General features: G+C 42.0%; 2 protein-coding genes and 1 pseudogene across 4 annotated transcripts; 1 reads left to right on the forward strand and 2 right to left on the reverse strand.

Annotated features, from left to right (window-relative positions):
- Window positions 1-2,358: 2,358 nt before the first annotated feature.
- On the forward strand, window positions 2,359-69,320 carry Faxc (failed axon connections homolog, metaxin like GST domain containing). 3 transcript variants are annotated; one of them, XM_045155190.1, is made up of 7 exons: window positions 2,359-2,460; window positions 3,146-3,267; window positions 9,986-10,121; window positions 25,064-25,260; window positions 36,192-36,415; window positions 63,028-63,144; window positions 68,551-69,320. In XM_045155190.1, exons 2-7 carry the CDS (start codon window positions 3,161-3,163, stop codon window positions 68,838-68,840), a joined length of 1,071 nt encoding a protein of 356 aa, XP_045011125.1. In that variant the 5' UTR covers window positions 2,359-2,460; window positions 3,146-3,160; the 3' UTR covers window positions 68,841-69,320. The 3 variants fall into 3 exon arrangements, with proteins under 3 accessions (XP_045011125.1, XP_045011124.1, XP_012804700.2); XM_045155189.1 differs by lacking the exon at window positions 2,359-2,460 and adding an exon at window positions 2,687-2,705; XM_012949246.2 differs by lacking the exon at window positions 2,359-2,460 and having other exon boundaries at window positions 2,973-3,267.
- Window positions 69,321-99,778: 30,458 nt separating this feature from the next.
- LOC101601730 (cyclin-dependent kinase 2-associated protein 1-like) lies at window positions 99,779-100,120 on the reverse strand. The gene has a single exon (XM_045153856.1). It carries the CDS (start codon window positions 100,118-100,120, stop codon window positions 99,779-99,781), a length of 342 nt encoding a protein of 113 aa, XP_045009791.1.
- A 36,086-nt stretch (window positions 100,121-136,206) lies between these two features.
- LOC101603989 lies at window positions 136,207-138,076 on the reverse strand (annotated as a pseudogene).
- Window positions 138,077-144,179: the final 6,103 nt, after the last annotated feature.

A 144,179-nucleotide genomic window follows, 5' to 3' on the forward strand; every position in this document is an offset into this window, starting at 1 on the left:
GAGAGAGGGTATTTATAATCATGGAAAATGTTAATAAAAATTGAGAGAACAAAAAAGCCAAGAACAGGGCTGGAGAGATGGCTTAGTGGTTAAGGTGCTTGCCTGCAAAGCCAAAGGACTTGGCATAGATTCCCAAGGACCCACATAAACCAGAAGCACAAGGTGGCACATGTATCTAGAGTTTGTAGACACTGAAGGCCCTGGCATGCCCATTCTCAACCTCTCTCTGTCTTCCTCTTTCTCTTTCTCAAATGAATAATATATTTTTTAAAAAAAGCCAAGGAGCTGGGCATGGTGGCACACGCCTGTAATCCCAGCACTCGGCAGAGGTAGAAGGATCGCCATGAGTTCAAGGCCACCCTGAGATGACAGAGTTAAGTCCAGGTCAGCCTGGACCAGAATGAGACCCTACCTTGAAAAACCAAACAAATAAAAATAAAAATAAAATAAAATTAATAAAAATGCCAAGAAAAGCCGGGCATGGTGGCACATGCCTTTAATCTTATCACTTGGGGGGCAGAGGTAGGAGGATCACTGTGTGTACAAGGCCACTCAGAGGTTACATAGTGAATTCCAGGTCAGCCTGGGCTAGAGTGAGACCCTACCTCGGAAATGTATGTGGAACCCCTAAGCGGCATGGTTAGTGGGAGGTCTTTAAGCCACTGGAAGGATTTCCTGGCATGAATTCTTGAGAGAGCAAGCCATTTTAGAACCCTGAGCCTGACCAAGTCTCTCCCTGACTTCCTCCATCAAGATGGCATCCCTTTCTCCTGAATGCACTCCAATTGCCATGAGGTCCTTGCCTGAGCCAGCACTATGCTGTGGAGGCTCCTGCTCTTTTCAATGTCCCAGCTAAACTTAGTTTTGAACAAAATATCCTTGGAAAAGAAAAAAAGACATGTTGCTTCAGATTGGGACGGATGCCCATGATTTTTACACCAAGGCTGACAAAAGCAGTTGTGGTGATGGATGGAGTAAAGATATCCTAGAGTCTGGCTCCTGGTGTCTCTGTGTCATCCCACAGCTGGAGGAGTGTGAGGACAGAGTTGCAGCTCAAACATGCTCAGCTCCTACCTTCCACCTGCCTGGCAGAGTGGGGAGTGGTTGATGTTGAGGCCTAGGTGTTTTGACTTTTCAGTCTGTTCTGTTTCCTTTTATCTTATTTAGCCCTTTAGAAATAATGTCTTACATGTCATGAATTTATAAGCAAAAATTTAACCTGTATCAGATTAAGATTCAATTTTAGCAACCCTTGTGTTTTTATTTCACCTCTACTTACTTCTTCAAGATACTTACTGGAGTGTATCTCTGACAATTTAAACCATAGTAGATAATACCAATCACTCCAGGTTTCCAAGAAGCAGCAGTGGGCAACTGGTCTCCAGTGAGGAGGTGGGACAGCTGAGCAAAGGTTTTGTGAAGATGAGCTGCAGCAGGGGCTAAGGACAGTGAAATTCATGTGATTTCAGTGGCTCCCTTTGCTCTCACCCCCTGTTTCTTGTGCACAAGTCCTACAGCTTCCTGGGGCCTCTGTGGTAGGGCAGTCTGGTGACTTCCACAGTCACTCCATTGAGTTTTACTCTCTACTTTTTTCTAAGAGGCCAGGGTGGTAATGGGGACTCTGAAATTTGGTGTTTGTGTATCAACTTGGCTAGAGTCTCCTCTCTGTTTAGTTGGGGTGCACAATATCCCGCTATTTTATTAATAGTATAGACACACTCCCTGTTCTAAGTGTTTCACCATTGCTTCAGGAAAAAACCAGGGGGCTCCTTCCACTTTAAGTGCTAGTCCAGGCTGATGGGGAATTCATTATGTAGTCTCAGGGTGACCTGGAACTCACTGTGATCCTCCTACCTCTGCCTCCCAAATGCTGGGATTAAAGGTGTATGCCACCACACCCGGCTTTACATCTTTAAAAAAAAAAAAAATTGCTCAAAACTGAAACTACCCATGCTATTGCTACAAAAATATGTGTACATCATAACTTCTTTGAAACACAGTATGGTTCCTATGAACTTTGAAAAACAAAACGAAGTTCTAAGGGCAGAAAGGCTGGGAATGTAGCTTAGTGATAGAGTGCTTGCCTACGATGAGACACAAGGCCCTACATTCAATCCCAGGTGTCTCTGTCTCTGTCTCTGTCTCTCTCTCACACACACACCCCCACACACCCACATTTGGTTTCTGTACCAAAAAGTGTGTGCTTGGGGGGAACCCATAAAACCTGGATAAGCGATATCTCTAATAATGATTTCGAAGGAGAAGGACAAGCTGCCTAGTTCAAAGGGACAGTTTCTCAGAGTACCATACATCTCTTCCCGCGTACCGGCCCAGACCTAGGTCACTGTCAGGCCACAGCATTGTTTTAAGCTATGCAGATACCCAGCGCTTTCCTGATGGTTTGACGCTGAGTCCCGACCTTGTCGGGGCCTCGCGTTTCAGGGCCGCAGCTCGCCGCAGGTGTGTCGCTGGGCAGGCGCCCGTTCAGGGCCGGGAGCCGGAGCGAGGGGAGGGGACTGCGAGCCGGGCCGGGGGCGGCCGGCGGCGGCGTGCGGCCTCCTCCCCAGCCCCGGGCGGCCTGGCCCGCGGTTCCCGGGCGTGCCTCCCGGAGACGCGGAGCCGGCGGCGCGCCCAGCCCTGCAGCATCCCTTGCGCGGAGGCCGCGGCACAGCGCCGCGGAGATGCGGGCGGGGGCAGGGCGCGGGGTAGGTGACTTTATCCCGCCTGTTTCCCTGCCCCGGGGAGCAATGACATCACGCGGCCTTCTCCACGCGCCGACACAAAGAACGGCTCCGAGAGGCCCTTGCTGGCTGAGCCGGGCCCGGGGGCCCCTCCAGCTCGGCCAGCCGCGCGCGCCCGCGCCCTTCCTCCTCCTCCTCCTCCTCCGCCACCGCCGCCTGGGTTGCCGCCGCCCGCGCCCTCCGCTCGCCGCTGAGCCCGCGCCGGGCCTTCCCATGCAGGCGGCGCGGGCCCTGGGAGGGGCGCCCGGAGCCAGCCGCGCAGCATGCACTGGGGGGTTGGCTTTGCCTCGTCCAGGCCGTGCGTGGTGGACCTGAGCTGGAACCAGAGCGTCTCCTTGGGCTGGTGGGCCGCGTCCGAGGAGCCCTTCTCCTTTTATGGGGACATCATCGCTTTCCCTTTGCAGGATTACGGTGGAATCATGGCAGGGCTGGGCTCCGATCCCTGGTGGAAGAAAACCCTTTACTTGACCGGGGGAGCTTTGCTGGCCGCAGCTGCGTATCTGTTCCACGAACTTCTGGTCATTAGGTGAGACGCAGAGAGGGCCCCGCGCGCGGGCGCCACAGGGCAACCTGGCCAGGGCAGGGCTGGCGCGAGGGGGCGAGGGGTCCGGTGCCAGCCCCTCGGTCATGCCACCCAAACGCTCACCCCGTCGGGCCTCATCTTCTCCCAAAGGCATTTCGTGGTCACCTGGCCACATGTAGGGGGGCCGTTTAGAATTGGTGGGAGACTTAAACTGGGAGGGGCAAACATTTGTCTCCCAACATTTCCATGTTAAAAGCAACGCGTTCTGACCCACGAGTGTTAATGGAGCAAACCACCCCAGGAAGGTCCTAAGTGCAATCAAACCCATTTGTAGCAATCACATTAGATTGTAGAAATACTAAGGTACATTTTTTTTGGAAATGTCTTATTGGTTTGGTTTATAGGTAGTAATACTAGAATATTAACTACTAACCTCATTTTTACTTAAAAGGGTAGTTCTCCACTACCACTTCCGAAATGTCAACATCAAGAGGCTGCTGGTCCCTGCTAAACATGCATGGTCAAGTGTAGCGGAGTGCAATTTTTATGCAGCCTTAACCTAGTTCTCGGCTTCTCTCTGGTGTGGACTGATGAGCTCCATCCATCTTCAGATTTAAATGCCATTGTTGTGTGAGCAGCAGGAGAACCTAGGGCAGGGGGAGCACATGGGCGTGTTGGGGAATCACAGGGTGATAAACAGTTACATCTGCTGCCTGCGGCAGAATGTTTACAGGACTGACTTGGAAATTCCAAAAGGAGACCCTTGCTGTTGGAATAGTCAGTCCCGTGGGAGGTCTTCATTGGAGTAGGGTAAGGCTACAGGGTACTGAGACAGTCTTTGACTAATTAATACTTCAATGTATGGTTAAAATTTCCATGTATTTGGGCCCTTAGTCACTGGAAAATTCCTGGAAGCAGAGCAGTTTTCAATAGCCCCGAATCTCTTTTGGCCAGTATTTTTTGTAGAGAGAGAAACGTGTTCACTCTACCTTTTTCCAGGTTGTCAGCATATTGCACTAGAGGAAATAAGAAAGACAGTGTGGAAGGTGACCTTTAATGGGTCTGTGGGGATGCCAGGAGGGCACCGTGAAGGCCCTACTGCATCGTGACCATCTTGTATCTTTCCTGTGTCCAAAAAAGTGAGAAGTCATTTGGGTCTGGGAAAAGGTGGCTTTCATATTATTTAGCCACAGCAGAAAACTGAGAAGTTTTATTTTAACCTTGTCACACATTTAATTCACTGACTTGGATCAATGTGTTGAACCTAGTTGAACCAAATTAAAAAAAAATAAAGTGAATTCTCTCCCTACATTAATTATCCCATATTTTTGCTGGTGGTGTTAAGTCATATAAAGAAACACGTGTGCAGTATTTCAGGCGGTAATCAGTTGTTTCTTTTATGATCCAGTTCCAAGCCTTTAAGGTCCCTGTACTATGTGTCTTGTTAACATTTATCCAGTTTGTGGCAGGATTGAAGGCTTCACAGGCCTGAGTCCAAAAGGTGGATTATATGACCTTGCAGAAATAGTAGGGCACTTGGGCTCACTTTGGAGCAGGCCACACCCTGGCAGGTGTGGACCCCTGGGTCCCTCTCCCCACAGGTAGCATATTCCCCATCTAGGGGCCATAAACTCTCAATGCTGCTTGCATCAAGGTTTGTTAATCCCACATTTGCTCACTTTGGTTTCTTGACATGTTTGTGGTGTTCATACACCCTATGGTAGCACAAACAGTGGAAAGGGCTGCCCATTTCCAAGCACTTACCAGGGACTTTGCATTTATCCTTAATAATTACCACTTTCAGGGTCTTTCTCACTTTATAGATAAGGGAATTATAGCAAGATCACACAGTGATCTGGGTTCAAGTGTAGAGTGTGTGCCTGCACCTGGAGCCTGAGCCTAGAAAGTGCCCCTTCTGAGATGTTTTGTTTAGGGAAGAGAAAGAGAAATGTAAAGAATGGGTCATTTCCCAAGTTTGCCAGCTTCCAATGTCAGAAAAACAGGGTTGAAGGCAGGCTTCAGAGGGTTTGAGGTGGACCCTTCTACTCAGGTGAAATCTAAATTTTAATTGTCTATGTGGTTTAAGCAAAACACAAAATCTGGCAAAATGATGACAATGTCTAAGTTCACTGACCATTGCAAACTTTTCCCCACCCCTGCCTGCTTGGTCTTTCTGCTGCACAGATTTAACCTTAATCTACGGCTTTGTCTCTAGAGTAGAAAACAAAACAAAAAAAGAAAACAAAGTTGCCAGATTAGAATTATAATGAAGTATAATGAGTCTAACAAGAATATTAGGAAGGAGGTATGGGTGTTCATTTGGGTATTATATTTTGGGTCTTATCTTAATTTTTCCACAACCATATTTTTAAGCAGTATTGTCTCAACTTTATTTGTCCTGGGTGGAGATGGTCTGGCATCTATGTTAAATTCAATCAGGCCTCTGGATATTTGTTGCCTGTAAATTGAATGACATAATGACTTCATTATCAGTAGCTCACTTGCATTTTTGGCATTCAGCTCAGCCTGTCCTAGAAAACTTTTTCAGTGAATCAGAGCAGTCATGGGTCTTCATCTGATTTCCACAAACAATGGACTCAGCATGCACCAAGGCAGTGGTTGTCTATGATGTCCTTAGCCCCAGGAGTAGGAGCTAGTTTCCTACTAATTAGCTCACTGGGGTTCTGTAGATGTTACCTTATTCTAACCTCATCCTTAGGATTCCATAACCCCTCCTTCCCAATATCTACTTTATAAAATAAGCAATACAAGCCAGGTGTAGTGGTACATACCTTTAATCCCAGCACTGGAGTGGCAGAAATGAGATTTCAATCAGATCAGAATTCAGATCCCTAAATTCAAGGTTAGCCTAAGACTACAGAATGTGACTTATATGTCAACCTGGGCTAGTGAGTAAGACTTTAACCAACACCCCCCTCCCTCCCCCCAAAAAAACAAAGCAAATAAATAAAATAAGTTATACAGGTAGCAACTCATCTGAGCCTGTGGCCCTAAACTGGGGAGAGGTCTCATGTTGAGAGAGGGTTCTGGAACCAGATTATCTAGGCTTAAATTCAGTCTGCCTTTAGCCAGCCTTGTATATTGGATGATAGTAAGCTTTCCATTTTTTAAGATGAGAATTATAAGAGTAGTCTTCTTCATAGAGTTGATATTATGTGTTCACATGTTGAATTGAGTTGGTTGCTTAGCAGATATTGAGTAAAGGCTAGTTATCACTAGCTGTCATGGACAAATGAATGATTTGAGTCTAAATGGCTGTGTTAATAAACTTAGGAATTGTCATTTCTGGCATCATTTATTTTGTAATACTGGGAATTGAGTCCTTACACATTGTAGGCAAGCACCCTACCCCCAACACTCCACACTTTGTATTTTCTTCCTTTCCTTTCTTTCTTTTTGATGTAGGGTCTACTCTAGTCCAGGCTGACCTGGAACTCACTATGTAGTCCCAGGCTGGTGTTGAACTCACCACCTCTGCCTCCTGAGTGCTAGGATTAAAGGCATGTGCCACTATATCTGGCCTTTTTTATTTATTTTTTTATTTTATTATTATTATTTTTTTTTTGTTTTTGTTTTTTCGAGGTAGGGTCTCACTCTGGCTCAGGCTGGCCTGGAATTCACTATGTAGTCTCAGGATGGCCTCGAACTCTCGGCGATCCTCCTACCTCTGCCTCCCGAGTGCTGGGCCTTTTTTATTTTCTTGAGATGAGATCTAGCTAAGTTCCCCAGGCTAGCCTTGAACTTGTAATTCTGCTGCCCTAGCTTCCTGTTGAATAGCTGGGATTGCAGACCTATGCCACCAGGTCTGACTTTAGAGATTTGATTTTGAATGATATCCTTTGAGCAAGTTACTTAACTTTTTGAGCTTCAAGTTTCCTTGTTTACTATAAAATAAAGTATTATGTCCTAAATTAACTATTTATTATTATTAATATTATTATTTTGGTTTTTGACGTAGGGTTTCACTCTAGCCCAAGCTGACCTGGAACTTACTATTAGTCTCAGGGTGGCCTTGAACTCATGGTGATCCTCATATCTCTTGCTCCCAAGTGTTGCTTCCTACACCTAGCAATTTATTTTTATTTATTTAAGAGAGAGAGAGAAAGAAAAGCAGATACAGATACAGTGAGAGAGGGAGAGAGAGAGAAAGAGAGAGAGGGAGAGGAAGAGGGAGAGAGAGAGAATGGGCATGCCAAGGCCTCCAGCCACTGCAAACGAACTCCAGATGCATGTGTCACCTTGTGCATCTGGCTTACATGGGTCCTGGAGAATTGAACATGGGTCTTTTGGCTTTGCAGGCAAGCACCTTAACCACTAAACAATCCCTCCAGCCCCTAAATTAACTCTTAATAGTGCCTGTTTTATAGTATATGAACATAACATAAGTTAATGTATGTGGTGTGTATAAAGACATTGGCATATGCTGGTACATAATTAGCATCCATTCTTACTACAACATGGCCCAAGTTAGCCATTAGAATTAGATTGTTTGGCCAGTGGGATAGGAATTTTATATTTATCTCTTCTTCCAGCTCTTAAATTTTTGCTTCACTAATTTTTGTGAAAACACTACCTTATGATCTGAATTATTTTACTTGATGTCAAATAATCCTTTGTGAAGTGTGGAGTTTGCACTGTATAGGAACCATAGTCAAAATGAATTCTGGGTTTCAGTATCTGACCTCCCACATCTAATCTAAAAGAAAATCTTTGCTTTACAGAGAATATTTCCAGAAAACCAGCAATGCCTTCTATTTGTTTGGCTTGTACTTTCAGATAAGTCATTATGAGCTCTTTAAATTGATAGGACCTTGGGTGGTAAACTACAAGATAATTTGTTTTACAAAGTGGAGATGTGTAAGTAAGCTTGTATCCATGTGCTGATAATAAAAAGCTGTTCCCATTTGGATAGAGGTAGATGTTAGGACTAAACTGGAGTTCGCAGAGGGAACCAAAAGCTTAGGGAGTGCCAAAGCCAGAACAGTTTATCTGATTGGTGAATGGCTATGTAGAGTGAAAGATGGACATCATGACAGGTCCCTGAGCTGGGATATGACTAGGACTGAGTGGAATGATGAGATTTTGTAGCTTAAGAGGATAAGATCGTATCTCTTTGGATGAGAACCAATTCCTCTATTTTTTTTTTTTTTTTGTTTGTTTGTTTTCTGAGGTAGGGTCTTGCTCTAGCTCAGGCTGACCTGGAATTCACTATGTAATCTCATGGTGGCCTCGAACTTATGGCAATCCTCCTACCTCTGCCTCCCGAGTGCTAGGATTAAAGGTGTGTGCCACCATGCCCGGCTTAATTCCTCTACTTTTAATGCTTGGCTTCTCATTAAATGCTTAAAGATATTACTTAATTAATTTTTTGTGATAATCAGTACAGAATTGGTACTGTCTTCATTCTTTGGATGAAAGAAGGCGGAGAGACCTGGAGCAGCATGGCCAGTAGGAAGCAGAGTATGCATGATCCCAGGTATATAGACTCTGGATCCAGCATTTGTTCTCTGTGGTGACTATTGAAGATCCAGAGAGGTCCTTTTTTTAAAAAAAGTTTTTTTTTAATTATTTATTTATTTATTTGAGAGCGACATACACAGAGAGAAAGACAGATGGAGGGAGAGAGAGAGAATGGGCGCTCCAGGGCTTCCAGCCTCTGCAAACGAACTCCAGACACGTGCGCCCCCTTGTGCATCTGGCTAACATGGGACCTGGGGAACTGAGCCTCGAACCGGGGTCCTTAGGCTTCACAGGCAAGTGCTTAACCGTTAAGCCATCTCTCCAGCCCCAGAGAGGTCCTTTTTACCTAAATAGTGGCCAAAGAAAAAGATGGATGTGTGGCTTAGATAGAAGGAGAAAAGTAGGGATACTCTAAAATATATGTGGTGTTACCAGAGTTGGCATGCTAGAGGGATAGAGATGGAGAGAGAGAGGCAGGAATAAAGACAGAGAGAAGGGGGTAGACCCCAGAAACCAGATTGTACAACAGCATAGGTGAAAGGTCTATTGAAGGCACAGGAAGCTTAGAAAAAGGATCAGAACATTCTCTCTGATTCCCTGCAGATGTGGGTCATTGCAGTACAGACTTGCACTGCTATTTCTTCGCTTTAGTGATGGAGTACCTGTTTCCTAGTATTGTCTGATGAATAGGAATGTAGGCATGTACACCTGGTTTGGTCCAGAATCTGCTGATTACTAGCAATGTGACTAAGCAAGTTAATCTACTGTGTCCTAGTATTCTTGAACTTGGTATTCTCCTTCATCATTTTGCCAAGTAGCTAGGATTATGGGTCAGTCTTAGCACCTTACTGTCTATAATATATTTTAATAATAGGTCTACTTCATAAGATAATTATGAAGATTAAGTGAAATCCTCAAAATCAGCCATGACACATAATAAGCACAAAATACTTGTTTTAGAAAATATTCCCCTTGCCCATGGCTGCAGGCTGTAGGTAACAGAAGCAGGTTGATAGGTAGTTACTTCCAGAGCCCTTAGAGTCATGCTAGTCCTGAGTTTGCAAGGTCATCTTGTGATCTGACTATGCTCAGTTCTTTAAGTCTGTGTTAGTCCAGTTCTCCGGTACACACTGCCTGATCCTAGATAACTATAACTCTCAGGTCCTCCCAAGAACTAAGGTAGCCAGCAGAGAACATGATAACATACAAGTGTTCTTTATTTCTCTTTTGGTTTTGACAGGAAACAGCAAGAGCTTGACTCCAAAGATGCTATTATTTTACATCAGTTTGCAAGACCTAACAATGGTGTACCCAGTTTCTCTCCTTTTTGTTTGAAAATGGAAACTTATTTACGGATGGCTGACTTACCATATCAGGTATTTGGTTGCAAATATGTTTTATTCTTATTGCATTAATATCAGTTGGAGGGAGTACTTAATGCCACATAAGTAGATGTCAGAGGAGGGGTGTCTGAAAGTAACAGTAAGCCAGTCTTTATAGTAAGAGAAATGCTTGATCCTAAGGTCTGTTGATTTTTTTTTTTTTTTTGTTGTTGTTGTTGTCATATCAGTTTTAGTGATGCATCCAAAATATCTTTTGTAGCTTCCAGGATCCATGGCTTGTTCATTGCCTGGTGCTTCCATGATCACACAGTGATTACTGATAACCCCACTGAGGAGGACTCTCAGTGAAATGGGGATGGGAGAGAGGGGACATAAGAATGTAACTCAATGGGAATATGACTAGTTTGCAATATATTAAAGTTTCCCATGAAAATGTAAAAACAGTCTTTAGAGTGACGCAGAGTATACTATTTTCCTTAAAAGGAATAGTATACTTCGGTTGGTTTAGGTAGGTCTCCTGGGCAGCTGTTGATCAAAGTGAGCATATTGATGCCTGGTGGGGTTCATTTATTGACTAAACTGTGCTTGTCCTCAATGAAGGTGGGGTAGAGGCACTGTGGCCACTGGGTAGGTATTTGATGATGTTAGGAGCTTTTTCATCTTCTGCTCAAGTGGCTTACAGGGAAGCACTGGTCTAAGTCAGAGTTAAAGAACCAATTAAAAATGGAAAAGAAGCACATACATATATGTGACTTGCAAGTATTTTCACCCAGCTAAAAAAGAAAGTTTGCCAAAGTATTAACTGTTTATTGAGGTTTAGAATATGGGTAGCTTTCACTTGTTTCACTTTTTGAATTTTTGCAAATTTCCCTTAAAGTACAGAGTCAAACTACATGTTGCTGTTTAAAAAACAAAACAAAAGAACAGTGAGACACCCTGTCTCATGGAAATAGCCATAAGGAGAACACCCAGTGTACCCCTCTGGCCTGCACATGAATGCACACCTAAGAGCACACATCTTAGCACACATAGTTGTACACACGGGTGCACATACAAATTGTTAATCCAAATGAACATGCCAACCAACTGGACACAAAAATGGCCTTTAGAAAAGTAACTTGTTCTGGTGGGTTTAAAAAATAACATAAAAAAAAAAAAAGCTGGGCATGGTGCACACCTTTAATCCCAGCACTCAGGAGGCAGAGGTAGGAGGATCACCATGAGTCCAGGGCCACCCTGAGACTGCTTAATGAATTCCAGGTCAGCTTGGGCTAGAGTGAGACCCTACCATGGAAAAAAAAAAGTAAACATAAAACCCTTCTAAACAGACCAACACTGTGGTCCATCTATGTACTGTCTTCTCTCATCCCGTGAGGGTGTTTTTCCTCCACATTGGCCGTTGCTAAGACTCCTGCCCTGGTTTACCCCACTTTACTGTGAAGTACGTTTTGCTTATTATCTATAAGAAAACAGGAACAAACAAAAGATAGTATTTAAAGGTATACATTCCCTTCAGTAACGCTCGAGCCAATATCTCACAGATTTAATGTGCTATAATTTCATTGTCCTTAAATTCTGTATAATTTTAAATATTTCCTTCCATTTTCATTTATTTTTTATTTTTTTCTATTTTCCTTTTTAACCAAGTTCTGTCCATAAGGAATCTTATTAAAACTTTAGTTTCTATAATTATTTTTATTTCGTGGTTAGAGAAGATATCTATGTGATACTCTTTTCTTGATTTTACTGAAACTTTATCCTAGTATATGATTTTTAAAAATACTGAAAATAGCTCAATAATTACCTAATATGGATTGATATATTAAGTTGCTTGAGCATGTTTAATGTGTTATTTAGATTTTTTTTTGTATTTCTGCTGTTTTTTCTTTTGTTGGTTTACCTGTTTTAGTAGTTTCTAAAAGGAGTGAGTTCAACTAGTCCAAAGTCCAAGTGTTTTGTTTTTTTTTTTCTTTTGGTGAAGTAGGGTATCACTTGAGCCCAGGCTGACCTGGAATTAGTCTCAGGCTGGCCTCAAACTCATGGTGATTCTCCTACTCTGCCTCCCAAGTACTGGAATTAAAGGCATGTGCCACCATGCCCAGCCCTTATCTCTCTCTCTTTCTTTTTTCTTTTTCTTTTTCTGTTTTTACTGTTCTATTAGTTCTTACTTTATATGAGAATTATTTTTGGGGCCAGGTAGGTGGCTCAGTAGGTAAGAGTGAGGGCTGATTCACTCCTGATTATGATTTCCTAGCACAGCTGGGAGTGGCCACACATGCCTATAACCCGGGTCCTGCAGGGAACAAATACTGGAGGATTGCTGGGCCTCTGGCAGAAAACAGCAGCTGTGGGTTCAGTGAGAGACTCCACCTCAAGGACACATGTGGAAGAGTGATGGTAGGAGGACACCTGACTTTCTCCTCTGACACGTGCACAAACACCACCCCTACCATACACAGGCACATCTGCAAACACATATTGCACATTCGAGATTATATTGGAAGGTACAGCCCAAAAAACCCATCTTTTTCTTTTTTAAAAATCTTTTTTATGGGCTGGAGAGATGGCTTAGTGGTTAAGCGCTTGCCTGTGAAGCCTAAGGACCCCGGTTCGAGGCTCGGTTCCCCAGGTCCCACGTTAGCCAGATGCACAAGGGGGTGCACGCATCTGGAGTTCGTTTGCAGAGGCTGGAAGCCCTGGCGCACCCATTCTCTCTCCCTCTATCTATCTTTCTCTCTGTGTCTGTCGCCCTCAAATAAATAAATAAATAATTTAAAAAAACCTTAAAAAAATATTTTTTATTTGAGAGAGAGACAGATAGAGACAGAGAGAATGGGCACACCAGGGCCTCCAGCCACTGTAAACAAACTCCAGATTCATGTGCCACCTTGTGCATCTGGCTTACATGGGTCCTGGGGAATTGGTCCTTTGTCTTTACAGGCAAGTGCCTTGACCACTAAGCAGTCTATCCAGCCCAAAAGAACACATCTTTTTCTCTTTGGTTTCTTTTTCCAAAGACAGTATCAATCATTCTCCCCTATACTTCTTTTAAAAATTTTTTTGAATTCTGTGTTGTCTGAATTGCAATGGATTTTCCAACTTTCTTTTGATTCCTATTTGCTTGGGATCTTTCTCCATTCCCTTTCTCTACCCTGGGTGTTTGTTGTTCATTGGCAGTATTTTCATTGGCTGAATGTGAGAGAGTTAATTGTTGGGTTTAACTCAGTTTATTAGGACTTATTTTTTAATATCCTATATAAGTTAATCTATATACTTTAAAATTTTTTCATTATTATTTTTTATTTATTTGACAGAGAGATACAGAAATAGGCAGGTAGAGAAGAGAATGGGTGTGCCTGGGCTTCCAGTTACTGTAAACAAACTCCAGACACATGCGCCCCCTTGTACATCTGGCTTATGTGGGTCCTGGGGAATTGAACCAGGGTCCTTAGGTTTTGGACGTAAGTGCCTTAACTGCTAAGCTATCTCTCCAACCACAGTAGTCTATATTTTTAAACTTAATATACTTTCTTTCTGCCATTTCCTGGTTTGTAATAGATAAGTACTTTCTTCTTTTTTTTTTTTTTTTTTTTTTTTTTTTTTTTTGGTTTTTCAAGGTAGTGTCTCACTCTAGGTTAGGCTGACCTGGAATTCACTCTGTACTCTCAGGGTAGCCTTGAACTCACTCATGACGATCCTCCTACCTCAGCCTCCTGAGTGCTAGGATTAAAGGCATGCCCACTTTTACCTTTTAAAACAACTTCTATTCTTGTTCTTATGGTAATTGCTTCTAGACCCATATATTTTTGTTCCTGTTCATTGTTAAATTATTAAAGTCTGTACTTACTGTACAGTAATGCACATATATTAGCAGTTCACATGAGCTCTGTGGCCATTCCTTTCTTCTCGGCTCTCATCCTCTGTGAAGCTGATGTCTGTCATTTTAGTTCTGGAGTTTTAACACATTTTCCTTTTTTTGTTGTTGTTTCTTAAGGTAGGGTCTCACTCTAGCCCACGCTGACCTGGAATTCACTATGTAGTCTCAGGGTGGCCTTGAACTCATGGCAATCCTCCTAAGTCTGCCTCCTGAGTGCTGGGAGTAAAGGCGTGTGCCACCACGCCTGGCTATTTTAGCACATTTTCATTTGTTCTTCTCAGACAATAGACTTTATGAGAAGTTACTCGACTAACCATATCTCTTATATTCTACATGACTTATCTTTTTATTTGAGTAATATTTTCAGATTGAGTTTTTTATTGACAACTTCCATAATTGTGAACAATATCCCATAGCAATTCCCTCCCTCCTCCCACTTTCCCCTTTGAAACTCCACTCTCCATCATATCCCCTCCCCCTCTCAATCAGTCTCTCTTTTATTTTGATGTTATCACCTTTTCTTCCTATGATGATAGTCTTGTGTAGGTAGTGTCTGGCACGGTGAGGTCATGGATATGCAGGCCATTTTGTGTCTGGAGGAGCATGTTGTAAGGAGTCCTATCCTTCCTTTGGCTCTTACACTCTTTCTGCCACCTCTTATGCAATGGACCCTGAGTCATGGAAGGTATGATTGAGATATTTCAGTGCTGAGCAATACTCTGTCACTTCTCAGATTGAGTGTTTATGTGTTAAATTTTCAGTGGTGGGAGAAGAGACATGGCCCAGAAGTTAAAGGTGCTTGCCTATAAAGCTTGCTGGTCCAGGTTTGAGTCCCCAGATCATGTAAAGCCAGATGCACAAAGTGATACATGCGCCTGGGGCTCACCCTGGTTTAACCGAGCACGGTGGTGCACATATTTAATCCAGGCATTTGGGAGGCAGAAGTAGGAGGATCACTGAGAGTTTAAGCCTACCCTGAGACTACAAAGTAAATTTCAGGTCAGCTTGGGTAGAGCAAGACCCTACCTTGAGAAACCAAAAAGAAAAAAAAAGATCAGTGGCTTTGCATGTCTAAGAATATCTTTATTATATTATTTTTAAAAATTTTTATTTTTTAAGTTTTATTTATTTGAGAGAGCCAGAGAGAGACACACATACTCATAAAATGGGCATGCCAGGGCCTCCAGCCATTGCAAACGAACTCCACATGCATGTGCCACCTGTGCATCTGCTTATATGGGTCCTGGGGAATTGAACCAGGGTCCTTTGGCTTTGCAGGCAAACACCTGAACTGCTAAGCCATCCCTCCAGCCATCTTTATTTATTTATTTGTTTGTTTTTCAAGGTAGTGTTTTGTTCGAGCACCCTTACATTTTATGTTTATATTCAAACTTCTTGTCCCTCATTGTTTTACAAATATTACTCTATTGTCTGTTTTACATGGATGTTACTACTGAGAAATGTGGCATTAATCTTCTTTCTCTTTGTAAATCCTTTTAGAATTGGCTTTTCATGTTAACACTTTTGTTTCACTATATGTGTTTTGTTGTAGGTCTTGCCTATCCTTTGTTATTCTGAGGTTTTGGGTGTTTTCCCTTTTATTAATTTTTTTAAAACTTTTTTATTGACAACTTCTATAATTACAGACAATTAACCATGATAATTCTCTCTCCTCCCCTACTTCTCCTTCACAAATGCATTCTCCATCATATCTCCTCCTCCTCTCAATTAGTCTCCCTTTTATTTTGATGTTATCATCTTTTCCTCCTATTATGAGGGTCTTGTGTAGGCATTGTGAGGTCATGGACAACCAGGCCATTTTGTATCTGGAAGATGGCATTGTAAGCAATCCTGCCCTTTATTTGGCTCTTATCTTTTCTCCATCACCTCTTCTGCAATCCTTGGAATGTATGACAGAGACATTTCAGTGCCCTGTCCCTTCTTAGCACTATGGTGCCTTTTGTGTCATCCCAGAGGTCAGCGCCATCTGAAGAGATGATTATCTAACCAACAGTGAGAGGAGCATTAATATGTGGGTATGGATATTAAGAAAAGTCTTTTATTAACTTTTAAAGATAGCATACAAAGTAATGGGTTTTATTATGACATTTTCTGATAATGTGCCATAATATTTTGTTCTGATTTATTCCCTCCTCCATTGTCCTCTCCCATCCCCTCTTTTCCTGCAGATTGACTTCTTCCCCTTAAATGGTACTCCTTGTTTCCATGTCACATGTGTTCTAGTCCCCTCTCTTTTCTCCACTTCCCATTTCCCATAAAATCTTTTCCTTCCTGTTCATGGTCCTCTTTCTAGTTGTATAAAGTGTGTGCAGGCATGCGCACACATACTCTCTCTCTCTCAAACCTAGGTTCTGCATATAAGAGAAAATGGGATATTTGGTTTTTTTGAGTCTGGCTTATTTTGCTTACCACAATGATTTCTAGTTAATTCATTTTCCTTTTCTTGCGGTCAAGTTTGCATTGCTATGAGAAAACACCCTACCAAGAGCAACTTGTGGGAAAAAGAGGTTTATTTTGGCTTACTGGCTTGAGCAGGAAGCTCCATGATGATGGGAAAATGATGACATGAGCAGAGGGTGAACATCACCTCCTGGGCAATATCAGATAGACAACAGCAACAGGAAAGTGTGTCAAACATTGGCATGGGGAAACTGGCTATAATACCCATAACTTGCCCCCAACAATACAGTGCCTCCAGAAGACTTTATTTCCCAAATTGCCAGTAGCTGGAGACCTAGCATTCAGAACATCTATGCTTATGAGTGACATTTGAATCAAATCACCACACTTACAAATGATAAAACTTCATTCTTCTTTATGGCAGAGTAAAAGTCCATTGTATACATATAATATATTCTCTTAATCCATTCCCCTGTGATTGACACCTAGGCTGATTCTGTAACGTGACTTTTGTGAATACTGCTGCAGTATGTGTGGGTGTACAGGTGTCTTTGTATTATGTTGACTTAGACTCCTTTAGGTATACACTCAGGAGTGGTGTAGTTGGATCATGTGGTAACTGGATTATACGGTAGTTTTTTTCTTAAAAATATTTTTATTCATTCATTTATTTATTTATTTAGGTTTTTTGAGGTAGGGTTTCACTCTAGCCCAGGCTGACCTGAAATTCACTCTGTAGTCTCCGGGTGGCCTTGATCCTCCTACCTCTGCCTCCTGAGTGCTGGGATTAAAGGCATGCGCCACCACGCCCGGCTTATTCATTTATTTTTTAATTTGCATGCAGAGCGAGAGAGACACGCATGCACACATAGAGAAAGAGAGAGAATATGAATGAATATGAATGGGCATGCCAGGGCCTCTAGCTACTGAAGACAAACTCCAGATGCATGTACCACTTTGTTCATCCGGTTTTATGTAAGCACTGGGGGAGTTGAACCTGGGCCGTTAGGCTTTGTGGACAAGCACCTTAACTGGTGAGCCATCTTTCCAGCCCTAGTTTTAGTTTTTTGAGAAACCTCCACACTGATTTCCACAGTGTCTGTACCAGTTTACACCCCCACCAGCAGTGAACAAGGGTTCCTGGTTCCCCATATTTCACCATAATTTGTTGTCCTTTGATGAGAGCCATTCTGAGGTGAGATGGACCATGTGTCATCTTTTTTTTTTTTTCCTTTTCTGTTTGGTTTTTTCAAGGTAGGGTTTCACTGTAGCCCAAGCTGACCTGGAACTCACTCTGTAGTCTTGGACTAGCCTTGAGCTCCCAGCAGTCCTCCTACCTCCCCAATGCTGGGATTAAAGGTGTGTGTCACCGTGTCCTGCCTATATGTCTTTTTCAATCTAGGAAATTAACGCTCTATAAAAATATTTCCTGTAAAATGTATTTGCCCTCCCCCCATTCTTCGCGTTCTTTGTTGTCTTTATGTTAGAACCATTGCTTTTATTTCCTATGCTTCTGTGCTCTGCTCTGTGGTTCTCTGCTTCTTTCTCTGAGCTTCCACTGCACACTTTTGTTCTGTTCGGTTCTTGCATCCATTGTGTTGTTTATTTCATCTATTGTATTCTTTCTATTCTCAGACAGGATTTCCTCGTATAGCCCAGGCTGACCTTAAACTCATGATTCTCCTGCCTCTAATTCCTAAGTGCTGAGATTACATGTGTGTACCACCATGTCTGGCTGAGTGTTGATTTAAAGTTGACTAATCTTATTTTTTTTTAAATGGTTCTCACTAGTCAGTTTTCCCAGCTTCATTCTTTATCTGTTGGAGGATAATTATTGTTTTAACTAAAAGCTTCTGGTTTGTCCCATTAATTCTGCTTCATGCCACACTTACTTAGTATGTTTTCTTTCTCATAATGGCTACACTTCTCAGGTGTCTTAGTGTTTTGGTTAGAGAGCTCCTTTTACCAGGGATGCCAGCTTTCCTGTCTGGGAAGTTGTGCTAGGCAAGGGTTGGAGCCCAGGCTATGGGTTGTGACCCTCAAGAAATTTAAGAAAGGAAAGGAGGGTGCTCTGGGTACCTCCAAACACTGAGGTCCTTTCTGTTTGCTATCTTTCCTGCAGTTGCTTTCCACTGGCTTAGGGTTTACTGTTAGGTTCTCACACGAAGGTGGTGTTAGAGGTGGTTTCCTTGAGTTGTAACAGACCAGTAATGTCTCGTGAAGAAATGAGCCCTCCAAATACTTTCTTCTCTGAGCTAGTATAAAAGAAGGAATGGGGCTGCCAACCACCCTCCTGCTTCAGTGCAGGGGGTTCTTCCCTTGCTAAATACTGTGATGGAAGTCCTTTGGAAATATGGTGGAGTAGCACTGAATGTGGACTTGGGGAGAGTATGGAGGACACAGGAAGTCAGGAAACAGAAAATGGGTCTTTTTGTAATTTTCATTTTTTTATTAATTAGCTTTGTACTCAGCGAACACGGTCAATTTGGTACCATTATTAGGCTTATCCTGCCTTTGTCCCCTCCTTGTTGAGGTATATGGGTCATACATTCTGGAGTCAGCCCACAGTTATGGGTAGGATAAATGTCTACATAATCATGTCCCAACATGTGGCTCTGACATTCTCTCCGCTCCCTCTTCCGCAAAATTTCCCTGAGCCATGTTGGGTTCATTTTTGGTCTGCTTCAGCGATGAGGTGTTGGGGGCCTCTGGGTCTCTGGATCTCTGATTTGGTAGGAGTTGATTTTTCTCTGTGTTGATCTCCTTCACCCTTGTGCTGGTACCTGGTTCACCACCAAGAAAACAGTACCCTTGCTTGTTTCTACAATTGTTCTTAGTCAGAAAATGGGTCTTTATGACTGAATTCTGGAATGTGAGGAATGATCATTCTGGACAGAGGAGGAGAGAAAACAGTGCAGGATTGCTCAGCTAGGCAAGGAGTAGAAAAAAGAACAGGGCTGGGGTGATGGTTTAGCCATTAAGGTGTTTGCCTGCAAAGCCAAAAGACCTGGTTTGATTCCCCAGGACCCACGTAAGCCAGATATACACAGGGACACATGCGTCTGGAGTTTGTCTGCAGTGGCTGGAGGCCCTGACATGCCCATCTCCCCCCTCTCTCTTTCTCTCAAATAAATAAGTAAATAAATAAATAAAATTTAAAAACGAAAGAAATCACAAGGGTTCTCTTAAAAAAAAAAAAAAAAAAAGAACAGACAAGACTTGAATCATCTACAAGGGCTGAGTCCGATTTGGGAAGGATGACGATTTAGGTAGGTGTTTGCAGCCAGCACTGGAGGATGCATGTCACTGAAGGAAGAGATTACTACCTAGCGGTGCTTTTACCATTACACGTCACTGTATGTATGCACGTATGTGTTTGCAAACAGAAAATGAGAGAGAGGGAATGGGCATGACAGGGCCTCTTGTCAATGCAAACAAATTCCAGATACATCTACTGTTATGTGCAACTGGCTTTTTGTGGGTACTAGGAAATAGAACCTGAGCCATCAGGCTTTGCAAGCAAGCACCTTTTCTTTAAACTTTTTTTAAAAATTGACAACTTACATAATTATAGACAATAAAACATAATTCCCTGTCCTTCCCCACTTTCCCCTTCACAAGTCAACCCTCCCTCCATCATATCCCCTTTGTGTTTCAATTAGTCTCTTTCTTTCTCTCTCTCTCTCTCTCTCTCTTTTTTTTTTTTTTTTTTTTTGAGGTAGGATCTCACTCTGGTTCTAGCTGACCTGGAATTCACTATGTAGTCTCAGGGTGGCCTTGAACTCACGATGATCCTCCTGTCTCCTGAGTGCTGGGATTAAAGGTGTGTTCCACCAAACCCAGCTTTCTCTCTCTCTCTTTTTTTTTAAAGGTAGGGTTTCATTCTATCTCAGGCTGACCTAGAATTCATTGTGTAGTCTCAGAGTAGGCTTGAACTCATAGCGATCCTCCTACCTCTGCCTCCCGAGTGCTGGGATTAAAGGTGTGCACCACCATGCCCAGCTTTAGTCTCTCTTTTGATGTCATCATCTTTTCCTCCTATTATGAGGGTCTGTGTAGGTAGTACTAGGCACTGCGAGGTCATGAATATCCCAGCCATTTTATATATGGAAGATTGCATAGTAAGCAGTCTTACCCTTCCTTTGGCCCTTACATTCTTTCTGCCACCTCTTCCTCAATGGACCCTGAGCCTTGGATAGTGTGATAGAGATGTCTCAGTGCTGAACACTCCTCTGTAACTTCTCAGCACTCTGGTGCCTTTTGAGTTCTCCCAGTGGTCATCGTCATCTGAAAAGAGAAGCTTCTCTAACCAAAAGTGAGTGTGGCATTAATATATGGGTAGGAATGTTAAAAAAAGTGCTTACAGGGCAGTTGGTTGAGCATAATATATGCATTTAACCAGACAAGAACAGGCATTAATTCCCTTAGGACTTATGACCTCCCCTGCCATAGGCTTTTGACTAGGTTTTCAGTGCTAGGCATATATTCTCTCCTGTTGAGCGGGCCTCCAGTCCAATTAGAGAGCAGTTATTTCCCTCATAGCAGACATGCCACTATTGTATCCATTGGCTCATTTGGCTTAGATGGCCAAACTTAATGCTTTACAATGTCCACTGTTGTTTATCACCATTAATGACTTCTCTCTCCCATGGAGCTACAAACAGCATAGCTTTTTCCAGCTTTCTGACAGCTGGTCCACCGGGAGGAGGCTTTTAGCTCAGCTCTAGCTTGACTTCTCAGTGACCTGAAAGCAAACTGTTAAGCCATGTCTCCAGCTCCATTCCATATCATTCTTGACCAATCACTTCTACTAATCATGACAACGCAGGACAGTGAGGGAGCAGAGCATGGCTTTTGCATACTGCCATGATTTTTAATTTTCTTTTCTTTTTTTTTTTTGCTTTTTGAGTTAGGGTCTTGCTCTAGCCCAGGCTGATGTGGAATTTACTATATATTCTTAGGGTAGCCTTGAACTCACGTTGCTCCTCCTGTCTCTGCCTCCCTCTTGCTACAATTAAAGGCATGTGCTACCACCCCCAGATCATTTACCTATTAATGGGCACTTTCTCTGTTTTTGATAATTGTGAATTTTCTATGAGTGTGGTAGTTTGAATAGATGCCCCCCAATAGAGTCAGGAGTTTTATTAAAGCTTCTCTGATTTCTAGCTACCTGACTAGAGGAAATGTCACTGGGTATATTTTAGGGTCTAGCCCTAAGGTGTGATGGTGGTCTAAAGATATGCACAGTGTCTGAGTTCCACCTGGAATTCCTAACTGTGCTTTTGTGTGGTGTAGGTTTTTTTTTTTTTTTGGCATGTAGGTTCTTTCTCTCTGCTTGGACCTGTGAATGCAGGCCAACTTCTTCTGCCATTATGGAACTTCCCCTGGATCTGTAAGCCTCAATAAATCCCTTCCTCCATAGCTGTGCCTGGCCTGGAAGTACATCTTAGTGAGATATAGCTGTCTACTACAGAAATTGGTACCAGGAGTGGTTGAGATGAATCTGACCATGTGTATTTTGGTATTTTGGAACTTTTGTTTTGGAGGAATGGGCATGGACTTGGTGCTTGCAACTGAAAACACCACTGGAGTGGTAAGCCAAGTATTGTGGACTATTCTTGTGAGAGTTAAAAAATGTTAAGTGCAGGGAGAATTGAACTTGGAGGCTTGTATTATAAACTTTCTAAGGCAAAGGAAAGACTACAGAAAACCTTGCTGGAACTATGCTATTGGCATAAGGGCTGCCTGCATTCTACTGACCTGTCCCAGAGAGTTTGATCAAGGTTGAATTTGTAATGGATTGATGTGCTTGGCTAAAGATATTGCACCAAGAGATTTAAGATTTTAAGTTAGAAAAACTCAAGCAAGTTAAAATTACAGGCCCTGAGACTGGTTTTATGTTGCTGAAGCTGCTGTTGTCAACATATTAGCAATCTTAAGGAAGATGGCCCAACTGCTTTACATTAAAACAATGGAGAGGATGCCTGAGGAAAAACTATAATAGAAATGCAAACTCAGGCTGGAGAGATGGCTTAGCAGTTATGGCATTTGCCTGTAAAGCTGAAGGACCCAGATTTGATTCCCCAGGACCCACATAAGCCAGATGCACAAGGGGCACATATGTCTAGAGTTCATTTGCAGTGGTATGCCCATTCTCTCTCTGCCTGTCTCTCTTTTCTCGATCTCCCTCTCTCTACTTGTAAATAAGTAAAATAATAAAAAAAAGCAAATTCTTTTGGAACAAGTTGACTGGAGAAGGATACTGCTTTTCAAGGTCGTGATTTATTTTGTCCCTGAATTAAGAATATGGCTGTGTCCTGCACACCTGGCATTGGTTTCACAAGCATGAAAAATGCATGATGTGGTCATGAAATGCACATGGTTTCAGGAGCCACTCCTGAGATGCAGCAGATAGGCATGGTGTGATGACCCTCATGGCTATACTGGCAAAGCCATTGGCAGATGGCTTGTGTTTTGAATAGAGACCTGTAGATGTTTTGTATATACTAGGACTGTACAAGGGTTACCATGAAGGCTATTGGCTAGGAATGGAAGTTTTCTCTGGTTACTCAGCCCAGCTGGAGGGTTAGAATTGGAAAATCTGGAGACTAATCAGTCACTGGTTGTATGGGACTTGAACTGCAGAAGTTTGATGTTTGCACGATGGTGGTTTAGTTTGCATTGGTCTGGTCTCTCCTTGTTATGCCTTATGGAAGTTGAAAATGTTTACTCTGTGTCTTTATATGTTGAAAGTATGTAATAACTTGTTTGATTTTTACAGGACTCAAAGCTAACAGACAATCTTAAATCTTAGATGGGACTTGGGACTTTGGAGCTATGTTAAGTTGGTAAAGACTATGGGGGACTTTGAAATTGGACTGAGTACAATTAACAATGTGAGATGGTTTTAAATCTATTGGGACAGGAGTTTGAATACATGCCCTCCAATAGATTCAGAGTTTTATTAAGACTGCTTAGATTTCCAGTTACCTTGTTGGAGGAGATATCGCTGGGTGGATCTTAGGGTCCAGCCCTAAGGTGTGGTGGTGGATTTGGAATTCCAGTTTAAAGATATGGGAAGTGCCTGAGTTCTGCCTGGAATTCCTAAGCGTGCTTGTGTGTGGTGTAGGTTTTGAGTTTTTTGGCTTGGGGCTTTTCTTTCTTTTTGCTTGGGCCTGTGAAAGCAGGCCAACTTCTTCTGCCATTATGGAGCTTCCCCTGGATCTGTAAGCTTCAGTAAATCCCTTCTTTCCTAACTGTGCCTGGTCTGGAAGTTCATCTCAGCAACTTGCAATTGTCTGCTACAATACATCTTTGTGTACAAGTCTTTACATGGATATATGCTTTCTTGACACTTGGGTAGAAGCTTAGGAGTGAATAGTTTGGTTTTAAGGCAGGTGTATATTTAATTTTCTGCATGTGCATGTGTGCATGTATGCATGCAAGTGTAGTATGTGTGGTGTCTGTCATGTATGCATGTATGCGTGGAGATGTGCATGACCATGAGTATTTCTGTGCAGGCTGGAGGACAATGTCAGTTTTCCTTCTCTATTGCTCTTCTGCTTGTTTACCTGAGAAACAAGTGTTACTGAACTGAAGCTGCGTTTTGGTCAGCCTGGTGAGACCCAGTGAATCTCTGGCCTGTTTCCTATAGGACTGGGATTATAGACATTTAAGTTCCCTTCAGCATGTGGGAGAGTACTAGTTCTTCCACAGGAGCCAACATTGCCTATTATCCAATAGCATCTGGTCTATACTGGTATGAAGTATGAAGAAAAATTTGTAATATCACACTAATTTAAGCTGTGTGACAGCAAAATTTTGATAAGTTTATAAGTGTTAACTCTAGGGCCTAAATGATCTAGATTTATTGAAAAAAGTTATTGAAGATATGGAATTATTACTAGAACCACCTCCATCAATGTGGTTAAAATCTTGACTTTCTACACAGTAGAGAATACATGGCACTCTGTTATTTTAAACACCCATAAAGTATGTGACTCTGACCCCTCAACCTCATTCTGGGATCAAGGTCCTCTCAGACATTGTAAGCTTCTAGTATGCTTAAAAATTGAAGGGGAGCTTGTCAAAACAAAGATTCTGTGTATGATCCCTAGTATTCTGAGCCAGTGGTCTGGGCTGGAGTCCTGGGACCTACACATTTTAGAAGACACTAGCTAAGTATATTTTTCATACCTCAGTAGTGTTACCTAGGGGACTGCTTTCTTGCAGGGAATTGCAGTAAACATTCAAATGTTACACACTGGATTTCAAGTTCTTTGGTGAGTAGCTAAATTGTTATAAGCCTCATGGCTTATTTTTACCTTTTGCTGCCTTTGGATAGTTCACGTGCTGTAGCGAGATTGACCCAATTCAGAGCCCTCTTCTCTCTCCCACCTCCTGCCTCAGGGTCTGTTCACCTCCTATAAACTTGAGTCTAAAATAGAATGCAGTGCAGAATTTATGGGAGTTAGTTGATACCTTAGTATTAAATGAAAAGTTAGCTTTTTGTCTTCTACATTAAAGTAATTATTTATTGCCTTAAAGAATTTATATGCTGATTTCCTTCACTTAAAAGCACAGACACAATCTCACATAAAGTTGGAATGCATTTCTGCTAATCATATGGTGAAATTTTAAGCACATTACTTTTCTTCTCTTTAAAAATGCACTTCAGAACTATTTTGGTGGAAAGCTGTCTGCTCAAGGGAAAATGCCTTGGATTGAATATAATAATGAGACAGTGTCTGGCACAGAGTTCATAATTGACTTTTTGGAAGAGAAACTGGGAGTGAACCTGAACAAGAACCTTGGCCCTCATGAGAGAGCTGTGTCGCGAGCCGTGACCAAGATGGTGGAGGAGCACTTCTACTGGTGAGTTCCCTGTGGCACATGCCTGTCCTTTCCCAGTAAGTCCAAGTTCTTGTTCATCTTTCCAAAAGATTTTTGTTAAGAGTTTGGGATGAGAAGGCTGACTGACTTAGGGCCTGTGTTCTGTTTGTTGTTTCTGGGTGTCTGGTCAGAACTCCATGGATGTTCTTGCAGAGGCCCAGCTGGTAAATATCTTTGGCTTTCCAGACCATGTCTCTGTCAGTGGTATTCCTGTCTCCCAGCTCATCACAAAAATAGCCATCTGTAGTAAGTCAGTGCATAAGAATGGCTGTGTTCTGGTAAAAATTTATTATGGACACAAACTTGCATTTCATTTACTGCAACATATCTAATTTTGATATTTTTCTACCATTTAAACATGTATAACATTCAGTCTGCATGCTACAGTTTGCTGGCCCTTGACCTAGACTGGAACTCTCCTAGTTGAGTTTCAGTGGGTGGGGCATCAGACACTTGGAGGAGGGGTTATAAGACTGAGTGGAGAGAATTCCTAGGTGGAATAAATGACACTCTTGTGAGCTTCCATTAGTTTCCTTGGGTAGTCTCAGAAGTGAAGGATCTAGCTTCTTTGCCTTGCTTGCTGGATTTCTTGTCAATATCCCTAAGCTGGAAGCATCACACAGTTGTGTTGACCAGTTCTGTCCTGTACCTTATTCTGCTCATGGTGGCTTTAGCTGGCTGCAACACCATAATGCATTAATCAAGCCTGGTTCTTCTTGCTTTGCAAACTCATTTGTCATGGGGTATTTTCCTCTTTCTTCCATCCATTTTCTGGCACTTCTGCCCTTTTCTCTATATCCCTTAAGATAACATAAAATTTCTCACCAATTCTGCAAACTTTGCCTTGTCCCAAAGAGTTAAGTAGGATTTGTTAAGCCTACCTTTTGGCATTGTTTCTCCTGGGCCAGTTAATGGCTTAATAGCTTTTTCTAAAGAGACAGCTTCCCTGTGGGGTGGATTGTGGGATTCTTCCTCATTGACTCCCTAGGTCATCCACCTGTTCTCTTTTTAATTGGAAAACCTGCTGTTCTGATCTCTGAGACTTTTATTTTATTTATTTGAGAGAGAATGGGCATGCCAGGGCCTCTAGCTACTGCAGACAAATTCCAGACACATGTGCCACCTTGTGTATCTGGTTTATGTGGGTCCTGGCAAACCAAACCTGGGTCCTTTAGCTTTGTGGGCAAATGCCTTAACCACTAAGCCATATCTCCAGCCCTATCTCTGAGACTTTTAAATGAACCTCTACTTACTTCTTTCTACTTCTGGTTCTTGCTCAGTTTATCTTGGGGTTGACCAGTACTCCACCTCCTCTCCCCACTCACTGTGGAAGTGAAGGAGGGCTGAGCAAGGAGGTGTCTGGGAGAAGAGTATAGGTGGGTGCAAATCACTGTGGAAGAGATCAGACATGGCATTTAAGGAACCTAGGCCTTGTCCATATGATGCTGACTGAGCTGTTGGGACAATGCTTTCAGAAATCACAGTGGGAACCAAGAAGTGTGACTGTGCATGACTCATGTGGCTTCTTGGAAAAGGCTCATGGGAAGGAGTCTGGCTCCCTGGTTTGCCAGGCTCCAACCCAGCTGTGCAGTAATGAAGAGCCTGTCCAGGGCTAGTTTGATTCTCATGCCTTCTTTTTTTAAAATAGCTTAAACTTTATTTATTATTTAGTTATTTATTTGAGAGAGAGGGAGAGAAAGAAGCAGAGAGAGGGAGAGAGAGAATGGGCACTCCAGGGCCTCCAGCCACTGCAAATGAACTTCAGACGCATGTGCCCCTTGTGCATCTGGCTTACATGGGTCCTGGGGAATCGAACCGAGGTCCTTTGGCTTTGCAGGCAAATGCCTTAACCACTAAGCCATCCCTCTACCCCCTTATGCCTTCTTTTGATAGGGCTTCCCAAAGCCTCACTTCATTTGACAATAGGTCAGTGATGTGGAGAGCTGTCACACTGTTAGCTGTTTGGAAAGTGGCAGGACCTGTGTTTCAGTTGATATTTTGGCTATAATGCTTCAATTTTTATAGTGGCTCAGAAAACATATATGCTGATTAGACAGTTTAGATTCAGCACAATCCCCATTTCCCTCAAGCCCTTTGCTCTGGGAATGTGCATTATTTTATATGTGTTTCCCCCAACCCCCATCCTGGAATTCACTATGTAGTCTCAGGCTAGCCTTGAGCTCATAGTGATTTTCCTACCTCTGCCTCTTGAGTGCTGCCTTTGGATTGTCCTATCCCCATCTTGTATTCACCAGCTACCAGCTAATATAGGAGTGAGGCCAGGCAGTGGATATGGGTAAGGAGGGTGAGCAGAGAATAATTTTTTTCCTCTTAATTCACTTTCTGATTAGAAAAAACATGTTTTTGAAGTTTTGATATGCAGTGGTTTTTCATTTCTAGTAATAGAAGGAAAAACAAACATTTCTTTTCTTTTTTCTTCTTGAAGATGAGGTCTTGAGAGCCTCCTGCCTCAGTCTCTGAATGCTGGAATTAGAGGCATGTATCTCTGTGCCTGGCTACTTTCTGTGTTTCTTTCTTTCTCTCTCTTTTTTTCTTTCTGTGTTTCTTTAAGTTTCTGGACCCTTAGCTGAACTTTTGCTTTGGGGAGATAGTGAAGACTTTCCCTGCATGGAACTTTAAGCCATCTTAGAGAAAGGACCCTCACTCCAGGACAATGCCCAAGGCAGTGAATCCTGGACTTCCTTGGGCTTTTCTGTTCAGGTCCCACAGACCATAGCAAATGGAAGCCCGGGCACAATGTAGGGAACTTACCTCAGTATGCAGGCATATCATAGTTTCCTTGAGATCTTGCTTCACTTGGATGACCATGGAGCTCCCGGGTGTGTCTGCACTTACAGAGGTGGGGAAGACATTCTGTTAACTCACAATGCGTAACTCACTTATTTGATGATCTGAGGATTTTAGATGGCATTTTATTTTGTCTTGAAATCTTAAAAATATGTATAATTCTCCAAAAACCAAACTAATATAAAGCTGGCAGCATTAAGTGATGTCACATAAGTTTGAAGCTTTGTCTTAGGCCTGTTCAAATAAGCACACTCGGCTATAAAGTAGCTTCTCTTACATTTAAAATCTATATAATTATGTCCTACTTACATTATAAAAGCTCTATTGAAGCTGAAGACTTCCTCCCCCCGCCCCTTTCTTTCTTATCTCCTTTGCTCTACTGAGTGCTTAAGTCACATCCAGTGCTTGGAAACTGGTATAAGAGGATGTCTCTGGCAGGGAATCAAATTACTGAGGGAAATTGATTTTTGTAGCACTATACCTTCTTCAGTGAGTCATACTGCCCCCCTCACCCCCCCACCCCCGTGGGCATCACCAAAGACCTTAAGATTCCAGTATAGAGCAAGGCACCAGGGACAGCCCTCAGACTACTTCATTATTCCATTTTCACCCATACAAATGTGGGTATTAGGCCAACAAATTCAAATCCATTTCTAAGTTGAACTAATTTAATTTTTGTGCTTGCCTTTTTTGGTGCTGGGTATTGAACTTAGGACTTAGTGCATGTTGGCCAAGCAGTTTCCTATTGAGCCACAAACCTAGCCTGAGCTTGGCTTTTGATATCGTGTCAGTGACAGAGGGAAATGTGGGGTGGGGTATGTGTGTGATAAGAGCCAAGAAGATGCATGGAAGCCAGATGGTGCTTCTTTATTATAACTCTATTGATATATTCTCTTTTCTTCCTTTTCCCCATCAGTCTTAGCTGTAGTAAGTGCTCTTGCTTGGTGATAGTGCTGAAACATATCATAAGTTCCCGTACCCACTACAAAATTCTTAGAATCTGAGCAAAAGATAGCAGGATGTAGCCCAATGCTGGAAAGGCATTCTCATGACTTGTAAGTCTAGGCTCTGAGACTCAGTGGTTTTTTCATGGTTTGCTGAGTTTGTAGCTTTCTACCATTGGCTTAGCATCACTCTAGGCTTTAATGAAAAGTATTTTGATTAAAATATCAGGAATGAGGGACTGGAGATATAGCTGAGAGGTATTGGGTTTGAGTCAGCACTGGAAACAAAAATAAAATAAAACAAATCCGGAACCAACATTCATTTCTTCCTCCTTTTCTTATTGGAGTTTGAAACAGAGTCTTGTTATGTACCAGGCTGGCTTTGAACTCACGATCCTTCTGCCTAAGCTTCCTAGGTGCTGGAAAATTATAGGCATCATGTACCAGGATGCCTGGTCTTTGCCTGTTGGCTTGATCTCCTTTAGAAATGTTTGGAGCAGGTTTTATTATTTGGTTCCAGGATAACTTTTAAAAACTTGTTGACCCATTTTTTTTTTTTTTTTTTTGCAAAAGGGGTCACATATATTAGCTGTGATAAAGAAAAATGAGTGTCTCAACTCTCTGAAATAGAATTAATTATTTTGTCTGCTCTTTTCCCCATTTGGCCCCCATTAATAGTTCATGATTCCCTGTCTGTGGCTTTTAGTGGAAAGGGAAGAGTCTTGAACCCTGAAGAGTAGCAGTCCCCTCTTCATTCTGGAAAGGTACTGCTCTCACCATTTTTCCATTCAAGTAGTCGCTAACCCTTAGAAATGTTCACAGCAGTAGTTGTTTCTTTTGAATTCAATAAGTACTTCATTCTTCAGTGAAAGAGGTGAATCACTACCAGTGGCCAGGTGCCATGTCCCTACCTTAAAATGGCTGTCAGGTTGGAGGAAGATATCAAGCCTTTGTGATGGTCATGGCATGGGAAAGAGTTGAAGAGCCTAAAAAAAGCAGCAAACACTTGCTGGAGAGATGAAGGTGTTGAGGGGAGGGGAGGGAAGGGGAAGAATAGGATGTCCAAACAGAGGGAGCAGTATCTGCAAATGTTTAGCATTTAGGTGGAGGTGCTTAGGAAGGGTCTTGGTTTATACAAGCTGCTATAACAAAATAATTTCTTATTTTTAGAAAAATTATTTGTATTCAGAATAATATCTTACAATGAATAGTTTATTTCTCATAGTTGTGGAGGCTAGGAAGGCCAAGATCAAAGTGTTGGCAAATTCATTGTCTACAGGCAGCTCCCTTCTCAGTGTAACCTCACAAGGCAGATGGGGTGAGGGGGTTCTATGGGGTCTTCTAACTACAGTAATTTTACTCATGAGGGTGATGCCAAAGGCCTCACTTCCCAATACCACTGCACTGGGGATTCAGTCTATAGCATGGAGGTAACATGTAATTCTGTCTGGCCATAGCATTTAGAGATTGTTGCAGTCAGATGTGTATTTCTGGTAGAAATCACCCAACCAAGGACAGCTTGTGGAAAAAAAGAGGTTTATTTTGGCTAACAGGTTCTAGGGGGAAGCTCCACAATGGCAGAGGAAAATGATGGCATGAGCAGAGGGTAGACATCACCCCCTTGCCAACATCAGGTGGACAATAGCAACAGGAGAGTATGCCAAACACTGGCAAGGGGAAACTGACTATAACACCCATAAGCCCGCCCCCAACAATACACTGCCTCCAGGAGGCATTAATTACCAATTGCCATTAGCTGGGGAGATTAGCATTCATAATACCTAAGTTTATGGGGGGCACCTGAATCAAACTACCACATTCCACCCTTGAGCCCCATAAACTGATATCCGTACATGATAGAAAATATGATGCATTCACTCCAACTTTAAAAGTCTGCATAGTTTTTATCAATTCCAATGATGTTCAAACATCCCCATAGTCCAAGGTCTTTTAACTGAGCTATAATGCCAAAAATATACCCCCAAACCCAAAATGGCATAGAATAAACATTTACACTGCAAAAGATGGCATTGGGCATAGCAAAGAAATACTCAAGCAATACATGATTTAAACAGGGCAAACACTGAACTCTGTAACTACAAGTCTTACAATTCTAGCCAGTGACAAATCTCCAAGTCTGATAACTCTAACACCAGCAACAAGTCGGTGGTCTTCCAATTCTGCCCCTCCAGCTAGGCTACTCACAGTCCTGGAAACTTCTTCCAGGGGCCGGCAGCTTTCCTTAGCAGCCATTTTGTGGTCCTGGCATCACCACTGGGTCTCCATTGCAATTCATCCTCATGGCCCCATGGGGTCTCTATGCAGGCAACCAGCAAACCTGCTTCACCCTGCCCATGGCCATTTCCAAAACAAAAGATCGTGTTGCAAACTCAATGACCCTCTCTTTCCTGCATTTCTTATACTCTACAATACCAGGTAGGGTGATAATTTGTTAATCTAGGAGGGAATAAAGCAGACTTTGAAGAATAGGACACTTCTTGAGCACTCAGTCCCCTCCAAAAAAGTCTACATTCTTCCCATTGCCCCAGTGCAGGTCAGTTGGCCCAGTCTCAAAGGTTGTAATCTCTCGATTGCAGCAGTTCACCCAAAGATTTCATTTTTTCTGTGCCATATACCTCTGCTCACACCAGTTCATTTCTATGCAAAGTAACCCTGCACAACTTCTTAGGACATGGACATAACAGCAAGCTTCTCACAGAAACTGCTAGCCTAGTCTAAGCAAAGGTCTTTCTCACCCTCATAAATCAAACCTCACAGTCCATAGTTCTTACTGCATTCGAGTCTTTCAACTCTGACCAGAATAGTCCATGAAGCTGTATTTACAGCATTGCAAGGCATCTCAGGCCAAGTTTTCAAATCCTTCCACATTCCTTCTGAAAACCTGGTAGAAATATCCCAACCAAGAGCAGCTTGTGGGAAAAAGAGGTTTATTTTGGTTGAAAAGTTCAAGGGGGAAGCTCCATGATGGCAGGGAAAACAATGGCATGAACAGAGGGTGGACATCACCCCCTGGCCAACATCAGGTGTACAATAACAACAGGAGAGTGTGCCAAACACTGGCAAGGGAAAGCTGGTTATTATACCCATAAGCCCACCCCCAACAATACACTGCCTCCTGGAGGTATTAATTCCCAATTGCCATCAGCTGGGGAGACTAGCATTTAGAATACCTAAGTTTATGGGGACACATGAATCAAACCACCACAGAGGTAGTGTTGAGAGATGGGGTTGAGACAGGCCAGACCATATAGGGTTTCGACTATAGGAGCAGTGAAAAAAATCTCCTGGGATTCATGAAGAATAATTCCTGGGGTTCTGAAACATCAGGTTTGAAGGAAGCAAAGATGATGTGTCCAATTTTGGAAATATGGTTTGTGTTTCTTGAAGCTCATTTAAGTGGGACTCTTGGATCTCAGGACTGAGATCTGGGCTGAACATACATCTAGGAGTGAGTTTGAACTGCTGGGTATGAGTGAAAAAACCTCAGTGATTGTAGAGGAAGTACATAGGAGGGCAGAAGATAAAAGATTCAGCACATGTGATAAGTGGGCAGAAAAGCAGCAGAGGTCTAAGATAAAAGGGAGTTCCAAGAAGGAGATGGATAGTTTCTAGTGCTGGAGAGAATTTATGAAAGCTAACCGTGGCAGGAAGGTGTATTTGGATTTTTGTTAGTTTGTTTTGAGGTAGGGTCTTACTCTAGCCCAAGCTAAGCTGGAATTCACTCGATAGTCCCAGGCTGGTCTTGAATTCACAGCAATCCTGCCTCTGCCTCCTAGTGCTGGGATTAAAGGTGTGTGCCACCACTACAGTAGGAAGGCATATTTGGATGTATAACTGAGTTGCTGATTGTTGGCTTGGAGGAGACTGGATTTGGTGGAGTGATAGGGATGGAAGCTTCACCATGTGAGCAGTTGCCTGAAACCCTGATTGTAAGAGGTGTGTCCTCCACTGTAGTGACATGGAAGCACACTCAACGTGAAGTCCTGCACCCACCACTGCTGACATAGGGATCTATGATGCACTATTTTTCTCTTGATATTTAAAGTTGATGTGCACACCACTGGTCTTGATCCCTATAGAGCTTGCCTGGCCATCGTTTGCTTTGACACTAGTCTATACTATTAGGTGCAAGATGTGAAAAACAGGAAGAAAAATGAAGGGTAAAGCAAGAACAAAGAGAGAATACCTGTTTTTTATTTTTATTTATCTTAAGGAATCCAGTTTCCTTCTTCTGTGCCCTGTGTTGAAGTTGCTACTACAGTGTGAGTCTCACACCTTTGTATGCATAGGATCTTCTTACTGCTGAGCTTTATAGCCCAGGACAGCTGCCTTTCCCATCACCTACTACTCTACCCATTATCATGTCCTCACCTTTGGCATCTGCCTGCATTCATATTTCTTCTTCTGTAGAGGAAATAGAAGTCATCAGGCAGGAATGCCAAACCTCTTTGTAGCTCCTCATTCCCTATAACACCTTCATTCCCTCCATCTCAGAGAAGATACCTCTGTCCTCTCCATGCCCCTTCCAGCCTGGATTTCTTCTAACTTGCCTTTGAGCTATGGTTTTCCTGGTACCACTATCCAATCTAGAAACTTCCTTAGATAATCTTATCTCCCCTCACAGCTTTTTTTTTTATTTTTTTTATTTTTTTTTTTTAGGCAGGGTTTCACTCTAGCCCAGGCTGACCTGGAATTCACTATGTACTCTTAGGGTGACCTTGAACCCATGGCTGTTTTCTTGCCTCCTGTCTTCACTTGGTGAGTCTGTGGCACCTTTCGCTGCAACTGGTTAACTTCTTCATTGCCCAGTTCTCTCCATTTCTTGTGATCTAATGTTGGTTGGTCGTATTATCTGTTCAACCATTAGCTTGAGGGAAATGCCTACTTTCCCCTCACATCTGTGGGTCAGAGGGCTTGTTTTCTTCTCCCTCAGTTTTCCTCCCAAGGACATCGTACTTGGTACCCATCTGTCAGGCCTTGGCCTTGGTCTACGCATCATGTCTACCCTGGTCTTCTATCCAGGTTTTCCATCAGCATCGCCATGAGTCCAGTTAGGTTTCCTTGTCTGATTAAAGCTTTTCAGTGGTTAATCTTTGCTTTTGGAATAAAAGTGATTTAACCAGGCCACAGGCATGCTGTGAGAGTGTCTTTGGCACCCCTCAGCCTCAGGTCTACGAACTTCCTCATGTGCCTCCTGTGGACTTTGCGCAGGTCCAGCCCGCGTCTTCATGAAGAACTTCTACCCTGTTACACTGGGTAAAACCTATGTGATGGAACTCACAGAATTTACTTTGGCTTCACATCAGCCTTTCAGCTTAGAGCCCCACTGTTCCCATTTTTACATTTTAGGTGCCTCCTAGATGCTGTTATTACTTGGTCATGGTCAGCTTATGATAACTTAGGTTTTTCCTTAGACTAATGACTTCCCACGTGATCAAGGGCAATGTGACCCTCTTACTGTGAACTTAGATATAGTACGACTAGAATCAAAGCTAAGTTATTCTAATGGAATGTGAAAATTGCTGCTTTAATTATTGTAGTGTAAAAAGGAGACCACATAGGAAGGTCTCTATTTTTCATGTTTACATGGAATTTAGCAGAATGAAGGTGAGGGGTTTTACATTAACATATTACCCAATGGTCTGGACACCAGTGTGATGTACTTTTTCTTATTTTCAGCAAAATCCATCTCTTCACTCAGTAATAGTTTATTTTGAAAAACTTATGAAAATGAGAAACAAAGTATATTAACAAGATTTGTGGACATTCTTTTAATAAGAGTTGTAAAGGAGAATTAAATATGGTTGCAGTATAGACAGTTTATTAAAATTGGATTAGCATTTTTTAATAAAATTCAGGACTGTTTAAGCATTTTTAGAGAAATGTTTCTTTCATATTTTTAGTTTTTTAGTAGATAGGACCCTGATAGAACAGAACTAAATGAAATGATTAAAATTGGGGGGGGAGGTGTTTTATTTTTTGGTAATGCTAGAGATGGAACCTTGAGCCTGTCATGTGCAGGCAAGCCCTGTACCACTGAATGATACTCCAAGTCCTCCTTTTTTCCCTTTAAGGTGTAAAATTTCATTGTAGGTACAATCTACTGTTATCCCTTGTATTTTCTGTAAGAGAATGTTTTACCTTTATGATTTTTTGAAGTGGCTATTACTGCTATTCTGAATCTATATCAAGGGTAGAGATGACCATCACTAAATGTTTTCATTATGAAGAAAAACAAGAATATCTTGTGCCTATACTCTCACAGTTAATTCTCCTTGGTGGGAAATCTTTTAATTCCCACCTACCAACACTATTAACTATAAAAACACACTGGCAAGGCACAGGCTCAGAACATAAAGTCAGCAAAATGTGGGCATGGCAACCAAGGACACTGGACTGGCCATGTATGTCCTATGGGAGTGCTAGGGGGGTGAAGTTGCCACAGCGCCACCTGGATGTGAACAGTGATTCAACCAAGTTCTCCTGGTGAATACTTGCAAATCCTTGAGAACAGACTGAGGGAAAGCATTGATTTTCAGGAGAGCAAATTGTGTATATGTATACACGTGATTTATAATAAATACGGACAGGTTTATGCTCTTCCTAATCTGCTGTCAAAAGACAAAAAAGGGCTTGTTTTGAAAAGCCTCCTTTATGTCATGAACTATAAAATGCATGCAGGGTATACAAGACAGAAATGTGTAACTCAGCACAATGCTCATGTTCAGGGAGCCGTCCTGAATCTCGAGGAGGGAAAGCTGCCTTCACTTCATCTGCTGTGGCTACTGCCACTTGCCCCATAGGCACTTGCCTTTCTGACTGAAAGACTCGATTGCTGTGGGGCTGCATGAGTGAAAGCAGAGACATGACCCCAATGAATGGGGAAGGGGTCTACAGGCAGGCACCAGCAATGTTCTGGAGAATTGGAACATAGGGTATCATTATCTGAATTTTTTTATTAAATAATTTCTCTTGAAGCTTGTAAGTCTAGTCATCTAGTAGAGCCTGTGTTAATGTCTGCTGCGCAGGTTAACGACTGCGATTCTTTGGTTTTTCCAGAGCGTACTAACTTCTGAAAGTGACTCTGCAGAGCTCTGTGTATCTGATGCACACTAGTAACTTGTTTCCACACAATTCCAGGACATTAGCTTATTGCCAGTGGGTGGACAATCTCAATGAGACCCGGAAGATGCTGTCTCTTAGTGGTGGTGGTCCCTTCAGTAACCTGCTGAGGTGGGTCGTGTGCCACATAACCAAAGGAATTGTGAAGCGCGAGATGCATGGCCACGGCATTGGCCGCTTCTCAGAGGACGAGATTTACATGCTGATGGAGAAGGACATGCGGTCTTTAGCAGGGCTCTTGGGTAATGTACCATACCTATATTCTGTCCTTACTTTTTGCATGACTAGTAAGTATAGAGCTGCTGATTTATTAACTAATTTGGTTGGTTATTTGCTTCCTCATGTAGGTTATAATCTCACCATTAAACCCAGCCCCCTAATTGTCAGGAGCTTGCTCTACTTAACCACTGGTTCTTGACTGTGGGGGAGCCCGTGAGCCCATGGAAAGACAGTGGAGCGTGCCTCAGCATGGCAGTCCTGCTGCAGGCACTTCTGGCATTCCTGGGTGTACTGATAGCCAGGGTTATCCTGAACCAAGAAGTGCCTGTTTGTCCACGGGCCAGGCTGCTTGTGAGTATGTCTGTTCAGGAGGTTGGACCATGGGCCCATCACTGTGAAGTAAAATTTGAGACACTGGGTGATGGTCCAGGCTTTGACCTGTTCTGTTCCCAACATTTATTATTTTCTCATCTTTTCCATTTTGGGTTGTGTTCTTAGTGCCTTTCTTCCTGGCATAGTCTCAGCCTGATTTTTTATTCATTGCACACCATGGGCCCACTTGAGTCTGGGAAGCCCCTCAAAGAGGTACAGAGCTAGATGTGTCCAGCAGCTGCGGAGGCTAGATGTATGCTTCATCACCTGGCTGTAGGTGGTCTGGGCTGCTGTGGCTCTGCAGTGTACACAGTCTGATTTTTAGCCATGACTACTGATAAAGTGACCATTTGAACCGAGGACCTAGAAGCGAAGAGTGTTCTAATGTGGGACCACAAAGGTACAGGGAATCAGATCCTCAGTGTGACTGTGACTTTCAGAAGGTGATTTTGTTCACTGGTCCTCCCTTAGTGGCATTCATTTCCAGGTTTATCTCTATCCCCATCCCAGACCATGTTAGGTTCCTTACTTCTGTGAGGAAGTGGGGTTGTGAGATTTGTATTGTTGAAACTCACCAGGCTGAGGCTGTGCTAGGTACAGCTTGTCCCTAATGGAGTGACTTGCTGCCCTTCCTTCACACTCCAGACACTTAATAGAGCTGGAGCCCTTCCTTGAACCTCAGCCTGTAAGTGGCAGATCCCAGCACCATGTCTGTGTTTTGGTGTTTTGCTCTGGGGGTTATGGCCTGTGGCGAGTTTGATGCTGGGCAGAATTCTGCATTAGCTTTGTTTGGCTTGAAGAACAGACACTTGTCTACACCTTCCGCTGCTTATTCCATGGAGGTCAGGGGAACCTACCTGAAGTGTGCTCTGGCATGCTTATTCTTTGGAAACTTGTTACTGGACTCTGATCTCAGATGGCCTGCCCTCAGCTGGGTCACTTCCTCCTTAACAATGGCTGGATCTGTTCCTGACTTCCTCCCACCTTGTAAACAAGGACTTGAGGCCCTAGCATTATGCGACTATGCGAGTAAAGGGCTGGTTATTTTAAACAGTTTATCAGCTTTGATTTCTTAAGTGGAACAAGGTGATTGTTACCTTTCTAGAATACTACTGGGTGAGAGAGCCCGTGCATAGGGTGAGAGCAATACTGATAACTGATGACCTGAGTCATGCTTCATTTCCAGTTTTCAGGAGGTAGAAGGGAAATGAATCACTGACAATTAAGCTAGTGTTCACGGTCCATTTGCTACAGTTTTGTATATCTGTGGTCAACTTTGGTCTGAATGGGAAGTCCCTTTTAATATTGTTAAGTTATAAATTGGGTACTGTTATGAGAAACATGATGAAATCTCTTGCCTTTCTGCCCTATCCATCCCAAACATGAACTTCTCTTTGTCCATTATACGCACCGCTTACTGTCCATTAGTCACTTAGTAGCACTCTTGGTTATCAGATCGACTATTGGGAGGTGTCACAGTGCTTGCATTAAAGTAATCCTATTTTACCTAATAATGTCCTCAAAGTGCCAGAGGAGTGATGCTGGCAACTTGGACATGACAGAAGTTGTGGAGGGCTTCCTTTAAGTGAAAGGGGAAAAGTTCTCAATTTAATATAAAAAAGTTCTGCTGGGTGAGGTGGTACACACTTTTAATCCCAGCACTTGGGAGGCAGAGGTAGGAGGATCACTGAGTTCGAGGCCACCCTGAGGCTCCATAGTGAATTCCAGGTCAGCATGGGCTAGAGTGAAACCCTACTTTGACTCCCCCCCCAAAAAAACCCTCCAATGATCAGTTTTCTAAAATCAATAAGAACTTATAAATCTGTGACTATGTCTAATTTGCAAATTAAACTTTACTATAGGTGTGTATGTATACAAACAACTATAGTGTATGTTTGAGTTTGCACTATCTACTACATTAGGTATCCACTAGGAGTTTTGGAATGTATCCATTGAGGATAAGGTGGGCAGGGCAGATGGCTCAGTGGTTTAAAATGCCTGCTTGCAAAGCTGGCTGGCCTAGGTTCAGTTTGGCAGCACTAAGGAAAGCCAGAGCTCCCCTGCCAAAAAGTGACACATACATCTGGTGTTCATTTGCAGTGCCAAGAGACTGGCATGCCTATACATACATACCTTACAAATACATACAAATATTTAATAAAAGGATAAGGGGAGACTACTGTACATATGTTGTAGAGTGTGCAGATTTAAATGAGATGCTGTATATAAGCTACTTACTACAGAATCTAACAAAAAGTACGTAATAAATATTGCTATTACCATGACTGCATTTAAGGTTCTGTATGTAACATAACTTCATTAGGGATATTGTTTCTAGGAAAAATGTCTCTGTAACCAAATACTTTTTCCTGATTTTTAAAAAATATATTAAATTTTTTTTGTTATTTTTTATTTATTTGAGAGTGACAGACAGAGAGAGAAAGAGATAGAGAGAGAGAGAGAATGGGCGTGCCAGGGCCTCCAGCCATTGTAACTGAACTCCAGATGCGTGCGCCCCCTTGTGCATGTGGCTCACGGGGTCCTGGGGAGTTGAGCCTCGAACCGGGGTCCTTAGGCTTCACAGGCAAGTGCTTAACCACTAAGCCATCTCTCCAGCCCTTAACAAAAATTTTTTTTGTTATTTTTATTTATTTGAGAGCGACAGACAGAGAGAGAAAGAGGCAGATAGAGAGGGAGAGTTGTTTGTTTTTTTGAAGTAGGATTCAGGCTGACTTGGAATTCACTATGTAGTCTCAGGGTGGCCTCGAACTCACGGTGATCCTCCTACCTCTGCCTCCTGAGTGCTGGGATTAAAGGTGAATGCCACCATACTCAGCTTTTTTTTTTTTTCCTGATTTTTAAATATATTAATAAATTATAGATGTTTGGAAAGGTTTAAACAAACACAGAAGGAAAAAAAGAAGTAGAGTTAATTTTATTACTTATTGTTGTTAACCATTTACTATTTTGGTGTATAACTTTCAAATGTTTCAGTGCATAATTTTGAATCATATATATGTACATGTATATTTTCCATTTCTCCTATTTTCTTCTATTATTAGGTCTTCCATGTAATTCTGTATATTTGGTGTCATATTTGATGCCAGAGAAACCAGTAAGGGATTTATTAGACAAAGTCCATTTTGCTTACTACCTGTTTTACATTTCAGTTCTTATTTTTAAAAATTTTTTTAAAAATATTTTTTGTTCATTTTTATTTATTTATTTGAGAGCGACAGACAGAGAGAGAAAGAGGCAGATAGAGAGAGAGAGAGAGAATGGGCATGCCAGGGCCTCCAGCCATTGTAACTGAACTACAGATGTGTGTGCCCCTTTGTGCATCTGGCTAACGTGGGTCCTGGGGAATCAAGCCTCGAACTGAGGTACTTAGGCTTCACAGGCAAGCGCTTAACTACTAAGCCATCTCTCCAGACCTAAAAATTTTTATTTATTTATTTTATTTGAGAGAGAGGCAGATAGAGAGAGAATGGTCATATCAGGGCCTCTAGCCACTAGAAACGAACTCCAGATGCCACCTTGTGCATCTGGCTTACATGGGTCCTGGGGAGTTGAACCTGGGTCCTTTGGCTTTGCAGGCAAATACCTTAACCGCTAAGCTATCTCTCCAGCCCTGTGTTCTTTTTTGTTTTATTTATTTATTTATTTGAAAGAGAGAGAGAGAGAGAGAGAGGGAGAGAGAGAATGGGCACTCCAGGGTCTCCTGCCACTGCAAATGAACTCCAAATGCATACTCCCCCTTGTGCATTTGGCTAATGTGGGTCCTGGAGAGTTGAACTGGGGTCCTTTGGCTTTACAGGCAAATGCCTTAACCGCTAAGCCATCTCTCCAGTCCATATGTTTTATTTTTATTTCTGAGAGTACAGGTATGAACTTGAAGCTTAAAAAAAAAATAAGGCAATGAAAATAAGAATTGCACAGCTGTGTCCCTGAATTTTCTCATGAATTCTATTTTAAGCTGATGTTTTATGTCAGGATGGCATCTTCAGGACATTTCCTAAAGTAGCCAGCCAGAGCTTTAACTGGCAAGTTAAAAAGTAGTGTGTAAAGTATATTTTATTATCTGGCTTCAGGAAGCTAGCTATAGAATAGATATGGTTGGCTTGGAATGTAGCTCAGTGGTAGATCACTTGCCCAACATATGCAAGGCTCTGGATCCCATCTTCAGGATAGATAACAAAACAAAGCAAATACATACATTTAGCATTGTCTTAGATTCCCTGAGCTTTGTAAACTAAAGCCATACTATCCATTAGGAGGCTTGCTTTCCAGCCTTAGGCCGAAGTACATTAAGTAGTTGAGGAGAAAGGATCTCTTTTAAGGGCTTGTTTCTGAAAGAGCCAAATGATAAATATGATTTATAAAGGGATGTGAGAAGAGTTGATTTTCAGAAAGCTTCACTTGATTAATAAATTTACTGTGCTTTTTCTTTTGGCTAGTGTGAAGTATTTTATTGAATCAGAAAATATCCCAGGTGTCTGTTTTCAGTCCTTCTTGACATCTGGTTGGCACATTTGCTTTTATTTATTTATTTATTTATATTTTTTTTTTGCTTTTTAAAGGAAGGCTCTCCCTCTAGCCCAGGCTGACCTGGAATTCATAATGTAGTCTCAGGCTGGCCTTGAACTCATGGCGATCCTCCTACCTCTGCTGCCCAAGAGCTGGGATTAAAGGCATGCTCACACCCTTCCGGTTGGCAGAACCAAATCCGTTGGCTATTTTGGCAAATAGCTGTGGTCTTGACTATTTAACAAAGAGTAAATGAGTATAAAGTAGTGCTTTCTTTCAAAGGCAGCAAAAATCAGCCACTCACTGCTTCTTGTCATATTCCTAAGCACGTATGTTTACAATATGGTATCATTTTACCAAATGATTTTATTGTGCTGTTGAACACAAAAATCACTTTTGTTTTTCTAGATATTTGTCTGGTTAGTTATTCATAGTTAACTCATCTAGAAGATGAAAACATTCTTGAAGTACAACAGGGATAAGCAAAGAGAGAGGAAGAGAGAAAGAGAGAGAGAGGGGGGGAGAGAGAGAGAGGGAGAGGGAGGAGGAGGGACGGAGAGAAAGGATGAGAATGGGGGCATACCAGGGCCTCCAGCCACTGCAAATGAACTCCAGATGCATGTGCCACTGTGTGCATCTGGCTTTACGTGGCTACTGGGAAATTGAACCCAGGATGTTAGGCTTTGAAGGCAAGCACCTTAACCGCTGAGCCAACTTTCTAGCCTGACATAGATTTAAAAAAAGAAAAATACTGAGATGAATTCCAAGTAGATAATTGGTTTTTATGATGAACTATCATTAGTTCACAGTGAGTAAATCACTCCAAAAATAACTACTGTGGATGCTTGGCTTGCTCATTGGGTAGATCCTCTCTTGATTTCTTCAAACCATTGGATTCCATCCCTTCTGACATACTGATGGCAAGAGGACTTCCTTTACCAAAGAAAAATATATGAATGCCCCTGATTAGGTTTCATTATAATTATAGTTATGTTGTACAGCTATTTATTCACAGTATTAACTAATATATGGATTATTATCACATGAGGAGAGCTTTCTAGAGAGAGCATGCTTCATGTTACTATGTTATAGTTCCTTAAAGACCCAATCATAACTTTGGGGGCATTGGGTGGGGACATTTACACAGAAACATATCTAAGGTCTAGTCTGCCTCTCATACTTTGTGAAGGCGCCATACTTTTGTTTACTCTGTGTGGTAGTTTGAATGTAATAATGTAAATGAAGGGTAGCATAAACTCAGGTTTTTTATTAAAATTGAGTTGGCAACTTCAGCCTTGAGCAAGGGGGTTCTTGCTATAGGGGAGTGTTGCAGTCAGGTTCTCATCATTGCTGGTAGAAATCACCTGACCAAGAGCAGCTTGGGGGGGAAAAGAGGTTTATTTTGGCTTACAGGCTCAAGGGAGAAGCTCCACAATGGTGGGGGGAAACGATGGCATGAGCAGAGGGTGAACATCACCCCCTGGGCAACATAAGGCGGACAATAGCAACAGGAGAGTGTGCCAAACACTGGCAAGGGGAAACTGGCTATAATACCCATAAGCCCGCTCCCAACAATACACTCCCTCCAGGAGGCATTAATTCCCAAATCTCTATTAGCTGGGAACCTAGCATTCAGAACACCTAAGTTTATGGGGGACATGTGAATCAAACCACCAAATTCTGCCCTTGGCACCCATAAACTGTTAACCACCCATGATGTAAAATGCAGTGCATTCAGTCTATCTTCAAAAGTCACCATCGTTTTTATCAATCCTAATGGTGTTCATACATCCTCATAATCCAAGGTCTTTTAACTGAGCCATAACACCAAAAAATAACCTCAAAATCCCATAATGGCACATAATAAACACTCACACTGCAAAGGATGACATTGGGCATAGCAAAGAAATATTCAACCAATGTAAGATTTAAAAGAACCAGGTCAAACAACAAACTCTGTAGCTTCAAGTCCAACTACTCTAGCCAGTGACAAATTAACAAGTCTGATAATTCTAACCAGCAACAAGTCTTTGGCCTTACAATTCTGCCCCTCCAGCTAGGCTAATCTCAGTCCTGGAAAATTTCTTCCAGGGCCAGCAGCTTTCCTTAGCAGCCATTTTGTGGTCCTGGCATCTCCATTGCAATCCATGGTTCATCCTCATGGCCCCATGGGGTCTCTCTCCATGCCGGCATCTAGCAAACCTGCTTCACACTGCCCATGGCCATTTCCAAAACAAAAGATCGTGTTGCAAACTCAATGACCCTCTCTTTCCTGCATTTCTTATACTCTACAATACCAGGTAGGGTGTCAATTTGTTAATCAAGGGTGGGAATAAAGCAGACTTTGAAGAATGGGACACTTCTTGAGCACTCAGGCCCCTCCAAAAGAGTCTACATTCTTCCTGTTTCTCCAGTGCAGGTCAGTTAGCCCAGTCTCAAAGGTTGTAATCTCTCAATTGCAGCTGAATGGGCAGCAGTTCACCCAAAGATTTTTCTTTCTGTGCCATATCCCTCTGCTCACTCAGTTCATTTCTACACAAAGCAACCCTGCACAACTTCTCAGGACATGGGCATAAGAGCAAGCTTCTTACACAGACTGCTAGCCCAGTCCAAGCAAAGTTCTTTCTCACCCTCATAAGCCAAACCTCATAGTCCATAGTTCTTACTGCACTCAGATCTTTCAACTCTGACCAGAATAGTCCATCAAACTGTACATACAACAGTAGAAGGCATCTCTTAGACCAAGGTTTCAAATCCTTCCACATTCCTCTTGAAAATCAGCTCCAAAAGGCCAAAGCTACACAGTCAGGTGTCTAGCAGCAATCCCACTCCTCAGTACCACTTTACTGTTGCAGGTTTCATTGCTGGTAGAAATTACCTGACCAAGAGTAGCTTGTGGAAAAAGCAGTTTATTTTGGCTTACAGGCTCGAGGGGAAGCTCCACAATGGCAGGGGAAAATGACGGCATGAGCAGAGGGTGGACATCACCCCCTGGCCAACATAAGGGGACCATAGCAACAGGAGAGTGTGCCAAACACTGGCAAGGGGACACTGGTTGTAATACCTATAAGCCCGCCCCCAACAAATGCTCTCTCCAGGAGGCATTAATTCCCAAATCTCCAAACAGCTGGGAACCTAGCATTCAGAACACCTAAGTTTTTCGGGACACCTGGATCAAACCACCACAAGGAGTATGTCACTGGGGGCAGATCTGATTCCAGCCCAAAAGTGTGGAGAGCAGTTTGAGCTAGGGGTTCGTGCTTGCTACTTTTTGGTGTTTGCTACAGTTGTTTCTTTGCATGTATGGAATTAAGTAGTTTCTTCTGCCATTAATGGAATTTCTCCTGGATCTGTAAATTTGAAATCAGTCCCTTTTTCCCATAAAGTGTGTCTGGCTGGATATTTTTCCCAGCAACTTGGAGCTGACTAAAACACTAAGCATTCCTTTTATTTTTTCCCTGTTATTATATATATATATATATATATATATATATATATATATATATATATATAATTTTTTTTTGAGGCAGGGTCTCACTCTAGCTCAGGTTGTCCTGGAATTCACTATGCATTCTCAGGCCTCAAATGTTTTTGATTGGTTTAGTTAGTTTAGGACAGTGCTAGGCTCAAACTCAGGGCTTTAAGCATGTTAGGCAAGCCCTCTACCTCTGAATTACACCCCTAGCCTGTAATCTATATTTTTGTGTAGGTTCTTTTCTTTTTCAAAAATTGTTTTATTTTTAATTTATTTATGAGAGAGAGAGAGAGAGAGAGAGAGAGAGAGAGAGAGAGAGAAAGAATGGGCATGCCAGAGCCTTTAGACACTGCATATGAACTCCAGATGCATGTCTCACTATGTTCATATGGCTTACATGGGTGCTGGGGAATTGAACCTGGGTTCTTGGGCTTCACAGGCAAACGCCTTAACTGCTAAGCCATCTCTCCAGCCTAGGTTCTTCTATTTCTTTCCTTCTTTCTTTCTTTCTTTCTTTCTTTCTTTCTTTCTTTCTTTCTTTCTTTCTTTTTTTTAAATATTTATTTGGAAGTTTAGGCTGCCGGTATGTATTACCAAGCCCAGCCAATGGAATGTTTTGATTTATGTATATTTTATTTATTTATTTGGAAGGAGAGACAGAGAATGAATGAACACAGGTATACAAGGACCTCCAGCCATTGTAAATGAACTTCAGATGTATGCACCTCTTTGTGTATATTGCTTTATGTGGGCACTGGGGAATTGAATGCAGGTCACTAGGCTTTGCAGGCAAGCCCCTTAACCATTGAGCCATCTTTCTAGCCCCTTGTTTTTGCTTTTAACAGAGTATATTTTAATATCTGCTTTTCTGACTCTTATTTAGTTATGCTATGCAAATAGCACATCTAAGAAATGCCAGGGTCGGGCTGGAGAGATGGCATAGTGGTTATGGTGTTTGCCTATGGAGCCTGATAACCTCGGTCTGTTATCCAGTACACATATACGGCCAGATGCATAGGGTAGTGCATGAATCTGGAGTTGTTTGCAGTGGCTAGACTCCCTGGCATGGCCGTATTCTTTTTCTCTCTTCTCTCTGTCTGTGCTTACAAATAATAAATAAATAAATATTTTTTAAAAAAGAAGAAATGCTAGGGTCATCTCCACATTAGAGCTCAAGACCTTGAGTAAGCACTGCTCAGACACACCATACTTCCCAGGGAGCAGGAAGTTTCAGAGCTGGTGAGTGGCAAAGGATGAATAGTAATGGATAGTATCTAGACACACTGTGAAAGAGGCCAGAGAAGAAGATGGATACATACAATCATATATATAATAGACACTAAAGGGAATGTTCTGGAACCTCAAAGCAATGTTTTCCAAACCAGGTTCTAAGTAATCTCCAAACTGTGGAACCTTTCCAGAGCAATGGCTCACAGACCAGCTGTTCTTTCGAATGAACAGGAAGATGTGTATAGCTTGCTGTTTTTAAAACAGAGCTGTACATGGGGCTGTAGAGATGGTTTAGTGGTTAAGCTTTTGCCTGTGAAGCTGAAAGACCCTGGTTCGAGGCTCAATTCTCCAGTACCCACATAAGCCAGATTTACAAAGTGGGGCATACATTTGGAGTTTGTTTGCAGTGGCTACAGGTCCTGGTATGCCTGTTCTCTCTCTCTCTATCTACCTGTCACTGGCAAATAAAAAAAAAAAATAAACAAAACACAGCTGTACAGGCTCCATTGCCAGGCTGGGTAAATCAGTCTCAGGGGTCTATGAAAAGGTGTTTTAAACTGAGGGGCTGGAACTGGGTGTGGCGGCACATGCCTTTAATTCCAGCACTCTGGAGGCAGAAGTAGGAGGATCACTATGAGCTCAAGGCCACCCTGAGACTACATAGTGAATTCCAGGTCAGCCTGGACAACAGTGAAAACCTACCTCAGAAAAAAAAAAAAAAAAGAAAACCCCAAACAAAACAATACAAAACAAAACAAAACAAATAAGCAAATGAACCAGAGGGGCTGGAGAGATGGCTCAGTGGTTAAGGCACTGGCCTGCAAAGCTTAAGGACCCAGGCTTGGTTCCCCAGTATCCATATAAAGCCAGATGCACAAAATGGCACATGCATCTGTAGTTCCTTTGCAGAGGCTAGAGGCCCTGGCATGCTCATTCTCTGTGTGTGTCTCTTTTCTCTGTTTCTCTCTGCTTGCAAATAAATACATAATTTTTAAAAATTTACTTTTTATTTATTTATTAGAGACACACACACACAAAGACAGAGAGAGAGAGAGAGAGAGAGAGAGAGAGAGAGAGAGAGAGAGAGAGAGGAGAATGGGCATACCTCTAGGTGCTGCAAACAAACTTGAGATGTATGCATCAGCAGGTGCATCTGGCTTACTTGGCACATGGAGAATCAAACCTGGGTCCTTTGGCTTCACAGGCAAGCGCCTTAACCACTAAGCCATCTCTCCAGCCCACATAAATTTATTTTAAGCATACAAGGGGGTTCTTGTGTCTGGAGCTCAATTTCAGTGGCTGAGGTCCTGATGCACCATTTTTTTCCTCTCTCTCTCTCTCTCTCTCACACACACACATACATTTAAAAAAATAAAAATAGAAAACAAAAACTGAAAGCTCTGTGCTTTCCATAATGCAGCAGTGCTTTCTCCTTGCTGGACAAGATACCCAACCAGAAACAGTTTATGAAAGGAAAGTTTTATTTCAGATTTTCTCATGGTGGGGAAAGCATGGTGTAGCAGACAGCTTCAGGTTTGCTGAGATGAACTTTCAGACCAGGCACAGTTATGGAGGAAGGGATTTATTGAAGCTTACAGATCCAGGGAAAGTTCCATAATAGCAGAAGAAGCTGGCCTGCCTTCACAGGACCAAGCAGAGAGAGAGAAGCACAAGTCTAAAAGCCAAAAGCCACAGCACACTTCAGGAACTCCAGCTAGGTACACTTTGCATATCTTTAGATTGAAATCTGAAACCCATCAGCACAATTTATCCACCCAGTGACATTGCCTCCAGCCAGGTAGCCAGCAGATGCAAACTACAAACAACTGAATATATTGGGGGCCATCTATTCTATTCAAACCACCACACATGGTAAAAGCTGGCTCACATTGTCACATGTCAGTGGGAAGGATGCAGCAAGAGTGAGCTTGCAGGCTCGAGAGATGGCTTAGTGGTAAAGCGCTTGCCTGTGAAGCCTAAGGACCCCGGTTCGAGGCTTGATTCCCCAGGACCCACGTTAGCCAGATGCACAAGGGGGCGCACACATCTGGAATTCGTCTGCAGTGGCTGGAAGCCCTGGCGTGCCCATTCTCTCTCTCTCTGCTTCTTTCTCTGCCTGTCGCTCTCAAATAAATAAATAAAAATAAGCCAAAAAAAAAAAAAAAAAAGAGTGAGCTTGCTGTGAACACCCTAGCAGGTAAGACTAATAAATCCCAATGCCCACTGAGAGACACTTCCTCCAGCAGGACTCCACCTCTTGAAGGATCATAACCACTTGAGCCTGTGGAAGACTGTACATTTGAACTATAGAACATGAACTACTGTGCTTACCTGTTATTCAGTCTGTTTTGTTTGTTCATGATTTGTGGATGGTTCAACCACCGCAGAAGCCGAGACACTCGAATGCAAAAGCAAAAGGTTTCTTTATTGCAAGCCTAGGCCTGGGCTCTGTCCCCACAGTCCGGCACAGCGGTAGTGAGGGAGAGAGCCCCTTTCTTTTGGGGGAAGGGGTTCATATAGGAATTCGAACAAAGAAGTAGGAGATAGATACATGATTGGTTGATTTAAACAGTTCTGATTGGCTTGGGGTTTCAGCGGGCAATGTTGGGGGCAGGAGCTAGGGGCACTCCAGGCAGATGAAGTCATCTCCATTGTCCTTCAAGTGGAGATTCCTCAGAAACTTTAGGGGGAAAGGCAGCAATTAAGCAAGCAAAGTTTACAGAAGCAAAAGGTCAGCACATTGGCCAGCTAGTTCTCTATCCAAGTCAGGCCTGGGCCTTTTTTTTTTTTTTTTTTTTTTTTACTTAAAATGGTTATATTTGGTCTCTCTGTTACACACCATAAGGGAGATTATTGTGATGTTTTATTAGGGAGGTGATCAAATTCAGGACCAATCAGGCCTTCTTCACAGTGTTGTCAAGGTGACATCAATCAGCTCTGTCTGCATGGTCTGTGTCCAGGTCCTTTGTTTTCATATCAAAGATCTGTTAATGTTGACAGCAGATTTATTTTTGTGTGTGTGGGTGTGGGTGGGTGAATTTTAGACAGTACTTTTAGTAGCATTTGTAGATGTTCTAGACTTGGCAGTCATCCTGCCTCAGCCTCTTGAGTGCTGGGATCAATGGTCTGCATCACACACCTGATCTTTTATCCATTTTCTTAAAAAAAATTTTTTTTGTTTATTTGCAAAATGGGGGAATGTGGAGAGGGGGAGAGAGAGGGGAGAAAAGAGAAGAGAGAATGGGCGCTGCAGGGCCATTGCAAACAAACTCCAGATGCACATGCATCTTGCTGTATGTGGGTACTAGGGAATTGAACCTGGGTCATTGGGCATCACAGGCCTTAACCTCTGAGCCATCTCTCCAGTCCCTCTTTTCTGTTTCCATTGTTTCAGTTTCAGTTGCCAAAAATATGTTGATGCAACAAAATATGTTGATGCATATGAAACTTTAGAAGTATAAAAACAAATGTTCATAAATACTGACTAATTAGAAGTTTTTGCTATACACTTAGCAATACAAATTCCTTGTTAAAATTCTCACAGATTCAATCTAGTTTTCTTTGTTTTAGACTGGATTATTCTAGCTTTTTTATTCTCTGAGAAAAGTGGGTTTGACTTTGTATTTAAATTTCAGGTCCTGATTTCTGAATGATTTAAAAATAACTAAAAAAGAAAGCAACATATAAATGATAATTTAAGAACATCTTTCTCAGCATATATCCCTTTGGTGTATATATGTTAGGGTTGAACATAGAATGAGAAGGCTGAATGCCCTCTCCCAAGTTGGGAAATACACAAACAAAAGCATTTCCCATTTGTGTTCTATTGGGCTGCCTTAGTTTGATAAAATTTGGAGACGAATTAGTTATAAAGAAATGATGACCTGGTGTATCCTAGTACCTTGTCAGTTGTTTCTTCCTTTTTTAACTAACCTATTTTTATTTATTTAAATTCTGTAACTTGTCCTGGAAAGATGAAAAAATTACATTAAATCTAGAAAGAATTTATGTAGTTTCTGTGATGCTTGCTATAGATTCTCTTGGAGGCTTCCTCTCCATGATGGTATAGCTTCTCCCAGTCCCTCTCTTCAGTCCCAGATGTTTCTTCACTTAGATGTACAATAGCCATTTCAATTGGAGCATATTTTAATTCAGGACTCATCACCATCACACGAAACCAGCATCCCTTGTGACCTCCCTCAGTAAATGGCACTGTCATCCATTCATTCACCAGGCTGGATGCCAAAAGGCTATTCTAGATCACTTTTTCTCCATCACTTCCTTTTTGGATCCCAAGCCCTCTATTCTCTGGCCCTGTCCTCTTTCCAATCTCATTTCTTGTGTGTGTATAAGTATGCGTGTGTTTCATGTGTATGTGATAATATGAGTGTGTGTGTGTGTGTGTGTGTGCATGTGTGCGTGTGTGTGTGAACGCATGATATTATGCATGTGAAAGTCAGAGGACAACATTTGCATCAGTCTTCATCTTTCCACCTCATTTTGAGGTAGGGTTTCTTCTGGGTCTTGCTCCGTTGTTGAGGTTTTGTATGCTGTTGCTGTTCATGGCTATGCTACCCTCCCTGAGCTTCCAGTAAATTCTCTTGTCTCTGCCTCCCATCTGGCTGCCAGTTATTATATAGAAGCCTAACATGGCTTTCAGTTTTGCATATGGGGTCTGGGGAGGATTGAAATTAGGTGCTCAGGACAAAGTGACAAGTGCTTTATTGCCCTCTAAGCTCATTTTTTTGAGATGACTATTTTTTTAAATTAAAAAAAATTTTGTTTATTTTTATTTATTTATTTGAGAGTAACAGACAGAGAAAGAGGCAGAGAGAGAGAGAGAGAGAGAGAGAGGGAGGGAGGGAGAGGGAGAGAGAGAGGGAGAGAATGGGCACTCCAAGGCCTCCAACCACTTCAATCGAACTCCAGACACATGCACCCCCTTGTGCATCTGGCTAACGTGGGTCCTGGAGAATCGAGCCTCGAACTGGGGTCCTTAGGCTTCACAGGCAAGCGCTTAACCACTAAGCCATCTCTCCAGCCCAGAGATGACTATTTTTTTAAACATATTTATTTATTAAAGAGAGAGAGAGTGTGAGAGAGAAAGGAAGAGAGGGAGAGAATGGGTGCATCAGGGCCTCTAGCCACTACAAAGAAACTCCAGACATATGTGCCACCTTGTACACGTGGCTTACATTGGTCCTGGGGATTTGAACCAGAGTCCTTTGGCTTTGCAGGCAAGTGCCTTAACCACTAAGCAATCTCCCTAACTCTAATCATATTTCTTACCCAAGCCCTTACTTACATCTTTCTTCTCTCTGTTTCACAAATGCACCAAGCTTATTCTGTCCTAAAGGCATGTGCCTTAGTTGTTTTGCTGCCTTGAATTATCCTCCTTTAGATTTTTGCATTTCTAGGGTCCTTCTTATATTCATGTTTCTGTGGGAATATCACCTCCCCAGAGGCCTTCCTTGACCACTAATGCAGTTGAAAGGCTCCTTGATGATACCACCTTACCTTAATTCTCTGCATAGCACTTATGCCTAGCTAATTCTTTTCTCTCCTCCCCTCCCCTCCCCTCCCCTCCCCTCCCCTCCCCTCCCCTCCCCTCCCCTCCCCTCTCCTCTCCTCTCCTCTCCTCTCCTCCTTTTTTCTTTCTTTTCTTTGCTGTGAGGCAGGGTCTCACTCTAGCCCAGGCTGCCCAGGAGTTCACTTAGTAGCGCTAGGCTGGCCCTGAACTCACAGTGATCTCCTACTTTGGCCTTCCAAGTGCTGTGATTAAAGGCATGAACCAGTCCACCTGGCTAGTACTAGTTAATATTTGCTGGTTGTACTATTTGATATCACTCCATGGGATATAAACTTCATGAGAATTCGTCTGTTGTATTTATCTTTGCATCTCAAGCACTAAGAATTTTGTCTTATACAAAATCAAAGTATTATTGTTTTTTTCTTTTACTTTTTCGAGGTAGAGTTTCATTCTAGCCAAGGCTGACCTGGAATTCACTATTGTAGTCTCAGGCTGGCCTCGAACTCACAGTGATCCTCTTACCTATGCCTCAGGAGTGCTGGAATTAAAGGCGTGCGTCACTATGCCCACAAAATACTATTGATAAGAGCTGACATTTATGCATTTACAGTGTCTGTAGGAAAATGAAATAAAATATATACCCTCATATGTAACACAATTAAAAATAATTGTCATATTATGAATTTATTACATATTCAGCTATAGTATACATAAAATACATAATATAAATTATGTTTGTTATTGTGATATAATGGTGATTTTCATTTCAAACCCTATTTTCATGTGTGTTTAGTTAAAATTAATTGAGGCAGAAATTGTTTTAATTAGTTCTCACCAAAGGCACATGATAGTAAGTATTATTCTGATTATTAGTACCAGTAGCATTAACTTGTCTGGTTTGTAGATGGGGCAGTTGACTTTCCTGAGGTGGAGCCAGGTTCTGGCTGTAGAGTGAAATGCACAGTGTGAGTAGGTGGATATGATCGTCACCAGAATGCTCACAGATACCGTAGACTCCTGTCTCCTTTCTGCCCCACACCCATGTTAGAAGCACCTGGTGCCTCTTGTCTGGATTTGGCCATGTCTCAACCTCCAGTTATGTCTTTCAGTTCTAGAGCTGTTCATCTCAAATGTAAGTGAGAGCCCAGGCTGATCTGGAACTCATTGTATAGTCTCAGGGTAGCCTAGAACTCCTGGTGATCCTCCTACCTCTGCCTTCTGAGTGCTGGGATTAAAGCCATGTACCATCATGCATGGCTTATATTAATTGTTTTAAAATTTTTTAAATAAATTTTATTTATTTATTTTGAGGGGGCACAGATAGAATGAGAGAATTGGCATTCCAGGGTCTCCAGCCACTGCAAACAAACTCCAGATCCATGCACCACCTTATGCATCTGGCTTATGTTGGTACTGGGGAAATCAAACCTGGGTCCTTAGGTTCTTTAACTGCTGAGCCATCTCTCCAGCCCCTTATATTTATTTTTTTAAGGAAACACAGTTTTAAGTTTTAAGGATACACAGTTCTTTAATTGGAACAAACTAACTTTTTCTTATTGTTAAATTCTAGAAAGAGAATCTCCATGGACATTTTTATAAGGAAGTATACATTTTCTTTTTCTTCTTCTTTTTTTTTTTTTTTAAATTTTTCAAGGTAGGGTTTCACTCTAGCTCAGTCTGACCTAGAATTTACTATGTAATCTCAGGGTGGCCTCAAACTCATGGCAATCCTCCTACCTCTGCTTCCCAAGTGCTGGGATTAAAGGTGTGCACCACCACCTCTGGCTCAAATTTTTTTTTTTTTTTTTTTTTTTTGAGCCAGGGTCTTACTCTAGGCCACGCTGACATTGAATTCACTCTGTAGTCCCAGGCTGGCCCAAATTTTTATTAACAACTTCCATGATTATAAAAAATATCCCATGGTAATACCCTCCTTCCCCCCACTTTCTCCTTTGAAACTCCATTCTCCATCATATCCCCTCCCATTCTCAATCAGTCTGTCCTTTATTTTGATGTCATGATCTTTTCCTCCTCTTATGATGGTCTTGGGTAGATAATGTCAGGCACTGTGAGGTCATGGATATGCAGGCCATTTTGTGTCATGGGGGAGCACGTTGTAAGGAGTCCTACCCTTCCTTTGGCTTTTACATTCTTTTTTTAAAAAATATTTTTATTTATTTATTTTTTTGTTCATTTTTGTTTATTTATTTGAGTGTGACAGAGAGAGAAAGAGACAGAAAGAGAGAGAGAGAGAGAGAGAATGGGCACACCAGGGCTTCCAGCCACTGCTAACAAACTCCAGATGGTGCGCCCCCTTGTGCATCTGGCCAACGTGGATTCTGGGGAATTGAGCCTTGAACCGGGGTCCTTAGGCTTCACAGGCAAGCGCTTAACCGCTAAGCCATCTCTCCAGCCCAGCTTTTACATTCTTTCTGCCACCTTTTCCGCATTAGATATTACAGTACTGAGTACTCCAGTCACTTCTTTCCAGCACCATGATGCCTTCTGAATCATCCCAAAGTTACTGCCATCTGAAAAGAGAAGATTCTCTACCAAAAGTAAGAGTAGCATTAATATAAAGGTGTGAACATTAACAGAAGTTTTTACTGGGCAGTTTGATAAGCATAGTATATATATTTAGCCAGACAGCAGCAGATGTTATACCCCTAGGGCTCATGACTATCTCTGTTGTAAGTTTTCAGTATCAGGGATGTATTCCCTCCCATGGAGCAGGCCTCCAGTCCACTTAGAGGGCAGTTGGTTTCCACCATGACGGATGTTCACTATTGCACCCATTTGCTCATTTGGCCTGGCTGGCCAAATACAAGGCTTGCAGTATCCACTGTTGAGTATCTTTACTGGTGATTTCTGTTTCTCCCATTGAACTGGATGCAGAATGGCTTCTTCCAGCTTTCTGTCAGCTGGTCTACATGGAGGAGGTTATCAGCTCAGTTTCAGCAGAATTTCTCAGTGGCCTTGCAGCCCAAGTTTGTGGAGTCTTCATCAATAGGGTCTTACCGTCTATTCCTCATGGGAAACCGAGGGCCTCAGCAATGGCCTATAATGTTTTGGGGGCATCCGTGACCTCCTTGGCCAACAACTCACTGGAAGGTATCCCATTCCTAGCACTGAAAATTTTCTAGCAACAATCTATGGCTCCTGAGTGTTCCATTGTCCAAAAAAGTGGGATTCCATATGATTTATTTATATCCTCTTAGATTTTTTTTTTTTTTTTTTTTTTGTTTTTCAAGGTAGGGTCTCTCTCACTCTAGCTCAGGCTGACCTGGAATTCACTCTGCATTCTCAGGGTGGCCTTGAACTCACAGCAATCCTCCTACCTCTGCCTCCTGAGTGCTGGGACTAAAGGTGTGTGCCACCACGCCCGGCAATCCTCTTCGATTGTGATTAGCCCTCCCTCCACCTTTCCTTTACTCAATCTCGTGGAAGGATAGATTTTCTTATGTACAGTCCTTTTAAATATATATTTATTTAAACATTGTAGGGCTGGAGAGAGGTCTTTGTGGCTAAGGTGCTTACCTGCAAAGCCAAAGGACCCAGGTACAGTACCAACGTAATGCCATATGTACATGCATCTGAAGTTCATTTGCAGTGGCTGAAAGGCCCTGGCATGCCCATTCTCTTTCTCAAATAAATAAATAAATAAATAAATAAATAAATAAAAACATTGTAAATAAAAACTCAGGGTTTAACATTGAACCTCTAAGGCATTTTAGGGGTCTGCATATAGTCTAGATCCTGTATTTGGGTTGTGTATATGCATGTTCACACGTGTGTGAATGTGGCTGTACTTGAGTGCGTATGTACGTGGAAGCCAAAGGACAACCTCTGGTGATGTTCCTCAGGTACCATCTACTTGCTTTTGTTTTTTGAGGTAGGGTATCTAGCCCAGGCTGACCTGGAATTCACTCTGTAGTCCCAGGCTTGCCTCAAACTCCTAGAGATCTTCCTACCTTTGCCTCCCCTCCTGACTGCTGGGATTAAAGGGACAGTTACCTACCTTTTCTTACTTTTCTTTTCTTTTTCTTTCTTTCTTTCTTTTTTTTTTTTTTTTAGACAGGGTCTCTCATTGGCCTGGGCCTCTTGCCACTGCAAATTTGCCAAGTAGTGTAGACTGGTTGGTCAGCAGGTCCCAGAGATCTGCCTGACTTTGCCTCCCTAGCACTGGGGTTACAAGGGCACATAATAATGTCCAACTTTTTTTTTGTTGTTGTTTTTCGACGTAGGGTCTCACTATGGTCCAGGCTGACCTGGAATTAACTCTGTCATCTCAGGGTGGCCTTGAACTCATGGCAATCCTCCTACCTCTGCCTCCCAAGTGCTGGAATTAAAGGCATATGCCACCATGCCCGGCATAATGTCCAACTTTTAATGTGGGTTCTGGGGATCAAACTGAAGTCCTCATATTTGCAGAGCAAGCACTTGACCAAGGGAGATCTTCCCATCCCCTATCACTCCTGCATTTTGTTTTACAAAATTATAAGGGTATTGCTTGGACAGGGCAGAGGGTTTTTATTTATTTATTTATTTATTTTTGAGGTAGGGTCTCACTGTAGCTCAGGCTGACTTGGAATTCACTATGTATAGTCTCAGGGTGGCCTCGAACTCACAGAGATCCTCCTACCTCTGCCTCCCAAGTGCTGGGATTAAAGGTGTACGCCACCATGCCTGCTTTTTTTTAAATATTTTATTTATTTATTTGAGAGAGATAAAGAGGTAGATAGAGAAAGAGAATGGGTATGCCATGGCCTCCATGCACTGCAAACAAACTCCATGTGAGTGATTTGTGTTAGCAGCTCTTTCCCAAGCCAACCCTTTAGATCATGTCAGTAGTAAGATCTGGACTACAGCCCCAGGCACCTGTTAAAGCTGCTAAGTTCTTGTTCCACAGAAACTGCATGATCGTGTTTATTGCTATAAGCAGCTTAATGGGGAGAGGGTTCATTTGTTATACAGCTACCCCTGGTCAGAAGCTGGACAAGGGCCTCTAGAATGCACATCCAGTGCTCTGTATTTGTAGCTTCAGTGTCTGGGAAACTGGAACTGAGGAGGGTCATCTGGCTCATCTCATTTTTGTAGCCCTAGTATCTCACCATTTCAGACAAATGAACCAGGTCTAGAAACAACATTGAAGCAGCTTGGAGAAAAGAGAAACTGTAGGTTCATCTTCAGTGAGCCAGAGGTATTGTCTCTTGTCCAGATGCTAGCCTTAAGACTTCCAGGTGCTAATGTTTAAGTGGTGTAGGTGTGCCTGAGAAGGCATCTCCCTCCTCCTGAGGAATGCTTTCCTCATCTTATATCAAGATTTTTCTGTATGAGCATAAATCCTTCACCAAGTTTCTCATGTTTATAAAACGTGCTTAGGGGATGCTTTGAGTGTATGGGGCTCAGAAGGTGCTCTGGTGGATGGGCTAGAGGCAGGTAAGCACAGCCCATCCCTTCTGTTGGCACGACATGTGCTTGGTGTCTGCTCATAGAGAGTTTTAAGAGCGAAAGCATCAGTCAAGAGAAGATTTGGAGGAAAATACTGACTGGCATTGGGGCAAGGGTAAAAAGTTCATACAAGCTGAAAGAAATCCACTCTTTTTGAGAATCATATAGATAATAAAGGAATATCTAGTTGTTTTCTAGAATAAAATCTGGGACTCTCCTTTTATATCTCCTCACCATCTTTATTTTGTAGCATATTTCCCACACACCTTTATTTTCTAACATGTCTCCCACAACCTCTGTCTTTGAGCATGTCTCCCCCACACCTTGATCTTTTGTTATATCTCCCACACACCTTGATCTTCCAGCATGTCTCCCACACACCTTGATCTTTTTGTTTATCTCCCACATATCTTTATCATCTTTCCAGATTGTGAGCCAGTTGGTTCAACATGTTATATAGTTGTCAATGTTGATGACTTCAGTGCTGAGATTTCCCCATGAAGTCCCATAATACAAGTCCAATAATAAAAGACCCATAACGTCTAGTAATATTACAACTTCTTATAGTTGAAAGCACTATGTATGTGGTGATTTTAGAGTCTGCTGGAAAAGTGAATAAGCATTCTTTAAAGGAACTATCCTAATATATATATATATATATATATATATATATATATATATATATATATATATATATAATTTCTAACAAAACTGGTTTGATTAGGTGTATAGGAAAGAACAGAAAGTTGGCTATATTTTCCTATAGTTTTGCTAACTGGAAGAATCACAGGCATATAAAAGAGTTTATAAAGCTTGGCCTCTGGTGGTTGACTCCTAAGATTGCTGAAAGTTCCCATGGTTTCCTAGGGGAAGGCACTCAAAAATCTTTGATTTTCAATTGTCCTTTGATTCTCAGTTAATTACCAACAAGAGGAAAACAATTAGAAATATGTATGGTCATAACTTAATTGAAAGTATCTGCTTATAAATCATAATCATACAAATATAGGGAACTTTCTATGGGTAAAACACATAATTACTGTTTTATTGACTGATAAAAATAAGACTTTGACAATCTTGTGATGATTTTCTTTAATTTCTCTCTTTAAAACTTTTTTTTTGTTTATTTTTATTTATTTATTTGAGAGCAACAGACAGAGACAGAGAGAGAGAGAGAGAGAGAGAGAGAGAGAGAATGAGCACATCAGGGCCTCCAGCCACTGCAAACGAACTCCAGATGCACGTGCCACCTTGTGCATCTGGCTTACATGGGTCCTGGGGAGTCAAGCCTCGAACTAGGGTCCTTAGGCTTCACAGGCAAGTGCTTAACTGCTAATCCATCTCTCCAGCCCCTAATTTCTCTCTTTAAAATATGGTTTTTTTTTTTTTATTTATTTGAGAGAGAGAAAGAAAGAGGCAGAGAGAGGGAGAGAGAGAGAATGGGCGTGCCAGGGCATCTGTGTCCTTTGGCTTTTCAGGCAAGCACCTTAACTGCTAAGCATCTCTCCAGCCTCTGATTTCTCTCTTGAGCCTATATTTTCTAGGACAGCCAGTCTTTTCTATGATATATAGCCTTTCAAAATCTAAGTCGAAGAGGTGGAGCTAGCTGAGAGTGATGGGTGAAAAGTTGGATAAGAGTAGTAAGGGAGGAAGAAGATGATATCCAGAGGTTCATTTTTGCAGCTGTTTCCTGTGCTTTGGAAAAAAAAAGTTATATATGGGATTCATTCTTCCTTAGAACAATGCAGTAGAGATTAGGAATGGATATTGAGGTATAACAAACATGGCTATAAATTCTTTGTGTGATTCCAGTAGAAAGAACTGGGCAACTCTAAAAAGGACACATCTTGTATAATAACAATACACTAACCATAGAATAGTCTTCTCTGTACAAGAAATTATGAGAAGGCTTCCCTGGGGCTGGGGCATAAAACAAGAAAAAATGGCTAATAAATAAATAAATTTATTACAAGGAATTGGTTCACATAGTTATGGAGGCTGACTGCTCCCAAGATCTGCAGGCTGACTTTGCAAGTTGGAGAGTCCATGGTCTTATGTTCTAGTGTGATGTTCAGGGCCTGAGAGCCCAGAGCACTGATGCTAAAGTTCAGCCTAGAGGCAGCAGACTTAAAACCAGGAGAAGCTGACATTTCAGATGGAGTGCAAAGGTAGGCCAAAGTTAATGGACCAACGTGAAGATAGTCAGGTGTTCTCTCTTACTGTGGAAAGGGCCAGTTTCTTTGTTCTGTTCAGTCCTTCAACTAGTTGCAAGAGGCCCATTCATTCTTAGTGTAGCATTTTTATCTTTCACATTCATAGATATACCCAGAACATTGTTTGAACAAGCAGAATACCCCATAGTATAGACAAGTTGGAACATAAAATTATAAAATTAACTGCTTAAGGATATGTTGCAACTTTGTGATATTCTTGTCAAAAATGAATGACTTGCTGGGCATGGTGGCACATGTCTTTAATCCCAGCACTCAGGAAACAGAGGTAGGAGGATCACCAAGAGTTGAGGACACCCAGAGACATAGTGAATTCTAGGTCAGCCTGAGCTAGAGTGAAACCTTGCCTCAAAAAAATTAAAACACACGGGCATGGTGGTTCACTCCTTTAATCCCAGCACTCAGGGGGCAGAGGTAGGAGGATTGCCATGAGTTCGAGGCCACCCTGAGACTCCATAGTGAATTCCAGGTCAGCCTGGGTTAGAGTGAGACCCTACCTCGAAAAAAAAAAAAAAATCAAAACAAACAAAACTTACCATAAGAAAACTTTGGATAAGTGTAAGTGGATGGAGCTTTTACAAAATAACTTCTTTTTTGAGACAAGATCTGAAATTTGAGATTAGTCTGTGTTGCTGTCAGGTTCACATTTCTGGCAAAAGACACCTGACCAAGAGCAGCTTGTGGGGAAAAAAAGGATTTATTTTGGCTTACAGACTTGAGGAGAAGCTCCATGATGACAGTGGAAAATGACAACATGATCAGAGTGTGGACTTCAATCACTTCCTGGCCAACATCAGATGGACAATAGCAATAGGAGATTGTGCTAAGCCCTGGCAAGAGGAAGCTAGTATAACACCCATAAGCCCACCCCCAACAATACACAGCCTCCAGGAGGCTTAATTCCCAAATTGCCTTCAGCTGGGGGCCTAGCATACAGAGCAACTAAATTTATGGGGGATACCTGAATCAAACCACCACTTTTTGCTCCTGGCCCCCATAAACTGATAACCTTACATGATATAAAATGCAGTACATGCATCCAACTTTAAAAGTCCCCATATATTTTATCAATTCCAATGATGTTCAGACATCCTCATAGTCTTTTAACTGTTGTAATACCAAGAAAATAAAATAAAACCCAAAACAAAGACCCCATAGTGTAGCTGGGCGTGGTGGTGCATGCCTTTAATCTCAGCAGTTCAGAGGCAGAGGTAGGAAGATCACCCGGAATTCGAGACCACCCTGAGACTACATAGTGAATTTCAAGTCAGCTTGGGCCACAGTGAGACCCTACTTTGGGGCGGGGAGGGAACCCTCAAAAACAAAACAAAACGAAAAAACCAAACACCAAATAAACATAGTGGTACATAATAAATATTCAGAATGCAAAAGATGGCACTGGACATAGAAAAGAAACATGCAGCCAGTACAAGATTTAAACAGGGTTAGCTGGGCATGGTGGTGCACGCCTTTAATCCCAGCACTCGGGAGGCAGAGGTAGGAGGATCCCCATGAGTTCAAGCCCACCCTGAGATGACAGAGTTAATTCCAGGTCAGCCTGGACCAGAGTGAGACTCTACCTCGAAAAACCAAAAAAAAAAAAAAAAAAAAAAAAAAGATTTAAACAGGGGCTGGAGGGGTGGCTTAGCAGTTAAGGCGTTTGCCTGCAAAGCCAAAGGACCCAGGTTCGATTCCCCAGTACCCACATTAGCCAGATATACAAGCGGGCACATGCGTCTGGAGGTCGTTTGCAGTGGCTGGAGGCCCTGGCGCGCCCATTCTATCTCCTGTTTTCTCTGTCAAATAAATAAAATAAAATATTAAAAAAGGATTTAAACAGGGCAAACATCAAACTCTGTAACTCCAAATCCAACAACACTAGTTAGTGACAAGTCTCCAAGTCAGATAATTCTAACCAGTGGCCAGTCTCTGGAATTCCAATTCCACCCTTCTAGCTAGGCTACTCACAGTACTGGAAAAAACTTCATCTGGTGCTGACAGCTCTCCTTGGCAGCCATCTCATAGTTCTGCTTTCTCCACTGGGTCTCTGCTGCAACCCACAGTTCATCCTCATGGCTTGGGTCTCTATGCAGGCAATCCAACAAGCCTGCTTCACACTGCCCATGGCCAATTCCAAAATACAAAACCATGTTTCAAATTCAGTGACCCTCTCTGCCTTTTTCTCTATCTCTCAAATACATAAATAATAAAATAAAAAAAATATATTTAAAACAAGAAAAGATACCATGTAAGGGATATGAAGGAAGCACGATATGTTTCTGGTGTGGTCTGCTCAAGTCACCTCATTTAATCTCAACAAATAATAAGTGTTCCCATTGCATCATTCAGGAAGTTGAGGTTAATAGGTATTAAATGCCTTAATGTTATGTGCAGTCTTGTGTAGACATGCAATTTGAACCCCAGCTATATGAACTGAAAGCTCCTGTTGCCACCCAACACAGCAGGCAGAGAATGCTTTAAAAGGAAGCTGGTGATGCACTTTAAAAGGTGGAAGGGATTGGCAGATGAAAGAAGGGGAGCACAGGTAGATTCAGGGACAGGGAGTGGGCTGGCAGAGCATGCGCAGAGGTGTAGCAACGAGATACAACATGTGCTGGGGAACTGTGAGGTTGCTAGAGCGAGGGGGGAGTGAGGGATATGCTGGAGCATGGGTTGGAAGCACAGTATAATGGCCTTTATCTTCCAAGTTAAGTTTGAATGTTCTATTTCCTTTTACAGCCAGTTGAAGGTGAAAGGAAGGGACAGATGAAAAAGGTCATAAAATCTGAGGAGATGAGTGTTGATGTAGGGTGTGTGATGGACCCCAGAAAGGTAGAAACTATCATGGAGAGCTAGGATTCATTGAGTTACCCAGAAGTGGTGCTAAGTGCTTTATATACATATGTTATCACAAAAGTTCTAAGGAATATAGGCTAGAAAGATGGTCTAGTAGTTAAAGCGCCTGCTTGTGACACCTAAGGACCCAGGTTTGATTCCCCAGTACCCATGTAAGCCAGATGCCCAAGGTGTTGCATACATCTGGAGTTTGTTTGCAGTGGCTAGAGGCCATAGTGGGCCCATTCTCTTCCCCCCACTCTCAAATAACTAAATAAAATATTTTTAAAAAGTTGTAAGAAACAGGGCTGGAGAGATGGCTTAGCAGTTAAGCGCTTGCCTGTGAAGCCTAAGGACCCCGGTTCGAGGCTCGGTTCCCCAGGTCCCATGTTAGCCAGATGCACAAGGGGGCACACGTGTCTGGAGTTCGTTTGCAGAGGCTGGAGGCCCTGGCGCGTCCATTCTCTCTCTCCCCCTCTATTTGTCTTTCTCTCTGTGTCTGTCGCTCTCAAATAAATAAATAAAAATTAAAAAAAAGTTTAAAAAAAATAAAATAAAATAAGTTGTAAGAAACAGACACTCTTAATGGCATCTCCAGTTTGCAGATAGGAAATCTTTGCAAGCAAGTGCTTTAACTGCCAAGCCATCCCCTCAGCCCTATAGGTAGGAACACTTTAGAGGTTGAACAATGACCAGGTTAGATAATCATGATACCAGGATGTCACCAGGGTTAATCCAGCCCTGCTGTTAGCTCTCTGTGCTACCGTACTTGTTAGCAAGTAGACAATTTGTGGCACTTAAAAATTTTTTTGTTCATTTTTATTTATTTATTTGAGAGTGACAGGACAGAAAGAGGCAGAGAGAGACTTTGTAAAGCCTTTTGATGTACAGTTAAGTGAATGTATAGTGAGAATGTGCTGAATGCCATTGTTAAACAGTGCAGGCTAGTCCAGTGACCACTCTGTTTTGTTCTGTCCACTGCAGGTGACAAGAAGTACATCATGGGACCCAAGCTTTCCACTCTTGATGCCACCATCTTTGGACACTTGGCACAAGCAATGTGGACTTTACCAGGGACAAGACCTGAGCGACTAATCAAAGGCAAGCACTCAGATCTCTTCAGGTCTTAGGAGTTGCTGAGCTGTGTGGTCGTAAAACTCTAAGCCAGTGTTTAAGCTTGGCTGTGCCTTATGAAGCCATTAGGCTATGGTATCTGAGTTCATGGTCAGTTGTCTGCTTATTCTTTAAATAATGACTTAATTCTTGTTGCTGAAATGTGCTTAAATCCCACGAGCAGTTCTATTTACTTGGTTTTCCCTATAGTCCTTTGGGTAATGGTGGCTTTCTGTTTTCTAGTATTTCTAGTGCTGTGTCCATGAAGTGAGTGAAATGGGGCCAATGAACTCACTGCCCATCTCAAATTCTCTTTTGGAATCTGAATGTGTCTTAATATCTTGATTCTTGATTAATGAGTTAATTATGCATACATTGGTGAGTGGGTGCATGATAGCTGGGTGAATGGAAGGACGGATGGAACACAGAACTGTACAAGAACTGAGGCAGGTGAGCAATTTTGTGGAGTGTTCACAAGTACTGAAGCTATGTGTGTGTGTGTGTGTGTGTGTGTGTGTGTGTGTGTGTATTCGTGTGTACCTAGGATTTCAGAGCAGGCTCCTTATTGGTGGGATGGGGCTATAGGGATCAGGTATTGGTCTGGAAGTTCAGTGGAGTAGGATCCATGATAGTTGAAGTTGCAATAGTTTCCTAGATTGTCAATATAAAGATGCTCCTGGTTTGGTGAGATGTAGCAATGTCTCTAAATGGACTAAATCATATTACTAATGTTTATATCACTTAATTTCCCCTTATTCTAATCATGGTGGCTTAAAAATATCACTTTCTCTTAGTACGTTCAATGCTATGTCTTATATCCATACTTCTATTCCACATGCTCCATTCTCCACTCTAATACCCTCACACACAACATATACTGACACCCATGCAATACTCACATATTCCTACATAGACTCCTGCACACAAACACTAACTTGGGCACACATACACATACACACACACACACACTCTCTCTTTCTTTCTCTCTCTCTCCCTCTCTCTCTCTCTCTCTCTCAGCAGTATGTTACTTAGCCAGATGCATTTAGGAATCCATTTTTTGAATTTTTAGCCATATATTTGAAGTGGATTTTCTTTTTTTTTTAATGTATAAATTTATATAAACATATATGGGTGGTTGGCCTTTTTGTTTTTACTGCTTAGTTTAAACCAAACAATAGAATAATAATATGCACATTACTCTATTCCTTGTCTTTCTCCCCCCTCCTGTGGTTTTAATACATGTATGTATGCACACGGTTGCATATGTGTGCTCATGTGTGTAGAGGCCAGACGTTGATGTCAGGTATCATTCTCCATCGCTCTCCACTTTACTTATCACGGCAGAGTCCCTCACTTGAACCCAAAGCTCACTGGCTACTCTAGCTAGCTAACTTCCCCAGGGATCCTCTGTCTCCCACTTCAGAACACTGGAGTTACTGGTGGTCCACCCTGCCCACCTAGCACAGGCATGGGTGCTGGGGGTCCAAACTCTGACCCTCTGCTTTTCTTCTTAACAGAGTCTTTTAGAAGCTTTATAATTTTCTACCAAATGGATAATTTATTCAATCAACCCATATTGATGCTTTTATTTTAGTAGAATGGAGTACTAAAAGTGGAATCTTGGGTCACACATATGTACATTTAATATTTCAGTGAGTAATATCAGATTACTTTTTGCAATAGTTTGTAGCAATGAATATTTCCACCAGCCATGTGCTCAACCTCTGCATCCTCATTAGTGGTGGACATCATCAGAAGCTAAGCTAATTAAGATACTCACTGTGATTGTCTTGAATTGACAAGATTATAGCTGCTTTCTGTTCTTTCTTTATATATTTATAGTTTCTATTAACTTTCCAAGTTGACATTTTAAATTAAAAAAATATTTTTGCTGATTACTTGCAAGGAGAGAGAGAGAGAAACAAAGAGAGAGAGAGAAAATTGGCACACCAGGGCCTCTGCCCACTGAAAATGAACTCTAGATCCATGTACCACCTTTGTGCATCTGGCTTACATGGGTCCTGGGGAATCAAGCTTGCGTCCTTTTGCTTTGCAAGCAAGTACCTTAACCACTAAGCCATTTCTTCACCCCGTGTTCTTTCTTTTTTTAAAAAGTATTTAATTTGGGCTGCAGAGATGGCTTAGTGGTTAAGCGCTTGCCTGTGAAGTCTAAGGACCCCAGTTTGAGGCTCGGTTCCCCAGGTCCCACGTTAGCCAGATGCACAAGGGGGCGCATGTGTCTGGAGTTTGTTTGCAGAGGCTGGAAGCCCTGGCGCGCCCATTCTCTCTCTCTCCCTCTATCTGTGTTTCTCTCTGTGTCTGTCGCTGTCAAATAAATAAATTAAAAAAATGTATTTAATTTATTTACTTATTGGAAAGAGAGAGGGAGGGAGAAATAGGCAGAGAGAAAGTATGTGCTCCAGAGCCTTCAGCCACTGCAAGTGGACTCCAGATGTGTGTGCACTACCTTGTGCATCTGGCTTACATGTGTGCTGGGGAATTGAACCTTCACAGGCAAGCACCTTAACCACTAAACAATCTCTCCAACCCTCTTTTTTTCAGCACGTGTATGTATAAAGTATGTGTGGTGTGTAATGTGATATGTATGTGGCATATGCACGTGTGTATGCAGATGTGCACATGCATATGATGGTCAGAGGAGTTCAAGTTCCCTCCTTATCACTCATCAGTGTATTTCCTTGAGATGGAGTTTCTCCCTCGACCTGGAGCTTCCACTTTCAGCTGGCAAGTCCCAGCAATTCTCTGGTTTTTCTTCCCTCTCCATAACTTGGGTTACAGGTGTGTGTGTCTAAGCCCAGTTGTTTATGTGGATGCTGGGGAACCGATCTTGGCTGGCCCTCTCTAGCCTTCATGCTTAAGTGGCAAGAGCTCTTACCCACTAAACCATGTCCTCAGCTCTGTTATTTTCCTCAATAGAAAAGTAAACTAGGCTAGTTACAGACTATAACCAACAGAGTTATCAGTTTAGAAATCACCAAAATAGCCTGTGATACAGAAGAGATAAAAAGAGTATGATTCATTCATAATGCACCATGAGAGTAGTGTGAAATTCAGAGTTGTACTGTGTGCTGTTAAGTGTAAAAAGTGGGACTGGAAATAAACTATACAAAAAGCACTACATAGCACATGTAAATATTGATAAACACTTGGAAACAAATTTCTGGAAGAATTAAGAAAATGTTATAAGAGTGGGAAGATTAGTGATTTTTAATTTTATTTTTACTGTAGATATCTTATTTATTTATTTATTGGAGGGGAAAAGAGGTAGATAGAAAGATTTGGCACACCAGGGCCTCTAGCCAGTGGAAATGAATTCCAGACCTGTGCCACTTTTTCATCTGGCTTTCATGGGTACTGGGGAATTGAACTTGGGCATCTTAACTGCTAAGCTATCTCTCCAGCCCCATAATTCTTTTATTTTGTGCCTTTCTGTATTTTATATTTTTACATATTATTATTTTTACATATATATTTTATAATTTTCTGCAATAAACATGAGTTACTTGATAATAAGTGAATTATTATACAGTACAAAAATATCCAGAGCTGGGTGTGGTGGCACACACCTTTAAACCCAGCACTCGGGAGGCAGAGGTAGGAAAGTCACCATGAGTTCAAGGCCACCCTGAGACTGAATTCCACATTCTTCTGGGCTAGAGAAAGGCACTACCTCAAAAAAAAAACAAACTAGTATATATATACGTTTATTTCTTAATCATATCCTGAAAATTACATAGTTACAAGCAATGTTGCCACCTGGTGGATCAAAGGCAAAAAGTCACCCTTTCCCTCATTTTTCATTTAGAACTAGGAAATGAAGGCCAAATACTATATCATGTTTAGAAAATGCTTAATGTTAGTGGCTTCATAAAAGTGTCTACTTAGTCCATGTGAAAAACAAGTATAACTATACCCATTGTGGGTACACCTGTTTAACTTGAAAGAATTGCTGGAGAGATGACTCAGTGGTTAAAGGTGCTTGCTTGTAAAGCCTGACAGCCCAGGTGTGATTCCCAGTATCCACATAAAGCCAGATGCTCAAAGTGGTGCATGTGTCTGGAGCTTATCTTCAGTGGCAGGAAATACTTAAAGATAAAAAATCAGTTCTACTGAATAGTTATCTACTTTATGGAATATTTAGGGCCAAGTTTTTATACAAACTTTTTTTTTTTAAAAAGCATTTCTTTCTTTTCAATTTTTATTTATTGAGGGAGAAAGAATATGAATGAATGGGTACAGGGCCTCCACTGCAAACAAACTCCAGACGTATGCACCACTATGTGCATCTGGCTTATGTGGGTTCTGGGAGTTGATCCTGGGTCCTTAACTTCACAGGCAAGTGCCTTAACTGCTGACGCATCTCTCCAGCCCACAAACATGTTTTTTTCCTCAGCTCTGAGGCATAATGTACAGGCTACCATAAAGCTACGAAAATGTGTGGAGTGAATGATTACTTCTGGCTGATAAAACAAGCAGCAGTTGGTGTTTGCATGGAGTATGGCTGAGCAGACATGAAGCACATTAGTTGTCTTGATACATAAGCATGCAGTGAGAACATGCTCTCCAGGGCGCAGGATGGAAGTGTCTCTACCATTCTAGTCAAACTGTCCCCCCACTTGGGAGCCACTGCTATTTTTCATTTAGTCCACTCACTGAATTTAACTTCTTTTACTTTTAAACATTTATTATATACATGCAAATCAAAATATTTGATGGTATTTCTGTAGAATAACACTATTAATGTGGATTCTGCTTGATTCTTCCATATTTCCTTGAAATCCAAGTGAAAATTCCATGTCTTACTGCAAATACCTTTGAGTACATGGTCTCTAAGGGACAGAATTATGTTTCTTACTGTTCTTGAGGCTGGGAAGCCCATGACTATGGTGCTATGGTGTGGCAGATTTGGTGTCTGGGAAGGCCTGCTTTCTGGCTCACAGCAAATGCCTTTTCACCAAGGACCTTAACATGGTGGAAGGGGCAGGAGCTTGTCCAGCTGTTTTTTCTTTTTCTTTTTCTTTTTCTTTTTTTCCTGAGGTAGGGTCTCACTGTAGCTCAAGCTGACCTGGAATTTACTATGTAGTTTCAGGTGACCTCAAACTCATGGTGATCCTCCTACCTCTGCCTCCTGAGTGCTGGGATTAATGACATGCACCATCATGCCTGGCTTGCTGAGCTGTTTTATAGGTGCAAATCCCAGTTCTGAGAGTTCTGCCCTCCCAACCTAGTCACTTCCAAATGCCCCACCTTCTGACACCATCTTGGAAGTTAGGATTTTAACCCTTGGAATTTAGAGGGACATGGGCATTCCAGTCATAGCACTGTCCTGTTGTTGCTTTTGAGAACTAATTCACTCTTCTTACCACACTGCAGGTGAACTGATTAACCTTGCCATGTACTGTGAGAGGATCAGGAGGAAATTCTGGCCCGAGTGGCACCATGATGATGACAATACCATCTATGAGTCTGAAGAGAGCAGTGAATGCAGCAAGACCCACACACCCCTGCTGGATTTCAGCTTTTACTCAAGGACAGAGACCTTTGAAGACGAGGGAGCCGAGAACAGTTTTTCCAGAACCCCAGACACAGATTTCACTGGACACTCGCTCTTCGATTCTGATGTGGACATGGATGAATACACGGACCATGAACAGTGCAAGTGACAATGGCCTCGCTGACCCTCTTCCTTGGGAGCTGCCATTCCCTGGGGTCAGTTCAGTTTCCCAGGTAGAAATCTATCTGAGATGGGAGGAAATCTTTGAGCTTGGCCCAGTTTTCTTATGCTAACTGGACTATAAACTGCCTTATTTCTTTTTTGTACAAATAAAACAGAACCATTCAGATGGCTACATTTAAAACAGGCAAAAAAAAATGTCAGCATGGTTTCTGAAATCCATTTTTGTTTTCATTGGAAAACTTATACTGTGTGGTAGGGCAGGTAAACGAGTGAGTTGTGAACTGCCAGCGTTTACGATTCTCTTTAGCTGAGGACTTAGCTGTGAGGTGAACATCCTTCTTCAACCAGGGATTGACGTTCTGAGAGGTAAACATAGGAGATGAATGTCCTTTGGTGGGTGTTATACTTTATATGTGTGATTATATGTTGATATGAAGTTAAATAAAGTTGACAGATATTCCATGAACATCTACTATGTGGGAAGCAGTGAGTGGGGTGCTAAGCGATATCGTTTTTTTTTTTTTCTTTTTCTAAGCCTTGCCAGTGATGAGCTATGTGATTAAGGGCAAGTCCCTTAACTATTGTGTGCCTCATTTCTCCCACCTGCAAAGTGGGGATACAATGCCCTCCACTTACCTACCTCACAGGGGTGTTGTGGGGATTCATGTGACAAAATTAGTATTGCACTTTACACCTTCTGGAAATGGTGCGACATGAACACATTTTATTAAACATCATTGTGTTTCATACACGTGAAGATCTGAGGGCCAAGGGTTTCTATATCCAGGAAACAGCTATCACAGTGACTTGCAAAAGCTGAGCAGATGAAACACACACAAACCTGTCACCATTCCTCTTTGTGATTTTCATTGAGTCAAAATGGTTTGCTGAAAGAACCTTGGAAGCATTCTTATAAATCATCAATGGCTGCAGATGGTCTGCAGCTCCACTACAGATCTATAGAAAGGTGTTTCATTGCCTGAACTCTGACTATAATGTGGCCTCCAGAGTGTTAAGTTGCCCATGTTTTATTTATTTAGAGAGAAGAAAGTCCAGCTATATGGTGGGTTAATAGAGGTGAAGGGGAAAGAATTTGAGTTTTCTGGACAACTTGGCAACTTGTAATGTCTTTTTGAAAACAACACTTGCAAAAATGTGTGGAAGAGAAGCACAAGCGTGTATCTTGTATGCAAGTGCTCTATAGTAATAGGCCACATGAAGTTTCATTAGTGCAACTTTTCTGGTGTTTCCTTCCCATTGCTCAGAGCAGGGTAACTATGAGGCCACATCCTGATTTTTTTTTTTTTTTTTGATGACTCACTCATTCTTATCCTTTCATTCCTTCAAGTATCTGAATTGTTGGGATTACCTGTTTGTGAAAGCAGGCTCTCTGAAGACTCAGCTTGTGTTGACTTAGGACATTTTCCAGGGAAATATGGGGCAAGGATTCTGTGTGCTGGCTGTGGATATGGATTAGGAGCATCAGTTAAGATTCAACTGGTAACCAAATGGCTTTGCTTTTGAACAACTGGGTAAGGCTATGCATGATGGAGTGAAAGAGGCACTTCTTAATAGGCAGAAGCTCCTGAGAGTTAATGTACTTTACTTGGGGGGAAACCTCTCTTTTAAATACAGATTTTGCATAAAATGCAGCTGTGAATCTATAAAGAGATAAGAGAGTTTTAAAGCTCTTTGCCAATTAAGCAGCTGCAGGACTTATGTAAGCAAGAATGTTGGGACTCTAAGATGGAAATTATTATTCCACAGAAACTTAGTTTGAGTTTTTTATTAAAACCATTCCTATTTGAGGGGCTACTTAAGGCTTTGTGAGAACATGGTGCATGATGAAGCCTGCTTGAGTCTTAGCATCACTTGGGAGGACTGTTTTCAGCCTTTCTTTAGCAAATGTTCTAAGCAAACTTGTGTCTAGAGAAACCCCTGAGCTAGAAATATAAGGAAGAGTGGCTGCAGACCTGTCTGCACCATTTCAGATGCTGGCTTCTGTCCCTCAGTCTGAATAATCTGCCTATAACTAATTTAGTCATACTGTGTGATGCATTCTCATTGTTAAAAAATAGTTATGAGTACATAGATTAATATTTTTTTTTCATGTACTACTGGGAGGGAGACTATGTAGACAGTTCAAAGTTGCAGAACTCATTTCATCTAGGGCCCCCCACAGAGGTATGGATGGAGATTGCCAGCTGGAGTCTTGGGTGCTTATACAGCCTGCAGTAGGCACAAATTTTAGTTGAAACCTAGTTTCATTTTCTGAACATGGCTTATGAAAACGAATAACCAAGACAAAAATTATAGTGGGAATCTTTATTTTTTGTTTGTTTGTTTTTTTGTTTTTTTGATGTAGGGTCTTGCTCTATCCCAGGCTGAGCTGGAATTAGTCTCAGGCTGCCCTTGAACTCATAGCAATTCTCCTACCTCAGCCTCCCAAGTGCTAGATTAAAGGTATATGCCACCACATCTAGCATGTATTTCATGTTTTAGCTAGCTAGATTTAAAGTGTTCTCCAATGTGATGAACAGATGCTACTTGTAAGGAAACCAACAGAAATTAGTGAACATTTTGCTTGCTTTTCCAAGTTCTGTGCTTCTCTTTTGCAGGAAATCATCTCCAGGAAGCATGCTTTTTATGTAAACAGATGGTCTGATTGGACAGAAAATATATGGGCCACTTGTTCTGTTTTATTTTTTAGTATAAAAATAAAGTCTTCCCTTGTGTCTACTTCCCTCCCTCCAATCAGAATTAATGAGCAGCAGTCATATGCTTTAGTAATCATGAGTATAGTATAGATTTATGTAGAGGTAGACTATATTTCTAGTCTTTGTCATTTTGTTGTTGTTGTTGTGTAATTGTTTATACATAGTGACATTACCAAGGTCATGGGCTTCCAGAAGACTGATTACAGACTAAGTGAAATTTGGACTTGAACATTACTACATCCTAGGCCTCAGGTAAAACCTGGTCACATGTACAGAGGGATGAGGATATGCTTTTGTGAAATGGCTATTATTCAAGGCCAGGACGTGCTAAGGACATTGGCCTCATGGGCATTGTCTTGACTTGTTTGAGAGAAATGTAGAATTACAAAAATGTATAGCTGGTCCAGGAGTTAGTTGTAGAAAGCCCTTTATAAGAAATCTCCTGAGGTTGTCATGTCTGATGCATACACATACATTTGAGCGGTAGGGCCCAGAACAGAAGTCTTTCTGCTTGCCCTGGAGGGTTCTTTCCATTATCCTACCTTGACTTTTATTTTTATAAAACCCATGTTCCTGGTAAATATCTCCCATGTTATAGAACAGCATACAGTCAACCTCCTGAGAGTGCTTGGGCTCCTTCTCGCTCATCTTCACATCTATCCAGCCTGGTTGAGGCGAATTCATAAGACCTTTCTTCACTACCTGTCCTGTGTTCAGTGATATTGCAATAAATATTGAATAATATTGAAAATAGCAAGATGGGTTTCCATATGGAGACTTGTCTTCCTTATATTATCTAAAATAATTTGTGTTCATTCATTCACTCACTGAATATTGACTGAGCAGCTACACAGTTTCTGGTCCTGGGTGCACACTGGATAATAGAGTAGGCCACGGAACATGACATTTGCTTTCAGATCATTCTCTTTTGCTTAGACTTTTGCAATAGCCTCCTTTACATGCCTGGATGCTTCCCAGATCCGTCCTACCATCTCCACTAGAAAAAGCTCTTTGGCCCTTAGGGGATGTCCCATTGTCTCAGGATGAGGGTTATTCCTTACAGGTGTTTCCACTTTATTCACTTGTTCCCCCATGGCCTCTCCATGTTAAGCCCTGAAGTTCTGCCTGCCACTGCCTACACATGCCTCATGTGTCTCGCCTCTGTGCCGCTGTGTGTGCCAGCCCCTCTCCTGAAATGCCCAACTCTCTTCTCCACTGTGCTAAATCATACTCATCTCTTCAGTCCCAACTTCATCAGTTCTGCATGAAGAGTTCTCAGCTCTTATAATAGGAGGAAAAGATCATGACATCAAAATAAAAGAGAGACTAATTGAGAGAGGGAGGGGATATGATGGAGAGCAGAGTTTCAAAGGGGAAAGTGGGGGGAGGGAGGAAATTACCATGGGATATTGTTTACAAGAATGGAAGTTGTTAATAAAATAATTCCCAGATAATTAGAATCTCCCCTTCTTCCAATACAAAGCACTCCTCATTTCCTTCCGGGAAGGCTGGATGGGACAGGCTTGCTCAAAAGTGGGCCACGTGGTGTAAAGTAACGGTTTTTCAGTGTGGGCATGCGCGCACATGTCTATGCACACACAACTCAATTGATATTCTAAGACTCCTATACCCTATTCCAAGAAAAGTGTGCATATGCGAATATCTAAAATTATAAATATAAATTAGGAGGTTTAGAGCACAAAATTGTTCATAGATTCCTTAGAGGGTTTATGGACTCCAGTTGGAGAGGTCTTGTTCTAGAGAGTCTTTAAGCTAGTGTGTTTGTTTTTCTTTTACACATGCAGAGAGTAGAGAAATTGGTATGAAATACACAAGCAAAAGTGATAGCTATTATTATCACTATAAGCATGTGCTGAGTGAAAGGGAGAGAGTAAACAACAGTTATCTTCCGCTGTTTGAGAAAATACCTTCATTTTGACAAGTTTGGGTTTTGAATGTGATGGAGCTTGTTGTTTATCTTTTAATTTGACAAAATGAGTTTCTTCCCAGGCAAGTTTATTTCAGTCTTGAAACTTACCACTTCAGAGTCAGTAGGCAATTGATCTGGTACTAGAGTTGGGAAAGAATTTTGAGGGAGTTTTCTTACGGAAGAAGATCTACACAGACAGCTTTTCCTGTATTCATCTTTTATGGAACAATTGCAGAGTGTATTTCTAGAAACAGGACAGTGCTTTTGTTGGTAGGGAACAACTCAGGTTCTTACTTTTTTTTTCTTTTTAGTTTTTCGAGGTAGGATCTCACTCTAGCTCAGGCTGACCTGGAATTCACTATGTAGTCTCAGGGTGGCCCTGAACTCATGGTGATCCTCCTACCTCTGCCTCCTGAGTGTTGGGATTAAAGGCATGCACCACCACGCCTGGCTAATTTTTTTTTTTTTTAAAGTGGTGAAGTCAGTTTGATTGTTCTTGAGTATGACTGGGCAGGTGCCTGTGACTTCCTTTCCGTGTGTGGAGCTGTTTGAGTAGAGCAAGTACTGACAGAACTTTCAACCACAGGTATTTCCCAATCCAAATGCTAAGTCTGCAGCATACCTTTAACAGGTCCAGGGATAACGGCTGTGAATTGCTTTAGTTAGTGCTCCACCATGTCCAGCTGATTTCCTAAGTCTTGAAAGTATGATTGCCAGAAACAGCAACACGTAGCCTTTAGAGATGGTTGTAGAAAGTGCTGAAAAGCAGCTTGAAGGAAAGGGACTCAGTTGATGTAGAGCCAATGGACAGTGATCTTCACCATTCTGGTCTTGCTAAAGCAGAAAACTTGTCCTCACATCCAGGGCCAAAAGTCATGCTGCTGACTAGACCCTGCCAAGTACAAAGCTCAGATATTATAAGGACCATGGCACTAAAATGTCTAAATTGTACATAAATAAAGGAGATCACTGCAATAATCGAACACAACTTATGAACATGATCATTTCAGTGGGAAAAAGGATACCTAGAGTCAAATATTGCTATAGTGATTTGGAGTTTTGTAAGTAGCTATGAAGTTCATTGCAGATATTATTAAACTATCTAGCATTTAAAAAACACCATTGTCCTACATTATAGCTTTAATAAATTATTTTGAAATAGTCCACTAAGTATATTAATATATGTATTCATCTTGGTCAGTTAATTCTATAAAAAGTAATATTGCTGGATGAGACTAACTTACCACCTACCCTCCATGAGCAAACATTTATATTTATTCACTTTTACTCTGTGATATGGAATATTGTAACTTTCATTTAAAGTAGTATTTAAATATTTTCTTGATTTTCCACTTACACTATCCAGTGATGCTTTATAAGAAAGGATGTAGCCTGTGAATTGCCATGGCAGAGTGAATGATGGCTAACAGTGTTCGCTGGGATGTGGGGGGAACTCTAGAAAAGAGGTCTGCATGTAAATTTACATCTTCCTCTTTAAAGACATGGTCCATGGCATTCCCCTTTAGCAGTTGTTCCAAATTGAAGTGCTCTTTTGTATTTACTTCTACCCTCCCCTCAAGAGACCCTTTTAAGGTTGTTCACCAAATCCAGTAGTTGTGTCTTAACTTTTAATTATATATGTATATTTTTGCAGCATTATTACTAAAGACAATGTTCAAGAATTTGATGTGTCTCTGCTTCAGCAGGGTGACATATTTGGGTGACTCCTGTCAAAATGATTTTGTCTCCAGTGATAAGCCCCACAGGATCAGATCATGTGGGGTTCAATGAGAGCAAGAGAGAAGGAAACAGTAACCAATACTGAGCAACCATGTGGTATGGCTGGTTTAGAAATCTGTCAGGTATAGAAAACATTTTCTGGGTGGTTATGTCACAGGAAAAATAATAAAAAGCACAAGTTTCCAGTTAAAACACAAATGTAGCCTCCACAGGGAAGGGTTGTCAGTGGCTGTACAAGTGGACAGTGTGAGAAGCACTGAAGTAAGGTTAATCTTAAACTCGGTGCTCAAGCAGGGAGTTCCCCACCTAGGCTAGGCTTGGGAACTGGGAGGGCAACTCAGGGGGCCTGGCTCCAGTGTGTTTACTACTTTAAACTTAGAGCTTCATTCTAGTCATTCTAAAAAGTGTAACATTCTAAAATGTGGCATTTCCTTTTCATGTATAAATAGAAAACGTAAAAAGTGATTGAAATTTGAGACAAGGTTTTTTTTTTTTATTGACAACTTCCTTCCATAATAGACAAAAAGCATGAAAGTTTCTTCCCCGCCCTCAATTTCCCCTTCACAACTCCGCTCTCCATCATATCCCCTCCCACTCTCAGTCTCTCTTTTATTTGATGTCATCATCTTTTCCTCCTATTATGAGGGTCTTGTGTAGGTAGTGCCAGACACTGTGAGGTCATGGATATCCAGGCCATTTTGTGTGTGGAAGAGTGCATTGTAAGGAGTCCTACCCTTCCTTTGGCTCTTACATTCTCTCTGCCACCTCTTCCACAAGCCTTGGAAGGTGTGATAGAGATGTTTCTGTGCTAAGCACTCCTTTGTCACTTATTCTCAGCACTGGGGGTGCAGTGGCCTAAGTGGGGGCAGGGAGTTCCTTTTGAGTCATCCCAGAGTTCACAGCTATCTGAAAAGAGAAACTTCTGTAACCCAAAAGTGAGAGTAGCATTGATATATGGGTATGAACATTAAAATAAGTGCTTACCAGGCAGTTTGGTGAGCATAATATATGCATTTAACCAGACACCAGCAGGCATTACACACCCAGGGCTCATGACTTTCCCCTACATAGGTATTCAGTATCAGGCAGGTATTCCCTCGTGTGGAGTGGACCTCCAGTCCAATTAGACAGCAACTGCTTTCCCCCATAACAGACATCTGACTTTCTCCATGGAGCTGCATGCAGCATAACATTTTCCAGCTTTCTGTCAGCTGGTCTTCAGGGAAGAGGTTTTCAGATCAGCTCCAGCATGATTTTTCAGTGACCTTGCAGCCCAAACATGTGTAATCTTCAACAATAGGGTCTTACCATCTATTCCTCATGGGAAACCAAGAGACAGCAATGGTCTGTATTGTTTTGGGGGTGTCAGGGACCTCCCTGGCCAACAACTCACTGGAAGCTATCCCATTCCTGGTGCTAAAATTTTGTAGTAACAATATTTGGCTTCTGGGTGTGCCACTGTCCAATAAATAGGTTTCCATATGACTTGCTCATACCTCTTAGATTTTTATTAACCCTCCCCCACCCTTCTTTTACTCAATCTCTTCTCCTGTCCTCACTTAGGCCACTGCACCCCCAGTAACCTGTTTCTTCTATTTACATATATATAAAATATCTCCTTAAGTCCTCCCCTGTCCTCTCTCCCTTGTAGCTCTTTTTAGCTTACTGGCCTCTGCTACTAAGTTTTATTCCAACTCACATACAAATCCAAATATTCGTGGTCCACATATGAGAGAGAACATGTGCTACTTGGCTTTCTGGACCTGGGTTACCTTACTAAGTATAATTCTTGAGACAAGTGTTTTTGAAATGTTTGGATATATCCCAAGTCATCCTTCTCTGGACATTCTTCTTCAAACCTTTGTACTTAGTTCATTTGATTAGCAAAACTTTCTTCGTGTGTCCCTCATTGGGTTTATGTATGGCATGCATATGTATATTCTTTGTATATATATGTTATTCTACTGATTTATGATATACACTAAAATCATAAAAGGCATAGACATTTTACAAGCATATTCTCCAGTACTCACAAAGTTTAAGGAATGGGACAAGGTGTTCTTAGAGGTGGCTCTCAGAAGGCTATAACTGATAGAGAATGTGACTATGACATGTGGCAAAGTGGATATAAACTAGGCATGGCCAGGCATGATGACACACACCTTTAATCCTAGCACTTGGGAGGCAGGGGTAGGAGGATCACCGTGAGTTTGAGGCCATCCTGAGAATGCATAGTGAATTCCAGGTCATCCTGAGCTAGAGTGAGACCCTACCTCGAAAAACCAAGCAAACAACAACAGCATAAAAAGGCATGGATGCATGACTTTAGGTCAAGGTATTTGCTTATTTTTACTTATAGTAGGTGCTTTGGGTTAGGAGAAGGAAAGAGTGAATAATTAGATGTCACTTTTACAAAAGCTCTTTTGAATTCTGTTTGTGGGACCATTTGATCTAGAATGCCCTAAAAATACTCAAATAATTTCATAATACATTGACATAAGCAAAACAAGAAAGAAAGGGGGAAAAATCCAATAAGATTGCTCAAGGATTTCAGCACCTATTCCAGAAGCACATTTGGCTAATACTGGTAACCATCACCTTGTTGTCTACATGTTTGTTGTGTTTGTTGGCAACCTCATGTATCCAAATGTGTGGAAGATATCCAGGTTTATTTTTAGATGTCTGAGATGGCAAGGGTGTATGTTGTTATGGTTTGAACCTGCATCTCAGCTATTTGGGGGCTGACAGTGGACATTATTGGAGACATTTACCTGCACATCTGGTTTGCAAACACAGTGAAAAGCATTTTGCCAATCAGGGCTGCTGTGGAGGTATCATTCCAGTGTTTATTTTTTATTATTTATTTATTTGAGAGCAACAGACACAGAGAGAAAGACAGAGGGAGAGAGAGAGAATGGGCATGCCAGGGCTTCTAGCCTCTACAAACAAACTCCAGACGCATGCGCCCCCTTGTGCATCTGGCTAACGTGGGACTGGGGGAACCGAGCCTCGAACCGGGGTCCTTAGGCTTCACAGGCAAGTGCTTAAGCGCTAAGCCATCTCTCCAGCCCTCATTCCAGTGTTTATTTCTGGACCTGTGAGTTACTTTAGCACAGTAATTGTTAGTAGTTTATAAAGCCATATTCCAACTTGTACACTTGATTGTAAGATAGATTTGAATTGTGCACCATGTTGATTTCTGTATATAAGTGTGGAAATTCTGTACATTTGGTGTCATCACTGTATGTATTTGATGTGTAAATGATAACTAATGGATATGAAAAAGCTTACTGTGAATGTTTTATTCCAATTCATTTCTCTTGAAATTTGAATGTTTAAATCTTATACCCATGGGAAAATCTGAAATTTTTCCATCTAATATACTGTTAAGCAGTGGCCTCTTAGAGGATTAGATTTTAGTTGTAAGACTCTTGTGTAATTGGGACAAGGTGATGAGTTTTTTAGGCATATAACTTTCTGATAGGAATTGAAAGGAGTTTTCTAAAAGGAGACATAGATCTCTGGACTCTGCCACCCTACTCTCTCCTGCTGTCCCTCCATGCTTCATGTGCTTGTCAGAATACTGCGAGGGTTGATGTAATGCTGGGAATGCATCTTTGAGGCTTTGCTGTGTCTAGATCCTCTAACTGGCCAATTTCTCCTGTATGACCATTGTGTCCATTAGATTCCACATCTCTTCAGCAAAGTAAATATAGTTCCCCTTTTACAGATGGAGAAAGGCAGACTTGCATAGACTAGTATGGCTAAGTACAGGTTATGTGTTGGGGTCAGAGATGCACAGCAAGGTTTTGGAAATACTCATCTCATTTTAAAAAATAATTTATTGGAGAGGAGAGAGAGAGAGAGAGAGAGAGAGAGAGAGAGAGAGAGGGAGCGCTTGAACATTCCAGGACCTCCAGCCATTGCAAACGAATTGCAGACACATGTGCCACCTTGTGCATCTGGCTTACTTGGGTACTGTGTAATTGAACCTGGGTTCTTTGGCTTCACAGGCAAGGGCCTTAACCACTGAACAATCTCTCTGGTCTCTAATCTTTTTAAGTGTTCCATACATGTGTTCAGAATTGAGCCTCTATAGATAGCCGTACCTGTAGGCATGTCAGCATCTTTGGAGATGTATGATGTTTGAAATGTTACCTTAAAATTTAATCACCTTGAGCTGGAGAGATGGCTCAGTACTTAAAGTGCTTGCTGGCAAAGCCTAGGGACCCAAGTTCAGTTCCCTAGCACCCTAAAGCCAGATGCACAAGGTGATGAATGTATCTGGAGTTCATTTGTGATGGCTGGAGCCTTGGTGTGTCAATTCTCTCTCCCCCCCTTCTTTCTCTTACCCTCTGTCAAATAAGTAAATAAAACACTTAAATTTAACCACCTAACACTCAGACATTAGCTTGTACCATTTAGTGCAAATCACAGCAGGGAATCATCTAAAGCCACATCCCCAGTCACGAGATGATTAAGTAGAAAATGAGACGACCCCAGAATGCCATAGTTTAGAATGGATTGGGGTTCATGCTTTAAGAACTCCTGGGCTAGGCATATAGCTCAGGCCTGTTCAGTATGTACCAAGGGCCCTTGTTTGGATTTCCAGCACCACAAAAAATTGTTGAAGAACTTTTTTCTTGGGGCTGGAGAGATGGCTCATTCCTTCTTTGTCAGCGGGGTCCTGAAACCACCTGAGTTTGATTTGTGGAGCACCCACATAAACAGCTGGGTGTGGCCACACATACCTGTAAATGTCTATAATCCCAGTCCTGTGGGCATCTGAGACTGGAGATTCATTGGTTCTCAAGAAAACTGCAAGCTTCAGAGTCAGTGAGAGGCTTCATCTCAAGGAAACCTGTGGATGAATGATGTGAAGAAGACACCTGATGTTCTTCTCTGGCCTCTGCTGCATGGGCATGAGCATCTGCACATACACATGCGTATGCATGCCCACACCCATACACACACACATGGGGCATGAGCATCTTCACATACAGATGCATATACATGCACACACACCCATGCACACACATACACCTGTGCACACACACGGGACATGAGCATCTGCACATACACATGCGTATGCACACACATACACACACACACACACACACACACACACACGCACATGGGGCATGAGCATCTGCACATAACACATCATATGACACACACCCCTACACACATACACAGCAAATTTCTTTCTTAACCATTCAAACCTGTTAATTAACATAGAACCTAAGTAGAAATATTTTTTTTTTAAGTTTTTTGGTTCATTTTTTATTTATTTATTTGAGAGCGACAGACATAGAGAGAAAGACAGATAGAGGGAGAGAGAGAGAATGGGCGCGCCAGGGCTTCTAGCCACTGCAAACGAACTCCAGACGCGTGCGCCCCCTTGTGCATCTGGCTAACGTGGGACCTGGGGAACCGAGCCTCGAACCGGGGTCCTTAGGCTTCACAGGCAAGCGCTTAACCGCTAAGCCATCTCTCCAGCCCCTAAGTAGAAATATTTAAGAATAAGTTTACATCTCCTTCACATTCAGTTGGTGCCAGCCCCTTCTGGAATATGTGGGGATCTTGGGCTTCAGGTGTAGGTTCTGTGTTGTTCAAGGAGGCATTGCTGTCCTTGCCTTTGGAACTCATTGGAGGGAAAAGGTTGTTTGTCCATTTCTGCTGCACTGCTGTCACCGTGGGAGGATGAAGGCTTTGTTGGTTTAAAAAAGAAAACTTTTTTGAGAGAGAGAGAGAGAGAGAAAGAGAGAGAGAGAGAGAGAGAGCACACCAGGGCCTCCAGCTGCCTCCAGACACATGTTCCACCTTGTGCATCTGGTTTACTTGAGACCTGGTTTACTTGAGTACTGGGGAATTGAATGTGGGTCCTTAGGCTTCTCAGGAAAGCACCTTAACTGCTAAGCCATCTCTCCAGCCCTGCTGCCATTTAAAAAAAAGACTTACCTTTATTTATTTGAAAAAGGAAGGGAGAGAGAGAGAAAGAAAGAGAGAGAAAGAAAATGAATGCTAGGGCTTCCTGCTACTGCAAATGAACTCCAGACACATGTGCCACTGTGCATCTGGCTTTATGGGAGTACTGGGGAGTCCAATGAAAGCCATCAGGCATTGCAAGCAGGCACCTTTAGTAGCTGAGCCATCTCTCCATTTTCTGCCAGTTTTACTGGACTTCCCTTGATTCAACTTATGTATTCTCATCCATTTTTCCTCTAAGAGGAGAGACGGAAGAGGAGGTAGATGAGTCTCCTTGCCCTCTCAAGAGCTGCATGTTTTGTTTGTAGATGATGACACTGTCATCCCTCATTAAACACTTCCCAGCTGGGCTAGTTCCTCTTAGTAACAGACTTTTCTTTTAAAAATTGCCAAGGTTAAAATAACTTGCCTTTTGGATGAAAGGGAACTTTGGAAAACGAAGAGGAAAGAGAGCACGTTTCTTCCTCGGGGGGCTTCTGTGAGGCTGCTCGGTGAGCAGGAGCAGTGCCTGATGTACTGTTCCTGCATTCCTAACATGGAGACTCAGGGGCTCTCCAGTGGGGGCATGCACAGTGTGACAGGTTGCATCTTGCCTGCTGGGGGTGGGATTAGTCTTGGCCAGTGTGGTGGCTAACTCATACTCACCAGAGTGTCCTGGTAAATCCTGATCAAAACAGATCTCTTCCAAGAAGGACTGTGGAGCAGCAGACCCAGGCCCCTCCCCCTCCCTGACCTCCTGGGCTGCTTGATAGCTGTGGCTTCCTTCTCTGCTCTCAAAGGCATCGCTCCAGCCAATCAGATGGACTAGTCAGTGATTCAAATGGTCCAGGTTTGCTGGTGACAGGTAAGGGGTATGTGAGGAGGGGCTCTGGGACCAGCATGGAAGCCATCTCCATGGCTGGGAGGAGGGCGTTTGAACAGGGGATTACTATGAGCACTGTACTGCAATAAGATGTACTGGAGGGAAGCCTGGATAGTTAGAGAAGGGGATGCTACACACAAGAGCTGGACCTGATTTCCATGGTGCAAAGTGAGCTAGAGGCATGAAATGGGGTAGGGGTAGTGGGAATGGGGGAGAGGAGGGAGACATGGGCTCTTTAGATTTAGACATGGGTGGTGAAGGTGATGATGAGGTTTCTGCCCTGAGGATATTGTTCTCATGTGTGGGAAACATGGAGAAGGGGGATGGGCTCAAGAAGGGGGAAGAGAGTTTGGTGTTAGAGCACTGAGTTTGAGGATCCTGTCAGAGGTAAAGGACAGGAACATATGAAAGTGGAAAAATGAAACCACAGCCCTGGAGGGATAATTAAAACTTTTTCTACCTCCCTACTTGAGTTGTAATCTGGAGTGTCATCTGTCAGATTGGGGTTTACATATTAGCTCCCATTGTTGTCAAGCTTCCAGATTCATACAGGATACATCCGTCACTGGTTCTCTCGGGTCTCTAGCTTGCAGATAACAGATCATGGGGCTTCTCATCTCTATCATCCTTTTTGGCTAAGCTTCTCTAGAGAACTTGAATCCAGTGGTGAATATGCAGATAAGCACTGACCCCACTCTCAGGGGAAGGTAATGCATGAACACACACAATACTGACTGAATACAGATGCGGATAATATATGATGCTCAGGGTGCAACAGTGGATAGAGTCCTTCCAGGCAGAAGCTTTTGCAGGTGTTTTTACAGGCTCTGTAGCTCTCTCCATTGTTCTCTTGCCCTCAGAGTAATACCAGTTAACGGTTTTTTCCATGTTAGAATATCTCCAGTTGTGCCCTGGATCTATTAGAGGATAGAATGGAGAAAACCTATCTCTCCAGTCAAAAGAAAAGACATCCAGAAGCCAGGATGTCTAAAAAAACTGGTGGCCCATATGCCACATGACCTGAAATCTAATTAATAATCATGAGGTTCTGCTGTATAATTGTCCTGAGATGACAACTGTTAAGGATGCTCCACCATCTGCATCTTATGCAGGAAAACAGTGTTAGCACTGAAGAGGGAAGGCAGTACTGAGACATATTTGAATGGATATGGAAGGTGTCTCCTACAGAAGGACCTGATTTTGCTCAGTGACATTCTGCTACCTGCTTGGAGGCAAGGGGTGTGGGTTGATGTACGTAACTTATGTTTCAGCACTAACACAGGGATTCCCTTTCTCCTTAACAAGAGTGTCTCCAAGTCACTGCACAACAGGTTTCCTCTGAATGGAGTCCTGGGTACCTACTGAGATCCCTGAGAGTGAAATGTTCTGAAACCCAACCCTGAAGCACTTGTAGCAGTGTCCTGAATAAATGTTTTTGTTTTTTTCTTTCTGTGCTCTTGTTGGACAGGTACTTAGTTTCTAGGCAGGGTCACCTTCCTAGCTCTAGGATATCTGATGTCTGGTGTTGGATAGTATTAAAGGCTTAATGCCTGTAGCAGCTGGGGGTCTAAAGGGAACTGCACAATTCTTTTTCCTTGCAGCATGACACATGGAGTGAGTCCTCAGTAAAGATTTGTTACAGATTCCCAAGTAAAGACAAATCAAAGTGAAAAGGAATATCCCAAGTTTGAAGTCTGACACAACTATCTGTGCACAGATAGTTGGTAAATTACTCAGAACAAACCACAGGTGACTGAAATATAGGACAGGAATTTTTGTGGGCTCAGTGGTTTATGCAACCTTCAGCATTACTCGATGGAATTGCTGCCCCATAATTCAAGTGGCTCCTGCTTCTTGACACACATATTCCATGGGTATGAATTCCAAATCCTGCTTGGTTGGCACTGTATTTCTCTCCACTGCTAAACTCTTCTGATGCCCAATAAAATCTGTTACTGGGACCTTCAGCATTAGGTGTCTTCATCTCCAATGGCAGAGGCACAGGGACATCCGACTATTTCTTTGTGTTCTATTGTTTATATTTAACTTAGGGGTACATTAATTAAAATTTAATACATTTCTTTTGAGGTGTCAGGAGTTCATTCCTCTTAGCTTTCCGCTTTTGCATACTATAGGAAGCAGAGTGAGAGATAGCTTTTGCTGAGTATGAACATGTATGGATTTAGTCAGATCTCTCCACAAAGAAAGGAAGAAATTCCTAGGCAGTGGGAGATAACACTCTTCCTATTATTTTTTCCTGTCCCTGCTACCACTCTTTCCTGAAAATACAAATTTCTAATCCACAATAGTAGTCATTTTTTTAATTCTCTTTCCTGTGTTATTTTACTGTGTAACTTTTAGCTCAAAAAATAGAAGCAGGGGGCTAGAGAGATGGCTTAGTGATTAAGGTACTTGCCTGAAAAGCCGAAGGACCTAGGTTCAATTCCCCAGGACCCACATAAGCCAGATGCACAAGGTGCTGCATGTGTCTAGAATTCGTTTGCAGTGGCTGGAGGCCCTGGTGCACCCATTCTCTTTCTCTCTACTTCTCTCTATCAAATAAATAAATAAAAATAAAAATGTTTAAAAAAAAACCTAAAAACACAGAAGTATGGACTAGGGCTCATTTGGTAAGGTCCTTGCTGGCCACACAAGCCTGACAACCTTAGTTCAGAGCCCCAGCACCCATGTGAGTGCTGGGTGGGTGTGGTGGCCCACCTGTGATACCAGGGCTCATGAGGAGGCAGAGACCTGATCTGTAGGGCAAGCTGGCCAGCTAAACTAATTGAATTAGAAAGCTCTGCATTCAAGTGAGAGGCCCTGTCTCAGTAAATAAGGTGGAGTGTTAACATGGAAGAATTCTAATGTCAAATTTAGCCTCTGTACATGTACACACACATGTGCTCACATATACTTGAACATGCATGCATAGCAACACACACACACACACACACAGATGGGGAGGGAGGAGAGAGGGAGGAGAGAGAGAAAGAGAGATATGGCAGGTGCACTTGTAAGACAGCACTATGAGGCTCATTTTTCCTGAAGTCAGATAACAGTTCAGGTGAGCCCCATAGTGTATGTTTGTTTACTCTTAGACAATGAAGATCTGGGAAACAGATGGCTAGTTCCTCAGAATCATTGCTTTTATATTATTAATATGTCCAACCAAGAGATCAATATGACTGTCCCTTGATTTGCATGGTACTCTTAAAAAATATTTATTTATTTATGAGAGAGAGAGAGAGAGAGGAAGGGAGACAATGAGCATGCCATGGCTTCCAGCTACTGCAAACGAACTTCAGACGCGTGTGCCCCTTGTGCCTATGGCTAACATGGGTCCTGGGGGATCAAACCGAGGGCCTTTGGCTTTGCAGGCCAATGCCTTAACTGCTAAGCCATCTCTCCAACCTGAGCATGGTACTTTTACTTTCTTCTGTCAACTTTACTATCTCCTTCCCAGTGCATGCATTGACTAGCCACAGCTCTCGACTCTTCTCAAGGTAAAACAGAGGAGGAAAAGAATTTTGAAGGGAGTCTTGCTGGCCTATCCCCAAAACAGCTGTAGGTATTTACAGGTATATTCGGATGACTTTCTTGTGGGCACATGCACTGTCCCTTTGGAGACTCCCCAGTATATTGACCACCTGGTAGCATCCATAATGTAGACTGATGCATCTCCTCTGGTGTTCAGTCACTCTGCCATTGCTTCTTCACTGGAATTCTATCACTTTTCCAAAGTCCTTTCTGGGACTGTATTTCTCTGTATGTTAAAATGCAGCACAAGGATACATCAGTATGTCAAGAAGAGACAACCAACTGTCTACCAGAAGATGGCTTACCTCTACCTCATCTGCCTGAGCACAGAAGTCATTACAAGGGAAGCAGTGACATGAATACTGCTCTCACAGCTAGCCTGAAAACCAGTTGCAGGGAAATGGTGACAGACACTGTGGTCACTCTAACCTCATAAAAACAGAGATCCAGAGTCTACAGAGAAAGCAATACTAAGTCCAATCTCTGTCTTGCCCACCAAGGCTCAGGGGGCATCACAGAAGGGTGGATAGAAAGGCTATAAGTTCCTCAGGGTGGTTGGGAATAGCCTGAGACACCATGTTTACCTCATCTCTGCAGAGGCTGGCTGGGGCCTCTTGGACCCCATAATGAGTACGAATAACACCACCAAAGACCCTCAGCAGAATTGGGACAGAGTATAGGTGGTTGGTGTGTGTGACTTTTTAATTAAAAAAATTAATAAATAAAAAAATGCAGACTTCACTAAGCTGATGTCAATAAGCTGGAGGTGACTGAACCTCTTGACTCCAGCTCCAGCCTTCATCCAGCTCTAGACATACTTGAGTGGCTTAAGACCTCACTAACATGAGTGGGGTTAGTTGGTGCCCATTGACTTGGAGTCCCATTTAAGGTGAGGTCATAGGCAATATAATGAAATCTTTTCCAGTAGTCTTACTGGTTAATGTGGCCATACATTTTGTCTCTGATGTGAGATTCTGAACACTCTAAGGATATTCCTTTCACAGATAGAGGTATTTCCAAATGTCCTTTGGGAGGGGATATGATGGAAAGTGGAGTTTCAAAGAGGAAAGTAGGAGGAGGGAGGGAATTACCATGGGATATTGTTTACAATTATGGAAGTTGTCAACAATAAGAAAATTTATTGACAGCTTCCGTAAGTATAGACAATAAACCATGATAATTCCTAGCTCCTATCCCCATTATCCCCTGCCAAATACACCCTGCATTGAATCCTTTCTTTTTCCAACTAGCCTCTCTTATATTTTTTTAGAATCATTTGTTTATTTTGCAAAAACCATGCTTGTTAATGCCCAGATTATTTCTATTTTTTAAATTAATTAATTTTTTATTAACAACTTCCATGATTGTACACAATATTCCATGGTAATGCCCTCCCTCCCCCCACTTTCCCCTTTGAAACTCCATTCTCCATCATATCCCCTCCCCATCTCAATCAGTCTCTCTTTTATTTTGATGTCATGATCTTTTACCTCCTGTTATGATGGTCATGTGTAGGTAGTGTCAGGCACCATGAGATCATGGATATCCAGGCTATTTTGTGTCTGGAGGAGCACATTGTAAGGAGTCCTATCCTTCCTTTGGCTCTTACATTCTTTCCGCCACCTCTCCCACGATGGATCCCGAGCCTTGGAAGGTGTGTTAGAGATATTGTAGTACTGAGTGCTCCTCTGTCACTTCTTCCTAGCACCATGATGCCTTCTGAGTCATCCCAAGGTCACTGCCATCTGAAAAGAGAAGGTTCTCTACCACAAGTGAGAGTAGCATTAATATATGGGTATGAACATTAAGAGAACTGCTTATTGGGTAGCTTGATGAGCATAGTATATACATTTAGCCACATATCAGCAAAGATTACACCCATGGGTATGACTACCCCTGTTTTAAATTTTCAGTATCAGGGATGTATTCCCTCCCATGGATCGGGCCTCCAATCCAATTAGATGGCAGTTGGTTAATCCCAAAACAGACATGCCACTATTGCACCTATTGGCTCACTTGCCCTGGCTGGCAAATTATAAGACTTGCAGTGTCAACTGTTGAGTATCTTCACTGGTGATTTCTTTCTCTCCCATTGAACTGCATGCAGAATGGCTTCTTCCAGCTTTCTGTCAGCTGGTATACATGGAGGAGGTTATCAGTTCAGTTCCAGCAGGATTTCTCAGTGGCCTTGCAGCCCAAGTCTGTGGAGTCTTCAGCAATAGGGTCTTACCATATATTCCTTAATATAGGCACTTAAGGCTATAAATTTACCTCTTAGAACTGCCTTCATTGTGTCCCAGAGATTTTGGTATGTTGTGGTCTCATTATCGTTTGACTCTATAAATTTTTTTATTTCCTTCTTGATTTCTTCATTGATCCATTTATCATTTAGTAGTGTATTGTTTAGTTTCCATGATTTTGTGTATGCTCTATAGCCTTTCTTGCTACTGATTTGTAGTTTAATTCCATTGTGGTCAGATAGAATGCAAGGAATTATTTCAATTTTCCTGAATTTGTTAAGATTTGCTTTGTGTCCTAATATATGGTCTATTTTAGAGAATGTTCCATGTGCTGCTGAAAAGAATGTATATTCTGTAGCATTTGGATGAAATGTCCTGTATATATCTCTTAGGTCCATTCCTTCTATGACCTCATTTATTCCAGATGCCTCTCTGTTTATTTTTTCCTGGGATGACCTGTCAATTGATGAGAGTGGAGTGTTAAAGTCACCTACCACCACTGTTTGGTGTTATCTGTGACCTTAGTTCTAATAGTGTTTGTTTGATGAATTTGGGAGCCCCCATGTTAGGTGCATATATGTTTAGGATTGTAATGTCCTCCTGTTGGACTGTGCCCCTAATCAATATAAAGTGACCTTCCTTGTCTTTCTTGACCAACGTTGGACTGAGGTCTACCTTGTCAGATATTAGGATAGCAACCCCTCCTTGTTTTCTAGGCCCATTTGCTTGAAATACCGTTTTTCAACCTTTCACCCTAAGATAATGTCTATCCTTTGTAGAAAGGTGAGTTTCTTGGAGACAACAAATTGTAGGATCCTGCTTTTTAACCCAGTCTGCAAACCCATGTCTTTTCGCTGGGGCATTGAGGCCATTGATATTAAGAGATATTATTGAAAGGTGTGTATTTATGTTTGCCTTTTTTTTTTTTTTTGTAGTTCCAGTTCTACCTTTGCTTTCTTGTGTTAACTAGTATTTGAGTATTGCTTGTTTTTTCCAGCTTCCTTATATGTGTGCTTTTCCTTTTCTTCAGCATGGAGGATCCTATCAAGTATTTTCTGTAGAGCTGGTTTTGTCTTCAAATACTCCTTTAACCTGCTTTTGTCATGGAATGCCCTATTTCTCCATCTATTTGAATGGATAGCTTTGCAGGATAAAGTAACCTTGGTTGACAGTTGTTATCTTTCAGAACATGGAATACATCACTCCAAGCCTTTCTGGCTTTTAAAGTTTGCATTGAATAATCTGCTGTCATCCTGATGGGCTTGCCTTTGTAGGTAACTTGATTTTTTCTCTCTAACTGCTTTACATAATTTTTCTTTGGATTGTGTGTTTGGTAGTTTGATTATAATATGGTGAGGAGAGGTTCTTTCCAGGTTTTGCCTGGCTGGGGTTCTAATGACTTCCTGTATCTGCATTGGCACCTCTTTCCCAATTTGGGGGAAGTTTTCTTCTATGATTTTGTTGAAGATGCCTACTATGCCTTTGGAGTGGAATTCTTCTCCTTCTACTATGCCCTGAATCCTTATATTGGATCTTTTCATAGTGTCCCGAATATCTTGAAATTCCCACTCATACTTTTCTGTAAGTTTGTCTTTCTCTTTGTTGGACTGTATTAGATCTGCCACCTGGTCTTCTAGCTTAGATATTCTGTCCTCTCCTTCATCCATTCTACTGGTGAGATTTTCTACAGAGTTTTTTATATCATTAACTGTGTTCTTCATTGCTAGTAATTCTGACTGGTTTTTCTTTATTATTTCTATTTCCTTATTTATGTCTTGTATTGCCTTCTTTATTTCATTAAATTGGTTTCCTGCATCTTCTTTGATTCCTTTGATTTGTTCTTTGACTTCTTTGAACATATTTACAATCATTCTTTTGAACTCTTTCTCAGGCATTTCCTCTAAGTCATTCTCACTGGAGGTCATTTCTGATGCATTAATACTTTTAGGTGGATTTATATTGTCTTGCTTTTTAGTGTTTCTTGTGTTATAATGTATACATTTTTGCATCTTGGATTAAGTTAGTGCTTGGATTTTCTAGCTAGCTGGGTATTCTTAGCTGTATCAATTGATTTGATGTTATATATTTTCAGGGTAGGAGCTTAAGGTGTTAGGTGTGGCTCTTAAGACTCTGAGAGTATCTACAAAGGTGTTCCTAGGGGTTGAGTTTCCCTGCTATGGGAGTATTCAAATAGGCTGAGTGGAATAAAATACAGGTAGATTCTAAAATTTAACTAAACAGTGTACATATTCAATCAAAAGCAGCACCGAGCATTTATGCAAGAGTAGTTAGTATAACAACCAGATCCTTTATCAACAAAAAGGTTAAGATTTCTGGTCTGTTGAGGGATCCAAGTCAGCTTGTGACCAAGTAAGAACCTTCCCTGGTTCAATCCCAGTTACCTTTTTGGATGATTTTGGTCTCATTCAAGTTGCTGGCTGGGTCGTTGGGCTTCTGTTCTTATTTCTGGAGCTGGGTATTGGCTTTTCCTGTGGGGCAAACTGAGCCTGGTAACTGTGGCCCTGCAGATTGGCACCCCCACTGCTGGAACCGCCACTGCTGCTCCTGAAGCTGCCGCTGCTGGATCTGTCGCCTCTGCTGGGTCCACTGCTGCTGCCGCTGCCACTGCTGCTGCTTTAGCTGCCACTGCTGGATCCTCCACTGCTGCTGCTGGATCTGTGACTGCTGCCTCTGAAGCTGCTGCTGCTGGATCTGCCGCTGCTGCCGCTACTGGATCTGCTGGTGCTGGTGCCGCTGCTGCTGGTGCTAGAGCCGCTGATGTTGCTGCAGGACTCTCCTCCTGCTTGGGTCCTGCTGTTGGCTCAAGTTGGCGTGGCCGGGTCCCAGGACTGCTGCTCTGCTCACTGGAGCTGGGCACAGGTGGTGGGGGAGGGAAGGGAGCCTATGCTGTTCTAGTTCTCTCGCTGTTCCATTTGTTCTTCTGCCTTGTGGTCTGCTCCTCCATTGCTCACTGCCGCTCTCCCTTCACGTTTCTTGAGTTGTGGAGAGTGCTGGTGTGAGTGGAAGCTCCTCTCACCTGGCTTCTCCTGTGCCTGGAGCTGAGCCTGGTGGCTTTCTGGTGCACTACCACTGCCGCAGTCGGAGGACCTGCCGGGGCTGCTTTTGCCAGCCTGTGTGGGCTCTGGATCTCTTCTACTTCTCCACTGCTGTTTTGATTTGCTATATACCTCACTTTTTAGTAAAAGTGTGTATTTAGCTGAGTTTTTTTTGTCTTTTACCCCCTAGGCTGCTTTGGCGTGGTACCTAAGCCACCATCTTAACTGGAAGTCTTAACATCTATTCCTGGTGGGAAACCGAGGGCCTCGGCAATGGCCTGTAATGTTATGGGGGCATCAGGTACCTCACTGGCCATCTACTCACTGGAAGGTATCCCATCCCTGGCATTGAAAAATTTCTAGCAACAATCTATGGCTCCTGAGTGTTCCATTGTCCAAAAAATTAGGTTTCCATATGGTTTATTTATATCCTCTTAGGTTTTTATTAGCTCTCCCTCCACCTTTCCATTACTCAATCTCTTACTCTAACCTCACTTGGGCCCTTTCACCCCCATTAGTCTATTCTTCTACTTACATATATACAATACCATCCTATGGAGTACCCTCCTCCCTTCCTTTCTCTTCCCTTTATATCTCTTTTTTAGCTTATTGGCCTTTGCTACTAAGTTTTCTTCCTATTCACACAGAAGTCCAATAATTTGTAGCTAGGATCCACATATGAAAGAGAACATGAAATGTTTGGCTTTCTGGGCCTGGGTTACCTCACTTAGTATAATCCTTTCCAGATCCATCCATTTTCCTGAAAATTTCATAACTTCATTTTTCTTTACCACTGAGTAGAACTCTGTTGTTTAAATGTGCCTTATCTTCATTATCCACTCATCAGTTGAGGGACATCTAGGCTGGTTCTATTTCCCAGCTATTATAAATTGAGCAGCAATAAACATGGTTGAGCAAGTATCTCTAAGGTAATGAGATGAGTTCTTAGGATATATGCCTAGGAGTGCTTTTGCTGGGTCATATGGTAGATCAATCTTTAGCTGACCTCCACACTGATTTCCACAATGGCTGGACCAGATTGCATTCCCTCCAATAGTGTAGAAGGGATCCTATTTTTCCACATCTTCAACAGCATTTATGCTCATTTGTTTTCATGATGGTAGCCAATCTGATATGAGTGAGATGGAATCTCAATGTAGTTTTTTTTTTTAAATTTTTTTAAATTTATTTTTTATTTATTTGAGAGCGACAGGCACAGAGAGAAAGACAGATAGAGGGGGAGAGAGAGAGAATGGGCGCACCAGGGCTTCCAGCCTCTGCAAACGAACTCCAGACGCATGCGCCCCCTTGTGCATCTGGCTAACGTGGGACCTGGGGAACCGAGCCTTGAACCGTGGTCCTTAGGCTTCACAGGCAAGCACTTAACCGCTAAGCCATCTCTCCAGCCCTCTCAATGTAGTTTTAATCTTCATTTCCCTGATGACTAGGGATGTAGAACTTTTTTTTAAATGCTGATATGCTATCCAAGTTTCTTCTTTTGAGAACACTCTATTTGGTCCACAGCCCATTTTTTAATTGGGTTGTTTGATTTATAATTTAATTTTTTGTGTTCTTTGTATATCCTAGATAATACTCCTCTATCAGATGTATAGCTGGCAAAGATTTTTTCCTATTTTGTAGGTTGCCTCTTTGCTTTATTCAGTGTCCTTTGCCATGCAAAAAATCTTTGTAATTTCATGAGGTCCCAGGGATTAATCTGTGGTTTTATTCCCTGAGTAATTGGGGTTATATTCAGAAAGTCTTTACCAAGACCAATATCTTGAATGGTTTCCCCTACTTTTTATTCTAGCAGCTTCAGGTCTTATGGTAAGGTCTTTAATATATTTGGACTTAATTCTTATGCATGTAGAGAGAGAAGAATCTATTTTCATCCTTCCACAGATACATATACAGTTTTCCAAGCACCATCTGCTGAAGAGGCTGTCTTTTCTCCAGTGAGTATTTTTTGGCATTTTTTTTAATCGAATATCAGGTGGCTATAACTACCCGGAATTATATCTGGGTCCTCTATTCTGTTCCATTGATCTACACATCTGCTTTTGTGCCAGTACCATGCTGTTTTGTTACTATGGCTCTGTGGTGTAGGTTAAAATTAGATATGGTGATACCACTTATTTTTGTTGCTCAGTATTGCTTTAGATATTAGAGATTTTTTTGTGATTTCAAATGAATTTTTGGATTTTTTTTTCTATTTTTGTGACTTTGTTAATACATTTTCTTCTCTTTTGGAACACATTCTTTCCCTGGCTTTTGTTTAGTCTCTGCTTTTTCTTTGCATTGCAGACTCCTTTCCCCCCTTCTTCCTTTTCCTGTTCTGGGAGTCTACTTGTGTTCTATCAGGTCCATGCTTCCAGGAAGTCTTCCTACTCTGAGAAGTGGTCCCTTTCAAACTTCAGAAGCAAATACTGTCCATCTGCTTATATAGCACCTGGGATGTGCCTACTCACTTTCTACCTATTTCCAGTGGTGTATTACATATGATTGACTAAATTGCATGCTGTCACAAAAGAACATGTGGGTTCCAGAATTTTTTTGAAAAACAATTTCTTTGTTGGGAGTGGTTAATAAACGTGCTACTTAAGGTCAGGGCAGTGGGAATATAAAGGAAAAGACAGATGACTGAAGTTTGGTCTAATATGGATATGAGGGTCTTACTATGTTGTCCTGCCTGGCTCAAACTCTTGGGCTCAAGTGATTCTTCCAGCTCAGCTTCCTAAGTAGCTGGGATGACAGGTTTGTGTGCTGCTACTCCTGGCTACACGATTTTGATAGAAACAGCCGTAGAACTTTGTGATTACTCAGTTATCAAAATCATTGTTGGCAGCTGGGCATGGTGGCTCATGCCTTTAACTCCAACACTCGGGAGGCAGAGGTAGGAGGATTGCTGTGAGTTCAAGGCCACTCTGAGACTACATAGTCAATTCCAGGTCAGTTTGGGCTCGAATGAAACCCTACCTCGAAAAACAACAACAACAACAAACCAAAAAAAAAAAAAAGAAAAATCACCCTTTATACTGATATTGATGATCCTATTTAAAGCACAACGTCTATATGCCTTTTAAAGGTCAGGGCTCTGTTTAGCCAGACACCCAAATATTTATATCCTGAGACCTACCTGAGTGTTATCTGATTAATACTTGTCTTCTTGAGAAAACAGTGAATAATGTCAACAAGAGCTACATTATTCTCGCTAAGAATTCATCCATTTAGTTTAACTTGCATGTAATGACACCTGGAAGGAAGTCAGGAGCTGTTTGCTGAAAGCCACTGCAATACTGTTGTGGCTCATTCCTAACAAACAGCAATGAAGCTCTTTCAGCATAACAAACGGGAGCATCAGCATAAGTAGGAAAGTTAGGGGCTGCTAGAAATCTTTAGTATGTTATGAATATAAAGGGTGAATGTAATGAGTCTCAGAGAAATCCTTGTTTGGACAAAAAGACACTTTTAGTAATAAAATTGAATTAGATGTTAAAATGCTGGTATTACACACATGCTTTACATTAATACCAGGTGAAATTTATCAAAGTAGCTGAACAAGTAGAGGCCATCAAGGAGCGATTCAGCAAACTTGGGAAGGTCTTGGGGGAAGGCAGAGCTTCACACATCTTCACTTGCCTTTCTTCTTTTCTGATGACAAAAAAAAATCTGTTTTGTGATTTTGTACATGCATTGTCTTCTCTTTTCCAGACTTTTTTTCCCTTTTCCCTTTTCCCTTTTCCTGTTCTCTATGCATCTGCAGTCCCTCCTATGTTCCAGTCAACATCCTCTCCCATTGGCATCCTCTTTACATGATTAGGAGTAAATTGCATGTAACATCTTCTCTTCATTGGGAAGCCAGGATAGACGGGTACCCGTGATTATGTTTCCTGGAGTTACTTGACCTCAACCTTTTCCATTTTGCTTTTCAAAATTCTTCATGAAATAATCAGATTGGTCCAATTTAAGGTCCTTGGAACTCCCTTGGCTCTTGTCCACCCCACTCTTGGTTGTCCCATTGTACTCTGGGTCATGAGGTCAGAAGTTCAAGATTTTTCTTATACCTACACAAAATCACTGGTACCTGTGTGTCCTGGCTTCCCATTGAAGAGGAGGTGTTACATGCGAGTCACTCCTAATCATGTAAAGAGGATGCCAATGGGAGAGGATGTTGACTGAAACATAGGAGAATGCACCCTTGTTTGTGTATGAGAAAGGAAGGTCAGGACAATAGAGAGATTTTCTAAAATAGCTACACTGTGCTAAGGGGCAAACATGGGATCAGTGAGAGGTTTGAGGACAATGCAAAACCCGTTTACACGGTATGAGTGACTCTGCCATTATTTTACTAATCTCATTTATTCATCCATTCACTAATTTATTATCATTGCTACATACCAGCTATAATTCTAAGTGCTAAGAGCAACTTGGATATAGGTCTGTCTGTGATGGACCTTGTGATTTTGTGTATGTGCATGGGTACAATAGTCACAAAACAAGCAAAAGATAAGTTCAAGTCATGGTGATACAAAGAAAGCATGGTAGGGTGCTATGAAGAGTGACACTCATGAAATCAGGGAAGTCTTTCTGGGAGACTACGTGTGAGTTGAGCCCTCACCTCAGCATCCCTGGTGACAGCTAAATGAATAGACTAGAGCTGCCAATGATATTGTATTATTTTGAGTCTTTCAGTACCTTTAAGTTTCCCCAGTAATGCTATTTTATAGTCAGCTTTGCGCTGCTGGCAGAGAACACTGGCATGAGCACTTTGTGGGAGGAAAGAGTTTATTTTGGCTTAAAGATTCAAGGGGAAGCTCCATTATGTCAGGGGAAAATGATGGCATGAGCAGAGGGTGCACATCACCTTCTGGCCAACATCACATAGACAGTAGCACCAAGAGAGTGTGCCAAATACTGGAAAGGGGAAGCTGGCTATAACACCCATAAGCCCACCCAACAATGTACTGCCTCCTGGAGGCTCCAATTCCCAAGTTGCTACTAGCTGGACACCTAGCATTCAGAACACAAAAATTTATGGGGGACACCTGACTCAAACCAGCACATGCTGGTATTTGAAAGTTGTCACAGATCTAAGTATTTGAGCCCAGCTTTCAGGGATGGCTCCAGAGCCAAGCTATCTGGGCTGGAAGCAGTCAGCGGACTGGAACCTAGACTGAGGTCCAGATTGTAATGGATGGGGAGAAGTAAGCAGAGATTTAGGTGTAGTTTCTGAAGTTTCCTCATGAAGTTGGCATTAAGGTCCTTCAATTGTCCCATTCTGGGCTGTTTGCACTTTTGTGGGTCCTGTTCTTAGTTGTAGGGTCCATAAGAACTCATATGACCAGACACAAATCCTTCCCTCATAAATGTCAAAACTGAGAGGTTTATTGTCTTGCTTAATATCTGAAGCCAGTGTGGGAAGAGCCAGTTTTTGACTCCAGGCTTTTTACCTCCCAGTTCAATTCTCTTTTTTTTTAGACTACTGGCTCTCATGAAAGAATACAATTTTTTTTTGAGAGCTCTAATTCAACTATGGTGAGATCAAAGGTCATCTTTATTTTAAAAATAATAATTCTCCAAGTTTATAAGTTAATATTATCAATAATATGCCAAAGAAAGCATACTGTATATTGCAAAACATACTATCAAGAACAACTATCAGGTTCTATTAGATCATTTTGTTTTGCTATAGCATAATACCCAATTCCATGTATCTTACAAAGTTTATTTAGCTCTTGATCCCAGTGGCTGGAGAGTCCTAATGACGTGGTGCTGGGACTCTAGTGAGGGCCTCCTAGCTGTGCAGCAGCATAGCAGGAAAGTAGAAAGGGGAAGAACCACGTGAAGAAGGGTCAGCCATGTCTGGTGGGTAGATTCAGATTATTACAAATTGCTGTCATTAATACTGATTTACTCCTGAGAAACCCTTTCCAGGAGACTCTCATGAATTCATCATGAGGGTGAAGCCCCATGACCTGATTCCTTTTCATTAGGACTCATTGCTTAAAGTTTCTTCTTCAGCACTACCACATTGGGAATCAAGTGTAGAATACAGGAATCTTTTTGGGACAAACCATAGGACAAACCGTAGAAAAAGTAATAAATATTTTATAAAAATAAACAGCTATGGATTTACTCAAAGAGACCAATTAGGGGCTGGGGAAATGGCTCAGTGCTTAAAGGTTCTTGCTTGCAAAACCTGCTGTCTGGGCTCAATTTCCCACACAAAGCCACATAAATAGCCACATAAAGCCAGATGCAAAAAGTAGTGCAAGTATCTGGTTTTTGTTTGACCCTGGTGTGCCCATACACACACATACATATATGCACATGGGTAAATAAATAATACATGTAAAGAGACCACTTAACCATATACAGATGGTCCTCAATTTATCATGGTTCAACTTACCATATGTTTAACTTTATGGTGATATAAAATTGCTTTCACTTGAAACTTATATTTCAGGGTTTTTTTTTTTTGAGGTAGGGCCTCACTCTAGCCCAGGCTGACTTGGAATTCACTATGTAGTCTCAGTGTGGTCTTGTACTCACGGTGATCCTCCTACCTCTGCCTCCTGAGTGCTGGGATTAAAGGCGTGTACCACTACGCCTGGTTTATATTTCAGATTTTGAGTTTCAATCATTTCCTGGGATTCCCTCCCTACACTTTGGACATCAGTGAGTCAGAGCTCTCAATGGTCATGGGAGAAAACAACTGACATTTTTACAGGGTCCTGGGTTGCTAAGTTGTCATGTTTGGTAGATAAGGGTTATTAGATGCATTGTGGATTTAGGATATCTCAATTTCCAATGCGTTAACCAGGATGTAACTCCACTGTAAGTCAAAGATCCTCTGTAGTTGTATGGTAGGGGAATATGGATCTTGGAAAACTAGAGAGGAGGTGCTAGCTAACCTGGGTCTTAAAGGATTAGTCAGTAGCTCACAGGTAGTAGAAATGGGAAGCAGGAGACATCCCAGGGAGATCTGTCAGTGTGATGGGATTTGGGCCTCGTATGAAGAGACTTGGAGGACAAGGCAGAAGGGATTAAGAACCAACTTTGTTTGCCTTGTCAAACATTTTCAACAATATCTATGTTCAAGAGCATTTTTTTTTTTTTTTGCAATTTTGGATATGTTCAATGTTTGTGTTGTCAAAATTGGAAGCCACATGTATCTACTAAGTACTGAAATATGGCTAGTCAGTGGAGGCATTTTAATGTTAGTGGTGTTAGAACATAAATTTGAAAGGACAAATGTGGCTCTAGGGGCTACCATACTGAGTGTGAAAGCTGAAAGTGTGAGTGCCATGTGAGTTTGTTTTCTGGTTTTTCTGGTGTGGACAGATACTGTCAGGTATGAGTTCAGTGTATCTTCCATTTGAAGAGTTATTAATACAAAGCTGTAGCCATGCAATGCTACTAGAATAGTTAATCTAGTAAGGAGAACATAAATGATCAATTTTACATTTAGCTCAATGAGAATGAAAGTGACCTTGGATGGAGGGTTCTCATGAATAAGCTTCTCTGATGTGACGCACCATTGGGGTGGGGACATTGCTGCTTTCCATTGTGAATGCGATTGTGCTTTTGTGTGGTGGTATATCAATAAAAATATAATACCCTGGGCTGGAGAAATGGCTTAGCATTTAAGGTGCTTGCCTGCAAAGCCAAAGGACCAAGGTTTGATTCTCCACGACTCATGTAAGCCAGATGTATAAAGTGGCATATGCATCTTGAGTTCATTTTCAGTGGCTGGGGGCCCTGACATGACCATTCTCTCTCTCTCTCTCTCTCTCTCTCTCTCTCTCTCTTTCTCTCTCCCTCTCTCTTTCTCTCTCACTCTCTCTGGTTTTTGGAGGTAGGGTCTCACTCTAGCTCAGGCTCACCTGGAATTCACTATGTAGTCTCAGGTAGCCTCGAACTCACAGTGATCCTCCTAACTCTGCCTCCCAAGTGCTGGGATTAAAGGCGTGCACCACCATGCCTGGATCTCTCTTTCTTTCTTTTTCTTGTTGCTTCTTCTCTCTCTCTCAAATAAATGAACAAAAATTTTAAAAAATTTGAAAAATATAATATCCAATAAAATATTGTTTTGTACTTTCCTCAGAGTCTTAGCATATGCTATTGCATTTTCTGTAAGATATTTCAATTTTCATTTACATTTTTTAATGAAAATAAGCCTTATTACATCAAATAAAAAATACATGCAAAGAGGCAAACAATTTTAGTCACTTTCTTCCCGATGTTTTGATCAACTTACAATAAACATAGAACTGAAATCTACACTCTTAGTATGAAAATGTTCAGGGTGCATGTTAGGTTTGGTAGATTGCTCTTTCTTTGTATTTATAACTTGTGCATCTTTAAGATTGACTTCAAAGCACTCAGTCATGCAAATGCTTAAGCAAAGCTCTGTTGAGCAGGATCTGCGGTGTGGCAGGTGAGCCAGCTAGGAGTGAAGCGCTGTCAGTGTGCGCTACGAGTCCTCAGAGTCAGACAAGCTTATGAATAGGAGCAGACCAATTCAGGTGATGCAAATGTGTTCAAAAGAAGGTTAGAGGGAGACACTGGCTTTAGGACAGTTTGCGGTAAAGTAATGTCACATGCATCTTTAAGTCAATGCTAAAAATAATGAAATTAAAAAAAAACCTTGGGTCATCCTAACAACTTAAAATGCAAATTTTACTGCAAAATCTTTCCCCAATCTTTGAGGGTGTAGGTATAGAGCTTAGTGAACCATGGTAGAAAAAACTAAACTGTTATCATTTTGAAAACAAAGAGTTCTGTCTCAACAAGAGAGATGAACTGTAACCTCCCATCTTGTAGAAAGACAGGCCCTTCAGATCTAATGAGACTAGGCATTGCGTTCTGTCTCAGCCAAGCACTGCCGAACCAGCCCTCGGGCGTGGAGGATGCCTCGTTTGAGCCGCTCCATGGCACTCTTGCTCCCTGCAAATGTGGGTCTGATCTCCTTTCCCAGTTCTTCAGTGATGGCCAGCAGCTTGGCATATTTGCTCTGAGGCACCTGGCTGTTCCCGGTTCCCTGGGTACAGCCTAACGATGGTGGCCCATAGTCACTCAGCAGCTGGCGGTGCTGGGAGGATGTCGCCAGGCTAGGGGAAGGCGAGTGGGCGCTTCCTGCGGCGTTGAGGGCGGCGGCGGGCACGTGCGCGGTCCAGCTCGTCTTGTAAGACATCCCCCAGCGGCGGGCGCGCCGGGCGCAGACCGGCCAGGCCGCGAGGGCGGCGGCGGCGAGGACGGGCGGCTGCGCGGCGGCCCCGCGTCTCCGCGCTGGTCCGAATGCCCGCGCACGTTTTGTTGTTGACGGCTCGGGCCGCACCGGCCAATATCTTCATGTACATTTTAAGAGTATAATAATTTTTGCTTTTGAGGTAGAGTTTCACTCTAGTCCAGGCTGACCTGGAATGCACTGTATAGTCTCAGGGTTTCCTTGAACTCATGGTGATCCTCCTACCTCTGCCTCCTGAGTGCTGGGATTAAAGGCATGTGTCACCATGCCTGGCTAGAGTGTAATAATTAAAAAAAAAAATCCATTCTGGTTCATTTTAGGTTGCTAATGGTGTTGTGGCTAACGGGGAAATCTTAAATCTTTTATTAGCATAGTTTGATCCCTAGAGGGATTCTGACTTACACAAATTTTGGATATATTCCAAGTCAGGGAGGCTAGTTTTCAACATTCCTAAAGACAAGACCAATTCCTATAGGTGGCAGTGTTCTGTCGTCTTGCCTGGCCCCTGGGGAAGGAACTTCACTATTTGGTCTTGCCTCTTGCAACTCCCGGGAGCCTACTTTGATGTTATATTCCACCAGAACCAGGATTTTGTAGTGGATCTAAGCCCCTGACCAGCACCACACTAGAGAAGATGTGACTCTTAGGCCCAGGCCCAGGCCCAGGCCAAGGATCTCCTACCTAGTTTTCTATCCTTTCTTTTATTTTTCTTAAGTATTTTATTTTTTATTTATTTGACAGAGAAAGAGCGAAAGAGAGAGAGAGAATGGGTGCACCAGGGCCTCTAGCCAGTGCAAACGAACTCCAGACACTTGTGCCCCCTTGTGCATCTAGCTAATGTGGGTCCTTTGGCTTTGCAGGCAAACGCTTTAACTGCTAAGCCATCCCTCCAACCATACCTAGTTCTCTTTGATAAGAGCTGACTGTGACACAGGGTTAGGCCAGGACCCCAAGCTCAGATTTGTACTACAGGAAACCAATAAACACAACATCAGGTTAGACTGTGTATTGTTTCTCCTCCCTCATATTTTCCCATGAGACTAAGTATCTAAGCCAGCCCTCCTCTGGGCACCTCCACTTCAGGCACATGTGGGATGAATGAGAGCAGGAGGAGGTGCTGTTTGCTAGGTCCTTGCAGAGGTGAAGAGCACTTTAGGACACCATGTGTATTTTCCCCAGAACCTGTCAGGTCTTGAAAACAGGCAGGATAGGACAGCCAGTCACCCACAAGAGGGCAGCAGATGATTTCCAATTTAGTTTTGTTTCCTTTCAAAATCATTTTGCTTCACTTCCACAGAGCTTCTATTTAGTCAAGAAATACAAAAGTTGATGCTGATGGGAGGAATGGAACCCGGATTCATTTCCCTGCATCTCCTTGTTGATACATCTTATGGCTGGAGCATGGCATGTGCTGGCTGCTGGTCTCCTGGCCTGGGCTTGGAGGATGGAGTGCTGAAAGAATGGTGCCTGTTCATAGCTCAGAATTTGAGGCTTAATTCTGAGGGAAGAAACATTGTCACCCTACATCTGATAGAGCATGTATGTTGTTTTATTTTTCAATACCTGGGCCATAAAAGGCCTCATTTATACCCCTTTACCTAATGATCAAGTACCAAGCAGTTGCCAGTTAACCAGTCTAGAGGACAAACAAGGTGTCCTGAGGGCAGAGGTCTTGTCTTTGTGGGTGGTAGAGCTGACTGCCACCCTGCCAGTGAGTGCACTTCATTACTTCTGTGTCCACCATGGGAGGCACAGGCAGGGCTAGGTTGAATTATGAGTTTGGACCCTACGTGACATCCTTTCATTCCCCCTTTCTATGCTCTTTTCTCTCATGGGAGGTTTTGCTATAGTCTCCAAATTCAAATCAATGAATATTTATTAGCTACTTACCCTGGAAAAATCATTGGGTAGATGCCCAAAGGGCCATAAAATGATACCACCAATAACTTACTTACCACACGTCTGTGCTTATCTCATCTGATGGCATTTCATTATTCCCCAAACAACCTTATAAGGTAGATATCATTTCTAATGCACAAATGAAGAAATTGAGGCTGCAGGAAGTTAAACAATTTGTCACTTAAGTAGTCAACAGGAGGAGTAGGGGCTTAAATACAGACTTGACTGACTCTAGTCCTGACTGCTCTGCTATTGGTTTTCTTCCTAGAAAGTCCATTAGTCCTAAAGATCTTATGTTAGTGTAATAGCTTCCCGATGTGAGTGCACATCAAATGTATATAGGGAGTTTTAAAATTATGATGCCAGGGTCTTAGCCTACCCATTCAAATCTGTGTGTGGGTGCAAAGGAGGCAGTGTCCCAGGAGTTAGAATTTGTGAAAGGTCCTCAGGTGGTCTTTCTTTATCCTGAATTAAAAACTCTGCTTTTGGGTATGGGAAGGAGGTCCAGATACAGAAGTAAAGAGAGAAGTAGATTGTGTTTGGGTTGCTAGTCAGTGTTGCTCAGCCTTCTCTAGCAGGTAGGTTACTGGGCCTGTCAGGTGAGACCTGTGTGCAATGGCATACCTGTTTGATAACAATAACATAGCTTTAAACAATTTCTATACAAAATATTAGGTTATATTATGGCAGTTTCAAACAGTTGTTTTTGTTGATTTTCCTTTCCATTTCTTCCTTCAGTCCCTAGTAGTCACCTTTTCAGTTTCATATCACATTAAGTGACTGCCTGTATAAGGCATAGTTCTAAGTTTGCTTGCCTGTAGTAACTCTGACTGTTTTAATTATTGCCACATCTAATCATATAAATTGATAGGTTCACTGTCTACTTCCTGGCAACTTACCTCATCATCAAGTCCAAGATGCTGTAGGTTCTAGGATGCAATTTTATTTTATATACACTGAGAGACAAAGAAAAAAAAAACTACCAACTAATTGAATGTCACCATAGATTGTTCTTTTCTTCAGAGTCATTAAATGTGAGAAAACATACATCTTAAAGTTAAGGAGATATACAGCTGTTACTCCTGCTTATAGGTAAGGAAACACATACACAGAAAACTCAAGCCACATATCCAAGTCACTCAATTAGGAAGCCTTATATTATGAGTGTTTATCATGCTTTCAATGGCAATAGTAAGTTTCATATAAATATATCTCAATTAACTTAATTTCTCCTATAATTTTAGTTGATTATATATTGATATATGTCTTTTTAAAATATATTTTATTTATTTATTTGAAAGAGGCAGAGAGAGAGAGAGAGAGAGAGAGAGAGAGAGAGAGAGAGAGAGAGGGAAAATGAATGAGAATGGGCATGCCAGGGCCTCCAGCCACTGCAAACAAACTCCAGATGTATGCACCCCCTTGTGCATCTAACTTATATGTGTCCTGCAGAATTGAACCAGGATCCTTTGGCTTTGCAGGCAGATGCCTTACCCACTAAGCAATCTCTCCAGCACATTGATATATGTCTTTGTATGTGTCTTTCCCTAGTGTGTTGCCAGCTATGGGTTAGGTGCCACCAATTTCAAAATAGTAATTCAGGCAGATCAGCCCATTGATACTCCATGTGTTGTCATGTGAGGCAGATAGATGCTGCAGCAGCATAGGACTTTGTAGACCTTTCTCATCTTAGCTTTCTGTTGAACTTGGTGAGATGCTGACTGGCTACATATTGTTACCTTCATCAGCAGGATCTCAAGTCTACCTGCCCTGAGTAATGTACTCTGCACTCCCCATACTGTGCTGTAAGACCTTGTGACAGATGATACTATAGTCTCTCAGGTTTTGGTGCACTGCTTTTCCTATGGAATTGGCAGGGAGTGGGTGAACACTCTTGATTCTTTTCTATTCTGGGAGATTCAACTTACTTCCCTGTACATGTCAATAGACTCCCCTCTGGTGTGATTCCTAGACAGAGTGGCAGTTATGAAGGAAGTCTGACCAATTTCTTATTTTTCTTCTCTTTGGCATTGTGATATAGTTGGAATTCAGCATCAATAAGAGTGATAAGAGTGATAAGTGTAAGTTTTCTCACATTTAATGACTCTGAAGAAAAGAACAATCTATGGTGACATCCAATTAGTTGGTAGTTTTTTTTGTCTCTCAGTGTATATAAAATAAAATTGCATCCTAAAGTGTTGTGGTTGATAGTTGATGGAGGGAAGTGGCAGGTTATTTCAGTGGGCTGGTCACACCTGAAAATACCCTCGTCTCCCTCTGAAGGACCTGTCACCTGCCCTTTATCAATCAGCCTCTCTTAGCTAAGTGTGCTGTGTTCATCCACCCCTCCCTGCTCTGCTGAGATTACATGATCTATCAGTTGACTATAGGCTGGTTATCTGGAAGGACTGGTAATTTTATTTCATGTGTGGTTAGCTTAGTTTTTTGAGGTGCCAAAGCTGTGTCTGATTTATCAGAAGTCCATTGCTTCAATTATTAATTGTGTGATGAACTTCCACAAAGTTTAAAGGATCAAAGCAGGGACTATTTTGATCTCTCCCATTTAGCTCTGTAGGTTGACTGTGCTCAGCTACTCATGTTGTTAGAGTCTCCTCTGACTGTAGCTTATTGGTGAATGGAACTGGAGTCAACTGTTGGCTAGAGGGGCATGCTGGGAAATATCAGAAGTTCAGCTTCTTCCATGTCTCCATCATCATGGGTCTCTCTTCTATACAGTAGTACACTGAAATTTTCTACATTGTGGCTCAGACCTCCAAAGAGAGCAAAAGTGGAAGTTTCCAGGCCTACAAGTGACATAATGTCATTTCTGAGAATTATTTTTATTATATTGTATTTATTTATTTGTAAGGAGAGAGAGGGAGGGAGGGAGGGAGGGAGAGAGAGAGAGAGAGAGACAGAGAGAGAGACAGAGAGAGAGACAGAGAGAGAGAAAGTGAGAGAGAATGGACACAGCAGGGCCTCTAGCCATTGCAAATGGAACTCCAGATGTATGCGCCATTTTGTGCATCTGGGTTATGTGGGTACTAGGGAACTAAACCAGGGTCATTAGACTTTGCAGACAAGTGCCTTAACCACTGAGCAATCTCTCTAGCCCCAAAGTGTCATTTCTTTTTATTTTTTATTTTTGTAATCAGTGAATACAGTCAAGTTGATACCAGTGTTAGCCTCCTCCCTGTCCTCCCTCCTCCACAGGAACCCTCCTTGTTGGGATATATGGGTCGTGCATTGTGGGGTTGGTTAACCTTTAGTTTCCGGTAGGAGGAAATGTCTCTCTGTGTTATGACCCAACGTATGGCTCTAACATTCTTTCTGTCCCATCTTCCGCAAATTTCCCTGAGCTATGTTTGGGTTCATATTAGGTCTGCTTCCATGTTGAGATCTTGGGCGTCTCTGTGTCTCTGGATATCTGGTTTAGTAGGAATTGATTGTTCTGTGTTTATCTCCTTCACCGTTGTGCTGGTTCGTGGTTTGAAAAAACAAACAAACAAACAACAACAACAAAAACCTCATTCTTGCATGTTTCCCCAATTATTCTAAGTCTCAGCTGGGGCCCTTTTGGGGTATGATGGGGTGGTTCTCTCTCCTTAGGATCTGCATCTATCTGAAAAGAGAAGCAGATTCTTCAATGGAGAGTAAAGTTAGCACCAAGTAGATGTGATAACCATTTTTTTTTTTTTTGAGATAGTTTAATGGAGAGCGGGTTCATTTTTGGAAATGGTTTTGACTTGTTTCCCAGCTCCAGCTATGGGTTCTGTTCCACTGAACAGATCAGTTAGCCAAATTGAGAGCTGTCGGGCACTGCCAGGCACAGGCTGGAGCCTTCAGGAGAGGGGCCTGAGCTTCCAGGTATGGCTAAGGATCCCCAGGTTATAGAAGGCCACTCACTCTCCAAGCCCAGCACATCTGAACTTAGGCTTTGCCCATATCCCTGTAACCTTTGGCCAGTTGCCTAGGAAACTCCTTATCAGCCTTCACACAGCCCATCCTCCTGAGACCCGAGATCACCTGACCACACCCCCTGCCATTGCTTGAGTGCTGGAATGAATGTCCCCACATACTAATTAGGCATGAGAAATGAACTTGGTATGTGCAATCCCCTTAGGACCTTTCCCCCACCCTCAGATGCTTATAAACCCATTTCACTGACAATAAACTGAGACAGCTGATGAACTTTCTCTTGGGAGTGTTTCTCTTGTCATGTGCTCACTCACCCTAGTTGCCTGGATGCCTTTGAGGGAGGACCATTGCCGAACCCTGGAACAAGAATCCAGGAACCCACAGCTGGCCCCTGAACAGGGACCTTATGAGATGGACAGAGTAGGTGAGTCCTCTCCCAGAGGGACTGGGAGACATTGGCTCCTGCAGCCTTGCCTCCACATTTTTGAGGGCTGACAGGTTTCTCTTTTCCTCACTTTGTTTTTGGATCATGCCATTGCGTGGGACCAGACATGACGAACAGACAACTGATATCTCTTGTCTGACTTGTATTGACTGAAGGCCAGCCGTCCTTTGCCTGGACCCTGACATCCCATTGGGTGTTGGTAAAAACCCTCTATCTATTTCTCTCCGACACAAAAAACCAGTAACACACTGACCTCTTAAAATCTTGTAGGGCAGGTCACTGGCCTCTTAAACTTGTGGACAGGCTCATGCCTGGATCTTTGGGGAATCCTCCGTGTGTTAATCAGCCCTTGGAAACATTGCCCTCTGGTCTTTGCATTTCTAATCTTTCTCTGTCATGGGTAACATTGCCTCCCACCAAAAGAAATTTCAGGTTCATGGAATAAGAGCTCTTCTGAAAATTAAGGGAATTAAGCTCCCCCAGAGGGAGGCTGGCTCCTTTTGGGAAAAAGTCCTCTAGGTCACCCCCTGGATTTCTGGGCATCCATGTGGCCTAGACACATGGACCCACATTGCTTATCTGGCTAGGAAATGAAAAGCTCAGGAAGGAAATTCCCCTCACTCCCTTTAAGCAGTGAAACTACAAGACTGCTTTGCAAGTGCTCCAAAGCAGTTGGAGTCAGAGTCAGGCAGCAGACAGACAATGGCACCTCGGCTCATGCAGGCGCCATGTCTCAGCCTCGTTTCCCAGCAGACCCCGAGAGGGCCCCCTCCTTCTTCAGTGGCCTCCTATCGGTCTTGGAGGCCCCCTCTTTTCCTAATGGTCCCAGGGCACCCCTCTCCCTTCTTTCCCCTTCAGGTAGCCAGAGTCCTTGGATTCCAGCAGTCATCTCGGCCAGCCTCAGTCATTACCTCCATGTGCACTAGACCAGACCCTGGGTGAGACCCTGGGAGCTGGGCATGGCTGATCTAAGTTGTATGCAAGCCCCTCCCAGTTGCCACAGTGCACCAAAAAAACAGCAAGAAAAAACAGGTCATGTTTAACTAAAGTCTATGGTAAACTAAAGATTTATGTAAAGAATGTCATACTTTATTACATAGAGGGTTATTGAAAACAACAGAATTCTCTCTGAAGTGGTAACTTATAATTTTCCAGGTATTAAAAAACAAAGATTGTAATGTCCTGTTACTTAAAAGGAGGAGGCAACTGACCTGACTTCTAGGCCAGCCTGCCTCAAGATAGCAACAAAATTTGCCTTAGTTACTCCTAATAAAATCATTTCCAAGTGTGTTATTGGTACTAATGACATAAAATTGTCTTTAGACTCAGTCAGTAATAGGATTAATCAATTTGGTGTCATTTTTCTTAATAGCCTTATAAGAAAGTTGTTTAATAATGGGGTGAGATGAGTTGACTGAAGGAACGGGGAAGGAATTTTTCAATGTTGGGACATAGAATGCTTGTTAAAAATGCTTTTTGAGTGTTACTTACATCAGAATGTTAAAAGTATGTGGATAAAGATGTGTGTATGTAGGAAAGAATTTTCAGGCTAAACCTAAACACCATGGCTAAAGTTAGAGATTTTTCAAATGTTTACAAATTCTTAAGGAAGAAAAAACTAATTTTCAGGCTAAAATATGTTGGGATAGTTTGTGTAAGCTTTATCATATTTAAGTCATGGGTAAAACATAATACTGTTTTATGCCAATAAAAATTTCTATGGTGCATAAAATCAGTAGCTATCAAGTTTAAGCCAAAATCATTGGTTGCCAAATGATGTCTTTTGTTTCAAAAAGGTTTATCAATGGTTATATTAGAATTTATATGCCTTATACTGCCACAGTACAACAAAAATTTAAAGATTGGACAAAATGATTTTAGAAGCCCTTGTACCATTCTTTTAAAAAAAAAATTTTTTTTGTTCATTTTTTATTTATTTATTTGAGAGTGACAGACACAGAGAGAAAGACAGAGAGAGGGAGAGAGAGAGAATGGGCGCACCAGGGCTTCCAGCCACTGCAAACGAACCTCAGATGCGTGCGCCCCCTTGTGCATCTGGCTAACGTGGGACCTGGGGAACCGAGCCTTGAACCGGGGTCCTTAGGCTTCACAGGCAAGCGCTCAACTGCTAAGCCATCTCTCCAGCCCCCATTCTTTAACTAAATCTATTTCAATTATCAAATGTGCTCTATATGTACATACATCCAGGCTGGTGTAATTTCCTTTCTAAGTGTATTAATTACCTATGTAGAAGCCAAAGCCTGTTGGAATAATCAGAGCAAAAGGGGCCCATATTTTGGTCTGTGCCCCCAGGTCATGAGGCCACTGGAGATGATGGAACATTTCTTCACTGGCCCCCTGGTGAGTCACCTGTCTTCCTGAGCAGGGAGAATATGGAGACCCAAACAACACTGGTGTACAGTCTAAAACAGGAGAGTCATAATTGTGGAGCAATCAGTCCTCCTGACTTCCCAAAGAAGGGAAAACTACTTGGCCAGCATGGCCCTGGCTCATCCTAACACAGAAAACACCAGTAAGCTATAGGACTACTCCTGGGTCCCTACAGTCTCTTTGGAGGGCCATTAGTGACCTCAAAAATTAATTTTTAATTATTTTTGGCTATCTGCATGGTCTTAAATAAACACGCAGAGAGAAATGTATAACCAAATATAAAGAATATCTTAAATATATGAATGGCCTATTAAGTAATACAACAGGAGCTTTACAAGAGGGGAAACAAACAAACATTAAGACATCTTTTCCCCATAGTTCCAATTATATAATAATAAAAAACGTATTTCTACAGCCTTTAATGACACCCAATGGCTCTCTATTATCAAGGTTAAATGTTGTGTATATGTTTCTGATAGCTTTGCTAATATCTCATGTTTTACAAACCATGTCAAATACTACTGTGCCATTTAATGAACATTTTTGGAAGAAAATCTTAGCCAGTTCATCCTCGGATGGTCCTGAGACAATACAAGCTTGTCTACCTGAATTCCCTCAACCTCAAAAAGTTTGCTGTGTGCTCACTTCTCATTAACTCCTTACTTTTATTCTTTCTCCCCAGTGTTCTCTTCCAAGACTATCTTCCTACACTCTGGGGTCCATTAGAATAGTTTCCCTCTCTGGGAGAGACTATAATTGCAACAAGTCCCCACTTCATGCCTTATTTAGCAGGAAATAGTATATGATCTGATGTCTTTGTTCCAGTCCCCTAAAAGCAGTTACAGCATCTTCTCATGAGAGGGAGAAATAAAGGGGGATAGAATTAGGGTGACTACACTCCTGAAGGTAAAAATGATAAGAAGGATTTTCTTATCTCTTTCCCATTTCCAAAGAACTGTTTTTCCATGTGTGCTCTGAGTCCCTGGCTCTGCAAAGGAAGGCTTCCCCCCCTCTGTTGCAGGTCAAGTTATGTCTCTCTGCCTGTCCAGCTCTAAGCCAACCACAGCTGAATGCCTGCTCAATATTTCCATAATCAGGACCAGTTGTGTCAAGAAACTGGCTCCCCTTTGGTGTAAAAGGAGTAACCACTCCATACATAAATATTTATTCTCCTGCTTATTATTCCCCAGTCTTGATTGCTTCACAGGAGTATCTCTACAAAAACATCTACAAACTCCACCTAAGCCAATTGCCTACACTAACTGAAAGAGATTGTCATCCCTCTGCTGGTGGGCTGTGGCATGACTCTGTCTCTGGGTGCCTCTGGTGACCAACAGCCTTGATTCTCTCCAGAGGCTATTGAACTTTCTCGCGGGTGTGATACTTCAAAACTTCATTGCTGGTGAACTTGGGGGTCATGTATGGTCTTGGGATAAGATTATTATTTTCTTTGTTAACGGATCAAATGTTGTTAAGCTGCTTGACTGCTACAAGCCTGAGGACCCCACCACCTGGTTCTCTAACCCTTTAGTTACTTGGCTTCTCCTTAGCCCCTTCCTTACTATAGAAATCCTATTGCTTGTAGCCCCTGGTCTCATCAAATTTCTCAGATAATAAATAACTCATATTGCTGAGGTTGCTATTAATCAGGTCCTTGTACACCACCTAACTCTATCTGGACCTATGGTCAATTTTTTTAAAAACTCATTTGGGATGACACTGTCACATTATAAAAACAAAGGGGGGGGTGTCAGGCACTTCCAGGCATAGGCTGGAACCTTCAGGAGAGGGGCGGAGCCTACGTTTAGGTGTGCTGGGCTTGGAGAGGGAGTGGCCTCCTGTAGCTTGGGGGTCGTTAGGCATGCCTAGAAGCTCAGGCTGGTGTTATATTGAGGTCTTTGATCCATTTGGACTTGATTATAGTGCATGGAGAGATGTGTGGATCAAATTTCAATTTCTTGCATATGGCTATCCAGTTTGTCCAGCACCATTTGTTGAAGATGCTGTCTTTTTTCCAGCTTATATTGTTAGGGCCTTTGTTGAATATCAAGTCCTGTACTTACTTGACCCAAAGTCTGGGTCCTCATACTCCATTCCTGTTTTTATGACAGTACCATGCTGTTTTTATTACTATGGCTTTGTAATACAGCTTTAGATCAGGTATGGTGATACCTCCAGAGGTGTTTCTTTTGCTGAGGATATTCTTGGATATCTGAGGCCTTCTGCTTTTCCATATGAATTTTGAGATCAATTTTTCTATCTCTGTGAAGAATGATGTTGGGATTTTGATGGGAATTGCATTAAATCTGCATATTGCCTTTGGAAGGATCACCATTTTCACAATGTTAATTCTGCCTATCCAGGAGCATAGGAGATCTTTCCATTTTCTTAAGTCCTCTTCAATTTCTTTTTTTGAGTGTTTTTATGTTTTCATTGTATAGATCTTTCACTTCCTTGGTTAATGTTATTCCAAGGTATTTCATTTGTTTTGTTGCTATTGAAAATGGGATAATATCACTTATTTCTTTCTTTGTATCTTTGTCATTTGTATATTGAAAAGCTACTGAATTTTGTATCCTGCTACTTTGCTGAAGGAGTTTATCACCTTTAAGAGTTTTGGAATGGAGGCTCTTGGATCTCTTACATGTAGAATCATGTCATCTGTGAATAGTGCTAACTTGACTTCTTCCTTTCCAAATTGTATCCCCTTTATTTCTTTCTTCTGACTTACTGCTTGAGCTAGGACTTCCAGTACTATATTAAAGAGCAGAGGCGAGAGTGGACACCCCTGTCTTGTTCCTGATCTCAATAGGTATTTCTTCAGTCTCTCTCCATTAAGTATTATTTGGGCTTTAGGGGCTTTTTATATAGCCTTCATTGTGTTAAGATATAAACCAACCATGCCAATTCTCTCCAATGTTTTGATCATGAAGTGATGTTATATTTTGTCAAAGGCCTTTTCTGCATCTATTGAAATGATCATGTGGTTTTTGTGTTTAGCCTTGTTTATGTGGTATATTACATTGACAGATTTCCATATGTTGAACCACCCCTGTGTTCCTGGGATGAAGCCCATTTGATCAAGGTGGATAATAGATTTGGTGTGTTGTTGAATTCGGTTTGCAAGAATTTTGTTCAGGATCTTTGCATCTAAGTTCATCAGGGAAGTAGGCCTGTAGTTTCCTTTTATTGTGGCATCTCTACCTGGTTATTGTATTAGGGTGATAGTAGCTTCATAGAAAGAGTTGGGGAGCTTTCCTTCATCTTCAATTGTGTGGCATAGTTTGAGAAAGACTGGTTTCAATTCTTCCATGAAGGTTTGATAGAATTCAGCTGAGAAGCCATCTGGTCCTGGACTCTTCTTTTGGGGGAGGTTTTATCACCTTTTCAATTTCAATGGGTGTGATAGGTTTGTTTAGGATATTAATCTGCTCTGAGTTTAGCTTTGGTAGATGGTATGTGTCTAGGAATTTATCCATTTCCTCTATATTTTCCAATTTTGTAGAGTAAAGGATTTTGAAGTAAGACCAGATAATTCTTCCAATTTCACTTATGTCTTGTGCTCTCTCCTTTTTAATTTCTGATTTTGTTAATTTGAAGTGCCTCTTTCTTTCGCTTGATCAAATTGGCCAGGGGTTTGTCAATCTTGTTTATTTTTTCAAAGAAACAACTTTTTGTTTCATCAATTTTCTTAATTGTTTTCTTAGTTTCCAATTCATTAATTTCTGCTCTGATCTTAATTATCTCTTTGCATCTGGAGCTTTTTGGGTTGGATTGTTCTTGCTTTTCCAGTGCCTTTAGGTGGATGGCTAGGTTATTGATTTGGGATCTGTCTTTCTTATGAAGGCATTTAGTGCTATGAATTTTCACCTGAAGACTGCATTCATTGTATCTCATAAGTTTTGGTATGATGTGTTCTCATTGTCATTCATTTCTAGAAATTTCTCTACTTCATTTTTTATTTTGTCCACTACCCATTTATTGTTTAAAGGTGTGCTGTTCAGTTTCCAGGAACAGATGATATTTTTGGTGGGTGTTTTGTTGTTAATTTCTGGCAATATAGCATTGTGAGCTGAAATCATGCAGGGGATTATGTCAATATTCCTGTTTTCATGGACTTTGAAGTTTTTTGTGCCTTCTCTGGGGTAGGTTATTGTGATCTGCTTTTTGTAGGTACTTGAGGTTGATTATTTGATTCTTCTGTGTGGAGAATTTCCTGAAATACTCTCTGTAGGTTTGGTTTTGTGTTCATATAGTTGTAAAGTTGACTTTTGTCATGGATGGTTATTCTTTCACCATCTATTATCAGGGATACTTTTGCTTTGTAGAGTAGATTGGGTTGGAAGCCATAGGTTGAAAGAGTTTGCAGAGTTCCATTCCAGGCCCTTCTGGCTTTCAAGGTTTTCATTGAGAAGTCTGAAGTGATTCTGATGGGGTTACCTTTAAATGTGATATGTTGTTTTTCCCTAGCTGCTTTTTAGGACTTTCTCTTTGATGTAAATGTTTAGAGTCTTAATGACAATATGTCTTAGAGAGTTTCTCCTTTGGTCCAATCTTTTTGGAGTTCTATTAGCTTCTTGTGTTTTGATGGGCCGTTCTTTAGAGATAGTGGGAAAGTTTTCTTCAATTGTTTTGTTGAATAAGCTCTCCATGCCTTTGGTCTGAATTTCTACCCCTTCTGGTATTCCCATGATCTGAATGTTGGGACATTTGAGGGTATCCCACATTTCCTTCATGTTCTGTTCACAGAAAATTTTGAGCTTATTGAAACTTTTGCACTCTCTGTTTCTTCTGTTTTGTCTTCCAGATCTGAGTTTCTATCCTTCACATGGCTGACTATATTCCTGAGAGCCTCTAAGGACTTGTTCAATTAGGTTTGCATCTTCTACTACTTTTCTATGTATGGTTTCCATCCCTATGTCAAGTTCCCTTTTTGCATCATTTTCTGATTTTTCTTGATCTTCTTGGAATTCCTCCTTGCATTTCTTTATTTCTTCATTTAGCATAGCCAGCTGTTTTTTTTAGGCCTTTTCCTCACCTTTTGTATCCTTTAACTGTGTTTGGACCCCTTCTATTTTCTTATCTATTAGGTCTAGTTTAGTGATGGCAGCATCCACATGATTATCAATCCCTTGCTGCTTTGGTGCAAGTTCTACCAATAGCTTGGCCAGGGTTGCATTGCTCATCACTTCATTTTGGGTTTCTGATCCTATTGTCTCTTCTATGTTTTGATTAGAGACTTCCATGGTAGGACTGGGAGATCTTATTGGATTTACTTGCATTTGATTTTTTATGTTATTTCTTTTGTGTGTGGTCTGCCCATCACAGTGTGGGAGCAGGGAGAATGGGACTGTGGTCTACCCAGGCATGGGAGATAGTGCAATTTTCTGGGGTGGAGATGGGCTTGAGGGTAGGGGTGGAGCTTGGGGGTGGGTTGTGCGGGGTCTGGACAGAGAGTGGAGGGTCAAGACTCACTTGGGGGTGGGGCGGGTTGGAGCCCAGTTGGTCTTAATTCTCAGGGGGCAGGTGCTGGGCTGAGCAGAGCCGAGCAGGTCTGAAGTCCAGTGGGTTGGGGGTGGAGCAGAGCAGAAGGGGTCAGAATTTGTGTGGGGGCAGGGCCAAGTGGTTGGATCTGACATTGCTGGGGCAGGGGGGAGGGCAGTGGGGACAAGCAGAGCAGATAGAGGGAAGACCCAGGGTGGGGTGGGTGGAAGTCTAGGGGGGGGCAGAAGAGTGGAGTAGGCAGTCAAGAAGGGTGAGGGTGGAGCTTGGGGGCCTGTCATGTTGAGACAGAGTGGGAAGGGTCAAGACTAGCCAGGGCTTGAGGTGGGGTGAGGCAGAGCAGGTCTGAAGTTGAAGGGGGTGGGGATGGGGCAGGTCAAGCAGAGCTGAGCAGAGCAGGTCTGAAGTCCTCTGTTGGAGAAGTCAATTTGCATGCTTGGGGGTGGAGCAGAGTGGAGGGGGTCAGAATTTTCATGGAGTTGGGGCTGTGCAGGTCAGATATGAAGTCCTGGGTCAGGGGTGGGCTAAGTAGAGTAGGTGGAAGTCGAGGGTTGGGTGGGGCTCAGTGGAGAGATTCTGAAGTCATGGCGGGTGGGGGTGGGGTGGAGAGGGACAGAATGGGGAGCAAGTAGGGTCTGAAGATGCACAGGGAGTGGGGGGTGGGGAATCTGTGGCCTCATGGGAGGGGGGAGAGGAGGTGTGGATCCTGGCAATTGCCTGTGCTTCAGGGCGCAGGTGGAACTACTGGCCTGGGTCTCCTTGCCTGCATTTACTGCAAGAGTAGACTGAGGCTGGGAATCTGGTTAGCAAGGCCACTTGGGGTGGTTGGGGGACAGGTGGGTTACCTGAGGCATGGGAGTCAGCCACTTCCCTTCTTTAAAATTTTTTTTTTTATGTTTTCACAATTTTTATTAACATTTTCCATGATTATAAAAAATATCCCATGTTAATACCCTCCCTCCCCCACCCTGCACTTTCCCCTTTGAAATTCCATTCTCCATCAAATTACCTCCCCATCTTAATCATTCTACTTACATATATACAATGCCAACCTATTAAATACCCTTCTCCCTTCCTTTCTCTTCCCTTTATATCTTCTTTTTAACTTACTGGCTTTTGCTACTAAGTATTTTCCTTCTCACACAGAAGCCCAATCATCTGTAGCTAGGATCCACATATGAGGGAGAATTTTGGCACTTGGCTGTCTGGGCCTGGGTTACTTCACTTAGTATAATCCTTTCCAGATCCATCCACTTTCCTGCAAATTTCATAACTTCATTTTTCTTTTCTTTCTTTCTTTCTTTCTTTCTTTCTTTCTTTCTTTCTTTCTTTCTTTCTTTTTTTTTTTTTTTTTGGTTTTTCGAGGTAGGGTCTTACTCTAGCCCAGGCTGACCTGGAATTCACTATGGAGAATCAGGGTGGTCTCGAACTCTTGGCGATCCTCCTACCTCTGCCTCTCGAGTGCTGGGATTAAAGGTGTTCGCCACCACGCCTGGCTACATAACTTCATTTTTCTTTACCACTGAGTAGAACTCCATTGTATAAATGTGCCATATCTTCATTATCCACTCATCAGTTCAGGGACATCTAGGCTGGTTTCATTTCCCAGCTATTATAAATTGAGCAGCAATAAACATGGTTGAACACAAACTTCTAAGGAAATGAGATGAGTCCTTGGGATATATGCCTAGGAGTGCTATAGCTGGGTCATATGGTAGGTCAATCTTTAGCTGTTTTAGGAACCTCCATATGGATTTCCACAATGGCAGGACCAGATTGCATTCCCACCAGCAGTGTAGAAGGGTTCCTCTTTTTCCACATCCCTGCCAACATTTATGATCATTTGTTTTCATGACGGTAGCTAATCTGACAGGAGTGAGATGGAATCTCAATGTAGTTTTAGTCTTCATTTCCCTGATGACTAGTGACGTTGAACATGTTTTAGATGATTATATGCCATCCATATTTCTTCCTTTGAGAATGCTCTATTTAGCTCCATTGCCTATATTTTGATTGGCTTGTTTGATTCCGTATTATTTAACTTTTTGAGTTCTATGTATATCTTAGATATTAACCCTCTATCAGACATATAGCTGGCAAAGATTTTTTCCCACTCTGTAGGTTGCCTCTTGGCTTTTTTCACTGTGTCCTTTGCAGTGCAAAATCTTTGTAATTTCATGAGGTCCCAGTGATTAATCTGTGGTTTTCTTGACTGAGCAATTGGAGTTGTATTCAGAAAGTCTTTGCCAAGATGAATATGTTGAAGGGTTTTCCCTACTTTTTCCTCTAGCAGTTTCAGTTTCAGGTCTGATGTTAAGGTCTTTAATCCATTTGGACTTAATTCTTGTGCATGGAGAGAGAGAAGAATCTATTTTCATCCTTCTACATATATGTATCCAGGTTTCCCCACACCATTTTCTGTAGAGGGGGTCTTTTCTCCAGTGAGTATTTTTGGCATTTTTATCGAATATCAGGTGGCTCTAGCTGCCTGCACTTACATCTGGGACCTCTATTCTGTTCCATTGATCTACATGTCTGTTTTTGTGCCAGTACCATGCTGCTTTTGTTACTATGGCTCTGTAGTATAGGTTAAAATCAGGTATGGTGATACCACCAGCCTTATTTTTGTTGCTCAGTATTATTTTAGATATTTGAGGTTTTTTGTGATTCCGAATGAATTTTTGGATTGTTATTTTCTATTTCCATGAACAAAACCTTTGGAATTTTGATAGGGATTGCATTAAATGTGTAGAGTGCTTTAGGTAAGATTGCCATTTTTACAATATTGATTCTTCTAATCCAGGGACAAGGTATGTTTCTCCACTTTCTAGTGTCTTCTGCAATTTCTCGCATGAGTGTTTTAAAGTTTTCATTGTAGAGGTTCTTTACTTCCTTGGTTAGGTTTATTCCAAGGTACTTTATTTATTTTTTTTGATGCAATTGTGAATGGGAGTGATTCTCTGATTTCATCCTCTGTGTGTTTGTTGTTAGCATATATGAAAGCTACTGATTTCTGTGTATTTATTTTGTATCATGCTACATTGCTGTAGGTTTTGATCAGCTCTAATAGTTTGCTAGTAGAGTCTTTAGGGTTCTTTATGTATAGAATCGTGTCATCTGAAAATAATGATAACTTGATCTCTTCCTTTACAATTTGCATCCCTTTTATGTGTGTCTCTTGTCTTATTGCTATGGCTAAGACTTCCAAAACTATATTAAGTAAAAGTGGGGACAGTGGACACCCTTGTCTTGTTCCTGATTTTAGTGGAAAAGCTTCCAGTTTTTTTCCATTTAGTAATATGTTGGCTGTAGGCTTGTCATAAATAGCTTTTATTATATTGAGATATGTTCCTTCTATTCCAAGTCTCTGTAGGACTTTTATCGTGAAGGGATGTTGGATTTTGTTGAACCCTTTCTCTGCATCTAATGAGATGATCATGTGATTTTTGTCCTTCAACCCATTTATATAATGTATTACATTTATAGATTTGCATATATTGAACCATTCCTGCATCTCTGGGATAAGGCCTATTTGGTCAGGGTGAATGATCTTTCTGATATATTCTTGTACTCTGTTTGCCAATATTTTGTTGAGAATTTTTGCATCTATGTTCATGAGGGAGATTGGTCTGTAATTTTCTTTTTTTGTTCTATCTTTGCCTGGTTTTGGTATCAGGGTGGTGCTGGCTTCATAGAAGGAGTTTGGTAGAATTCCTTCTTTTTCTATTTCCTGGAAGAGCTTAAGAAGCAATGGTGTTAGCTCTTCCTTGAAGGTCTGGTAAAATTCAGCAGTGAATCCATCTGGGCCTGGGCTTTTTTTAGTTGGGAGATTATTGATAACTGTTCGGATCTCCATGCTTGTTCTAGGTCTATTTAAGTGATTAATCTCTTCTTGATTTAATTTAGGTAGGTCATCCATTTCTGTCAGATTTTCATACTTTGTGGAGTATATACTTTTATAATATGTCCCTATAAGTTTTTGAATTTCTCTGGATTCTGTTGTGATGTTACCTTTTTCATCTCTAATTTTATTAATTTGTGTCTCTTCTCTCTTTCTTTTAGTCAGATTTGCTAAGGGTTTATCAAACGTTTATCCTTTCAAAGAACTAACTCTTTGTTTCATTAATTCTTTGGATTTTTTTTTTTGTTTCTATTTCATTAATTTCTGCCCTAATCTTTATTATTTCTTCCCATGTACTGATTTTTGGTTTGCCTTGTTCTTCTTTTTCCAAGGCTTTAAGGTGAAGCTTTAGGTCGTTTACTTGCAACCTTTCTATTTTCTTAATATAGGCACTTAAAGCTATAAATTTACCTCTTAGAACTGCCTTCATTGTGTCCCAGAGATTTTGGTATGTTGTGTTCTCATTATTGTTTGACTCTATAAATTTTTTGATTTCCTTCTTGATTTCTTCATTGACCCATTCATCATTTAGTAGTGTATTGTTTAGTTTCCATGATTTTGTGTATGCTCTATGGCCTTTCTTGCTACTGATTTGTAGTTTAATTCCACTGTGGTCAGAGAGAATGTAAGGAATTATTTCAGTTTTCCTGAATTTGTTAAGATTTGCTTTGTGTTCTAATATATGGTCTATTTTAGAGAATGTTCCATATCCTGCTGAAAAGAATGTATATTCTGTTGCATTTGGATGAAATGTCCTGTATATATTTGTTAGGTCCATTCCTTCTATGACCTCATTTAGTCCAGATGCCTCTCTGTTTATTTTTTCCTGGGATGACCTGTCAATTGATGAGAGTGGAGTGTTAAAGTCACCCACCACCACTGTGTTTGGTGTTAACTGTGACCTTAGCTCTGATAGTGTTTGTTTGATGAATTTTGGAGCCCCCATGCTAGGTGCATATATGTTTAGGATTGTAATGTCCTCCTGTTGGAGTGTGCCCTTAATCAATATAAAGTAACCTTTCTTACCTTTTTTGACTAACATTGGACTGAAGTCTACCTTGTTAGATATTAGGATTGCAACCCCTGCTTGTCTTCTAGGCCCATTTGCTTCAAACACTGTTTTCCAACCTTTCACCCTAAAATAATGTCTATCCCTTGTAGAAAGGTGAGTTTCTTAGAGACAACAAATTGTAGGATCCTGCTTTTTAACCCAGTCTGCAAACCTATGTCTTTTGGTTGGGGCATTGAGGCCATTGATATTAAGAGATATTATTGAAAGGTGTGTATTTATGTTTGCCATTGTGTGTGTGTGTGTGTGTGGTTCTGGTTCTACCTTTGTTCTCTTCTGTTAACTAGTATTTGAGTATTTTGTTTTTCTCAGGTTTCTTATATGTGTGGTTTTACTTTTCTTCAGCATGGAGGATTCTTTCAAGTATTTTCTGTAGAGCTGGTTTTGTCTTCAGATACTCCTTTAACCTGCTTTTGTCATGGAATGCCCTATTTCTCCATCTATTTGAATGGATAGCTTTGCAGGATAAAGAAACCTTGGTTGACAGTTATCTTTCAGAACTTGAAGTACATCACTCCAAGCCCTTCTGTCTTTTACATTTGTTTTGAATACTCTGCTGTAATCCTGATGAGCTTGCCTTTGTAGGTAACTTGCTTTTTCTCTCTAACTGCTTTCAACATTTTATCTTTGGTTTGTGTGTTTGGTAGTTTGATTATAATATGGTGAGGAGAGGTTCTTTCCAGGTTTTGTCTGGCTGGGGTTCTAAAGGCTTCCTGTATCTGCATTGGCACCTCTTTCCCAATTTGGGGGAAGTTTTTTTCTCTGATTTTGTTGAATATGCCTACTGTGCCTTTGGAGTGAAATTCTTCTCCTTCTACTATGCCCTGAATTCTTATATTTGATCTTTTCATAGTGTCCCAAATATCTTGAAATTCCCACTCATACTTTTCTATAAGTTTGTCTTTCTCTTTGTTGGACTGTATTAGATCTGCCACCTGGTCTTCTAGCTTAGATATTCTGTCCTCTCCTTCATCCATTCTACTGGTGAGATTTTTCTACAGAGTTTTTTATTTCATTAACTGTGTTCTTCATTGCTAATAATTCTGAGTGGTTTTTCTTTATTATTTCTATTTCCTTATTTATGTCTTGTATTGCCTTCTTTATTTCATTAAATTGGTTTCCTGCATCTTCTTTGATTCCTTTGATTTCCTCTTTGATTCCTTTGATTTGCTCTTTGACTTCTTTGAACTTATTTGCAATCTTTTTTTGTAATCTTTCTCAGGCATTTCCTCTATCTTTTTCTCACTGGAGGTCATTTCTGATGCATTAATACTTTTAGGTGGATTTATATTGTCTTGCTTTTTAGTGTTTCTTGTGTTATAATGTATGTATTTGTATATATTTTTACATCTTGGATTAAGTTAATGCTTGGATTTTCTAGCTAGCTGGGTATTCTTAGCTATATCAATTGATTTGATGTTATATATCTTCAGGGTAGGAGCTTAAGGTATTAGGTGTGGCTCTTAAGACTCTCAAAGGTGTTCCTAGGGGTTGAGTTTCCCTGCTATGGGAGTATTCAAGTAGGCTGAGTGGAATAAAATACAGTTAGGTTCTAAAATTTAACTAAACACTATACATTCAATCAAAAACAGTACCGAGTATTTATGCAAGAGTAGTTATTATAACAACCAGATCCTCTATCAACCAAGAGGTTAATATTTCTGGTCTGTTGAGGGATTCGTCAGCTTGTGACCAAGTGAGACCCTTCTCTGGTGCAATCCCAGTTACTGTTTTGGATGATTTTGGTCTCATTCAAGTTGCTGGCTGGGTCGTTGGGCCACTGTTCTGATTTCTGGAGCTAGGCACTGGCTTTTCCTGTAGGCAAACTGAACTTGGCAACTGTGGCCCTGCAGATTGGCACCCCCACTGCTGTAACCACTGCTGAAGCTGCTGCTGCTGGATCTGCCGCTGCCGCTGCTGGATCTGCTGCTGCTGCTGCTGCTGCTGCTGTAGCTGCCACTGCTGGATCCACCACTGTTGCTGCCACTGCTGGAAACACTATTGGTTTTGCTGCAGCTGCTACTGCTGGATCCACCACTGCTGCCACTGAAGCTGTCACTGCCTGATTCTGCTGGATCTGCCACTTCTGGGGCTGCTGTTGCTGGTGCCGGAACCAGCGATATTTCTGCCAGACTCTGCTCCTGCTTGGGTCCCGCTGTTGGCTCAAGTTGGCATGGCCAGGTCTTGGAACTGCTGGTCTGTTCGCTGGAGCTGGGCACAGACAGTGGGGGAGGGGAGACTGCTCTAGTTCTCTCGCTGTTCCACATCTTCTTCTACCTTGCTATCTGCTCCTTTGTTGTTCACTGCCACTCTTTCTTCACGTTTCTTGAGTTGCGGAGAGCTCGGTGTGAGTGGAAGCTCCCCTCACCTGGATTTTCCTGCAGCTCAAGCTGAGCCTGGTGGCTTTCTGGTGTGCCACCGCCACTGCGGTTGGCGGACCTGCCGGGGCCACTTTTGCTGGACTGTGCAGGCTCTGGATGCTCTGGACCTCTTCTACTTCTCTCCTGCTGTTTTAATTTCCTATACACCCCGCTTTTTAGTAAAATTGTGTATTTTGCTTAGAATTTTTTTGGCCTTTTTCCCCCCTAGGCTGCTTTGGCATGTTACCTATGCCACCATCTTAAACAGAAGTCCCACTTCCCTTTTTTACCACTCTGCACCCTCCCACTGGTGATCAATTAGAGATTGTACTCCCCTAAAAGTCCCAGTGACTCCTTGATTCCTTGCCTCACCTTCCAGGCAGTTGCGGCATAATTAGTTGGATGCCATCTTGATCCGAAGACCATAGTATCATTTCTACTCATTATAAAGTGTTAAAGTTTGAATTTGGAAAATCCTCCAAAAGCCCGTATAATAAGTGCTTAGTCCCCAGGGTGGCACTATGGGAAATGGTGGAGTCTTTAAGAAAGGGGACCTAATGGGAAGTTGTTAAGTCATTGGGAACATTCTGTTGGATGGGATTATGGAACTCTGGTCCCTTCCATTCTCTCTTTTGCAGTCTGACCATATGCAGAGCATTCTTGCTTTGCTATGTGCTTCCGCCCATAGGAATAGGGACAGTCAGTCATGGGCTGAAGTATCGAAAGCTCTGGATAAAAATAACCCTTTTCTCTTTATTTTTTTTTAAAATTATTTATTTATTTATTTATTTGAGAGCGACAGACACAGAGAGAAAGACAGATAGAGGGAGAGAGAGAGAATGGGCGGGCCAGGGCTTCCAGCCTCTGCAAATGAACTCCAGACGCGTGCGCCCCCTTGTGCATCTGGCTAACGTGGGACCTGGGGAACAGAGCCTCGAACCGGGGTCCTTAGGCTTCATAGGCAAGCGCTTAACCGCTAAGCAATCTCTCCAGCCCCCCTTTTCTCTTTATGAGCTGACTTTCTCAGGCATCTTGTAGTGATTGAAAGTCAACCAACAGGTGGAGCAACAGACTCAACTGAGGCATCAGTGAGAGGCAAGTGCCTGGAAGTCTTTTTTTTTACTTTGGGCATTGCTCTCTAATTCAAGAAGAGAAAGGAGAAGTAGTAATCATTCCTAATTAAGGAGGATCTTTTGGTGCTGGAGAGATGACTCAGTAGTTAAGGAGCTTGCTTACAAAGCCTAAGGACCTGGGTTCAGATCCCCACTATCCACATAAAGCCAGATGCACCAGGTGGCAGATGTGTCTGGAGTTTGTTTGCAGCAGCCAGAGGCCCTGGCACATCCATTGTCTCTCGCTCTCCATATCTGCCTCTCTCTTTCTTTTAAATAAATAAATAAAATATTAAAATATAGAGGATTTTCCTATAATGGCTACAATGTCTCGCTCTGCTTGGCTGGTAGAGCTCTCGTCCCAGCTGCTGGTGCTCATGAGAACTCATAGCAGAGCCTGCTGCTGGGAAGAATGGCAGGAGTGATCTTGCTTCTTTGTACTGTGTCTCTAGGAGGAGTATTATCACCACAGCACTGACTGGAGAGTGGAGAGAAGTTATCACACTGCATGAGCAATGAAGGAGACAGGGTAAATCTCGATAAGCTCATGTAATGAAAAGCATAAGAGAAAGTAAAAGTAAGATCTTCCCAAACACAGCTTCATATACTGTGGGAGATGAGAAGAGATGAATAGTGACAGGGGAAAAACTTGTAACTGAGATTGTGACAAGTTCACTAAAGGAAGCTTTAGGGGCACTAACAAAAGAAGAGAGAGGGATTTAGGAATAAAGAAGGATGTTAATAGGAAGGATGTTATCTGAGGACAAATTCTCAAACATTTATGTGCAAGGAAATCACACAGAGATCCTGATAAAATGTGGATCTTATTTAGTAGTTTGGAGTGAGGTTTGAAATCTGTACGTCTACCAAGACCAGGTTTGCCAGAGCTTTCTGTTGAGAAGAATCTAGCAGAAAGGAGAATTTCAAGACAAGTTTTAGGATGTGATGCTTGGAGGTGGTACTGAAGAGCACATGAAATGGGGTTATGTTTCTCTGGACAGCTCTGACCTTGTGGGTGAGTCTCTAGCAGGTCGTTGAAACATAGTAAGGAAATGTCCTTTCACTGCCTGCGTATATGTAAGATGGTGGTTTCCTCCAAGAGAAGGTGCCTGATGGGTAGGAAACCGCTATGGCAGAGGAGCTTTGTCTATACTCACTTCCATCTGCAGATGGATACGAGTTCCTCATGTAAACCAGACCTGCTGTTAGCAGATAATAAGCTCTAGCTTCACCTCCACCCCAGTGTGTCCTAGCACAGCTCTGCTAGGACATGTGGTGACTAAAGTTTCCAGATCTGCTGTGACCTTAAGGTAGTAGCCGAAATGAATGGGAGGCAGAGGGGTGAAGAAGGAAAGGCTGTTAAAGAGAAGTAGATATCCTAGAGCTGCTCCAGCATCCTTGGATTCTGATTTTTTTCTAAATAATTGAATATGGGTTGGAAGAAAAGTCAGGCAACATGACTGAAAAGTGTTTATAAACAAAGAGCCTAGCCTTTTACATTTTGGTATAAAGCTGTGAACTTCATAACTTTGTAAAGCAAGATATAAAGCAAATACAAGAGGAAAATAAAGTACTTTTACTAATTGAAAAAAAAAAAGAAATGTCTTTTCAAGAAGGTGGGCATGTGGAAGTGTGTGGGAAAGAGCTGTCTCATAGTTTGTTCTATCTGTTTTGCTCAATTTCGGAAAGATCAATTCAAGTGTTTAAAAAAATTTTTAAAATTTGTTTTGAGAGAGAAAGAAACAGATAGAGAATGGGCATACCATGACCTCTAGACATTGCAAATGAACTCCAGATGCATGTGCCCCCTTGTGTATCTGGCTTATGTGAGTACTGGGGAATTAAACCTGGGTCCTTAGGATTTTCAGGCAAACTCTGTCACCACTACATAGCTCTCCAGCCCTCAAATGTTTTCTTAAATATTGCCCACTCAACTTTCTCTGCTTAGGCTTTCATTTTAGTAGCAGACTCTTTAAAATGGCCTCAGAGTTTCATTTCTGAGGGAAGCAGGGAACTTTTTAATTTATGAAACTACTTTGAGATTATGGACAGATGTTACTGTCAATCAGAATTCATTTGAAGACCAAGATAATGTTTAAGGGCTAGAGAGATGTCTTAGTGGTTAAGGCACTTGCCTGCAAAGCCAAAGGACCCAGGTTCAATTCCCCAAGGCATACCTAAGTTACATGTACAAGGTGGCACATATGTCTGGAGTTCGTTTGCAGGTCTAGAGGCCCTTGTGTGCCATTTTCTCTCTCTCAAGTAAGGCTGAGAAATACTTGGACACACCAAGAACCATGTCTCATTTAATGTTGACTATGACATGTTACCATTTTTCTTAAATGGTATGGCTTTCATTTTTCCAGTTCAATATGGAAGATTCAAAGCCCTGTATGGTTACTTCTACTTCTAAAAATATGCTTCTAGACCTTTCAACACAACTCTGTCCACTCTGGGGGCACACTCCTCAGTGAGGGGAGCAAGAAATTGGTAGCCTGGGCTGTAACAAAGCAGCATGTAAAAAATATTTTATATTTATTTGTTTGACAGAGAAAAAGAGACGGAGGGAGGGAGGGAGGGAGGGAGGGAGGGGAAGAGAGAGAGAGGGAGAGATATTGAGAGAGAGAATGGGCATGTCAGGGCCTCCAGCCACTGCAAATGAAGTTCAGACGTGCACCCCCTTGTGCATCTGGCTAATGTGGGTCCTGGGGAATCAAACCTGGGTCCTTTGTCTTTGCAGGCAAACACTTTAAGCTATCCCTCCAGACCCTAAGCAGCATTCTTGTTGCTTTTTCACCTGAGGTTGATCGTCCTCATGGCCACCATTACTTCCATAGTGAGAGGTGTGAATATACTGTAATGGGAGGTTAGCACCTCTGTAAATTTATGAGCCCAACCAGCCCTGGCCACTGTTCAGATAGTATCTCCTCTTATCACATCCCTGCCATCATAACCTGGGAGGTAGCAGCCAGGGTCCAAATAAATGCTGTAACTTGAGTTCAGTTGGTGATTTTTTCCTTTGCTTCATAGTAGTTATTCAGGAGTACATGTCCAAGCTCTATGAATTACAGCATCATGTCTTCTCTGTATAGGAAGTGCTGATTTGTGACACTCATTTTCCAGATAATTGTTTTCCATGGTCTTATATTGCTGGAGACCACTCCCTGGAAAGCACATCCAGTATCTTTCTCCCGGAGTGTGGTCTGGCTCAGATAAGAAAACATGATTTCAGATCTTATCCAAAGCCTATGCAAACCAGTTTGGTTTAGAAAATTGATCTGTAAATCTTATGGGGTCCCATATTTTCTTGTGTACTTACATGGTTTCATATAGGGCAAGAAATATTGGTATAGTCTGTCCTTAAAATTACAACATTGCTCTCTGAAGCCAGCCTGTAATTGCAAGTACTGGGAAGTGTTATGAAATGGAAATAAGTTCTTAGATGTTTTGAACTCTGAAAGAACTTTTTTTTTTTCACTAAAGGTTTAACTTAGGACTTTGAATATGCAAGGGAAGCACTCTATCACCGAACTACATTCCTAGTTCTTTTTATGTTTATTTTGGGACAGGTTCTCACTGTGTAGCACAGCTGGTATTGAAGTTTTGGTGCTCCTGCCTTGGCTGTCTGAGTAGCTGATCTGGGTCTGTGCCATTAGGACATGTTAAAAAGATGACTTCTGATTGGGAGGGGATTTTAATCAAAATACGTTTATGAAAACTGTCAACAAAAATTAAAGCATCTCAATACCAGGATGTGGCTAACATCCACAATAAGCTGTTGATCACAGAGACAAGATTTTCCAAAAGAAGACAGACTTCTGTCAGAGTACTTGATGACCTACCCAAGGTTAGTGGTAAGACCCTACTGCTGAAGATACCATATGCTGTTGGTACATAACATGGAGTGACATGGCTGGAATCTGGAAGAGAGTCAGTCCCCAGACAGTTATCTCATCTAGTGCCAGGAGGTGCTACATGAGCAACTGGTGAAAAATGACAAAAATCTGTCCAAGAAACTTGTGGTCTAAGTTACTCAGCAGAAAACAACCTGATGTGATGCTCACACAAGTGCAATAGTGGCACACAGCCACAGTGGGAAACCAACTGCTCTTGATTTGGCTAACTGATCTGCTCAGTGGAACGGAACCCATAGTTGGAGCTGGGAATTAAGTTAGAGCCATATCCAAAAGGAGCCCGCTCTCCATTCCAAGCTCCCACCAATCATGGGCTATAATATGCCCTACACCTAGTAAATTATTTCTAAGAAAACAAAAGTTATCCCATTTATCTGGTGCTGAATTCACTCTTTTCAGATGGACACAGGTTCTAACGAGTGAACCAGCACATTACACCTCAAAAAGCCCCAGCTGAAACTAAGAGTATTTGGGGAAATGAACAAGAGTGTTGCTTCCTTTGTGAACCTGGTATCAGTACAAGGATGAAGGAGATAGACACAGAGAACACTCAACTCCTACTAAATCAGATTTCCAGAGACACAGAGGTTCCCAAGACCTTATCAGTGAAGCAGACCTAAAATGAACCCAACATGGCTCAGGGAAATTTGTGGAAGAGGAGGCAGAAAGAATGTTAGAGCCACACTTTGGGTCACTATGCACAGAGACATTGCCTCTTATCAATAACTAATGGCTAACCTCACAATGTTCAACCTATATTCCCCAGTGAGGAGGGTTGCTGGTGAGGGGGAAGGACAGGGAGGAGGCTAATGATGGTACCAATATGACTGTGTACACACTGATAAAAAAAAGAAAAAAATTATAGCATTAGAAAAAGAGAGAACTTCTCTCATTTCCACTTGAGTTTCCAAGTCAATCCTTTCTGGTGACACTGAGGACTTTGTCCATTGGAACTCACCCAGCCTTAACAGGAAACACTTTACTTGGGTCTAATGGCAAGCAGCCAGTTGTGGGTACTGTATCTGTCTCATGTAGTGAAGATGGCTGAATGAAGTATTCATGGTCGCCAGGTGTAAAGCAACAGTAACACACAGATTGCTGATGTGCCTGACTTGTTGGGGGATAAAACTCTGAACACTGCTCTCATTTGTTGTAGACCCACTGCATCTTGGCTCTGTGTGCTCACCAATGTCTTTTCTTTCCCACAACTAACCTGCAAAATAGCTGGTCTCATTCTCACTCACAAGGGTGGGCCACTGAGGCTTAAAAAGAAGAGAGGTCTTAACATTCCTCAAGGGTGATGAAATGGGATGACTTGTCAACACAGCTGGCCTTAACAGTGACAAAAAAATGAATTAGATGGCTCATTTTGGCATTTTTTTAAGCACAAGGAGCCAGATATTTAGGAAAGCACTCAAAAAAACCCACAAAAAACCTTTGTGAGCCCTACACTCTGCTTCAGGGGCAATCAATACTGCTACAACATGCTTCACACAGCTGTGGGCTAAGGCACCATAGAACCTAGTTCTATAAGGCTAAGCCTTCCTTCTAGCTTCTCCTATAGTGACTTTGGCTTGCAAGGTAGCTTGTCTCCTGTGGTGGTTTGATTCAGGTGTCCCCCATAAACTTAGGTGTTCTGAATGCTAGGTTCCCAGCTGATGGATATTTGGGAATTAATGCCTCCTGGAGGGAGTGTATTGTTGGGGGCGGGCTTATGGGCTTTATAGACAGTTTCCCCATGCCAGTGTTTGGCACACCCTCCTGTTGCTGTGATCCACCTTATGTTGGCCAGGGGGTGATGTCCACCCTCTGCTCATGCCATCGTTTTCCCCTGCCATCGTGGAGCTCCCCTCAAGCCTGTAAGCCAAAATAAATCTCTTTTTCCCAGAAGCTGCTCTTGGTTGGGTGATTTCTAACAACAATGCGAACCGGACTGCAACAGTAAAGTGGTACCAGGACTGGGGTTGCTGCTAGACACCTGACTATGTGGCTTTGGCCTTTTGGAGCTGATTTTCAAGAGGAATGTGAAAGGAGTTGAAACTTTGACCTAAGAGATGCTTTGCAGTGCTGTAAGTACAGCTTGATGGACTATTCTGGTCAGAGCTGAAAGACCTGAAGGCAGTAAGAACTATGGACTGTGAGGTTTGGCTCATGAGGGTGAGAAAGATCTGTGCTTGGACTGGGCTAGCAGTTTGTGTGAGAAGCTTGCTCTTGTGCCCATGTCCTGAGAAGTTGTGCAGGGTTGTTTTGCGTAGAAATGAACTGGTGTGTGCAGAGGGATATGGCACAGAAAGAAAAATCTTTGGGTGAACTGCTGCCCGTTCAGCTGCAACTGAGAGATTACAACCTATGAGACTGGGCTAACTGACCTGCGCTGGGGCAATAAGAATAATGTATACTCTTTTGAAGGGGCCTGAGTGCTCAAGGAGTGTCCTGTTCTTCAAAGTCTGCTTTATTCCCCCCTGGATTAACAAATTGGCACCTACCTGGTATTGTGAAGTATAAAATGCTGGAAAGAGGGTCATTGAGTTTGCAACACGGTCTTGTGTTTTGGAAATGGCCATGGGCAGTGTGAAGCAGGTTTGTTGGTTGCCTGCATAGAGACCCCATGGGGCCATGAGGATGAACCGTGGCTTGCAGTGGAGACCCAGTGGAGATGCCGGGACCATGAGATGGCTGCCGAGGAGCTGCCGGCCCCGATGAAGTTTTCCAGGACTGTGAGTAGCCTAGCTGGAGGGGTGGAATTGGAATGCCAGAGACTTGTTGCTGGTTAGAATTATTGGACTTGAAGATTTGTCACTGGCTAGAGTTGCTGGACTTGAAGCTACAGAGTTTGATGTTTTCCCAGGTTGTTTTAAATCTTGTATTGGTTGAATGTTTCTTTGCTATGCCCAATGCCATCTTTTGCAGTGTGAATATTTATTCTGTGTCATTATGGGTTTTTTGAGGTTATATTTTGGTATTATGGCTCAGTTAAAAGATCTTGAACTATGGGGATGTATGAACATCATTGGGATTGGTAAAAAACTATGGGGACTTCTAAAGTCAGACTAAATGCATTGTATTTTACATCATGCACGGATATCAGTTTATGGGGGCCAGGGGCGGAATGTGGTGGTTTGATTCAGGTGTCCCCCATAAACTTAGGTGTTCTGAATGCTAGATTCCCAGCTGATGGATATTTGGGAATTTATGCCTCCTGGAGAGAGTGTATTGTTGGGGGCGGGCTTATGGTCTTTATAGCCAATTTCCCCATGCCAGTGTTTGGCACACCCTCCTGTTGCTGTGGTCCACCTTACGTTGGCCAGGGGGTGATGTCCACCCTCTGCTCATGCCATCGTTTGCCCCTGCCATCGTGGAGCTTCCCCTTGAGCCTGTGAGCCAAAATAAATCTCTTTTTCCCAGAAGCTGCTCTTGGTTGGGTGATTTCTAACAGCAATGCAAACCGGACTGCAACATCTCCCTTCTTTGAAACTGGGCTTATTTGGTAAGCAAAGGCAGTACCATCACATCTTGCTGATGCTTCCAGCAAACATCAGTAGTAAATGATCCTCTTTAAGCAAGTGCAAGCTGCTGCAGGCAATGCTGGGGGCTACAAACACAGAATGGGCTCAAACCAAAACAACTGCTCAACATCAAGGCCTCTTGGAATACTGATGTGAGGAAGGCTTTTTCAACCAGCAGCTGATCAAATGGGAAAGGACTGTTTTCCATATGAGCAAACCGCTTACATTTAGGGACAGGGAGACATGACTTCAGCTTTCCTCATTATCTAGCTGGAAGCAGAGTTACTTGGCTGCCGAGGACCTGGATATGGGTATAAGAGGTGTGGACCTGGGCTGGAAAAGAAAGTCTACTCTAGGGCTGGAGAGATATCTTAGTGGTTAGGGCACTTACCTGCAAAGCCAAAGGACCCATTTTAATTCCCCAGGACCCAGTAAGCCAGGTGCACAAGGTGGCACATGTGTCTGGAGTTTGTTTGCAGTGGCTGGAGGCCTGGAGCACCCATTATTTCTCTGTCTCTTTCTCTGAAATAACTAAAAAGTATGAAAAAGGGCTGGAGAGATGGCTTAGCGGTTAAGCGCTTGCCTGTGAAGCCTAAGGACCCCGGTTCGAGGCTCGGTTCTTCAGGTCCCACGTTAGCCAGATGCACAAGGGGGTGCACGCGTCTGGAGTTCGTTTGCAGAGGCTGGAAGCCCTGGCGCGCCCATTCTCTCTCTCTCCCTCTATCTGTCTTTCTCTCTGTGTTTGTCACTCTCAAATAAATAAATAAAAAATTTAAAAAAAAGTATGAAAAAAAGAAAGTCACTCTGCATACTCTGGATCTTTCATTTTAGCATACAATATTTTTGTGAATCCAGTGGGTTATTTCCCATTCTTCAGGAAACCGAGAGCCTTGGAATAGCCTGTAATGCTGGGGGAATCAGGGACATCCTTGGCCAACAACTCACTGGGAGTATCCCATCCCTGGCACTGAAAATTTTCTAATAAAAGTCTATGGCTTCTGGTTGTTCCATTGTACAAAAAAGTAGGTTTCCATATGACTTATTCATACCCTCTTAGATTTTGATTAGCCCTCCCGCACCCTCTCCTTTACTCAATCTCTTCCCTGACCTCTTTTCACCATGTTTGCCTCAAGGGCATCATTATGGAAATACTTGTTTAAAGACTTTTGTAAGCAATTCATGAGTACTGTGGTGGCCAGGATGTGAGGGATATTTGATATGAGTAGAAATGTGCTTAGTGACATATTTTGTATGTACTGATATTATTTCAGCTAAATAGTAATAATGATCTGCCAGCGGGGTTCTGCACCACACACCTAACGCGTGGCTATCTTGTGTCAGTTTCCTTTCCAAAACTAGAGGCAGTTTCAGTGCAACATTTCTAAGGTACATCAGACGGAATGAATTGGAATCAATCAAATAAGCCATAACTTTTCATGTCACCTTAAGTATTTATTTGTCATTGAGATTCATGAATGTGCACCAACTTTTAAAAATTACTGCTTAAAATTCTGTCCTACAGATGCTTCATAACTTGCTGCATCAGTGTTATCCCTTTGGACACCTTACTTTTTCCTACTTTTTATGAGCATGTTTCTCCCCAAAATTTTGTTGCTAATTTGGAATTTTTTTTTTTTTAGGATCTATTTCCTAATTAGAGGTAAGGAGTCCAATGAGAAATATAGTTACCAAAAAGATCATATTTGGGCTGGGGAGATGGCTCAGCAGTTAAAGGCCCTTACTTGTAAAGCCTAATGGCCCAGGTTCAAATTCCTAATACCCACATAAAATCAGATGCATAAAGTGGCACATATATCTGGAGTTTGCAGTGGTATTAGGCCCTGTCATGCCCATTCTCATTCTCTCTCTGTTCTTGAAAATAAATAAATAAAATTATTTTAAAAAGATCATTTTTCAGCTCATTCACTTGTCATATTAATAAAGGGAAGGTATATTTTTTTAAAGTATTTTCTTTATTGGAGGGAGAGCAGCAGTAGAGAGAATGGGCATGCCAGGGCCTCTAGCCACTGCAAACAAACTCCAGATGCATGTGCCCCCATTGTGCATCTGGCTTACGTGGGTACTGGGGAATTGAACCTGGGTCCTTAGGCTTTGCAGGTAAGTGCCTTAACCACTAAGCCATCTCTCCAGCCCAAGGGAAGGTATTTTTGAAGGCCTATTATCCACAAGTAGCCTTCCAGAATTTACACAGTGTGTATTGTGTGTATTTGTGTCAAAGAGATAGTGTTGGAAAGCCTTGTGATGGAGCAAGAGTGGTAAACCAGGCATCAGTTGGGAGTGAACCCCACAGTTCTGCACTCTGATGTTGGAAGCCATCTGTGGTGGTTATTTTTGTGTGTGCTTGCTTTTGATATAGGGTCTCACTTCAGTCCAGGATGACCTGGAACTTATTCTGTAGCTCCAGGCTGGCTGTGAACTCACAGCAATATATTTCTGCCTCCCAAGTACTGGGATTAAAGGAGTGCGACACCAGACCCAGCTTTGTGGTGAGTATTTTCTGTAAAAATGAAAACACAACAAAACACCCCAAGTTAGTCAGAAAAAACGGGAATTCCAGGAAGTGGACCATGCCACCAACACAACTGAATCTAGTGGTTCTACTGATAGCAACAATATCTTTTTGGTTTATTTTCAAGTTGCAAAGTCAAAATATATGCCTGATTAGCTTTGGTCACTTAGATCTTCCTTATGTGCAGCAATGTAGTATAAATAGTATGAAATCCTTTCTTGCTGGGTCCACAGTGATTCCTGGAGATCATTCAAATAGTGTCCTGGAGGGCAGATTTTTCTGAAGGGCCAGAAAGAATCATGCATCTGTTTCTGTGTTTGAGAGTCCCATCAGAAAGAAGGGGCACCATTCAAAGAAGAGGCTGGAGTCAGGCAAAGGAAATAAATGTTGGGATGGATGCTCATTAATCCTTGTGTGATTCTTGGAGTTGAGGTTTCTTCACCAGTTAAAGAAATTAAATTAGTTAGTTTCCAAATTCCTTTTAAAAACACATCAACTTAGGGGCTGGACAGATGGTTTAGCAGTTAGGCGCTTGTCTGTGAAGCCTAAGGACCCCAGTTTGAGGCTTGATTCTCCAGGACCCACGAAAGCCAGATGCACAAGGTGGTGCACGCATTTGGAGTTTGTTTGCAGTGGCTGGAGGCCTTGGTGTACCCATTCTCTACCTATCTATCTGCCTCTTTCTCTATGTGTCCATCACTCTCAAATAAATAAATAAAAATACACAAAAAATCAACTTATATTATTCCAAAATTAACATATATTGATATAAACATTAAAATCACTCTATGGGGCAAAGTGGGGGGGTGGCTATAATCTCAATTACTTGTGAAGTTTGAGGCAGGAGGATCACTTAAATCCAAGGGTTCAAGGTCAGCCTGGAAAAGTAGTAAATTTCCTATCTCAACTTTTTTCCTAAATTATACTGAAATTTATAACAGAAAAGGGAAAAGTGCTGAGTTTTTTCCAATCTAGTATGTTTTCTCCAGATTTCCCCCCTCATGCATAGTCAGCATTAAAAAAATTATTTATTTATTTATTTATTTATTTTAGAGACAGAAATACAGAAATAGGCAGGTAGAAAGAGAGAGAGAATGGGTATTCCATGGCCTCCAGGAACTGCAAACAAAACCAGATGTGTGCGTCCCCTTATGCATCTGGCTTACATGTGTTCCGGGGAGCCGAGCTTGGGCCCTTTGGCTTTGCAGGCAAGCACCTCAACCACTAAGCCGTCTCTCCAGCCCATAGTCAACATTTTTTAAACAAATTTCACCAGTCATTGGGTTTATTACTTCTACATTTGGTAATATATTGGACCTTTATCTTTGCTAATACATTTAATTTTTTAGCAATTTAAGATTTAGTCGATATACATATACCATACTTTGGTGTTTGAGTAGTGTCCTTTGAGTGGACATCTGGCTTGTTTTTAGTTTTTTTCTATTATAAACAGTTAAGTAATACATTTTAATGTTTTTGTTATTAGTTATGTACACAGTTTGTATACAGCCATGTTGGTACCATCGTTAGCCTCCTCCCTGTCCTTCCCCCTCCACAGGGACCCTCCTCATTAAGGAATGTGGGTCGTGCGTTGTGGGTTTAGCCATCAGTTATGGCAAAGAGGCAATGTCTCTGTGCATAAAGTCCCAACATGTGGCTATAACAATCTTTCTGCCCCTCTTCTGTGAATTTCCCTGAGCCATATTGGGTTTGCCTTAGGTCTACTTCAGTGATGAGGTCTTGCAAGCCTCTGTGTCTCTGGATCTCTGGTTTGGTAGGAGTTGAGTGTTGCCTGTGTCTATCTCCTTCACCCTTGTGCTGTTATCAGGTTCACCAAAAAAGCAGCACTCTTGCTCATTTCCCCAATTACTCTGTGGTTTCAACTGGGACCCTGGTAAGGTGCGATGGGCTGATTCTCTCCTCAGGATCTGCATGCATCTGAAAAAGAGAAGCAAATTCTCCTATAGAGAGTGAAGTCAGCACCAGATAAATGAGATAGCCATTATTATTTTATAGAGAATTTAATAGGTGTAGGCCTATAGCTCACAATTGGTGGGAGCTTGCTAATGGAGAGCTGGCTCTCTATTTTTGATATGGTTCTGGTTTGTTTCCCAGATCCAGCTATGGGTTTTGTTCCACTAAGTGGATCTGTTAGCCAGTTAAAGAGCAGTTGCTTACCCACCATGGCTGTCTTCCACTATTGCACTTGTGTGAGTATCACTTCAGGTTGTTTGCTGTTGAGTAGCTTAGATCACGAGTTGCGTGGACAGGTATTGGTCATTTTCCCCCAGTTGCTCATGCAGCACCTTCTGGTGCTAGACGAGCTGTCTGGGGCCTGACTTTCTTCCAGATTCCAGTCAGGTCACTCCATGTTCTGTATGAACAGCATATGGTGTCTTCAGCAGTAGGGTCTTACCACTACCTCTTGGTGGGTCATCAAGTACTCTGACAGAAATCTGTCTTCTTTTGGGAAACTTTGTAGGTCTCTCTGATCAACAACTCATTGTGGATGCTAACTGCATGCAGGTACTGGGGCTTACAGGCCAGTGCCAAGGAAAACAAGGAATAAAAAGTTAGGTAATATAAAAAAGAAGGAGAGAAGAGAGAGAGGAGGTAGGGAGGAAGGGAGAGAGAGAGAAAGAGAAAGAGAAACAGGAGAAGATTAAGGTCAGTCTTCATCATACCCTCTCCAGGGCCCTGTGATTCAGATGTTCCCTCTAAGGACCTAACTAAGGTTCTAAGGATCTGATTAAGGTACATTGTTTTTTTGATGCAAAATATTTATTCCTAGTTAGTTATTTCATATAGTAGTTTTTCCCCTCAAGAGGCTTGTGATAACCATATCTTTTAAATCTGTAAAGATTATTATCAAAATAATCTTAACCTTTGAAATCTCACAAAATTTATATTTTACAATCCATCCTGAATATTAAAGCTGCAAGAATATCAATATTTCCTATATCCAAATATTTTACAGCTGTACCCCAAAAAGAAAACACAAACAAACAAACAAAAAACCCCACATATGCTTGGTTAAGGGCTAAAGTTAAACAACGAGACAAAAATAAAATATCCAAATTATTGCATTAATTTAATACAATTATAACTTCATTAGTCACTTTGTCATTGACAATAATTGCTTGAGCATGGGGCGAGTGTCCCGAGGGCTGGTAGTGGAAGCTGTCGAGCAGACCAGTGTCTCCTCTCTGTGTCTCTGCATTGCCAGCTCCCACTTGTGTGTCGCCCCACATATTCTCTGTATGTACTTTAAAAATGCTGCCATACATACTTCTCTCAACTAAGCAGGTAACAAGGAAGAACAACAAAAGCTAAGCAAGACAATTGCTCTCTCTTTGGGATATGATTATTTCTCTTGTGCACAAAATATTCAACATAAGAAAAGGAAAAGAGCGATTTCTTTTTTTATATCTCTAAACAGACAATCTGAGTTTACTGGGTCAGATTAACTGTGAGCATTTCCATGCCTACTTCCAGGCATCATCACCTGATGTTTCACTGCTACTGGTTTCCATGTCTGAGTCTTCAAACTGCTTTGCAAGTGCTTCTCCACAGGGAGAACAGGGTGGAATTGCACCTCTGCAAGAAACCATTCTCCCCAAAGCCATTTCTTCACAGCTGCTCTGTTTTCATGTGGAATTCTTTGAGCTGATCCTCTTTGAGAGGAAGGCAATTCTCATAATTTTCAGGATATTCCTACCATCCCATTGCTTTCAATAACCTGTGCTCTGCTTTGAGAGAATGTGAGAAGACCTCTTTTTCTTCCACAATGGGAAGACCAAGACCATTCTGAAAGCAGCTTTCTTCCCCAGTTTCCTTTGATTCACGTGTGTTTCTGCCCTCCAAATCCTCCAGCTTGTCACAGTCTCTGTTCTCTGAGAAGTCTCCATTACCATCATCCTTTAGAGTCTTCAGGAACTCACTCTTCCTGTCCGTGGTTCAGCGGGTCAACTTGGTCAGACAAAGGAGCTCATCTCAGTTGGAGGGGTAGTGCTCGAAGGACTCTCTTTGTGAGAGCTTAAAACTGTGCCACCAGTCAGTATCACTGGTTTAGTAACAGAGATAGGATTGGTAAAAGTAGACTCCCAGCTAGAGGAAAGGGATCCTGATTTGTGCTCCATTCTGTTAGCTTTCTATGCATTGGGCTTAGAAGGAGGTGGTGGAGGTTTAGGAAACAGGTTTTTAAAGGCACTTGGGACCATGGTTGAGATTTTGTTTCCATTTGCATTAGGAGACCCTGGTGAGATGAATGCAGCAGACAAAGGCAGCAGCAGGATCATCTTTGGAAACTTTTTTGATGACTAGCATCTTGGAGGTTGCTTGGCACTAGGTGGGTTTTCCCACGCTCCAGAAGGGGTATGGGGTAGTTTGATTCAGGTATCCCCCATAAACTTAGGCGTTCTGAATGCTTGGTTCCCAGCTGATGGAGATTTGGGAATTAATGCCTCCTGGATGGAGCGTATTGTTGGGGGCCGGCTTATGGGTATTAAAGCCAGTTTCTCCTTGCCAGTGTTTGGCACACCCTTCTGTTGCTGTGGTCCACCTTATGTTGGCCAGGGGTGATGTCCACCCTCTGCTCAAGCCATCATTTTCCCCTGCCATTGTGGATCTTCCCCTTGAGCCTATAAGCCAAAATAAATCTCTTTTTCCCAGAAGCTGCTCTTGGTTGGGTGATTTCTATCAGCAATGCGAACCAGACTGCAACAGGGTACTAATAGGTCTGCATGGATGGTTCTGTTTTCCAGCTTTTGGATTCAAAGAAGGAAAGTCTTCCTCTTCAAACTGCAACTGTTCCACCTTGTCGTCATTGTCTTCTTCTTCTCCTCTTCCTCCTTCTTCTCCTTCTCCTCCTTCTCCTTCTCCTCTTTCTCCTCCTCCTCCTTCTTCTCCTCCCCCCCTTCTTCTTCTTTTTATCTCTAATCTCTGAAGGTGGCTTTTCTGAAAAGGCACAGCCTTTCCAGGAGTGGAAGCTGCCATTCCAGCATTGAAGATTCCCTGGGCCACCTCCACAAAGCTGACATATGCCATCATGACAGCGGGAAGAGCCATACTAACCAGGCGGGGTCCCTGTGATTCCAGCATATGTTCCTTAGGGACACCAGAGTCCACAGAATCATGGCAGAACAGGGAGGGTTGGTGCCAGGAATATCCAGCAGTCCATAGAGGTCCATTGTTATAAAAGCCATCAGAGGAATTATGTTGTCGTCGGCTTATTCCAAATCTACCTTCTCCACTGTACAGGTGCTCTCTGTGTTTTTCAAAGGTGGTTGTAGGAGACTTAACTGACTGTGGTGTTGAGAAATTTAGCCAAGCAGGTACAAAGTCATTCTGTGCCATTTAGGTCAGTGTCTACTTTCAGCAAAATGAGGCATCCAACCATATGGCCAGGATCCCAGGGTGTCACCTCTGTGGTCCTGTTTCCCGAACTCTGTGAAATGGCCAACTGGATATTCCATGTGGTTTTCTTGTGAAAATAGCAGCCTGGCCAGCAACACACCTTTTGATGAATGACAAAGCAGCCAGCTCTGAGTGGCTCACTCTCTTGATCGTCTCAATTGCTCACTCCAAACTACCTAGTTCCTGACACGTTTCTGAAAGTGGGGAGGGGAAGGGGAAAGGAGAAGGGGAACATAAAAAGTATTTGTTACATTTAAAAAGGGGGGAAAGGGTAAAAAGCTGTATCTATGTTTACCTCATCCAAGTTCCTTGAGTAGTAGCACTATGATTTCGCTTAAATAGGTGATGCATAAACATTTGCACTGTGAGTGCAAACACTATTCATAACAAGGTCATAGCTAGAGAGAGAGATGGTCTCAGGTATGGGCAAAAAAAAATGTCATCAAGGCAATAGATCAAATACGTAGTAGTATAGCACTATAAAAGATCTGAGTATTCAACTACAATGATAAAACATCAACGTGACAAAGCCCTTAAAACAGAAGTCTTGTTCTTTACATAACTGCTAAAATCAGTGTATGATTACATAGATTTTGCCTTAATGTTCAAATTCTAAGTTCATAAGAAATCTAGTTTAAAAAAGTCTGACAGGAAACCACAGAATAGCAGCTTTCAAGGCAAATTTCTTGGTAAAAAGCTCCTAAACATATACTCTATTTCTTTGGTCTTTACTATTTATAAATTCAAAGCAATATTATAACAAGTAGCAAATATAGGAGTCAAGGAGACAAAGAATTCCAAAATGAGGTGTTATTCTTGTTAGTTTTCTGTATTCAACTTGTTCTCCTTCCTCCAAACCGAAATGAGCTTCCAGAGGTGGTATGAAGAATAGTCTACTGCTTTGGTAGAGAAATCACTTTTTTTTTTTTTTTTTTGGTTTTTCGAGGTAGGGTCTCACTCTAGTCCAGGCTGACCTGGAATTCACTATGTAGTCTCAGGGTGGCCTCGAACTCTCAGCGATCCTCCTACCTCTGCCTCCCGAGTGCTGGGATTAAAGGCGTGCGCCACCATGCCCGGCGAGAAATCACTTTTTAATTTGGACCCACAGCCATCATTAATCAAGAAAGCCACTTGCTTGAATCTACCAATACTTTTTCCTCCTCTGCTTTTCCTTAATTCGAAAACAGAAGCCTGCGACTCACATGTGAAGGAAAGTCAAAGAAATACTAACTCCAAGTCACCGTGGCATTGGCGAGCCCAAACGCCTGGAAGGGAGTCAGAGGCACAGATGAGCATTTCCAGCGCTGAGCAAAGTTGAGCTGGAGCACTGGGGAAACTCAGCTGTGATCCTGCTGACAAATGGGCCGGCAGGCCAAGGTACTTTTTTTTTTTTTGAGTGTGTGTGTACAGTGATGTGAATATGTTTGAAAGATGCATTACTACCAGTGGAACTGATATAGTAAAATACACTTAAGACTTGCTATAAGTTGATTCTAGTTTCTGTAGTCAATGATTATTTCTAAAATTTCTTTATGGCAGCATTTTAGGAAGCTTGAAGGATTATACATAGGCCACAACATAATGTTAAATGATATAGTAGAAAGTTCTGCATTAATTAATTAAATCTGCAGCAATTTTGAGCACTTATTAAGCATAAGATTCTGATGCTGAACTTGTAGAGGTGAGTAACATCTATGTCATTCCTTACATCCTTCTCAGGGAAGGAAGGTGGATATAACACAATTAACAAAAGGAAAGATATCATGCATTAGGAATTTACAATAGGGAGATTAGAACTTGTCTGGGGAAATAACAAGCTTCTCTGAAAAAGGAGTGCCTCTACTAAAACCCAAAGAACAGTTGGCTTGAGGGGGTACAATGGGTAATCCTGGTAGAAGTCATACCTTGTGAGAAACGTGGCAAGGCCTGGGGTGGGGAGGGTAACATAGTCGAAGAAAGGCATAGAGATGGGCTGAAATGGAGGAAACCAGGGTGGCAGAGACTATGGCTGGTCAGGCAGGCAAGGGCCAACTCCCATGGTTGTTATAGTCCACTGTAGAGAGTTGAGGGCTTTAACATAATGTGGAACCAACTTAAGGGCTTAAATGGCAAAGTGACACAATGGAATTGGCATTTAGAAGGATCGCTTTTGCTGCTCTGGGTAATGGATTAGGGATGAGCATGGAGTTTCAGATCACCAGAGGCTATTGCACTGGTCCAGGCAAGACCCCAGGGTGCCAGGATGGGCTGAGGATGGGAGCTGGATGAGTGGAGGTGGAGAGCTGAAGAGAGAGAGATGGCATTTATGCTGGAGAGGATCAGAACTTGGATTTAGGGGTTGGAGTCAAGTAAAGGGTGCACTGAAAGAAGGTTGGCCTAGATTCTAGTTGAAAATCCTTTGCGTGCCTGATAGTAACTGTGTGAGCCTTGAGCATGTACAAGGCTACACAAAATTGACTTTGTTTTATTCAAGGTTGGGTCTCATTCTAGCTCAGGCTGATCTGGAATTCACTATGTAGTCTCAGTTTGGCCTTGAACCCACAGGGATCCTCCTATCTTGGCTTCCTGAGTATTGGGATTAAAGGTGTGTGCCACCACACCTGGCTTGATTTTTTTTTCTTATTTTTAATTTTTTTTATAGACAACTATATTTACAGATAATAAACCATGATATTTCCCTCCCCTCCTCCATTTCCCCTTCACAACTCTGTTCTTCATCATACCCTCTCCCTCTTTCTATTAGTTTTTCTTTTATTTTGATGTCATCGTCTTTTTCTCCTATTATAAGGATCTTGTATTGCGAGGCACTGCAAGGTCATGGATATTGAGGCCAATTTCTGTCTGGACAGTTGTACCCTGCCTTTGGATCTTACATTCTTTCCACCATCTCTTCTGCAATGGACCCTGAGCCTTGGAGGGTGTGATAGAGATGTTTCAGTGCTGAGCACTCCTCAGTCACTTCTTCTTAGCACTATGTTGCCTTTTGAGTCATCCCAGTGGTCACTGCCATCTGAAAAGAGAGGCTTCTCTAACCAAAAGTGAGCGTAGCATTAATATATGAATATGAACATTAAATGTAGTGCTTTCAGGGCAGTTTGGTAAGAATAATATATGCATTTAGCCAGACAAGACCAGGCTTTATACCCCTAAGGCACATGACCTCCCCTGCCATAGGCTTTTGATTAGGTTTTCAGCACCAGGAATATATTTTCTCCTATAGAGCAGACATCCAGTCCAATTAGAGAGCAGTTCATTTCCCCCAGAGTAGACATGCCACTATTGCACCTGTTTGGTCATTTGCCTATCTGGTCAAACTTGAGGCTTCCAGTGTCCACTGTTTTCACTGCTGATGACTTCTGTCTCTCATAGGGCTGCATACAGTGCAGATTTTTCTACCTTTCAGTTGGCTGGTCTACAGGGAGAAGGTTTTCAGCTCAGCACCACCTTGATTTTTCAGTGACCTTGCTGCCCACACATATGAAATCTTCAGCAATAGGGTCTTACCATCTGTTACTTGTGGGAAGCCAAGGGCCTTGGCAATAGCCTGTAATGTTTTGGAGGCAACAGGGACCTCCCTGGCCAACAGGTAGATATCCCATCCCTGGCACTGAAAATATTCTAGTAGCAATCTATGGCTTCTGAATGTGTCATTATCCAAAGAAGTAGGCTTTTATATGTTGTATTCAGGATATCTTGAATTTTTATTGACCCTTTCCCCTTCTCTTACTCAATCTCTTCTCATGGCCTCTCTTAGGCCATTCTACTTCCTGTAATCTATTCTTCTACTTACATATATACAATACCAACCCTAAAAGTCCTTCTCTCTCCTACTTCCCTTATAACCTTTTTCCAGCTTACTGGCATCTGCTACTGATTTTTTTGGTTCCAACTCACACACAAGTCAAAACATTTGTAGCTAGGATCCTCATATGCAATATTTGGCTTTCTGGGCCTGAGTTACCTCACTTAGTATAATCCTTTCCAGATCCATCCATTTCCCAGCAAATTTAATTTTTCTTTACCACTGAATAGAACTCCATTGTGTAAATGTACCAAACCTTTATTATCTATTCATCTATTGAAGGACATCTAGCTTGGTTCAATGTCCTAGCTATTGTGAATAGAACTGTAATAAACATGGTTGTGCAAGTATCTCTAAGGAAGTGAGAAAAGTCATTAGGATATATGCCTAGGAGTGCTCTAGCTGCATCATATGGTATATCTATTTTTAGCTGTCTCAAGAATTTCCATGCTGATTTCCACAATGGCTGTACCAGATTACATTCCCACCAACAGTGTATGAAGGTTCCCCTTTTTCTGCATCCTCATCAACATTTATTGTTATTTGTTTTCTTGATGGTAGCCGTTCTGACAGGAGTGAGATGGAATCTCAAAGTAGTTTTAATCTTAATTTCCCTGATGGCTAATGATGTAAGAACTCTTTTTTAGATGTTTACATGCCATCTGTATTTCTCCCACTTAGAACTCTCTGTTGAGTTCCATAGTCCATTTTTAATTGGGTTATTTGATTTCTTATTGTTTTATTTTTTGAGTTCTTTTTATATTCTGGATATTAATCCTCTGTCAGATGTATAGCTAGCAAAGATTTTCTTCCATTCTGTAGGTTGTCTCTTTGCTCTATTCACAATACCCTTTGCTGTATGAAAGCTTTGTAATTTCATGAGATCCCAGTGGTTGATTAGCGGTTTTATTTCCTGAGCAATTGGGGTTATATTCAGAAAGTCATTGTCTATGCCAATATACTGAAGGGTTTCCCCTACCTTTTCTCTAACAATTTCAGAGTTTCAGGTCTGATACTAAGGTCCCTGATCCATTTGTATTTGATTCTTATGCATGGAGAAAGACAAGGATCTATTTTCATCTTTCTACATATAGATATCCAGTTTTCCCAGCACAACTTGTTGAAGAGACTGTTTTTTCACCAATGAATATTTTTAGCATTTTTGTCAAAAATCAGATGGCTTTGGCTGCCTGGGTTAAAGTCTGGGTCCTCTATTCTGTTCCATTGATCTATGTGTGTAGCAGACAGATTTAGGTTCACTGAGATGAACTTCCAGACCAGGCACAGTTATAGAGGGAGGGATTTATTGAAGCTTACAGATCCAGGGGAAGTTCCATAATGGCAGAAGAAGCTGGCCTGCCTTCACAGGCCCAAGCAGAGAGAGAGAAGCACAAGCCAAAAGCCAAAAGCCACATAGCACACTTTAGGAACTCCAGCTAGGCACACTTTGCATATCTTTAGATTGAAATCTGAAACCCACCACTACACCTTAAGATCCATCCAGTGACACAGCCTCCAGCAAGGTGGCTGAAGATGCAAACTACAAACAATAAATAACTGAATATATTGGGGGCAATCTATTCAAACTACCACATTCCACCCCTGGTCCCCAATAGATTTATAACCATTACACATTGTAAGTTGTACTCAGTTTAATTTCAAAGGTTCCCACAGTCTTGACCAATTTAATATATTAAAGCCTGTAAAATCAAACAAGTTAAACACTTCTAACATATAAAGGCACAGAGTAAACATTTTCAACTGGTATAAGGCATAGCAAGGAGAGTCTAAAACAATGCAAACTCAACTATGATCAAACAAACATCAAACTTCTGCAGTTCAAGTTCCATACAACCAGGGACTGACAGTCTCCAGATTTTCCAATTCTGCCCCTCCAGCTGGACAGAGTAGCCAGGGAACACTTCCATCTTAGGTCTACAGTGCACTCTATGGTAGCCGCTGCACTGTCCTGGTATATACAAAACATCTTTTTTTTTTTTTTTAAATTTTTTTTGAGTTTTTTTTTTTTTTTTAAATTTATTTGAGAGCGACAGAGACAGAGAGAAAGACAGATAGAGGGAGAGAGAGAGAATGGGTGCGCCAGGGCTTCCAGCCTCTGCAAACGAACTCCAGACGCGTGCGCCCCCTTGTGCATCTGGCTAACGTGGGACCTGGGGAACCGAGCCTCGAACCGGGGTCCTTAGGCTTCACAGGCAAGCGCTTAACCGCTAAGCCATCTCT

This window comes from Jaculus jaculus, chromosome 7, assembly GCF_020740685.1.
Source record: "Jaculus jaculus isolate mJacJac1 chromosome 7, mJacJac1.mat.Y.cur, whole genome shotgun sequence".
NCBI classification, from domain to species: Eukaryota; Metazoa; Chordata; class Mammalia; order Rodentia; family Dipodidae; genus Jaculus; species Jaculus jaculus.

Coding starts and splice junctions, on each gene's coding strand:
- LOC101601730 (XM_045153856.1), bottom strand. CDS start 100,120: ATGTCTTACAAGACGAGCTGGACCGCGCACGTGCCCGCCGCCGCCCTC.
- Faxc (XM_012949246.2), top strand. CDS start 3,005: ATGCACTGGGGGGTTGGCTTTGCCTCGTCCAGGCCGTGCGTGGTGGAC. Junction 10,122..25,063: donor TGGCTGACTTACCATATCAG/GTATTTGGTTGC, acceptor AATGCACTTCAG/AACTATTTTGGTGGAAAGCT. Junction 63,145..68,550: donor ACCTGAGCGACTAATCAAAG/GCAAGCACTCAG, acceptor ACCACACTGCAG/GTGAACTGATTAACCTTGCC.